Source organism: Schistocerca cancellata, chromosome 8, assembly GCF_023864275.1.
Source record: "Schistocerca cancellata isolate TAMUIC-IGC-003103 chromosome 8, iqSchCanc2.1, whole genome shotgun sequence".
In the NCBI taxonomy this organism is placed as follows: Eukaryota; Metazoa; Arthropoda; class Insecta; order Orthoptera; family Acrididae; genus Schistocerca; species Schistocerca cancellata.
In genome coordinates this window covers 376370206-376487063 of record NC_064633.1, presented here as the reverse complement: position 1 = coordinate 376487063, position 116858 = coordinate 376370206, and the positions used below count along the sequence as shown (strand labels likewise).

General features: G+C 43.0%; 1 protein-coding gene and 1 non-coding gene across 2 annotated transcripts; one reads left to right on the top strand and one right to left on the bottom strand.

The window, feature by feature from the left end:
* Window positions 1–24699: 24699 nt before the first annotated feature.
* LOC126095294 (uncharacterized) lies at window positions 24700–66612 on the bottom strand. Its single transcript, XM_049910077.1, has 4 exons — window positions 66490–66612; window positions 58737–58886; window positions 43779–43933; window positions 24700–24937 (listed from the first exon to the last, which is right to left on the bottom strand). The coding sequence occupies exons 2-4, from the start codon at window positions 58882–58884 to the stop codon at window positions 24803–24805; spliced, it is 438 nt and encodes a 145-aa protein (XP_049766034.1). The 5' UTR covers window positions 58885–58886; window positions 66490–66612; the 3' UTR covers window positions 24700–24802.
* On the top strand, window positions 42373–42447 carry Trnas-cga (transfer RNA serine (anticodon CGA)). Its single transcript has one exon. It is a non-coding gene; the product is annotated as a tRNA-Ser (tRNA).
* Window positions 66613–116858: the final 50246 nt, after the last annotated feature.

The window sequence follows — 116858 nt, the reverse complement described above, 5'->3', positions numbered from 1 at the left end:
CATACAAAAACAACAAAGTGAGAATATTAGGATTGTGGGTCCGCCTTAATACAAAACAATTTTCGTTATTTATTTACTCCCCAAACTAGTTTCAGCGAGAAATATCGCCATTATCAGTGGGTTCTTTAAATGTAAAGCATACGGAATATAGCATAGTTATAAAACACTGTAAAACATTATTGCATTTACATTGTTATTTTAAATATTGTTTTCTGTGAATACTTTCATACTACCTTATTTATTATACGTTACAGCATGGTTTAAAGATTGTTGTCGCTGTTTCTGGCGTACTTTCTATGTTTTTCTGTTGCCATTTTTCTCGGCATACATCATGTCATCTGCAACTGCGTGAGTAGCTGGTAGTAAACAAATACAAAAACGTGAACTTACGTATGTCAGTATTTTAGTATTTGCTTACTAACAGATGCTCACACAGTTGCAGATGACATGACATATGCCGGGAAAAACGGCAACAGCAAACGACAGGAAATGTGCCGGAAACAGCTACAACTATATTAAAACCTTGCTGTAAAGTATAATAAATAGGGTAGTGCAAAGGTATTCACAGAAAACAATATTTAAAAAAACAAACAGTACAAATATAATAATGTTTTATAACCATGCTATTTTCTGCATGTTTCAGATTTAAAGAACCCACTGATAATGGCGATATTTGTTGCTGAAAGCTGTTTGGGGAATAAGTAAATTAATAAATAACAAAAATTCTTTTGCATCAAGGTGAACTTACAAATCCCATATTGTTGTTTCTGTAATATAAGGTTTATTTGTTCAGAGTCTCTTTAGATTTACATTATGCTTGTCTTTTTTATCGATATAGTCATAAAATGTCATAAGTCTTTGTACAATAATCTATGAATTCTCGCTGAAGTTGTGTGGGAGTATCTGTTTAGTATTAAGTTATCTGACGATGGCGTAAGAAGCCGAAAGCTAGTTCATAACGAGCTATTAAATAAATAAATGTTGTTGTGGAACATTAATACTGTGTATTCGAATAATTAATTTACGATGTATATTAGAATGGTGGAATCAGTCGTGTGGAGGAGGTATGGAAATTCCTTTCCGGCACGGAACTGTCTACTCATTATTATTTGGCAGTAATGAAGTATCGATAGAACAAAGTAGGAAAGACATCAAGTTTACGATAAAGAAGATAATGGAAGCGTTTGAACGAGGCAGGTTTAGAATAAATACGAGCGAAGCAGAATATCTAGAAGTGGGAGGAAATTGAAGGGATATGGTTCAAATGGCTCTGAGCACTATGGGACTTAACATCTGAGGCTATCAGTCCCCTAGAACTTAGAACTACTTAAACCTAACTAACCTAACGACATCAAACACATCCATACCCGAGGCAGGATTCGAACCTGCGACCGTAGCAGTCGCGCGGTTCCAGACTGAGCGCCTAGAACCGGTTGGTCACAGCAGCCGGCTGAAGGGATATACATTGCGCAAAAAAGTATAACTTTTTCGAAGCGCTGTACTTCTCTTCCATACGACGCAAAAGCTAAATTTTGCTCAAAGGTCGCTACAACACACTTCTACAGTGATGCAAAAGTGTGGCGCCCTGCGACAACACAGCCTCGGTGATCTTCAAAGAGCATGCGAAAAAAAGGCCGCGGCTCAGAAGTTCACGTGAGTGTAAGGTGGGTTAATGATATCACATTGGCACCAAATTTCACCACAATTCTGTCCAACGCCAGCGTGGGCGTGTCACACGATGGGAAGGTCATGACACCCCCCTTACTCACGTTCCACCCTATACTTTGACGCCTCTGCGAAGGACGTCAGTATCACGATGCCCAGTATTGAAATCAAGCGGTGTTCGTATGGGTAGCCGAGGAAAACATTTCAGACACACCACTGCTCGGAATCGACAGAGGAAGTCCTCAGAAGGTGGCATAAAGGGTGTCAATGAAGTCACCCCCTTACCTTGAGGCGTTGATTCCCAAACATCTCGCGGCAGAAAACGACAGTTTGAAGTGCGATCAGCAACAGGACGTCGTTCTTGCAATGCAGTACTGTCACCCCCCGGACGATTCAGCCCTACTCTGAGGACATCGTGGGGCTGCAACGCCATTGAACGTGATCTGATTCCTTTGGAGTGTTGTGCGACCACGATTTTTGCTTTGGTATACAGTGTGGAACCACGAGGAACCGTTCAAAACCACTTGATAAAATCTGAACGTGATACGAAGTGCCAAAGGATGTTAATGTGGAAGGCAAAATTCAGCAGACAAGAGGAGCAGTTAAGATGGAGTTTTTAACCCAGCAGAGATGGCATTCTGGATTTCAAAAGACGGAGTAGTTTTGATTTTCACGTATGATGTGTGTATTATGTGTCGTATGCTAAATTTCGTTCAAGTTACATACCTAACATGCTAAAAAAATTAGGAACAGCTACTGAGACACGAGGCTGTGAAAATCTTCCAAAATGTTAAGAAATCCCAAAAAGTTAGATATGCCAGTGGTCTCGCCTAAACTTTTTCTTACAACTAGTGCAGTTTTGCGTAATAACCAGTGTTGTAGCGGATTTAATGTCCTTCCACGTTCATCAAAATACTTGTAATTACTTCCTATACCCGCAGATAAATGTTGTATTAACAATTTTAGTCGAAGTGGAAAATGAACACATACAATGGAGCATCGTCAAAAATAGTATTCCTGAATGTAAATCATCTTTAAGCCATTGTGTATTCAATATATATATACAGTCCATTAGATTCCTGTAATTTCTGGGGAATGAATATGTTTGAAAAGGAAAGACATAAATTTTCAACACTTTTACACATACTTATATTACAACAAACTACAATTTAAAAACAGATCTTAAACTTTATTTTAATGTTGGATGACGCAAAATTTTAAGTTAAAAATTAATCAGTTTCTGTTGTTTTGGCTCAGATCTTTTTGAGTGTACAATTCATCACTTTGACCAATAGACGCCTATATAAGACAACGCGCGTCTGGCGCAGTTGTTAGATCGGTTACTGCTGCTACAATGGCAGGTTAGCAAGATTTAAGTGAGTTTGATCGTGATGTTATGGTCGGCGCACGAGCGATGGGTAGCGAGGTAGCGATGAAGTACGGTTTTCCCGTACGACCATTTCACGAGTGTCCCGTGAACATCAGGAATCCGATAATACATCAAATCTCCGACATCGCTGCGGCCGGAAAAAGATCCTGCAAAAACGGGACCAACGTCGACTGAAGAGAATCGTTCAACGTGACAGAAGTGCAAGCCTTTCGCGTATTGCTGCAGATTTCAGTGCTGCTCCATCGACAAGTGTCAGCGTGCGAACCATTCAACGAGACATCATCGATATGGGCTTCCGGGGCCAAAGACCCACACGTGTACCGTTGATAAACACACGGCACAAAGCTTTACGCTCGCCTGGGCCGTCAACACCGACATTGGACTGTTGATGACTGGAAACACGTTGCCTGGTCGGACGAGTCCCGTTTCAAATTGTACCGAGCGGATGGACGTGTATGGATGTGAAGACAATCTCATGAATCCAAGAGCCCTGCATGTCAGCTGGGCTGTTCAAGCTGGTGGAGGCTCTTTAATGGTGTGGGGCGTGTGCGGATGGAGTGATATGGGACCACTGATACTCCTAGATGCGACTCCGACAGGTGACACTTACGTAAGCACCCTGACTGATCACCTGCTTCCATTCATATCCATTGCGCATTCTGACAGATTTGGGCAATTCCAGCAGGACAATGCGACACCCCAAACGTCCAGAATTACTACAGAATGGCTTCAACAACACTCTTCTGGGTTTATACACTTCCGCTGGCTACCAAGCTCCCCAGACATGAACATTATTGAGCTTATCTGGGATGCCTTGCAACGTGCTATTCAGAAGATATCTCCACCCCCTTGTACTCTTACAGATCTATGGAGAGTCCTACAGGATTCATGGTGTCATTTCCCTCCAGCACTACTTCAGCAATTTGTCTAGTCCATGCCACGTCGTGTTGCGGCACTTCTGCGAGCTCGCGGGGGCCCTACATGATATTAGGCAGGCGTACTAGTTTCTTTGGATCTTCAGTGTGTTTGCATGATATTAAACTGCATCCCTTGTTGGACGTAGGCGTGCCAAATCGAATCTAATATTCGTAGAAGTTTAGAAAAGCGTAGAAATCGCAACTCATCTATATAAGTATTAGAGACAACACAATGAAGTGCCACAAGTAAATTTTCAGTTGCCTCCACGATCTTCTCTTCACGGGCAGCTGGATCTTTGAAAATAGAAACACTTTTAATGTGAGAAGCATCGCTCTTAAATGTAGTGCAAAATTTAGTTTTCTTCTGTCCAAACAGAGCGGAGGTGGATCGCAACCACTTACCGCATGGAGTGATTGAATGTTTTCCACAGTATCTTTATATTTGAAGGATGTTTTAGAATACAGCCCACTTCCTGTGTTACCGTTTCCAGATTTGCAAAAGAATATGTTGTCTGGCGTTAAAGCCGTCACCAAAACCAAAAGATAAAGGTCTTCTCCAGTAACAACAGAATAGTGTGTCGAAGACAAAGAAATGGCAGTTTTCACAGTTAACACATCTGCATCTTCTATTACCAACTTGATGGCCATTTGCGCTCGCTGAAATTCCTGAGCAATTACTTGAAGTGGGATTTTTTTTATTTCATTCGATAACAATTTATACTTTGGCATCTGCGGAAAAATTGTACTATTATTGATCATGTTTAGTCATAGGAAGTTTTTTCTGTTCCTCCTCAAAGTACACAGGCACTTCGTTGGCACAGAGAAAACAGTGATTTTTGAAATCGAAAACATGTTTATTCGACGATCTAAGGGACGGTCCAGGTGCAGACAGCTTCTCTTCTGAGGTAAGCTGCTATCAGCTTATCATTATTATATCGCCCGCATCTCGTGGTCGTGCGGTAGCGTTCTCGCTTCCCACGCCCGGGTTCCCGGGTTCGATTCCCGGCGGGGTCAGGGATTTTCTCTGCCTCGTGATGGCTGGGTGTTGTGTGCTGTCCTTAGGTTAGTTAGGTTTAAGTAGTTCTAAGTTCTAGGGGACTTATGACCACAGCAGTTGAGTCCCATAGTGCTCAGAGCCAGCCATATCATTATTATATCCCATTTGGTCTGAAGAAAGAACCTAGACTTTGTTCGCGCTGTTTAGAAAATCAGAATGTGCTGTAAGTGTACGCTTGCACTCGACTCAAGTTGTCTGTTTTCATCTCTCTCGTTACTAACGACCTGTCACCTTCACTCAGACTTTCAGCACAAATAAAGCACAGAGCTCAATGTGAGTGTGACATTTAGAACGAATGGACACATACTACAATACAGCGTGAATGCACACTCACATCAGTTCAAAAGTAATTAACGGAAACGTTGCAACACTCCAACGTCTGTCCAACGAAAGGGGAATGCTGGAGAGGAGGAGTGATGGAAGAAGGGAAGTCATGTCAACAGTGGGGCAACAATGAAAGTGAAATAACATCTATATTTAAACCGTAGTTTGTTGAAATATAAGTATATATAAAAGTGTTGAAAATTTGTGTATTTCTTTTTCAGATACGCTGATTCCCCAAAAATTACACGACTCTCACAAACTACACGTATATATTGCATACATTATATAAAGATATTATATTCAGATACACTATTTTTGACTGAAGATGGTGTTTTTAGTTTCGAGTTCACTTTTACTAAACTGTTAATGCAACATTTCTCAGCGTGTGTAGGGAGTAATTACAAATATTTTGTATGAATCCTCTTAAATACTCTTCAACACTGGTTATTATGCGTTGTGCAAAGAAGGGCACTAAAAGAAGTTACTAAGGCGAAACTACTGACGTATCTAACTTTTGCGAATTCTCGACTTTTTGCTCATTTTTATAGGTTCGTATCTCAGTACGAGTAGCGTTTGAAAAGTCCGTGCAAAAACGAAAACTACTTACGTGTTTGATGTAAACCTTTTTTATTTTTCGACATAGTGTCCTTTTAGACTTATGCACTTCGTCCAACACTGTTCTAATTTGTTGATCCCTTCCGAATAATAGGAATTGCCCAAGTCTGCAAAACAGCTATTAGTTGCTGCAATCACCTCCTCATTTGAATAAAATCTTTGTCCTACCACATTTCTTCGAATTGGGGAACAAATAATAGTCCAAGGGAACCAAGTCTGGAGAATAGGGGGGATGTGAAACGAGTTGGAATCCTATTACCATTAATTTTGAGACCACAACTGCTGAGGTGTGTGCTGGTGCATTGTCGTGATGGAAAAGGACTCTTTTGCAGTCCAATCGCCGGTGTTTCTCTTACAGCTTGGTTTTCAAACAGCCCAATAACAATGAATAATATACACCTATAATACTTTTATCCTTTTCCAGATAGTCGATGAGGATTATCCCTTGCGAATCCCAAAAGACTGTCGCCATAATCTTTCCGGCCGAAGGAACGATCTTCGCCTTTCTTGGTGCAGATTCACCCTTGGTAACCCATTGTTTAGATTGTTGTTTGGTCTCAGCAGTATAGTAATGTATCCATGTTTCATTCACAGTGACTAAACGACGCTTTAAGTCCTGCAGATTCTTCCTGAACAGTTGCAAACCATCCTTGCAACACTTCAAACGATTCCGTTTTTGGTCAAGTGTGAGGAATCGCGGAACCCATTTTGTGGATTGCTTTCTTATGTCCAAATGTTTATGCAGAATATTATGTACCCGTTCATTAGAGATGCCCACAGCACTATCAATCTCACACACCTTAACTCTTCTGTCATCCATCTCCATATTATGGATTTTATCAATGATCTCTGGAGTCGTAACCTCCACAGGGCGTCCAGAACGTTCAGCACCACTTGTGCCCATATGGCCACTCAGAAAATTCTGAAACCACTTATGAACTGTTCTAGTCGAAGGTGCAGAGTCATTGTAATGTTTATCAATCTTCTCTTTAGTCTCCTGAGGCGTTTGCCTTTCATAAAGTAATGTTTAGTCACCACACGAAATTCTTTTTCGTCCATTTTTTGACCATCACTTAACTCCCTTGATTCATACGAATGCCAAACACAAAGAAATAGACCAATATGGCTGAAACTTGGTGTGCGTTCTTTCCAAAGATGCTACTAACTAAACATGACCTCGATACGCGCCGGTGGTGTCATCTCTCGGACTTCGTATGGAATTTTCAAACGCCTCTCGTAGCTGTTACGAATTTTGCAACATGTTAGAATGAAATTTGCAGAAAGCGAAGAATGTCTAAAACTTGAAATTTTCACGTGATTGGTAAGACATGCAACCTACCTAAGAATCAAAATTACTCCACTTTCTGCAATCCAGGCCCTTTTTCAGAGCTATCTTTGCTGAGCTATCTGTGGAACAGAGCAATATGAAATGAAACAAAGAAGAGTATCCTGGAAACAGTAGTTAAACGTGTAGTGACATATGGTACAGGAGGATAAGCCTTCGGGGAGCGATAGAGAAGTAGAGCACAGGCAGTAGAGATGGATGGAATAAAGAGGGCAGCCAGATGTCCAGAATAGAGAGAAGAAGAAATGAGGAAATTAGAAAAGTAATGGATATGGAGCAAGCAGTTGAGAAAAAAACTCGTCAGTGTCACGCGTTACGGCCTTTACAGTGAATGGAGCAAAGTCGATAGCCAAAATAACCCTGGAATGGTCGCCGCCAGGAAGGAAGAAGCGCGGATATCCGAGAAAACCATGGAGAGCGGCAATCAGTGAAAAGATTACGAAGAGAGGTCTGAAGGATTGCAATGAAAGTGAACGCTGGCGAATGGAAATACAAGGCAACTGCCGAAGAGTGAAGCAGCCACATGCTTAAAAAAATTTCTTTGCTGTTACTGTAGTCTGATACTGTTTCAGTACTAAAGAAAACAGTTTTTTCATTACAATCATCTCTAACTCTTACATAGTCGCTCATTAACAGTTCTTTATTAATAACACCCAATATTAACGCGAAAATGACATTAAAATTATGTGTGTTCATTTACCTTATTGTGATAGGAAGTTTTTCCTCCGGAGTGATCCATAACCTGATGTTAGATTGATCAATTATCTCGTTTCTTATTACCTCATGAATATAGTCAAACGTTTCTTTACTCATGTGGTGGTAGTTCTTCAATTTATCTAGGTAATTTCGTAAAGACATATAGGTTTCAAAAAGCTCCTCTGCATACCTATGCCCATTATGCTATTGTATCCGCATCTCTTTATGTGTCTCTAATTAAGGAAAACTTTGTTCTACAGCAGAAGCTAATGCAAAACAATCATCCTAACTCATGCAACCGCTCAACACAAGCGTGACTGCTTCCCGTTAACCGTCGCCAATGTTGGCATGGACGATGTCGGACTACACGTAGTCGGACTGCATCGGATCGGGAGAAGTACAGATCCAGTGTTAAATGTAGCCTTAGGCTACTCATACATTGTATCCGTAATTCTCCCGATCCGATGTCGGGGGTCCAACGGGTGACAATGGAAGGAAAAAGAAACACCAAGACTACAAATTAGGTGCCTACAGTGGCAGCGGAAGCCCCATACGATAACAACGATGACGCCCAATTACGAACTTTATAGAGCAAACATGCTCGTTTCCAGTCCAATCCGACGGTACAAAACTGACAAAGAGTTTTGAGGAGTGAGTCCGCCTATGGAACCTGCGGAACAATGACTACCTATACGTAAGCTCTGGGTGTCTATTGGGGAGCAGCTATTAGTAGAAGGTAAACATAAATTACAATATTTTTAATTCTAGGTTTCAAATTACTATATTTTACTGCCGATAACTACAAGTTACAACTTACATCTTTGTAACAGTTATTATGTAGCAGGTAAAACCTATAAAAAAACAAACATATACGGTCCGTCAGCTCGTCCGTCTGTAACCGCGTCATCGATTGTTGTATCGGGCTTCCGCCTCCATTTTGGGCCTTTTCAGTGCAAACCCAGTTGCTCTTTTTATGCCGTCCGCTATCTCCCGACATCGAACAGGGAGAATTACAGATCCAATGTTAGTGTAGCGTAGGGTGAGGCAGATATATCAATTTTCTCATCGAATGTAATGCCTCAGAGTCTCATTGAATCCTTAAAATTGAGCTGTGGTAAGCTAAAATCAGAACGTCGATAGTGAAAGTAATCGGTTAATCAAAACCTGCACTATACATAGTTACATTGGACCTTGAAAAAGGTCAGAATCTTACGAATTTTTTATAATGTTGTATGTAAGTAGATACAACCTCGACCTCGAGAATCCTGACTCCTGTGCTAACTTAACCGAAAAACTGCAAAATTTTGGCGCTTTTTTCTCTAAAAATACTTCTCTTGTGTCCTACAACAGAAAGCATTCAGACTCTCCCCGCAGAGCGTAGAAGTTTCTAAAATTTCCACTGGTTAGTTATACATTTAAATCACATGCTTACCGAGATACAGAGCTTCAAAGGAACGGCAAAATTTTTAAATTAAAATAAACTGTAAAAAAGACAGATTTTAGCATTATAATTTTAACTGCACAACTTCTTTATAAGGGTAAATGTGTCTTTAATGGTCAACGTTTAAAGTTAGAAACCGTCCTTCATCGCACCCCTACCCTCAGTGGGATGCTCATTTGCGTAAGAGTGGCAAAGATGCAGGTTTTTAAGGTAGGTAGTTCATAATGTCAATGTTTCGCAACCGCAAGAAACCCTTCTCCATCCTAACAGGTGTAATTTCTTACCAGGTAAATGTACCTTAAAAAAAATGGAAATGGGTTCGGAAAGTAATATCGTTTCTGCCCTTGTCGATATTTGTCTGTCATTTATCAGTTCATTGAATACTTCAGAACCGTCCAAAAGACATTTTAAATTTACAGTGATTTGTTTACACGTAAATAATTACATCTCAAATTTTTTCGCAATTTATGGCGAAATGGCCAGCCTACTACCACAAGAATAGTAACGCTGAAATAAATATGTCTCAAAAAATAAAAATGGTTCAAATGGCTCTGAGCACTATGGGCCTTAACATCTGAGGTCATCAGTCCCCTAGAACTTAGAACTACTTAAACCTAACTAACCTAAGGACATCACACACATCCATGCCCGATGCAGGATTCGAAACTGCGACCGTAGCGGTCGTGCGGTTCTGGACTGCAGCGCCCAGAACCGCTCGGCCACAGCGGCCGGCTAAATGCTTCTCAGTGCAGGGCAATAGAACTATGTGAAAGTTTAATTTTGAACAGAAATACGTGCAGTTCATTCTGCACGATGCGAAATCCAGTCTATTCAGTACATCGAACAATTCGTCTGCGAGAAGCGATCCGTTTTGAGCGAGAATTACATACTCGATCTGACTGCAAAACAGTTTAAAATGTTGATCCTGAATATTGCTAATCTTTAGTCTTGCAAACAATCATTGTACCAGAATTGTTATTGTAATTACAGAGACAATGAAGATAAAGATATGACTTTCTGATAAAATTGCTTGAAAATTCATAAGGTAGCACTTTACTCAAATCGTTTACTAGTATTATACTTCTGAACTAATACTGATATTATTTTTACAAATACACTCTGCCAATAATTGTGCCTCACAGTGGACATGAACTTTGATGGTAATTAAATTCATTGGCCTACCTTGGGAACGAAACGCTCGTTTGCTCTGCAACTTATTGCTATTAGGAATAATGATGTGACTGTCAAAAATCAAATTTCATTTGCCACACTTGTCATGTGCAATGCAAGACAGTATCTTACCAATTTTCGTAAATGCTTCTTAGTACAACTTGCGATGTGCAATGCAAGTGTGCATACAGTTTCTTAATAAATTTTCTGTGTACAATTGCCTCCCTTGACACTTGTTTCAACTATAAAACAAAACCATATGCTTCATTACAAAATTTCTACAGTCAACCAAATCCATACGCAATGTTCTGACAATGAGAAGCTCCACGGTTACAAATGTAAAAAACTGGGTTGCATAAATAGTTGGGTTTTATTATTCTTTCATTAATATAATGTCTTTCGCTGAATATGTTTTCTCAAAACGTGTTATTACAAAATCCTTTTTAAATAATGCTGACTCAACTACACAGCAGGATTTTCTTTTCAGCTTCTTTCCTTTTTAAACCAAGTACATTGCCAGGCAGTCCAACACACCCTATAACTGCTACTCTCTGACTTACTCTGACAAAGCAAAGTTAACCTCTCTGACCAACATCTCCGATCTCAAACACAGTCTTCCAAAGAATATGATTGTATCGATACAGGGTTATTACAAATGATTGAAGCGATTTCACAGCTCTACAATAGCTTTATTATTTGAGATATTTTCACAATGCTTTGCGCACACATACAAAAACTCAAAAAGTTTTTTTAGGCATTCACAAATGTTCGATATGTGCCCCTTTAGTGATTCGGCAGACATCAAGCCGATAATCAAGTTCCTCCCACACTCGGCGCAGCATGTCCCCATCAATGAGTTCGAAAGCATTGTTGATGCGAGCTCGCAGTTCTGGCACGTTTCTTGGTAGAGGAGGTTTAAACACTGAATCTTTCACATAACCCCACAGAAAGAAATCGCATGGGGTTAAGTCGGGAGACCGTGGAGGCCATGACATGAATTGCTGATCATGATCTCCACCGATCCATCTGTTTTCCAATCTCCTGTTTAAGAAATGCCGAACATCATGATGGAAGTGTAGCAGTTGCAAACTGTAAGGCTTCTGCTTTAGACTTTTCCGTAAGATTTTCCAACCCGTCGGCTGTGGTACGTTTAGCTCCCTGCTTGCTTTATTCGTCGACTTCCGCGGGCTACGCGTGAAACTTGCCCGCACGCGTTCAACCGTTTCTTCGCTCACTGCAGACCGACCCGTTGATTTTCCCTTTTAGAGAGGCATCCAGAAGCTTTAAACTGCGCATACCATCGCCGAATGGAGTTAGCAGTTGGTGAATTTTTGTTGAACTTCGTCCTGAAGTGTCGTTGCACTGTTATGACTGACTGATGTGAGTGCATTTCAAGCACGACATACGCTTTCTCGGCTCCTGTCGCCATTTTGTCTCACTGTGCTCTCGAGCGCTCTGGCGGCAGAAACCTGAAGTGGGGCTTCAGCCAAACAAAACTTTATGAGTTTTCCTACGTATCTGTAGTGTGTCGTGACCATATGTCCATGAATGGAGCTACAGTGAATTTATGAAACCGCTTCAATCATTTGTAATAGCCCTGTATTACAGAATTTCAGCACATTAATCATATTCGTGACTTCATTCATATTTGTGGCCAAAACGTCCTGAAAATCATCATGGCAAACAGGACAGCCCACTTTCAAAATCACAGTTGCTACCAAAAACATTCGCGATGTTTATCCAAGTGCAGTAGACGTTCGTAAATGGCAAAGGTGATTTTGTAAGTTCAAAACATGTAATTTTGATCTTTCCGACTCGTATCGATCAGGAAAACCAACAACTTCATACAATATTGAGGGCGGAAATGGAAGCAAATCCCCGCAAGACAATCGAGGATCTGTCAAACACTCGTAACAAAGCTTGGTCGACCATCCAAGAACATTTGCAGCAGACTGATAAAGGCAAACAAAACTAACCGATCCACCATATGCAATTTATTGCTTCAGTGGCACAATACGGAAGCATTTTTTGATCGCTTGATTACTGGAGATGAAAAATGGGTCCTCTATGATAATCCAAAATGCAGAAGGCAGTGGCTCTCTCTGAATGAATGGCCAAGAAGTACAGCTAAGCCAGTTTTACCCTCCAAAAAGGCGCTCTTGTATGTTTGGTGGAGTACTCGCGGGGGCCTTCATTTTATTGTGCTGAAACCCGGACAAACTGTGAATGCAGACCTTTACTGTGAACAACAGGATGAAGTACATCAATCTTTAATTGAAAAGTGCCCAGTGACTGTCAAGAGGAAAGCGTTATTCTGCAACACGATAACGCAAGACAGTACTGCACAAGATGATCCCCAGAAAAATTAATGGACCGGGGTGGTAGATATGTCTCACCCACTAAACTCGCTCAATATTAAGCCATTCATTTCGATCGGTACAAAATTTTCTAAGTGGCAAAAAAATTGAAAATCTGCCTAATGTCCAAATTCTATCTCCAGGTATATTCCTCAAAAATCAAATGATTTTCATCGATCCAGCATTTAAAATCTGCACGCTATATGGCAGAAAATTTTTGGTCATTATATCGCTGATTAAAAATAAAAACTTGTGAACAATTTAACTGTTTGAATTTGAAATAAGAAAGACATTTTTCTGGTCCCCTTAGTACTAAAAATGAGGAAAGACGTAACAGAACACAGAATAACCAAAAAGTTTAAGGTCTTGTCCTCGTTAGTCAATGTGGGAGCTCAAACTGGGCATCAGCGTCTTTCTCCCAAGCGGTGGTGTTGTCGGTTAGTGTTTTCTCGTCGTCGTATCCCTCTCCGCATCCTCCTTGTTGAGGTCCGGACGGGTGAATTTCCGCATACATGGCCAAAACAATGCTTGCCAATGGCAGAGTACTGGAGTCGCGATTTTTTTGAAACTGCTGGTCCATTTGTATACTTGCAAGAGATAACTTTCAGTAACGTGTCTAAAGCTGCATTTTTCGTTTTTATGGGAATTATTACTCTGCTTGTCAGCGTCCAGCCCCAAGCGAATGGAATTATTTCATTACCGTGCGACGCTTGTACTTGTAGGCAAGTACGAAAAGGATGGCACTGGGCGGCGTCTCGAGTTGGCATTTAAGTTTTGTCGCTGATTTAGAGAATTCTCAATAGCGAAGATCGTCTAGTGTACCTCTGTCCATGTCTCCATGTGCAATGTCACAACAAACTTTTCCCCTGCTTCATAAATTTGGCGTGCTCTTAAGTCTGGTTCTTTGAAAAGTCAAGTGAATGTCTTTTCCTCTGTCCAAAGGGCACTGAGATAGAGTCATGAAAGGAAGTAATATCATGTGGACTGAATTTGCATGACGTTGACGAGAACAGAACGCTGGGAGAATTATTCTTCCCATTCTTCTGGAAATAATTGTCGTTTTGAGAAAAGCTAATCCGGGATGTCTACGTCATCATCCGTGACGCTAACAGTAAGATAGTCAGGAGTTTTTGTAACAGGGCTGTTTACATTCATAATAATGACATCTTTTATTGCCTGCTTGACCACAATGTCATTTCAGCAACCAGCACTGAAATGACGTTCCTATTGTTGGTATTTGTTTGATACAATATTCTTGTGACACCGTAACGGCTGTTGTTGTGGAAAAGGCTAATTTTGTGGACGATTGCAGCAAAGCCTGCTGCTTTGGTGATGGTCATCACTAGGATACTCGCCGGAAACTACTATTGCATTACATCCGATTCGAATGTGACTGTTGTAGTCTTACTCCGTACAACTTTCTACATAAAGTATACACCGTCAATTATTGCACACTTGCTGATCCCAAGGCCCACTTCCTCTGGTATAGGACAGAACGCAGCATTTGTATATACCGTCCTCAGTGAAGAGACTCCCTGGAAAGAAAACAAGCTCAAATTTGAACAGTTCTCTCAGGTCATCTTCAGACTACTTGGCAGTGCAGACTCATTGGAAGATAGTAAGAGGATCGAATGTGCCTTCTTTGTCCGCAATTTTTGTGGCACATGAAACAGAGGCTACAGTAAAATTCTCGTGTTTGAAATCTGCATTTTCAAAATTTTCTCGCGCCGTTTCTTCATGCATCTGACGCCAATTCCTCGAACTATGTAAGACAAATTGTTTCTCTGGTAAGAGACACTATACCCTTAGTTTCCAGATATGGTGTACGTTGTGCAAGTCTGGTTACACGGAAAGGCCTCATATCAAGATGTTGTTCAGGTGTTCCTGAACGCAACTCAGTGAGCATCTGCATTTGTTTACAAAAGTGGTGGACGCAAAGCATAACCAAATTCCGTCGAGATAGCACGCTATCCGTTATGCAGTGGTCGAGAGATAGTCCTGTATAACTCTTCACTGGCATCATTGGGACTCATTGTATGGTCATGTCTGATCACACACTCGGCCAGAATTTTTAGGATAACGGACACAAAATATTCATATGTTCAAATGTGTGTGAATTCTCAAGGGACCTAACTGCCGAGGTCACCGGTCCCTAGACTTACACATTACTTTAACTTATGCTAAGAACAACACACACACCCATGCCCGAGGGAGGAATCGAACCTCCGGCGGGTGGGGCCGCGCAGTCTGCGACATGGCGCCTCGAACCGCACGGCTACTACGCACGGCGATAATGAACACCGAAGTAGCCTTGAACTGTGAGTCTGTGAAATTCCTGAGCATTCATTTTGTCATTATGCTGATCGTGTCCTTGTAGTACATATGCGCGCTTTTAGAATACACTGCCCGAAAAAAGATGAAGCACACAGAAAGGTAGGCGGTAACGAAACGAAAATTCACGGGTTGGGAGGGCCTGTGATGTTAGAACACTGATTTCAATATTGATCAAATTTGCAAATAACTTGGCAGTATGAACCCCGTTATCCGCTGTAAATGTGTCATATTAATAATTAATTGTTTGACGTAAGCTGCTTGTTGGTACCAGTTTACTTTACCGGACTAGTTTCGGGCCTTGTCCGTTATCTACATCTATACTCTGCGAACCGCTGTGAAGTGCATGGCAGGGAGTACGTCTCATTGTACCAGTTATTAGGGTTTCTTCCCGTACTATTCACGTGGATTGCGGGAATAATGATTGTTTGAATGTCGCTGTGCGTGCTGTAATTATTCTAATATTATCCTCACGATCCCTATGTGACCGATACATAGGGGGCTGTAGTATATTCTTACAGTTATCATTTAAAACCGGTTCTTGAAACTTTGTTAACAGACTTTCTCGGGATAGTTTACGTTTGTCTTCAAGTGTCTGCCAGTTTAGTTCCTTCAGTATCTCTGTGACAATCTCCCATGGATTAGACAAAGCTATGACTCTAGAATGAGATTTTCACTCTACAGCGGAGAGTACGCTGATATGACACTTCCTGGCAGATTAAAATATCCTTTCTTTCAGGAGTGCTAGTTCTGCATGGTTCACAGGAGAGCTTCTGTAAAGTTTGGAAGGTAGGAGACGAGGTACTGGCAGAAGTAAAGCTGTGAGGACGGGGCGTGAGTCGTGCTCGGGTAGCTCAGTTGGTAGAGCACTTGCCCGCGAAAGGCAAAGGTCCCGAGTTCGAGTGTCGGTTCGGCACACAGTTTTAATCTGCCAGGAAGTTTCAAAGCTATGACTATTCGTGATGCCCTCCTCTGTGTATTTTCAATATCCCCTGCTAGTCCTATTTGGTACGGGTCCCACAGACTTGAACAATATTCCAAAACCGGTCTCACTAGTGCTTTGTAAGTTTGATTGCACTTCCCCAGTATTCTACCAATAAATGGAAGTCGACCACCTGTTTTACCTACGACTGAGCCTGCGTTCATTCCATTCCGTATGCCTACAAAGTGTTACGCCTAGGTTTTTGAACGAGCTGCCCGATTCCAGCAGTGACTCATTGATATCTTAGTCAGAGGATACTATGTTTTTTCGTTTTGTGAAGTGCACAATTTTACATTTTTGAACATTTAAAGCAAGTTCTCGATCTTTGCACCACTTTGAAACCTTATGAAGATCTAACCGAATATTTATGCAGCTTCTTTCAGACGTACTTCATTATAGATACCTGCATCCTCAGCAAAAAGTCTGAGGTTACTATTAATATCGTCTGCAAGGTCATTAACATACAACATGAACAGAAAGGGTCCCACCACACTTCCCTAGGACGCACCCAAAATTACTTCTGCGTCTAACGATGTCTCTTCATCCAAGACAACATGTTGGGTCTGTAAGTAGGCTGTTTATGTTTTCTTTATGTAAGTAGGCTGTTTATGTTTTCTTTATGTAAGTAGGCTGTTTATATTTTCTTATTGGCAACGTTACGTAGCGCTCTATATGAAAATCACTGGCTGTGCTGTGTGCAGTCTGTGGCTAGTTTGCATTGTTGTCTGCCATTGTAGTGTTGGGCAGCGGCAGCTCGATGTGAACAGCGCGTAGCGTTGCGCAGTTGGAGGTGAGCCGCCAGCAGTGGTGGATGTGGGGTGAGAGATGGCGGAGTTTTGTAATTTGTCATGAACTGCTATATATATTATGACTATTAAGGTAAATACGTTGTTTGTTCTCTATTAATATCTTTCATTTGCTAACTATCCCTATCAGTAGTTAGTGCCTTCCATAGTTTGAATCTTTTATTTAGCTGGCAATAGTGGCGCTCGCTGTATTGCAGTAGTTGAGTAATGAAGATTTTTGTGAGGTAAGTTATTTGTGTAGCAGTTCATGACAAATTACAAAACTCTGCCATCTCTCTCCCCACATCCACCACTGCTGGCGGCTCACCTCCAACTGCGCAACGCTACGCGCTGTTCACATCCAGCTGCCGCTGCCCAACACTACAATGGCAGACAACAATGCAAACTAGCCACAGACTGCACACAGCACAGCCAGTGATTTTCATATAGAGCGCTACGTAACGTTGCCAATAAGAAAATATAAACAGCCTACTTACATAAAGAAAACATAAACAGCCTACTTACATAAAGAAAACATAAACAGCCTACTTACAGGTCCTCCCTACCAAAAAGTTCTCAATCCAATCACATATTTCGCTTCAAACCCCATAAGATCCAACTTTTGACAATAAGCGTAGGTGTGGAACCGAATCAAACGTTTTCGGAAGTCAAGAAATACTGCATATACCTGCCTGCCTTGATACAAAGCTTTCAGCATATCATATGAGGAAAGTGAGGGTTGGGTTTCACATAATCGATGTTTTCGGAAACCGTACTGGTTGGCATGGAGGATGTCATTCTCTTCGAAATACCTTATTATGTTTGAGCTCAGAATATGTTCTAAGAACCTACAACAAAACGATGACAAGGATACTGGACAGTAGTTTTGTGGATACCTTTACTTGTAGATGGATGGGACCTGTGTTTTTTCCAAGAATTGGACGCGGTTTTTTGTTCGAGGGATAGATTATGGTTGGGAGAGTGGCTAACTCAGCTGCAAATTCAGTATACAATCTGACAGCGATTCCATCGAGCCGTGGAGCTTTGTTCAATTTTAACTATTTCAACTGTTTCTCAACACCTCTGACACTAATACTTATTTCACTCATTTTTTTAGTGGTACGACAATTACATTGGGGCAGTTCTCCCGGTTTTCCTTTATAAAGAAACTTTTGAAAACGGAGTTAAGCGTTTCAGCTTTTTCTTTGCTACCTTCAATGTCAGGTCCTTTTTCATTCGTCAGGGATGAACACTAACGTTGGTGCCACTAACAGCCTTCCCATACGACCAGAATTTCTAAGCCTTCGCCCATTGCTGTCTTGACAGCCAAACGCATTTCATTCAGTACCTCTCTGTCTATAGCCCTATGCTTTGTTTTACATCTATTAACACAGTAATCTATGTTTCTTTAGAAGTTTCTTTACACTGTCTGAATAACATGGAGGGCCCCTCCCTTTATGAGTTGTTCTACTGGGTACATATCTATCCAGAGCAATGGTCTATTATTCTTTTAAACTTGAACCATAGTTCCTCTACATGCTTCTACCCTGTGCTGAAAGTATCAAGTTTGTCATTGAGATATGAAGCTACTGATTTTTTTGTCTAACTTACTAAACATATATATCTTTCTGCTTGTTTTAGTTGTCCTTTGTACTTTGGTAATCACTGTTGCTACAACTGTGTCATGGTCACTGATACTTATTTCAGTGTGGACTTCCTTAAAGAGGTCAGGTCTCTTTGTTGCCATTACATCCAATATATTTCCGTAATAAGTGGGGTTCCGAACTATCTGTTGTAGGTAGTTTCGAGATAAGATATTTCATAATGATTCACGAGCGGTATCTATATTATAAAAGACACATATTACTTATTATACTTTACTTATAGTGTGTATAGTAGTGTGTGATGTGATTTTTTCATATAATTATAATGTGGCTCGTCTTATCAGTAATATTCGTGAAATAATACGATTTTATAAATATATAATCGGTAGGAGGTATTTTTTTACGAAAATGTACGTAGTCGTCATTAGCTATTCCTGTATATGCGAGTATTATTTTTTGTTATGTAGCATCAGATATACTGTACGTAGTGTTATTTCTAATCTGTATTATGTCAGGTACTAGAACGAAGAAATTTGTTGTCATTAGAGTATAGCGAAATTTTTAACAAGTTTTTTGTTTTTTAATCGGTCTATTCATTGAAAATAACGGTGCTTCGTTATTTCTATTTCTTCTCATCTATTTAGTAAGCTGTATTTTTCGTCAATATGCAGAGCTGGTTGTGTGACTTTGTTCTTCTAAGTGCGTACTAAATGAAGATAGCATCGTGAGAGTCAGGTTACACAGGACAAACCGGACGAAATTTTAAAACAAGATTTAAGGAACATCTGAATCTGACTGTCGAGAGATACTGTCGTGAGAAAGGTCACACATGAGGACGCAGACTATTGTGCCGTCAGAGTTCCCTCAGTTTCTACCAACCGTGGCCTGAAGCTGAAGTCATTCATTATGGCTCCCCACAACACGTCGTCTGGAGTAGAATCAGCTGACCTCTCCTCACGTCGCCGCCTTACTCGCCGGCGATGGTAGTAGTACAGAACCGCGACTCATCGCTTAACGCAACTCGACGCCGTTCATCAGCAGTCTAGCAGTTATCTCTCAATATTAGTAAGTGTAACCTACTGCGTATCACAAGGCGAAAATCCCCATTAATGTACGAGCGCAAAATAAATGCCCAGTCTCTGGAAGCTGTAACATCCGTCAAATATCTGGGTATGGCTGGGGGAGAACATGACTTAAGAAAATTGGAATGAAATCAATACCTTCAACTGCTGACGGGCGTTGATATACAGGGGGGCGCAAGAAATGTGTTACCATTTTGTTTTTGAATATAAACTTTATTGTCAATACAGTCTGAAAGGAACATATACTACAATGAAGAGCCGTCTATGGAGATTTGTTCTGGTTCAGCACATGCTCAATCTGTCCACCATTTCGTTTCCTAACTTCCTTCAAACGAACACTGAAGTTAGTGATTACCCTACGGCACATGTCTTCCGTAATTTTACTGCAAGCTTGAAGAATAAGTCTTCTGAGCTCCATTAAATCACGTGGACGTTTAGGGAAAATTTTTTCCTTTAGGTGCCCCCAAAGAAAAAAGTTACATGGATTGAGGTCTGGACTATTGGGGGGCCAATTTTGTCCGTCATTGAAGCGACCTGGAAACCTGAGTGAAATGATCCGCATGTCGAAATGCTCGTGTAAAAACTCCAACACAGTGTTTCCAGTATGTGGCCTTGCTTCATCTTGCATGAACCACTGCATGTTGAAGGGCAAGGCAGTAGCAAGAAGCTGTGAAATGAAGCTATTGCGAAGCATGCTCAAATAACACTTGCTGTTCACAGTTTCTTTAGAGAAAAAGGGTCCAATAAGTCTGTGAGTGGAAATAGCTGCCCACGCTGTAATCGTCGGAGCATAATGTTGTCGTTCATGAAGCACTTGTGGGTTTTCAGTGGCCCAAAAGCGTACATTTTGTTTGTTAACCACACCGTCTAAATGAAAATGCACCTCGTCTGAAAACCAAATGTTGTTGAGAGTTTCTTCCCTTTCCTCCGCCCACTGAGCAAACAGTAGTCTCTACTGCTTGTGTTCTTCAGTGAGCTTCTGTGCACAGGTCATCTTGTATGGGTACATATGGAGGTCACTTTTAAGAAAGCGTTGAACGGAGCGTTTGAATATTCCCAGTTGCACTGCTGCCTTTCTACACGATTGCCCGAGACTTCTCTGTACAGCAACTCGTACCGATTCAATATTCTCCGGCGAACAAACAGGCTTAGGCCGAGGTCGCTTCGCTTCCAATATTGTTCCTTCCTGTACAAATTTATCGTACAACCTGTGGATGGTTTTCTTGCAAGGGACCCATCGTGTGTTAAACTGTTGTCGAAAACACCTCTGAGTCACAACAAGGCTTTTCGTTTCATGAAAAAGTAACACAATTGCCGATCGCTGCCGTGTCGTCAGTCTTCCATTGTGAGCCATTGCTGCTTACTAGTCTCTTAGCGGCAGTATCGTGAATTACACGTCATTTCGTAACTCATTTGTTTTTCCAAGCTCTGCTGGTACAACTGGAGAGATCACAGCGGAATATCTGATGTGCGTCGTAAATTGTGAAAGAAACAATTGGTAACACATTTCGTGCGCCACCCTGTATATCAATGGGGAAAGGTGAAAATGTGTGCCCCAACCGGGACTCGAACACGGGGATCTCCTGCTTACAGGGCAGATGCTGTAGCCATCTGAGCCACCGAGGGCACAGAGGATAGTGCGACTGCAGGGACTTATCCCGTGCACCCCCCCCTCCCCCCCGAGACCCACATTCTCACCTTATATGTCCACACACTACATTCGTAGCGCCCCTACCGAACACACTTATTACTCGTGTACTCGTGGAAGACATTCTTACCAAGTTCCGTAAGAGTTCGGGTAGTATGTGTGCATCCGCACAGAAGAAGAAGGTCATGGCCGGTATCGCCAGAACTTATATGCTTATATGGAAATGGTGTTTGTTCTTTCGGACATGTCCGAAAGAGCAGACACCATATCCATATAAGCAAATATGACTTTGGCGCGAATTGTGCCTTCCGCCACACACCCCTTGGTGGCTAGCGGAGTACACATGTAGATGTAGATGTGGATGCTAACCCAGTCACGGCACCACTCCAAATACAGCCGTTTATGCTGTGATGTTAACAGCAGCCTATGCGTGAGATCATAATTTCCTAGCCCGGCTGCTGCAAGTCTCCTACCAATGTTGCAAGTTGACACGGGACTTGCCAGGGAGACTATTACTTGTTCTCGGATGGCAGGCGCGAGCGTGAAGGGTTTACGATGTGCTTGCAGCAGATTGCGGTGGTCCTTCCTTTTGGTGGTCAGAAATTGTTGACCAAACCCTTGACGAAGAGTATGCTTTTCCTCAAGTTCCCATGTTGTCCAACATTGGGTCACTGTCGCATCCAAATATCCCATACGAGTGCAAACTGCACGATTCGACCAGCTAGACTTACACTGAGACGCCTTTTTAAATCTGTCAGGCTCTGATAACGCTGTCTTACACGAGTACGCGGCATCTTCGTGTCCTTCACAGGTATCTCTCAATATCCGACGATGCTCACGCCCAATATGCGAGGTGTGGCTGTAAAATAACGGGACTGATGCTGTCACAGAGTAAGTACGATTGCACCAAAAAATGAACGGCCAATACTTGTGAAGCGTGAACCCTTCTCAGTCCAATGCGATATCTCTGGTGTCAGTGGACAAATCAGTGTGGCCGAGGCCGTTGTATAAACGCTGTTATTTTCTTTCGCCGGGAAAATGGTAAGTGTAACAACGGAGCAACGAACTGTCGTGAAATTTCAGACAAAACTTGGAAAAACTGTTACTGAAACCCAACTTTTACTAAAAGAAGTGCATGGCGAAGGCTAGAATGAGATTTTCACTCTGCAGCGGGGTGTGATCTGGCAGATTAAAACTGTGTGCCGGACCGAGACTCGAACTCGGGAAAGTTTGAAAGGTTGGAGACGAGGTACTGGCGGAAGTAAAGCTGTGAGGACGGGGTGTGAGTCGTACTTGGGTAGCTCAGTTGGTAGAGCTCTTGCCCGCAAAAGGCAAAGTCCCGAATTCGAGTCTCGCTCCGACACACAGTTTTAATCTGCCAGGAAGTTTCACGGCGAAAACTGTTTAGCACGTATGCGAGTTTTCCAGCGGCTCAAGCAGAAGAGACGCTGAAGATGACTCACGCACGGAACGCCCTTCAACATCAAAACGGATGAAAATCCCGAAAAGACAGGCAATCCGATTTGATCTGACCGTTGGTTGACTGTTAGATCGATTGTTGAAATTGTAGAAATTGAAAAAGAATGCTTACGGCAAATTTTACATAACCAACTCACAGTGAGAAAAATGTGTGCGAAATTGATGCCGAAAATTATCACAATCGAACATAACTCGTGAAAATGTTTGCACTGACACTTTGAATATCACTGAAAATGATCCTTGATAGGAAAAAGTGAGAACATGTGGTCAATCTTGGCTTTTCAGTTATGATCCAGAAACTAAGCGCCACTCCTTGCACTAGAAGGGACCTTCTTCACTGACAGCGGATCAGCAAATCAAGATTGTGAGCGATGGTGCTTTTTCGATATTCACGCAATTGTGTATCTTCACTGAGTTCCTGAAGGTCGAACTGTTAATCAGCATTACTACCTCGAGGTTCTTACTGAATTCCGTGAAAAAATAGAAAAAGAAACGCCCCGAAATGTGGAAACATAACTCATGGGTTGTGCAGAAAGACAACGCACCGGCTGACATCGTATTGTCTGTTACGAGGTTTCTGGTGAAGTATAGCATCCGAGTGTTACACCGCCCACGTTATTCGCCTGATCTAGGGCCATGTGACTTTTCTATTCCCCAATGTCAAATCTGCATTTAAAGGAACAAGATTTCAGTCTGCTGAAGCAGTAAAAGAAAAAGCAGCACCAGCATCAAGGAGTTCACAGAGGAAGACTTCCAGCAGTGTTTCCATCAATGGAAAATTCGGATGAAGCGTTGTAGGGATAGAGGGGAGAATATTGAGGATGACAATAACTAAATACATATTTTTCTGAAATAAAGTGTTTTACTGCAATAGTCCCGTTATTTTATAGCCACCCCTCGTAAACCGTACCAGACCCCCTAACAACACTAAACACGAACAACGCTAATGCGCTTCGGTGACTGTTCTACCTGTCACTGAGAAACGCAGCTCTAACCATTTACATGCCTGCCGAAAGTGCGTACTTCTACGAAATTACATTCACATACGACTGTGTCCTCTGGGTGCTTCACTATATTTCTGTAAGGCAGTGTATTTTTCTGCTTTCCGAGATTGGTATTTTGACGCAAGTAATTAGGAGTCAGGTGGAGACAGAATAAATGAATGGGGCTCTCAAGGGTGCGTCTATAATTTGGAGGAACAGAATCTATATCTTTCAAGTTATCTGTTTTGTTTAGTAGTCTCTTCGGACAGGAAAGATTAACCATGTCTGTGCTGTGTTTTAGATCGTTTTTTGAACGCGGAGGATGATGAGAAAATTAGTGTTTAACGTCCCGTCGATATCGTGGTCATTATAGACAGAGAACACGCTCGGATTAGGAAAGGACGGGGAAGGAAATAGGCCGTGCCCTTTCAAAGGGACTATTCTGGCATTTGCCTGAAGCGGTTTAGGGAAAACATAAATCAGGATGGCCGGATTCTTGTTGGAACCGCTGTTCTTCCGAATGCAAGTCCACCTCACTCTGTTTCTTGAATATGGGATGAATTGTTTTATACGAGACAGTGAGTCGACAGTGCGAGTGCATCAGGCTACTGTGCCGTTGTTAAGTTGGCTGCAATGTTGGTACTGCAGACAGAAGCGCAAGCTGATCTGATTCTGTAGGCGGGAGCGATGCTCCAGATCCGCATGCATGCTGATCGCTGATGCTACGTTAACAATATAATAAGGGTAACACAGGTGTTTATTGCACAGTATTACATGAAATTCGTCCTGAGTATGCCGAACATAGTGTTTAAATAAAGCTTTCGTGAGCGTGCGTACAAGCGTGGCGTGGGAGAGACTGTTGACAGGCAGGAAGCTGGGCTCTCGGTTAATTTGTGGTGAGGGCAGTGGCTGGTGAGGAGGTGGTGCCCGGCTAGCGCATAGGGCGGTCCATCTCCTCGCCGAGCGGCTTGGAGAACTCTGAGCAGCGGCGGAAGGCGCGACGGCCAGTCTCGTCTCGCCAGTAGCTGAGCGCCGCGTCCCAGTACAGCGGGTGCAGGTCCAGCTGCTGCAACAACAACCACAACACGTGTAGCACCTGCGGCACACCAGCAAAGCACTACCATCTGTCCACGATAGGAAGACCCTTTTTCCTAGCGCTGCCGGTAGCGGAGAAACTCGCCACTACTTAGAAGATATCCAATTGTCTCCGAGCGCCACCCATATTTCCGCCGCATGTCCCCTTCGTATGCTCGCAAAACACGGGTAATGGTGCCAGCACTGCGGGAAGGGGTCTGCGCTACAACTACATCTACGTGACTACTCTGCACTTCACAATTCTGGCAGAGGGTTCGTCGAAACACCTTCGAACTATTTCTCTGCCGTTCCACTCTCGAACAGGGCGCGGGAAAAAGGAACACTTAAATTTTTTCGTGCGAGCTCTGGTTCCTCTTACTTTATGACACCGATCATTTCTCTCTATGTAGGTTGGCACCAACAAAATATTTTCGCATTTGGAGGACAAACGCTCGCATCCTCGCGGCAGTCACACACTGAGGTGACAAAAGTTATGGGATACCTCCCAGTATCCTCCTTTTGCCCGGCGTAGTGCAGCAGAAATAATGAGCCATGCTGCCTCTATGGCCGTCCATAATTGCAAAAGTGTTGCCAGTGCACAAACTGACCTCTCACTTATGTTCCATAAATGTTGGATGGGATTGATGTCGGGCAATCTGGGTGGCCAGATTATTCGCTCGAACTGTCCAAAATATTCTTCAAACCAATCGTAAACAATTGTGGACGGGTGAAATGGCGCACTGCGACCCATAAAAATTGAAGTCCGTGATTGGTCCAAGTATCCGAACTTAATCATTTCCAGTCAGTGATCGGTTCAGCTGATTACAGGACCCAGTCCATTCCATGTAACACAACCCACACCATTGTGGAGCCACCATCAGCTTGCACATTGTATTGTTGACAACTTGGGTCCATGGTTTCGTGGGGTTTGTGTCACATTTGAACCTTACCATCAGTTCTTACCAACTGAAATCGGGACTCGTCTGACCAGGCCACAGTTTTCCAGTCGTCTAGGGTCCAATCGATATGGTCACAACCGAACAGAGATGCTGCAGGCGATGTTGTACTGATAGCAAAGGCATTCGTGTCGGTAGTCCGCTGCTACAGCCCTTTAACGGCAAATTTCGCCGCACTGTCGTAGCGGATATGTTCGTCGTACGTCCCACATTGATTTCTCCGGTTATTCCACGTAGTGTTGCTTGTCTGTTAGCACTGACAACTCTACGTAAACGCCGCTACTCTCTGTCGTTAAGTGAAGGCCACTGCGTTGTCCGAGGTGAGAGACGGCATTGGCGGAAAATTGATTTGCTCAGCATACTTGACACTGCTGATCTCGGAATATTGAATTCCTTAACGATTCCGAAATGAAATGTTCCAAGCGTCTAGCTCCCACTACCATTCCGCGTTTTCAATATGTATGCGATAGTACCGCCATGTGTACATGTGCATCTCGCTATCCCATGACTTTGGTCACCTCAGTGTTATGGAGGGGCATTGCACGTCCGTGTCGTTCCTTACGGACACCGCGAGAAGGGTCTTCATGTTGTGGACAAATACTACTTTCTACACTGCTAGACAGCTGCCAAAGAACATCATTTACGTCTGCATCTACAGTCTGCAAACCACTCCGAAGTGTATGGCAGAGGTTACTACCCATTTACCAGTCGTTAGGGCTTTTTCCTGTTTCATTCACATATAGAAAGCGGGAGGAATGATTGCTTAAACGCATCTGTGCGTGCTGTAATTACAACTTGCCCTCCCGATCGCTACGGGTGCGACGCAGAGGGCGTTGTAGTATACATCATCCGTCCAAAAAGTCTCTAGACTGATCTTGTTCCTGGCTGTACGCAGTATCTGTGCAGTAGCTACGGTGGTATCTTGAACTAACAACTGTGAACGACAAATGTGCATGAGGCCAGTTGGTTGTGAGCAGACTTTTTTAAGCAGTGGACGTGCGAACGTAGTGTGTCAACGTTGTTGCGTCACAAATCGCTATGTAGCAACATCTCTAAACCAACTGTTCAAGCAAGACATCCTCCATACTGTTTCGAAGAGCAGAAAGTGTGTGCAAAGTTTGTCCTGTACACCTTGACTCCCGAACAAAAAAACGATGCGTGATCGCCTGCCGCGATCTTTCTGAAATTCGGAACATGGTCTATTCTGTTATGGAAAAGATTATAGCGGGTGACAAAACTTGGTGTTACCAGTAAGTGCAGAAACCGGCAATATTCCAATACAACATTAACAGTGTGCAGCTTCACATAGTTACGTTGATTAAATATCTAGGTGTAATGTTGCAAAGCGATGTGAAATGGAACAAGCACGTTAAGGACTGTAGTAGGGAAGGTGAATAGTAGACTTCAGTTTATTGGGAGAATTTTAGGAAAGTGGCCGAAGAGGAAGGAGACCACATATAGGACATTAGTGCGACTCATTCTTCAGTATTGCTCCAGTGTTTGGGATCCGGACCAGGTCGGATTGAAGGAAGAAATCGAAGCAGTTCAGATGCAGGCTGCTATATTTGTTACAGGCAAGTTCGAACAACACACAAGTACAGTATAACCTTGTTAGCGCGAACTCGCGCAGGATGAACTCGGGGTTAACACGAAAAAAATATTGGCGCCGGCAGAAATGCATTACTTCTTATGAAAAGTTCTATCGGTTAATAAGAATTTCGGTTAAGACAAATTACGAACTCTTTTTCAATCCCTAGCGTAATTAAATTTCATTGTAACACCCACTTCCGATGCTACAGTACTTTGAAGTGTTATTTTTTCCCGAAATGAATGCAAGAAATGTAACCATAAAGCTAACTAACCCATTGTTGACTCGCTTCTCACGTATTGTAGGTCGGCAGCCGCGATAAACACCTCAACAATCAGCGAGTACGATACATTTTAAGTAAATTCAATAATGTGTGCATTAACATTCAGAAACATATTCGATGCGAGGCGTTCTTTTAGTCGCAGCCAAATCGAGCTAGAATTCTAGATAGAAATCTGCAAAAGGTAGCACGCGAAACATGGCAGAGAGGAAACAGACAGCTCTAAATATGCAGGTGAACCATAAGATTCTAGGTGACGTGGACCGTGGTAGAAAGAAAACGGCAATTGCTGAGTAACTTGGAAGTTCCAAATTACTTTATCTACTATAATTAAGAATCGAGAAAAAAATCATTAGTGCTACAGCATCAGGTTCCGGAGACAAATGTAAACGCTTGGTAGCGCCAAGTATGAAGACATCGAGAAGTTACTGCTAGTATGGGTCAATCATATGCGCGCATCTAACATACCTTTAAGTGGCCCTATAATTCAGTCAAAAGCAAATGAAATTGCCAAAAATGTAGGCATAGAAGATTTCAGTTTTCCTGCTGGTTGGCTGTAACGGTTCCAAAAGAGACATTCAATTTCATCTGTGCAAATTTATGATGAAGTAAATGAAGTTGATGAAGAAAGTGCGAGCAGCTGGTCGCATGAATACGTCAGAGTGAGGGAAAAGCGTGCCTCGTGTGATGTGTTCAGTACGGACGCAATTGCACTTTCCTACAAACTTTTTCCAAATCGCACCATGGGGATAAAAGGTGATAAGTGTCACAGTGGAGCACGCAGCGGCAAAAAACGTGTGACTGATACCCTCGTATGTAATGCGGACGGCAGTGAGAAGTTTTGTCCCTGAGCTATCGGTATGTTTTAAAGACATAAATATGGTCACTTCACCTAGCGTCTACTCTCACCGTAAAAAAGCTGGGATCGACGGCACATCATTTCGCAAATGGCTTCTTCGTTTCAACAGTGGAATGGTTGCTCAAAGCAGACTGTGGACGTATGTAATGCTCGTAACGTACATGATCTGAACCTAAGCAACATAAAGGTTCAGTTTTTCCCACCAATCGCGACAAGCACCTTCAGCCCTTGGATCAAGGCATCATTTCTCTCATGAAGAGAGCTTACCGCAAGCGACTTGCAAGAGCTGCATTTGTGCTGCTGGAAACCGTACTGTAAACCCAAATTGGTATCTGTCTGACGCAATATAAGCCTTCGCAGCAGCCTCGAACTCCCTGCCGTCACATCATAGACAGAAGTGCTTTAACACAGCCTGGAGAGATAGTAACACTGAAGATGTCCACGAGTTAGAAGAATCTGATGTGCCAAAAGCTGTGCAAGGAGAGTCGTGAGAAGAAAGTGAGGAGGAGGAGGAGGAGAAGAATACTGACACCATTCCGACTACTCGTCAGGAGATGTTCACAGCCTTGGGCGGTTTAGAACGATTTGCTTCAACATCTGAGATCACTACTGAGTTTACGAACGCTATAGTTACAGTTGACTGTGAAATTACAAGATATTTACGTTCGCGTGAACGTCATCGAACCAAGCTTGAATTTTTTTTCCAAGAAAACAGTGTAATTTGCGAATGCTTGTACTTTTACAGTCACTTTATGGCAGTGGCGGCCGCTGAGGCATTCCATTGACGGCGCCAAAAAAAGCTTAGTATGGTGGCATCGAACGTATTACGGAATTTTGTTGGTAATTCATATACACTACTGGCCATTAAAATTTCTACACCAAGAAGAAATGCACATGATAAACGGGTATTTATTGGACAAATATATTATATTAGAACTGACATGTGATTACATTTTCACTCAATTTGGGTGCATAGATCCCGAGAAACCAGTACCCAGAACAACCACCTCTGGCCCTAATAACGGCCTTGATATGCCTGGGCATTGAGCCAAACAGAGCTTGGATGGCGTGTACAGGTACAGCTGCCCATGCAGCTTCAACACGATACCACAGTTCATCAAGAGTAGTGACTGGCGTATTGTGACGAGCCAGTTGCTCGGCCACCATTGACCAGACGTTTTCAATGGGTGAGAGATCTGGAGAATGTGCTGGCCAGGGCAGCAGTCGAACATTTTCTGTATCCAGAAAGGCCCGTACAGGACCTGCAACATCCTGCTGAAATGTAGGGTTTCGCAGGGATCGAATGAAGGGTAGAGCCACGGGTCGTAACACATCTGAAATGTAACGTCCACTGTTTAAAGTGCCGTCAATGCGAACAAGAGGTGACCGAGACGTGTGACCAATGGCACTCCATACCATCACGCCGGGTGATACGCCAGTATGGCGATGACGAATATACGCTTCCAATGTGCGTTCACCGCGATGTCGCTAAACACGGATGCGACCATCATGATGATGTAAACAGAACCTGGATTCATCCGAAAAAATGACGTTTTGCCATTTGTGCACCCAGGTTCGTCGTTGAGTACACCATCGCAGGCGCTCCTGTCTGTGATGCATCGTCAAGGGTAACTGCAGCCATGGTCTCCGAGCTGATAGTCCGTGCTGCTGCAAAAGTCGTCGAACTGTTCGTGCAGATGGTTTTTGTCTTGCAAACGTCCCCATCTGTTGACTCAGGGATGGAGACGTGGCTGCACGATCCGTTACAGCCATGTGGATAAGATGCCTGTCATCTTGACTGCTAGTGATACGAGGCCGTTGGCATCCAGCACGGCGTTCAGTATTACCCTCCTGAACCCATCGAATCCATATTCTGCGAACAGTCATTGGATCTCGACCAACGCGAGCAACAATGTCGCGATACGATAAACCGCAATCGGGATAAACTACAATCCGACCTTTATCAAACTCGGAAACGTGATGGTACGCATTTCTCCTCCTTACACGAGGCATCACAACAACGTTTCACCATGCAACGCCGGTCAACTGCTGTTTGTGTATGAGAAATCGGTTGGAAACTTTCCTCGTGTCAGCACGTTGTAGATGTCGCCACCGGCGCCAACCTTGTGTGAATGCTCTGAAAAGCTAATCATTTGCATATCACAGCATCTTCTTCCTGTCGGTTAAATTTCGCGTCTGTAGCACGTCATCTTCGTGGTGTAGCAATTTTAATGGCCAGTAGTGTATTTCATAAGATATTATATCAAACAAAACGTACAGGAAAACGGAAATAAACACTTATTACAAGAGCGCCCTTCTTATTTTATTTCAGAAAGGATGGTATCACACGCTTACAAAGCATCTCTTTTTTAAAAATGGTTCAAATGGCTCTAAGCACTATGGGACTTAACATCTGAGGTCATCAGTCCGCTAGACTTAGAACTGCTTAAACCTAACTAACCTAAAAATATCACACACATCCATGCCCGAGGCAGGATTTGAACATGCGACCGTAGCAGCAGCGCGGTTCCGGACTGAAGCTCCTAGAACCGCTCGGCCACAGTGGCCGGCTCTTTTTTATGCCCATCAAGAATTCGTGGTTTCTTGGCAGGCATCGTTTCGTCATTTTCGAAACTAGTCTCGTTAAGGGTGGAGTCAATGTCACCTCTGATGTTTTGCATTACCGCTTCAAAGTTCTGGATGTCTTGCTTTGCTTTGATCGGTTCATTTATCTTCTTCTGAAAAGAAAGTACGTCTGCATGAGGCATTATGATTTAGAAAAATGATAATCAGAAGACGAATTCATTATTTTGCAGTTTTGTTGGTATGGACCAACTTTTTCAATAGTAGAAGATAGTTTTATGCTCTTACTTGTTTCAATAACAGTAAAAAAAAAAAACCTGTTTTCAGAAACATGCTTACTACTCGCGAATGATTATTCCATCTCGTGACACACACACAGGGCAAGCTTTTTTCAATAATTCTATGTAACACTTTTGATCTCAGTGGCGAGTTAAAAAAAGGAAGAAGAAATACCTGAAAGGAGTGCAAAAATGATGCAGGCTTGGCGAATAACAGAAGCTGCCGCAGACGTAAGGTTGAACTGATACGCATAACAATGTATGTTGTTTGCATTTGGGTACTTGTTTTTAATTAATTTCTGAATCCCGTTCGACCTGCCGCTCATAACGTTTGCATCAGCTTTTAGTTTTGCACGGTCATCGCCAATTAATGGTTCAATTTCTTTTAGAATACTCTCAGCTATAGTATGAGCATTCTGACTTTCTGGATTAACAAATTTCTAAAATCTTTCAACAGTTTTTCCCTCAACAACATAACGCAAAACAATAACCAATTGAAATTCGCACGACACATTTATAGTTTCATCCACGATTATTGCAACATATTCAGCATGTTTTATCTCTTTACGAACTTCATCACGGTACACTTCAAACTGCATTGCATTAGTTCGTTCTGAACAGTCTTAGAAATGCCTTTGAACACTGATGCTTGACTGAGATGAACTTGAAGATCTTTATCCAATTTCGCGCTGAACTGAATTAGCTCACGAAAAATCCCCTCATTTCGAGAGGTATCAGATTCATCGTGACACTTGAGACCCAATTTCAAAGCACCAGAGAACCGAATACAGTTTACAATTAAATTCAATATATATCTATTATTTTCTACACGTTTGATGTGGCTGTCAGTTGTTTATCTACACTCCTGGAAATGGAAAAAAGAACACATTGACACCGGTGTGTCAGACCCACTATACTTGCTCCGGACACTGCGAGAGGGCTGTACAAGCAATGATCACACGCACGGCACAGCGGACACACCAGGAACCGCGGTGTTGGCCGTCGAATGGCGCTAGCTGCGCAGCATTTGTGCACCGCCGCCGTCAGTGTCAGCCAGTTTGCCGTGGCATACGGAGCTCCATCGCAGTCTTTAACACTGGTAGCATGCCGCGACAGCGTGGACGTGAACCGTATGTGCAGTTGACGGACTTTGAGCGAGGGCGTATAGTGGGCATGCGGGAGGCCGGGTGGACGTACCGCCGAATTGCTCAACACGTGGGGCGTGAGGTCTCCACAGTACATCGATGTTGTCGCCAGTGGTCGGCGGAAGGTGCACGTGCCCGTCGACCTGGGACCGGACCGCAGCGACGCACGGATGCACGCCAAGACCGTAGGATCCTACGCAGTGCCATAGGGGACCGCACCGCCACTTCCCAGCAAATTAGGGACACTGTTGCTCCTGGGGTATCGGCGAGGACCATTCGCAACCGTCTCCATGAAGCTGGGCTACGGTCCCGCACACCGTTAGGCCGTCTTCCGCTCACGCCTCAACATCGTGCAGCCCGCCTCCAGTGGTGTCGCGACAGGCGTGAATGGAGGGACGAATGGAGACGTGTCGTCTTCAGCGATGAGAGTCGCTTCTGCCTTGGTGCCAATGATGGTCGTATGCGTGTTTGGCGCCGTGCAGGTGAGCGCCACAATCAGGACTGCATACGACCGAGGCACACAGGGCCAACACCCGGCATCATGGTGTGGGGAGCGATCTCCTACACTGGCCGTACACCACTGGTGATCGTCGAGGGGACACTGAATAGTGCACGGTACATCCAAACCGTCATCGAACCCATCGTTCTACCATTCCTAGACCGGCAAGGGAACTTGCTGTTCCAACAGGACAATGCACGTCCGCATGTATCCCGTGCCACCCAACGTGCTCTAGAAGGTGTAAGTCAACTACCCTGGCCAGCAAGATCTCCGGATCTGTCCCCCATTGAGCATGTTTGGGACTGGATGAAGCGTCGTCTCACGCGGTCTGCACGTCCAGCACGAACGCTGGTCCAACTGAGGCGCCAGGTGGAAATGGCATGGCAAGCCGTTCCACAGGACTACATCCAGCATCTCTACGATCGTCTCCATGGGAGAATAGCAGCCTGCATTGCTGCGAAAGGTGGATATACACTGTACTAGTGCCGACATTGTGCATGCTCTGTTGCCTGTGTCTATGTGCCTGTGGTTCTGTCCTTACAGATAATACTGTGCTCACAGCTATATATAGTCAATTACCTGGCCTCACAATAACTACAATGAGTTTGTACAGAACTGTATTACATGAATGTAACGAGTATAAACAGAAATATTACACTGTTGTTTGGAGAACAGATGCTCAACAGGTGGTGGACACATTAGTATTGTTTTTGTTCTGTAGCAACAGCCCTGCTGTTAGGAAATATACCAATATTGAAATAATGCTTCTTAGGGGCATAATTATATTCAAATTATGTAGAGCTATTTATAACGATATTTAAGTGTATTATTTCTGTATTCGATTTAAGTAAGCATTAATTTACGTTTAAGAATGCATTAGCATTAACTTGCAGAAAGCTTGCAAAACTGGATTACAAGGAATTTGTGCCCCAATGTATTCTAACATGATCGCTAGATCGCAGATCGTGCTTCTATAGGTTCTGCACTTTACTGCTCCCTGGCGGAAGGAAATGATGGATGAAACAGAAATGAGACGAAATAGAGAAAATGGAGAAAGAGGGTAAGCACGAAATTATGTATAGACTGACTAGTGAGATAGTTTTTGAACGTAAAAGAAAGAGGAATAATATGGAAATAGAAAGAGCGGATGGTACTCTAGCAGGAGAACCACAGGAGGTTTTGAACAGATGGCAAGAATATATTGAATGTCTGTATAAGGGGGATGAAATGCAAAGAGAAATTAAGGTTGAAGAGGAGCAATATGTGCCGGAAGATGGAAAGGGATTCACCATCTTGGAAGCAGAAGTAGAAAAGGCGCTTAAGGAGGTGAAGAATAGGAAGGCATGTGGAATTGATGATTTGCCAGGAGAACTGTTGAAGAGTCTGGGGAACAAGGCAAGAAAAGAAATAGTCTACCTCTGTAACGAGATATATGACAAAGAGGAATGGCCTGAGGACTTCCTTGCAACAGTTATGATACCAACAGAGAAAAAGAGAAACACTAAAAAATGTGAAGAGCATCGGACCATCAGTCTAATTTCTCATGCAGCTAAAGTCTTGCTGAGAGTGTTGAATAGAAGGCTATATGGCAAGCTGGATAGAGGGACTGCAGAGGAGCAGTTCGAATTTAGAAAAGGAAGAGGAACAAGAGATACTATTGGCTTGTTAAGAACTATAGGGGAAAGATATATGGAAAAAAGGTAGAGAAATCTTTGTTGTTTTTATAGATTTAGAAAAGGCTTTTGACAGAGTTCAGTGGAATAAGCTGATGGATATTTTGAAGAGGAAAGGAGTAGATTGGAAAGGGAGACGACTGATACAGAATCTATATTTACACCAGAAAGTAAGGATAAGGACTGGAAATGAAATGTCAGAAGGAAGCAGCATTGGACGAGGTGTTAGACAAGGTTGTTGCCTTTCCCCACTGTTGTTTAACGCATACCTTGAAGAGATTATTGTGAAAGGCTTAGATGGGAAAAGAGGAATATGTATTGGTGGAAAGAGAATAGAAGGTATAAGATTTGCTGATGAGATGGTATTAGTGGCAGGAAGAGAGCGGACAGTGAATACCATGCTGAAAGATCTGAATCAAGCTTGTGTGGAATATGGGATGTGAATAAACACAGCAAAAACACGGAGTATGGTCATCAATACAAGACGCAGACTGTCCAATATTAAAATAGGACAATCTGCCATTAGCCAAGTAAGTGCATTTAAATATCTTGGAAGCACAATAACTGAAGAGTTGAGATGTCACCAGGAGGTGAAAACTCGAATTGCCATAGCGAAGGAGGTATTCAACAAGAAGAGGAGACTTATGTGGCAAAGCAGATAAAGATCTAAGGAAAAGGCTTGGCAAATGTTTTGTCTGGTGTGTGGCACTATATGGGGCAGAAACATGGACGCTGAGACGAGAGGATCAAAGAAGGATAGAAGCATTTGAGATTGGATGAGGAGAAGTAGAGAATAAGCTGGATGGAAAGAGTGAGTAATGAAAGAGTATTGGAAAGTGTTGGTGAGAGAAGATGTCTGCTGAAGGTTGTAAGAGAAACGAAAAAGAACTGTTTGGGACATTCATTCAGACGGGAGTGCTTGCTAGCAGATGATTTGGAAGGATTGGTTTGTGGGAGAAGACTGAGAGGAAGAAGGAGATACAAGATGATAGACGACATAAAGGGAAGAGGAAATTATCAGACCTGAAGAGGATGGCAGAAGACCGGACAGCCTAGAGAACTACCAAGTGAAAACCTGGCTTTTGGCAGAACACTGATGATGATGGCGGAAGGAACGTAAAGCTCTGAATCAGACCAGCTGTGGCTCCATCTCCACCTTTAGAAGCGAGTAGCAACCGGCGGCCGAGCCTTTCACACAGCGCTTATGGGGACAGATGGTGCCATTCTGCAGTTGGCTCCAAGGTTCAGAAAACTCTCGCGAGAGCACGCGCAGAAAAAAGCCCTCTTCAAATCAGAAAATACATATCCCTTGCTTTATAGTGTTATAAGTCTACAGTAATGTAAAGTGATTGATACTGCAATGTTTTACGTATCACTGCTCTACTTTATATGATAGTATTAAAATCTGTGTTTTTCACCTAATACGCACTCTTGATTTTTTGGTCCTTTCGGATTCGTGTTAACGAGGTTGTACTGTACTACGGAGATGTTTCGGGATCGAATGGGAATCGCTGGAGGAACACCATTCAGAAAATTTAGAGAACCGGCATTTGAAGCTGACTGCAGAACGATTGTACTGCCGCCAAAGATAAGATTAGAGAAATTAGGCTCGTAAGGAGAGATACAGATAGTCATTTTTACCTCGTTCTATTTGCAAGTGGAACGAGGAAGGAAATGACTAGCAGTGGTACATTGTACCCGCCGACAGGGACCCTACAGAAACTTGCGGAGTGTGTATGTAGATGTAGGCAGATGTAGAACCTATGATAAAACGACAAAGTGCAGGTCAACGCTTGGCGAAATAACTGACATTGAAGCCAATATGACGTGCTGGTTGAACAAAAGGACTTTCCTGACACTTTCAAGTGAATGTACGAACGTTCTGTGCAGTTGTACTCAAGTGGAGGGGGGGGGGGGCAGTCTATGTAGAACACCTGAAGCATTAAAACCATCTTTTTTTACGTTTCTCCATTTTTTTTATTAATCTAGTCTCGAAACCTTTTGGACAGAAGGGGTATTCCTGGATTTATCACTTGAAGTCGATTCTAGAAACCCTCTAAGTTCGCTTTCACAGGATAGTTCGTATCTATTTCAAAGAGTCTGCCAGTTTAATTCTTTCAGCGTCTTGGTGATATTCTCCCATAGGTCAAACAAATGCTTGACCATTCGTATTGCGTTTCTTTGTGTACGTTCACTATCCATTGTTAGTCCTATTCATTACGGGTCCCATAGACTTGGCAATATTCTAGGATGGGTCGCACGAGTGCTTTGTATGCAAATCACCTTCGTGGACGATTTGCATTTCCCTACTGTGCTACCAATGAACTGCAAGTAAGCCACATGCGTTACCTACGAGTGAGATTACGTAATTGCTCTATTTCATACGCTTACAAATTTTTACACCCAGGTATATGTATGAGTTGCCTATTCTAGCTGTGACTCACTGGTTTGGGTTTTTGAACTGCAAAATTTTCACATTTCTAAACATCTAAAACAAGTGGCCAGTCTTTGCACCACTTTGAAGTTTTATTCAACTCTGACGGAATTTTTGTGCAACTTTTTTCAGGCAATACTGGACAAGTAAATGAAGCAGACAAAAAAGAATACAAACGTCTCAAAAATGATATCGGTAGGAAGTGCAAAATGGCTAAGCAGTGATGGCTAGAGGACAAATGTAAGGATGTAGCGGCTTATATCACTAGGAGTAAGATAGATACTGCCTACAGGAAAATTAAAGAGACCTTTGGAGAAAAGAGAACCACTTGTATGAATATCAGGAGCTCAGATGGAAACCCAGTTCTAAGCAAAGAAGGGAAAGCAGAAAGGTGGAAGGAGTATATAGAGGGTCTATACAAGGGCGATGTACTTGAGGACAATATTATGGAAATGGAAGGGGATGTAGATGAAGATCAAATGGGAGATATGATACTGCGTGAAGAGTATGACAGAGCACTGAAAGATCTAAGTCGAAACAAGGCCCCGGGAGTAGACAATATTCCATTAGAACTACTAACAGCCTTGGGAGAGCCAGTCCTGACAAAACTCTACCATCTGGTGAGCAAGATGTATGAGACAGGCGAAATTCCCTCAGACTTCAAGAAGAATATAATAATTCCAATCCCAAAGAAAGCAGGTGTTGACTGATGTGAAAATTACCGAACTATTAGTTTAGTAAGTCACGGTTGCAAAATACTAACGCGAATTCTTTACAGGCGAATGGAAAAACTGGTGGAAGCCGACCTCGTGGAAGATCAGTTTGGATTCCGTAGAACTATTGAGGCAATACTGACCCTACGACTTATCTTAGAAGATAGATTAAGGAAAGACAAACCTACGTTTCTAGCATTTGTAGACTTAGAGAAAGCTTTTGACAATATTGACTGGAATATTCTCTTTCAAATTCTGAAGGTGGCAGGGGTAAAATGCAGGCAGCGAAAGGCTATTTACAATTTGTACAGAAACCAGATGGCGGTTATAAGAGTCGAGGGGCATGAAAGGGAAGCAGTGGTTTGGAAGGGAGTAAGACAGGGTTGTAGCGTTTCCCCGATGTTATTCAATCTGTATACTGAACAAGCAGTGAAGGAAAGGAAAGAAAAATTCCGAGTAGGTATTAAAATCAATGGAGAAGAAATAAAAACTTTGAGGTTCGTCGATGACATTGTAATTCTGTCAGAGACAGCAAAGGACTTGGAAGAGCAGTTGAACGGAATGGACAGTGTCTTGAAAGGAGGGTATAAGATGAACATAACAAAAGCAAAACGAGGATAATGGAATGTAGTCGAATTAAGTCGGGTGATGCTGAGGGAATTAGGTTAGGAAATGAGACACTTAAAGTAGTAAAGGAGTTTTGCCATTTGGGGAGCAAAACAACTGTTGATGGTCGAAGTAGAGAGGATATAAAATGTAGGCTGGCAATAGCAAGGAAAGCGTTTCTGAAGAGGAGAAATTTGTTAACATCGAGTATAGATTTAAGTGTCAGGAAGTAGTTTCTGAAAGTATTTGTATGGAGTGTAGCCATGTGTGGAAGTAAAAGTGGACGATAAATAGTTTGGATAAGAAGAGAATAGAAGCTTTCGAAATGTGGTGCTACAGAAGAATGCTGAAGATTAGATGGATAGATCACATAACTAATGACAAGGTATTGAACAGGACTGGAGAGAAGAAGGGATCGGTTGGTAGGTCATGTTCTGAGGCATCAAGGGATTACCAATTTAGTATTGGAGGGCAGCGTGGAGGGTAAAAATCGTAGAGGGAGACCAAGAGATTAATACACTAAGCAGATTCAGAAGGATGTAGGTTGCAGTAGGTATTGGTAGATGAAGACGCTTGCACAGGATAGAGTAGCATCAAACTAGTCTCAGGACTGAAGACCACAACAACAACAACAACAACAACAACTGGATAACTGAGGGTGGGGGGGGGGGTTAGTGGTACTACCTAGTATTTTAGGCAAAAGTAGTCGATCTTTACTGTGAGTGAGTGAAAGTAGCATTGAGGCCGCCACGGAGTATTGTGATAACAGCATTGGCCGTCAGTCATGCTCTGGCGAAATTCACAATAACAAATGCACAGGGGAGTTGCGAAGCGAGGATAGCTGAGAGCAGCGGTAAACTGCCGCTCACAGCAATGAATGCTGTAGTAATGGGTCGTTGCCACCACACTCGAGAGAATCTCTCTGTTATGGGCGACGTGACTAGACACCAGGTTTTAGAGAAACAAAAGGATAGTAATTGAATATAAGTGAGGGTAAATTTGGTGACAGGACATCTTTCGATTCGGGGATTTCGTCATTATGAGCAGCCGCACCACGACGCCAGAACGCCTCCGGACGGCAAGACGACTGGGCAGCGCCAGCAGCAGCCTTCGGTTCAAGACGAGGCTACTATGCCGCCTATTGGGTCCTTCGGTCTTCTGCTGAGGCCAGGGCGGGACTCGGCGTCACCACGCCAGCCGCCGTTCGTTGTCTGTCCGAGGGGCGAGGGGCGAGGGGCGAGACCTCCGCCTCCGCCATCGCGAAGCGAAGAGCAAAGGGGCCACCGCCTGGCCTGTCACTCCGCCAGGAAGTGCCACCGTCGTAACACGCCTTGGCTTCGCTACCGGGACGGAGTCCGTCCTAGCAGCCGATGCCAGCTGCACCGTCCAGAGCTCAAGAGGAGAGGCGGGCCTGCCTCATGTAGAACTGAAGGTATAATAAAATTATATTGGTAAATTGTCCACAGCGTTTCCACTGGTTCCCCACCAATTATGGTATCATCCACCCTCCCCCCACACACACCCTACATATGTGCTACTACGAGTTATTGCTGTAGTTGGACTGCGGATGCACTTTAAAATTCACAAGTGATTACTTCTGCTTATTTCATGCTATTTTTTACAACCACCCTGCACAATGCTCGGCGGTCCTTGTCCATCAGTACATGAGGTCTACCTGGTCTCAATTTAGCTGCAGTTAAGGCACAAAGGAATTACAGACATTGGTCGTGAGTGGGCATTGATTTAAATCAATGGAGGAAGTTGAAAATTTGTGCTGAACTCGGATTGGAACTCAGGTCCCCTGCTTACTAGCAGAAGCGCTGACCATGCGCCACCTGGGCACAGTGGCTATCACAACTGCATGGACTCTCTTCAGTGCAGATGCACACCGGGCTCGAACTGTTATGGGAGTCGACGAAATGCCGCGAGTAATGGCGATAACGGGCAAGGGGCGTTACATTAGCAGTGTGAGGATAAATTGAGAATTTGGGTTCGACAGGAAGTGTGCTAGGGTAGTCCGTGCAGTTACGATGACTGCTGTGTCCGGATGGTGCAGTGATTAGCACATCTGCTAGTAAGCAGGAGACCTGGGTTCGAATCCTGGTCCGGCACAAATTTTCAACTTGCTGCATTGATTTAAATTAACGCCCATATGCAGCCAATGTCTGTAATTTCTTTGCGTCTTAATTCGTAGTGGCTGCTGGATCAAAATGGTGTCTGTTCTTTCAGATATGTTCTAAAGAACAGACACCACATACACAGGGTATAACAAAAAGAACCATCCGATTTGGCACGTCTATATTTCTGAAACTAATAAACAGATACAATGAATTTTGTTTTTTGATGAATAGGAAATTCAAAACCTTTTTTATAACTTTTCATGGTTTTCATTATGCCTCTCTTGAGATGCACGGCATTTGTCAATGCGGTATTCAAATTTTTTCACACTTCAGCGAGCACGTATTGAGTTACAGCTTCCACAGCTGCTGCTATGCGATGTCTCAGTTCATTTATTGTCGTTGGTAATGGAGGCACATAAACAGAGTCTTATATAAAACCCCACAAGAAATGATCCCAAACAATCAGGTCCGATGACCGTGCAGGCCAGTAATGTAAGGCTGAATCATTTGTTCCAGTGCGACCGATCCATCGTTTAGTAATCCTCTGATTTAAAATTTCCCGCACTTCCAGATGCCCGTGTGGCGGTGCTCCATTCTGTTGGTAAATGAAGTCGTTTCTAATCAGTCTCCAACTCTGAGAAAAAATGTTCTCGAGCTTATCGAGATATGTGCTTCCTGTAACAGCATTCTTGGCAAAGAATAATGGACATACATATTTTCCCGTGAAACTGGGCAAAACACATTAAATTTTGGAGTATCTCTCTAATTCCAGAATGATATATTCACTCTGCAGCGGACTGTGAGCTGATATGAAACTTCCTGGCAGATTAAAACTGTGTGCCGGACCGAGACACGAACTCGGGACCTTTGCCTTTCGCGGGCAAGTGCTCTACCAACAGAGCTACCCGAGCACGACTCACGCCCCGTCCTCACAGCTTTACTTCTGCCAGTACCTCGTCTCCTACCTTCCAACTTTACAGGAGCTCTCCTGCGAACCTTGCAGAACTAGCACTCCTGAAAGAAAGGATATTGCGCAGACATGGCTTAGCCACAGTCTGGGGGATGTTTCCAGAATGAGATTTTCACTCTGCAGCGGAGCGTGCGCTGATATGAAACTTCCTGGCAGATTAAAACAGTGTGCCGAGGCTCGAACTCGGGACCTTTGCCTTTCGCGGGCAAGAGTGTGCGCTGATATGAAACTTCAGCGCACACTCCGCTGCAGAGTGAAAATCTCATTCTGGAAACATCCCCCAGGCTGTGGCTAAGTCATGTCTCCGCAATATCCTTTCTTTCAGGAGTGCTAGTTCTGCATGGTTCGCAGGAGAGGTCCTGTAAAGTTTGGAAGGTAGGAGACGAGGTACTGGCAGAAGTAAAGCTGTGAGGACGGGGCGTGAGTCGTGCTCGGGTAGCTCAGTTGGTCGAGCACTTGCCCGCGAAAGGCAAAGGTCCCGAGTTCGAGCCTCGGCACACAGTTTTAATCTGCCAGGAAGTTTCATATCAGCGCACGCTCCGCTGCAGAGTGAAAATCTCATTCTGGAAACATCCCCCAGACTGTGGCTAAGCCATGTCTGCGCAATATCCTTTCTTTCAGGAGTGCTAGTTCTGCAAGGTTCGCAGGAGAGCTCCTGTAAAGTTGGAAGGTAGGAGACGAGGTACTGGCAGAAGTAAAGCTGTGAGGACGGGGCGTGAGTCGTGCTCGGGTAGCTCAGTTGGTAGAGCACTTGCCCGCGAAAGGCAAAGGTCCCGAGTTCGAGTCTCGGTCCGGCACACAGTTTTAATCTGCCGGGAAGTTTCATATCTCTCTAATGTTGTACAATTTCTTGTGGTTGTTTCATACCCCTTATTACCACATTATGACGGTTCACCTTTCGATTTAAGTGGAATGTTGCCTCGTCACTAAACTCTAGGCATGGAAGAAAACTGCCATCCTGCATCTTGCCAAGAACGAAATTACAGAACTCCACACGTTGTTGTTTGTCACCTTCACGAAGAGCTTGCAGCAGCTGAATTTTGTATAGATTCGTGTGTAAATGTCAACGCAACACACGCCAGACGGAAGTCGGGGGCATGTTGAGCTGTCGAGCTGCACGGTAAACGGATTTCTGCGGACTCCTTGTGAAACGATGGCGGATGCGTTCGACGTCTGTGTCAGACACTCAGGGTCGGACCGGCGATTTGCCTTTACACAAACAACCTGTTTCTCGGAATTGTTCATGCCATCGTTTAATGCTCTGTGTTGCCGTAGGATCCACTCCATACATAGTACGAAGTCACGCTGAACAGTTATAACTGACCCGCACTGCGCAAAATGTATGACACAAAACGCTTTAGCAGCCCCTTGTGGCCGAGGGGTTCTAGACTCTTGAGTCCGGAACCGCGCTGGTGCTACGGTCGCATGTTCGAATCCTGCCTCGGGCATGGATGTGTGTGATGTCCTTAGGTTAGTTAGGTTTAAGTAGTTCTACGTCTAGGGGGCTGATGACCTCAGATGTTAAGTCCCATTGTGCTCAAAGCATTTGCACAAAACGCTTTCTATCGTATCGACACCATTTTTACTGGAACTGGAGTGGACGCACACTGCTGCTGCCTTGCGGGAACCATGTAAAACTCGAGAGTTTGTTCTTCCCAACAATACTTCGTTCACGCGCAATAATAGTTATGACTTTTTTTTTTTAAAAAAATGGATGATTCTTTTTGATACACACTGTGTATTAGCTGTGGTTGTTCCCACCGTTTCCACTTTACAATCACGTCATCAACACGACTTTGGCAGCTGTAGGAGGGCTGGAACGCCCTCGATTGTTACTCAGGTGACGAACACGTTCTAAGTTACTGAGCTCTGTTGACCGAGCCGTTTTGGTGTTGCTGGTTCTCTTCTGAGAATGCAGACTCTCCGCTTCGTTTTATACTGGCTGGTCTGGCTCTCGTTACATCTTGTGGTCGCTTCTGCGGTACATATAGGTATCTGGATATTTTTGATCAGGTAGTGCATGTTGGCAATACTGAATGTGTTTGGACCGATCCCATACGTGAAATAAATGTGAGGCCAGTGGTAAGAGGTGTTAAGAAGGTAGCGGTTGGATGCTGTGCTGTACAGACCGCCCGCGGCAGCGGCGACGGCGGCACGTCCTTGTAGAAGTGGCGCCGGTACTCGGTGGAGTATTCCTGCACTGGCTGCGGCCGCGTCATCCGGGCAGCTGCCTCCTCCAGCGCCTGCTGCCACAGGAACGCCTCCAGCAGCTGCGCCTGTCGCCCTGCCAGCCAAACATTATGCTGGTCTAGCGTCTCAAGGCTGCGCTTCAAACTGACTGTCTAAAGGGGCCCATCCATCCATCCATCCAACCATTCATTCACCCTCCTACGTACCGTCAAAGCAATAATTAAGGAGAACATTCAGGGATGTGGGATGAATCAAGTTATACACACATAAATAAAAGTGTCGCATCATCCTGATATGTCGTGGAGGTGTGTTGCTGTACCAATCCGTAGATCACTCTTGACGTTGTTCGTAAAAATACACACAGTTACCATGAGCGATTCCTACGAGTAGAATGCCGCACTCAAATGGATTGCAGCATTTCAGATGAAAATAAAGCACCAGTAAAGACGCTTTCGAGATGTCTGCGGAATAGCAGTGTGAACAACCATCACCGTCAAGGCAACAATGACGGAGAACCTTCAGGGATGAGGGATGAGTCAAGTTATACAAATACCAAAAAAATGTTGCATACCCCGATATGTTGTGCAGGTGTGTTGCTGTTGTGACTGTTCCTGTACCGATCGGAGAACCATCCTTGACGTTGTCTGTAAGGATACACACATTTACCATGAGCAATTCCTATGGGTAGAAAGCCGCACTCGAATGAACTGCAGCATTTTAGTCGAACATGTATCACCAGTGGAGATGCATTGGAGACGTCTATGGAACAGTAGAGTGAACGTCAATCACCGTCAAGGCGATAATGATGGAGAACCTTCAGAGATACGGAATGAGCCATATTACACATACATAAAAAAAGTGTGGCCTCACCCCGATATATCGTGCCGGTGTGTTGCTGTTGTAACTGTTCCTGTACCGATCGGAAGATCACCCTTGATCTTATTTGTAAAAATACACAGTCACCAAGATCGCTTCCAGTATAAAGTCACACTTGAATCGACTGCGGCATTTCGCCTGAAAGTAAAAGACCAGTAAAGACATCTATGAAATAATGCAGTGAACGACCATCATATCACCAGTTATCGGGCCCACATCATTACGCCATATGCAGAAGTCTTGTCAACCAGGGAAGTTGCTCGATGTGTGCACTGGAGTCAAAGTGATATGGTGCGGACATAGAATTAGTTATAATTGACAGGTTCTGTTGAGATCTTATAACACACAGGCCGTCCACGTTCGACGGGTGTATAGTGTGACTGATATCTACGACTATTGAGCCAAAGAAATCGTGGGCCGAGAGCTTCACAAAGGAATTTGGCATTCGAAGAGGTTCCAGGATGTCACGTATCGCATCAAAAGCTGTTAGGGGACAACTGCATGATGTTGTTGTTCTTGTTGTGGTCTTCAGTCCTGAGACTGGTTTGATGCAGCTCTCCATGCTACTCTATCCTGTGCAAGCTGCTTCATCTCCCAGTACCTACTGCAACCTACATCCTTCTGAATCTGCTTAGTGTATTCATCTCTTGGTCTCCCTCTACGATTTTTACCCTCCACGCTGCCCTCCAATACTAAATGGGTGATCCCTTGATGCCTCAGAACATGTCCTACCAACCGATCTCTTCTTCTAGTCAAGTTGTGCCACAAACTTCTCTTTTCCCCAATCCTATTCAGTACCTCCTCATTAGTTATGTGATCTACCCATCTAACCTTCAGCATTCTTCTGTAGCACCACATTTCGAAAGCTTCTATTCTCTTCTTGTCCAAACTATTTATCGTCCATGTTTCACATCCATACATGGCTACACTCAATACAAATACTTTCAGAAACGACTTCCTGACATTTAAATCAATACTCAATGTTAACAAAATTCTCTTGTTCGGAAACGCTTTCCTTGCCATTGCCAGTCTACATTTTATATCCTCTCTACTTCGACAGTCATCAGTTATTTTGCTCCCCAAATAGCAAAACTCCTTTACTACTAAAGTGATTTTTCGGTAATTTTCACATCTGTCAACACCTGCTTTCTTTGGGATTGGAATTATTATATTCTTCTTGAAGTCTGAGGGAATTTCGCCTATCTCATTCATCTTGCTCACCAGATGGTAGAGTTTTGTCAGGACTGGCTCTCCCAAGGCTGTCAGTAGTTCTAATGGAATGTTGTCTACTCCCGGAGCTTTGTTTCGACTTAGGTCTTTCAGTGCTCTGTCAAACTCTTCACGCAGTATAATATCTCCCATTTCATCTTCATTTACATCCTCTCCTATTTCCATGATATTGTCCTCAAATACATCGCCCTTATATAGACCCTATATATACTCCTTCCACCTTTCTGCTTTCCCTTCTTTGCTTAGAACTGGGTTTCCATCTGAGCTCTTGATATTCATACAAGTGGTTCTCTTTCCTCCAAAGGTCTCTTTAATTTTCCTGTAGGCAGTATCTATCTTACCCCTAGTGAGATAAGCCTCTACATCCTTACATTTGTCCTCTAGCCATCCCTGCTTAGCCATTTTGCACTTCCTGTCGATCTCATTTTTGAGACTTTTGTATTCCTTTTTGCCTGCTTCATTTACTGTATTTTTATATTTTCTCCTTTCATAAATTAAATTCAATATTTCTTCTGTTACCCAAGGATTTCTACTAGTCCTCGTCTTTTTACCAACTTGATCCTCTGCTACCTTCACAATTTCGTCTCTCAAAGCAACCCGTTCTTCTTCTACTGTATTTATTTCCCCCATTCTCGTCAATTGTTCCCTTATGCTCTCCCTGGGACTCTGTACAACCTCTGGTTTAGTCAGTTTATCCACGTCCCATCTCCTTAAATTCCTACGTTTTTGCAGTTTCTTCAGTTTTAGTCTACAGTTCATAACCAATAGATTGTGGTCAGAGTCCACATCTGCCCCTGGAAATGTCCTACAATTTAAAACCTGGTTCCTAAATCTCTGGCTTACCATTATATAATCTATCTGAAACCTGTCAGTATCTCCAGGCTTTTTCCATGTATACAGCCTTCTTTTATGATTCTTGAACCAAGTGTTAGCTATGATTAAGTTGTGCTCTGTGCAAAATTCTACCAGGCGGCTTCCTCTTTCATTTCTTAGCCCCAGTCCATATTCACCTACTATGTTTCCTTCTCTCCCTTTTCCTACTACCGAATTCCAGTCACCCATGACTATTAAATTTTCGTCTCCCTTCACTATCTGAATAATTTCTTTGATTTCATCATACATTTTTTCAATTTCTTCGTCATCTGCAGAGCTAGTTGGCATATAAACTTGTACTACTGTAGTAGGCGTGGGCTTCGTGTCTATCTTGGCCACAATAATGCGTTCACTATGCTGTTTGTAGTAGCTTACCCGCACTCCTATTTTTTATTCATTATTAAACCTACTCCTGCATTACCCCTATGTGATTTTGTATTTATTATCCTGTATTCGCCTGACCAAAAGTCTTGTTCCTCCTGCCACCGAACTTCACTAATTCCAACTATATCTAACTTTAACCTATCCATTTCCCTTTTTAAATTTTCTAACCTACCTGCCCGATTAAGGGATCTGACATTCCACGCTCTGATCCGTAGAACGCCAGTTTTGTTTCTCCTGATGACGACGTCCTCTTGTGTAGTCCCCGCCCGGAGATCTGAATGGGGGACTATTTTACCTCCGGAATATTTTACCCAAGAGGACGCCATCATCATTTAACCATACAGTAAAGCTGCATGCCCTCGGGATAAATTACGGCCGTAGTTTCCCCTTGCTTTCAGCCGTTCGCAGTACCAGCACAGCAAGGCCGTTTTGGTTAGTGTTACAAGGCCAGATCAGTGAATCATCCAGACTGTTGCCCCTACAACTACTGAAAAGGCTGCTGCCCCTCTTCAGGAACCACGCGTTTGTCTGGCCTCTCAACAGGTACCCCTCCCTTATGGTTGCACCTACGGTACGATAATGGTTCAAATGGCTCTGAGCACTATGGGACTCAACTGCTGTGGTCGTAAGTCCCCTAGAACTTAGAACTACTTAAACCTAACTAACCTAAGGACATCACACACATCCATGCCCAAGGCAGGATTCGAACCTGCGACCGTAGCGGTCGTGCGGTTCCAGACTGTAGCGCCTTTAACCGCTTGGCCACTCCGGCCGGCACCTACGGTACGGCTAACTGTATCGCTGAGGCACGCAAGCCTCCCCACCAACGGCAAGGTCCATGGTTCACGGGTGAGAGGGACTGCATGATACTAATCACGATTCCCGACGACCGTGTCGAGAGCCACAATGCCATGGATTGCGTTACAGATGGACAAGAAGTCATGCAGTCACGCAGAATGGATTCCCCAGGATTGGCTTCGGGTGTTGTTCACAGAAGAAACTCGGTCTGTTTGTACCCTCATTAATGCAAGTAATGTGTTTGGAGATAACTTAGTAATTCGAATACTCCAGCAGTGTGCTCACCTTGTGCCGTGTGCTCACCTTGTGCAACAAGGTGGTGGTGGTCGAGTGATGTTCTGGGTCGGCACTGCATGTGGCCATTGTAGACCTCTCGCAGCTGCTGAGCGGGAGCTCACTGCTCTACAGAACAGGGATGACATTATTCAACCGACAGTGGGACTGCATCAACATTTTCGTGACAATTCCATCTTGATGGATGATAAGTCGCATGCTCATCTTGTTGTCCTCGAGAACACGTTCCTTTAGCGCACTGGTGTCACCAGAATGGAGTGGCCTGCCTGTTGTCCATACATGAATTCAGTACAACATGTGTGGGACCGCTTGAAACGAGCAGTTTTAGGACGTCGATAACAACCAAGTACTCAGCGTGATTTAAGCAGAGTGGCTACTGAAGAATGGGATAACTTGGACCAGGGCTGCCTTCATCGATGATATACCATGGCGAATTGAAGCCTGTATCAAAGTAACGGTACATTCCACCATCTGCGTGATATGGACACATTGAAAATAAATATAATGCATGTTGCAGAGCCAATTTTAGTTTTCTGTGCCATGAATTTCGAAATAAAAGTGTGATGCAAAACGTTTGGTGATGTGTGTACTTCAGCAGGCAGACGAAAGCAGTGCACGTTACTTCTGTAAAGTATACTAACAACTAATTATGACTGGAACTAATCTACTCATACTGATCGTTATGGGGATTGCCGCGCGGAGTGGCCGCGCGGTCTTAGGCGCCATGTCACGCATTGCGCGGCCCCTCCCACCGGAGGTTCGAGTCCTCCCTCGAGCATCGGTGTGTGTGTTGTTCTTAGCTTAAGTTAGTTTAAGTAGTGTGTAAGTCTAGGGACAGATGACCTCAGCAGTTTGGTCCCTAAGGAATTCACACACTTTCATTCATTATGTAATACTTCTGTATTGAAACTTCCTGGCAGATTAAAACTGTGTGCCGGACCGAGACTCGAACTCGGTACCTTTGCCTTTCGCGGTTAAATGCTCTACCAACTGAGCTACCCAAGCACGACTCACGTCCCGTCCTCACAGATTTACTTCTGCCAGTACCTCGTTTCCTACATTCCAAACTTAACAGAAGTTCGAGTCTCGGCCCGGCACACAGTTTTAATCTGCCAAGTTTCATATCAGCGCACGCTCCGCTGCAGAGTGAAAATCTCATTCTGAATACTTCTGTATTGCTTTAAAAGCTCACTGCACAAAACATTAGTCACTACCTTAAAAGAGCACACTGGGTGCTTAGGTGCGCTGTAGGGCAGGTACTAGGCAATCAGATGGTTCAAAAATGGCTCTGAGCACTATGGGACTTAACATCTGAGGTCATCAGTCCCTTAGAACTTAGAACTACTTAAACCTAACTAACCTAAGAACATCACACACATCCACGCCCGAGGCAGGATTCGAACCTGCGACCGTAGCAGTCGCGCGGTTCCGGACTACAGCGCCTAGAACCGCATGGCCACCGCGGCCGGCAGGCAATCAGACTGGGCAGCAAAATAACTAATGTCAGCCGAAGTAGAGAGGATATAAAATGTAGACTGACAATGGCAAAAAACGCGTTTCTGAAGAAGAGAAATTTTTGAACATCGAATGTAGCTTTAAATTGCACAAATATGTAGATTGAAATCTCTGCAACCCTTTTCTGAAAGTATTTGTGTGGGGTTCAAATGGCTCTGAGCACTATGGGACTCAACATCTTAAGTCATAAGTCCCCTAGAACTTAGAACTACTTAAACCTAACTAACCTAAGGACATCACACACACCCATGCCCGAGGCAGGATTCGAACCTGCGACCGTAGCAGTCCCGCGGTTCCGGACTGCAGCGCCAGAACCGCTAGACCACCGTTGTGTGGGGAGTAGCCATGTATGGAAGTGGGACATGGATGATAAACAGTGTATACACTAAGTGTGGTGCTACAGAAGAATTCTGAAGATTAAATGAGCAGATCACGTAACTAACGACAAGGCAGAGCCTGTGGGATTCGCGGAGAAGAAGGATGGAGTGTGGAGGAAGAATAGGGCGGGGAGGGTGGATAAGTTTGGTAGGAATGCGGGCCTCCATAGTGCCAGTGATGGTCTTCTGGAGGAAGGATGAGGCATGGGTGATGTCAGCGGGATGATGAAAGGTAAGTGGGTGGCTTTCGACCTGTGAGGTAATGGATTCCCGGTTGGCATCCCAGTCGGCTCAGCAGTATCCATGGACATACTTTGGAGGGGCAGCAGGGCATGGGGCAGGATGTGGACGATGGTCTGAGGAGATGGTGATAAGGACTGGGAGGTGGTCGCTACCAACTGGTTCGAGGAAGTCCCTGGAGATATGACCAAGGAAGTTGGGGAAAGCGAGGACGCCATATGGGGTGGAGTTACTTTCAGGACAGGTGTGCTGTGGGAGGGAAACAAGGTCACAATGGAGGGTAGCGAGGAACTGATGCCGCCGAAGGTTGGCAGTGTCACGGATGTGCGGCAATCACAAAGGTGGAGAAAGTATGGTCAACATGAGAGATGAATTCGTAGGGGAGAAAAGCTCCAGGATGGTCATAGATATTGGCATAGGTGACAATGAGGGAGGGAAAGAAGATGCTGTGGATGAGGTGTTCAGTTGGATCATTGAGCAGGGGACATGACAGGACAGGGGTATGCTTGAGGTGGCCAATAGTGACCCCACCTCGTGCTACAGGAAGGGGATTGTCGGTGTAGTGAAGGAGGTAGGGAGAGGTGCAGACAACATGGTGAGGTTGGAGGAAAGTTTCATTAAGAAAGAAGGAGTCGACCTGGAGGTGGGACAGGGTGTGCATGAAGAGGTATTTGTTGGCAGGGAGAGAGTGGATGTGAGCGAATGTTTAGGTACAGAAAATGATACTGTCAGCATGTCAGGGGAGGGAGGGGGAAGGGAGTGGAGGGAGGAGGAGAGGGGCTTAGACGAGGGTGTATAGGCAGGTGATGGTGAAGTGGGCCTGGTTGTGGGAGTATGAGACATAGGTATTCAAAGGGAAGATGAAGCAGGCAGCAAGGGAGATCTGCTGGAGGGTGTGTGGGCATTGGAAGGGGTAGACATACTGGAGGATGATGGCCAGGAAACAGATGATGTCTTCGGCTGTAGGGGGTGGAGGGAATTGTTGGGGTGGATGGGCTGATCGATGGGATGAATGGGAATGGTTAGCTTGGGGGGAGGGGGGTGGTGGGAGTGGTTTGGCCTTGTTTTTGGAGGAGTAAGTGGGTGGGGTTCGTTGCAGGTGTTGCGGGAAGGAGAGACGAGGCTAGGACACTGTGGGAGGCTTTACAGTGGGGGACAGGTGGGGGGAGGGGGTTTTGCAGTTTTGGGTGAGGTGGTCATTGTAGAGGAGACAGCATTGGCAGCGGAAGGACTGAGGAGGGGAACAGGAGGGGTCAACGGGGTGGCGACAGTTGAAACTCAGGGCTCCCTGAGTGAGGAGGTTATCTATGGAGCAGACAGACTCTGCGAGCATATGCAGAAGGATGGTAGGGCCGGAGTTGTTATAGACACATCAGGCTGAGTGGAAGCAGGGGCGGTCATAGCAGGGTGAGTGGGGAATGGAGGAAAGTCATCCGACAGGCAGTAGTGGCGGGAGTGGGGACAGGAGCATGAATGGGAGCAGGGAAGGAGTAAGAGCAAGGGCATTATACAGGTGAGAATACAAGGGGAGGGAAGGAGATGGAAGGGGAGCAGATGGGGAAAGCCTGGTGCAGGCACTCCAAGAGGTAATGGTGGGGGCAGGGGAAGGGGAGGTGCATATGATTGTGATGGGGGTGGGTGTGCCCATGGAGGACTGTGCAGCCTAGGCAGGGAAAGAGAACGAAGACTGGTCACAAACATGTCAAAACACGCCAATTTATATATATCTGAGATGTACTATCAGCAATTGACAGCTAAACACATTTATATGAAGTGACAAGGTGGAGTGTAACTCTCAAAAACATCGCAAATAAAGGTGTCAAAACGAATTTAATTGTACGAGAGTAGCAGTCTGTAATATACTTATGTGCAGCATTTCGAAAATAAAAACTCTGCAGCAGAAGGTGCAGGACGCCAACATCTCACAGCACCCAAGAGCCTCATCAGCTACATGATTCACATGGGACGGCAGGCATCTCGCACGAAAGAGCCGTTCGAATTCGGGAAAACATGGCACGATAATCCGCATTCTTGCTTTGTGAAATACGAATGTCACACGATAATATTTTTCATTTATACTTTATGGCTGGATCTGGTAGTCTAATAGTAGTCTGATGGTAAAGTATATTTGTTTGTAAAACCCAGTATTCCACTTTCTACCATGTAGCTGTTATCAAGTGATTACGACTTTTTTGTGTGTATTGCACTGTTTGAAATGCAATTTAAATATGTTTTTTGTGTTCTGCTTAATTTTTACTCTTATCTGTAATAATATTCCATATTTTTTATTTTTCATATGAAACATAAGCTGGCTTTACCACATGGCGTTCTGTGAACCCATATCTATTTGCTACAACTTGCGAATCCGTGTGTGAACTGCTCAATTTAAATGCACTGTAAGTATATTGCTCGTATTCTACGTTACTTTTGTTCCCACCTGTTTTTCGCATTCTCGCATTTAATGGTGGCCATCGAAATTTTCACTGACTTCTGCTAAAATGTCCTATTTGTAATACCGTCTTGTAACGTTTGGAAACATTTGCGTAACTATTGTCACATTTTTAGCATTTGCAAGGAAGAATGCTTTAGCCACCAAGACAACAAAGCATACTAATCTACATCTACATCCACACTCTGCAGTTCAATGTGAAATGCATGGCACTTGGTGGCAAGAAGCAATGGTACTCAAAACAGATTTACATATTGTTCGCGCAAACAAAGTTGACACTCGGCGCGGTGGCTGATGGGAGCGACTGTAAATAGGAAATGCCTTTACAGTCATTCCCATCATCCACTGCGCCGAGTGTCAATTTTGTTTGCCCATGTAGTACTAATTCCATGCCACGATGTGACTAAGTTGAATACCAATGCTGTCAAAACCCGCTAACATGGAATTCTCCATTAAATACGAAACCGTACAGAAATAGGGTCCAAACATAAATAAATGTAAGTACAATGCATTTAAATCGAGCAGTTCACACACAGATTCTTAAGCAATAAAAGATACTTATAAGTCTATGGCTACCACTAACATCGATTGTAACAAAAACTACTGTGAGGGACTTCGTGATTATCTTTGACCCACTCCGGTTTCAACCACCACATGCCTCTTATTGTATTGTGCTAACCTCAATAAAAGGGCTTTCTCTGTACGCTCGCTTTTGCTGTGGGAATAGGAACTGCCACGTTGATGACCCCCGACCTCTTTGACAGTGTTTAGGCCTGCACAATGGACTGGGAACAGGTTTGTAAATTGGACTCCTCTGTGGGTGCACGGAGAGTATTTTTTGATAGTGACATTCCCACCATTCAGTCTCATCTGCACCAACCACACTGTGTGCCTCATATGGTCAGTGTATCCCTACCCCCACTATACAGACTCCAGGAGATGCATCACTTCCTGGAACTGTGGTGCCATCGCCGTCACCACACTGCCATTCGCCTCCTGCGATGCCGCGAAAGGTGCCTGTTGAACGTTTTCTGAGGTTACCTTGCCTACTGACAGAGAACCTCAAAAGAGGGTTCGCCTTGATTGATAATCTGTTGAACATCCATGGAATTCTGAATGACGATACATGTTTCATATGCTTGGTTAGCCACTTACATGACGAGCCACACCTCATTAGCGACCTGCCGCTGAATCCGCCCTGACGACATAAATATGCAAGATCTTAGTACCGCATTATCGAGCGCCTGTTGCGCCCTCCTGCCGAAGCAGTTTACTACATTATACACCACGTACTCCCCCCCCCCCTCCTCCTCTGCAGAATCGGACTCCACCTCGGACTCCACGTCATCTCTGCGCCGAAGTCGCGTCTGAAGAGCTAACTGACGGTTTACTATGGACCCTTTGACTAGTTAAATTGCCATCTGATCTTCAACTACGTCTCCTATCTCAGAAGTCTGCTGCTTTAGAAGAGACATTTCGTCTCATTGACCAGGCCTACAGTATTATTTGGCATCGTCAGCTCCTTTCCTCTGGCAACTCCCCCATTAATTCATTTTTGCGACTCTCCTCCTGTCCTGGCTGGTAGGCAGAGGTTGCAGACGCAGCTCATGCTTCCAGCAGCTACCTCCCATGCCACCTGGTGGTCAATCTCAGGCACTACCTGCGCCACCAGCACCCATCCCCATTCTTCTTCCATGGCCGAGCAACAATGCAGCAGAACCTGCAACACAGGAGTGCACCAGCTGATGCCGCATCCCACATATCCATTATGTTGGCACCATGTAACTTTCGGCGAATCTGCATGGTCTTGTCGTCCTCCATGTGCATACCCAAACTCAGCCTGCAAGGCCGTCTAGAAAGCACAACTTACGGCGATCCTACAGGGTCCCATTCTTGTACTCAGTTGCCCAACACTCTGGCTCTGCCTACTGGCATGCTCTACGTTTCTGACACCGGCAGTACACCTAACTTCCACACTGAAGCCAGGGTTAATACCAGTGCCCTCCATTGCCATGTGCTCCTTCGAGCCTTCTCCCTGCATCATCATCATTTAGTGCAGCCAATAACTCCTACATACCTGTCCACGGCATGGCTGACATTCATCTCCAGCTTTGAACTGGACTTACTCTTCCCTTTGACCTTAAAGGTTGCTGACTTGCTGACGTCGACAGCCCCATCCTTGGGATTTATTTTCTCAAACATTTAGGTCTCGCAGTGGACCTTCAGACAGCAGCACTGTCTCACCATGCATTGTGCTCAGTCATTACCGGTTCCTTCGCCCCCTCACCCTGCTCCTTTCCTGCTCAGTGTGACATGCTTATCCGCACTACCTGTGAGTGCTCACATTTGACAGATCATCTTGTTAACTCGCTGGCCCAGCTTATGAATCAATGTCGCAAGATCTTCGGCTTTCACTCCAACTACAAATTGCTTCAAATAAACGCCAATGCGATAGCCAACCTGATGCATGCTCTTCACACGGTTACTGAGCTCACCACATTGGTCACATGATGTCGCTGATGCTTCTCCTGTTCCTGACCTGTCTCCACCTTCACCTTCACTGCAAACTCTGCAGGACCATGACAATCAAACTCTCATCATTGTTTCATTGCTCCAGCTCCACTGTCCAGTGTTGTTACACGTCTGTCCCCCTCAGTTATAGGAACTATTACTGATGGCTAGTTACTACTAAGGGCCTCCTTGTCTGGTGTAAGGGTCGCCAGCTCAACACCACACTAAAGCTGCTGTCCAGGACTTCTTAGATTCTGGAATTGTGCGCCGTTTGGACAGTAACTGTTCGTCCTCTATATAACTTGTACCTAACAAAGACAGTTCTTTCTGCTTCTGTGGGGACTATCACAAACTCAATTCTCGGTCGATCCTTGGCAATTATCCAATACCAAACATCCAGGGTCTTGTGCCGCAACAGCACAGTGCATAGATTTTCAGAATTACCGATTGTCGTAAAGCCTATCACAAAATCTCTATGCACAGTGACAATGTACCTAATACAGCCATTAGCATGCCTTTCGGCTTATTTGAATGCTGCTACAAGCCGTAGAGTTTTAAAAAGTGCTATGATCTGACGATATGCAGCGTGCCTTTAAGCTTGCTTAAAACCGTGTTGGACATCACTGTCGTGCTTGCTCACCCCATCACTGATGCTTGCATTTCTATCACTAGTAATGTGTGCAGATCTTCAATTGGCACCATTCTTCAACAGCACGTGTGTGACTCGATGCAACCGCTTCATTTCTTCTCCAACAAAGTCTCCACCTCACAATGTAAGTGGTCCACTTTGATAGGGAACCGTTTGGGATGTACGAGGCAGTCCACCACTTTCGTGAGAACATAGAAGACTATCCTGTAACTATCTAAACAGATCAAAAACCACTCACAGATCCATCTGTAATGCTATTAGCGACTTGCAGCCCCGGCGTTTTCGTTACACAGATCTTATTTGCCAGTACACCACTGATGTCGGCTGTGTCAAAGGATCGCATAACGTGGGTGCTGACTAAATGTCATGTCTACACACCCTCTGTTCACTTTTGGAGTTGGATGAACTGGCGCACCAGCAACAAGATGTTTCAGATACACTATGTGATCGAAGGTATCTGGACACCTGGCTGAAAATGACTTACAAGCTCGTAGCGCCCTCCATCGGCAATGCTGGAATTCAATATGGTGTTTTCCCACCCTTAACCTTGATGATAGCTTCCACTCTCACAGGCATACGTTTAATCAGGTGCTGGAAGGTTTCTTGGGGAAAGGCAGCACATTCTTCACGGAGTTTTGCACTGAGGTGAAGTATCGATGTTGGTCGGTGAGGCCTGGCACGAAGTCGGCGTTCCAAAACATCCCAAAGGTGTTCTGTAGGATTCAAGTCAGGACGCTGTGCGGGACAGTCCATTACCGAGATGTTATTGTCGTGTAAACACTCCGCCACTGGCCTTGCATTATGAATAGGTGCTCGATCGTGTTGAAAAATCCAGTCGTCATCCCCAAATTGATCATTAACACTGGGAAGCAATAAGGTGTTTAAAACATCAACCGGTCCTCTTCCTCTGGGTTGGTCGTATATACATACTGTCTATCATTGACCACATCAGGAGGTGGGTCGAGGCTGTGCCTATCCCGGACATTACTGCCAACACTGTTGCTTGTGCATTTATCAGCTCTTGGATTGCTTGCTTTGGTTGCCCCTCTTACGTTACTACTGATTAGGGGCGATAGTTAGAAACTGTCCTTTTCAGCAGACTGCACAACTTGTGCAGTGCCAATAAATTTTGCACAACTGCTTACCATCCCCAAATTAATGTATTGCGTGAAAGCTGGCACTGTGCCCTTAAAACAGCGCTAATGTGTAAGTCTATTTCTATTTCAGTTCTACTCAGAATTCACACAGCATTCAAGGAGGACTTGCAGGCTTCATTAGCTGACATACTTTACGGTGAACCTCTGATCTTGTCTGCTGAATTTGTTGAATACTCCAAGCCTTGTCTCCCTTCCGAGCTCTCAACTTTGGTCGGGCATGTCTGTGCACTCATGTTTCTCATATCCACACTCCAGCCCTGTGCCCCATGTATCTTTACTCAGAAGAACTTACAGCATTGTGACTACGAAATGCTCCATGATGACAGTGTGTGGGCTGTTCTCCAACAGCCTTATTCTGGCCCCCACAAAGTGCTCCATCACTCCACCCACATCTTTGATATCTTCTTACATGGTAAGTCACAAACTGTCTCCATCAACAGATTCGAGGCAGCTTGGACGCTTGATGATGATCTCCCTCCCACAGGTACATCAGAAACTCCTCCAGGTGATGAGTTATCTCTTTCCCCACCAGGGACCCCCTGCTGACTGACTTCCCCAGTGTTGTCCAAGTTGTTCCAAGTGCTCTGGGTAACTGCAAGTGATATTGCTCGCTCTGACACTGCTCTCGCTGGCACTCATCTTGAGCTTGACATGCCCTCCTGCGCTGCACTCTTTAATGTCAATGTCTCCTCTTTCCTGGTCAAGGATCTCTCCTTCATGGAGGAAGACAGCATCAGTGCCTCGATCAACAAACATGGCCGCCTTTCCATCTGAGTATGCCTGGTTGATCCCTGTCTCTTGCACTGGCTGCCCACTGTGCTCTCTGGCGTGGCTTCGACTATGTCGTTTCGGATGTACACAGCTCTGTGCCTTTTCTCCCTGCAAGAAACAGTCCAACCGCATCCCCTTCCAGGCTGGTCGATCAAACTTGCCACACTCCAGCTTCTGTGTTTCCTCCCCTCTTCCACCCTCCTGTGCACTGCGCTGCAGGCTGCAATAGGGGGAGGGAGGGGGGAGGAAAGGCACAGAGCTGTGTACGTCCAAAACGACATAGTCTTGAAGCCACACCAGAGAGCAGAGTCAGCAGCCATCGTGAGAGACAGGGATTGACTGGAGTCATGCCCAACCAGACAGACTCGGATCTAAAGGCGGCCATGTTTGTCGACTGAGGCACTGATGCCGTCTTCCTCCACTAAGGAGAGATCCTCGACCAGGAAAGAGGAGACATTGACATTAAAGAGTGCAGTGCAGGAGGAAGAGAAAGACATGGCAAGCTCGAGATGAGTGCCAGTCAGGGGAGCCTGAGAGGGAGCAATATCACATGCAGTACCCAGAGCACTTGGAACATCGAACATTCAAAGATTGATTGTAACAAGAACTACTATTAGTAACTTCCTGATTATCTTTGACCCGGTCTGGAATAACCGTTATTGCATTTGTTTCACTTCTTGTATACTGTGCTAACTTCAATAAAAGTGCTTTCTCTGTACGTTCTGTCTCAGAGAGAGAGAACAGCACATGAAAGATGAACTATTTTGGTGTACCTTTGACGCTCGGTCGCATCGTCACGGGCGGAGGATAGTCGTCGTGTAGGCAGGAGTGCTTCTCTGGCGTCACGCCGGGTGGTCCCAGCAACCACGGGCGGCTGCTAGTACGGTGCTTCGGTACCCACTTGTCCTCCTGCTCTGACATCTCTGCAACAAGCCAGACGGGACGCTCACAGCTTGAAGTCTTGTAATCTACTCGATGATGTTTCGGGAGTACAGCCGGTCGTCGTTTACTACAACGCACCGTATTCCACCTGGACACCAAATTCTAAAACTTAAGGTGCCGGAACGCACCGTCTCAACCATACAACCTCCCCCACCCCCAGCCCCTCCGAGTCATAAAAAACACAGGCTTTTATTTTTGAAAACTTGTGATAAAACACAATGATAAATCGTTTTTCAAACAACACTTTTCTGAATTCAGGTTTTTAAAGCGTAATTTCCTATAAGCAAAACATTAAAATCACGAAGTTGAATACAAACAACAGGTGCTACCGTCTGTCATTTTTCTCTCTAGTTCTGCTCGATAAATAGCTTCACAAGTCTGTACTCTTAGTTGCTATTCGTCATGTTCTCAACCACTTCCAGCTGCAGCGTTCAAACAGTTGCAATGTAGCTACTCGGTAAAAATGTGTTAATAAATCATTGACGATGAAAATATTCCTGCCCACCGGGTTAACGTCCTATTTCGACTTCCCGAAGAGTTAGGAAAAACAAAACACGGTGTGACATGAGACACCTAGTCACATGTTTAGTTAATGCTCTAAGTGCGATGTGTCTTCTACACAATGAGTTGTATAGCAACTGGACTGATTTAAGTTCATATTCGTTACTGCAAATAAACAACCCATTCGAGCACAAACATTCCTGGAATACGTCTTCGCGACATTTGCACAATAGCAGCTAATCGGTCCGTGGCGCCTGAGTTGGTAGCAATGGAAGATTTCGTGAAAGTGCGTTATACAGACGATCACTTTCAAGCAGTCTTTACGTTATCTATTTCTCTTTGACACACATAACATGAGACATCGTCATGCTACTAAATGCACCTGAGGTTCCCGACAGTCGTAAACAGAAGGCGACATACACCGATCACAACTTCGGAACGACGCCAACTTCACCTCCGTTATACAGTAGTTCTCTGAGATAGCAAACATTCGTAGTCAAAAGACAGTCGACACGAAGTGTTACGGTTCCTGGTGCCGGCGCTGCAGGGAATTAAAGTTCGTTGCGATTTAATACAGATGTACTATTTTAAAACTCCGGGGCCGACTTGTGGCAGCGAGTTAAATTTTTTTTTTTTTTTAAATCTCTGGGAAGTGCTATTCCCGTCGAAATGAAGCCCACACCTAACAGACAACGACCGGCTACATTTTCCTTTTATTCTTATTTCATCCCCTAGCGGAGCAGGAAGTAACTTAGAAGGTTATTAGAGAGAGAGTATTCTGAAAATGTTGTGGAATGTAAAAGTGGGAAGATGATCCCGAATCGTGTATTCAGGAAGGGAAGGACAAGAGTATGGGGAAGAGAGCTGGGGTAAGAGGAACAGCGATATGGACGGGAAGAGGAATGTTGTGTTAAAACTGGAAGGATGGGTAGATCTCTGGGTAGATTTCATGATCAGGTAAACCTATCTGGACACAGCTCCTGATTAAATTGAAATACCGTTGCATAAAAAAATCGAGTTAACGTCAGACTCTTCGCAGCTGGCGAGATAAACGATTTTGGAATTCACTGACGTATGCTTTCACCCACAATCGAACGACTGCAAAACAATGATTTCTTTGGCTTCGCAATCAATCAATAGATCACACTGAATTCGTGTAACATCTTTCCGAATTGGCAGTATTTAAATGACAGTAGACGTTCCTCAGTTTTCGAATATGCCACGAATAAACACTTCAAGATGGAAAGACCCAAAACATATAGTGTTATAAACAGATGTTAAAATAATAATTCTATTATCATGCTATCAGTTAAAAACGTCATATGAAAACGTACTCGAATTTCTTAATCAGGTATACAGCTACTGCTTACCTAGCCCAATAAATATTACAGGAAAAGTAGAATAAGATATATTAGCATAACAACCATTCACTACAAGATGCAGAATGAAATATTCGCAATAAGAAATCTCTTCCACGGCCACATGATCAGTGCGGCATTATTACATTGACGAAGGGTAGTGGTGTATTTCGGATCTTCTGAAGGAATAGCGTGCCAGGCGTGGTTTTGTTGTTTTGTTCTCTTGTATCCTTTCATCGGGGAGAATTTCACGGACTGTACATGGTTACACGTAAGTGCCGTGCCCTCAGTTACTCTGAATACACGAATAACTAACTGTTAGTGGTCCCTCACGCCAGCTTTACACTTCGCTTGAGCAGCCTAACTGGAAACGACAAGACTGAAGAACATCAGTAGTAGCCTACAAGAACAGCTCCACGAACAGTAAAAAGTGAAAAGCGGATAACTACACTATTTATAGAGCAACTAAACTAATCGTAAGTCGAGATTGTACCCAAATCTTCAATAGCAGATAACATTCTTCGAAAGACAACACCCACTAACTTTATAAATTCTTTCGTGTGCATAGTTTGTAGTAGTTATTCGGAGATGAATAGACGTGGATAGAGCAGCGTGGAGAATTGCATCAAATCATTCTTCGGATAGAAGACCACAACAGCACCAGTACTAGAATGCACAAAAGGGGTCTAGTGAAGCAGGGGATACAACCCGTCGGCTTTGAACAATGACGTCATTCCTTAGTCATAGATAGTAATGTCTTCACTTCGAGGCATAGATAATAAAGCAGTTTTGTGTTCTAATAAGCGCTATCATTAAAATAGATAATAAAGCAGTTCTGTGTTCTAATAAGTGCTATCATTAAAATAATTGAATGTGAATCTAAAAGCGATCTCTTGATATTAGATACAGATGCTTCAGTAGCTGATAAGTGGTTTTTGGCTTTTTAAAAAAAAAATCTCACGAGATAGAATAAACTGATCCTACTTTATTAAGCAATCAATAAAAAAACTAAACTAAAACATAACAGCAAAAGACAAGTGAAGCACAAAGGTTAAATAAACAATCAAAACATATAAAATGAAACAGGTTGCAAATGTAACATACGTGTATTTCCACCTATTCGTAAGTAGGATCAGTTTATTCTATCTCGTGAGATTTTTTTTTAAAGCCAAAAAACACTTATCAGCTACTGAAGCATCTGTATATTAGGATCAGTTTATTATATTCGTGAGGTTTTTTTAAAAAGCCAAAAAACACTTATCAGCTACTGAAGCATCTGTATCTTCTAATGGGTGCGGGAGTTCCGACTCACACCCACCCACCTCCCCAGGAGTCGGAACTCCCGCACCCATTAGAAGATACAGATGCTTCAGTAGCTGATAATTGTTTTTTGGCTTTTTTAAAAAAAAATCTCACGAGATAAAATGAACTGATCCTACTTTATGTTAGTAATAGCGAAGACGAAATAAACAGCACATCTACAATTTGTATCCCGTGTTCCACTTAGGGTTTACTGAAGCGGAGGATACATCGTTCAGGTGAAGAACAGGACAGTAATGATAGTGAAAACGAAGAAATCGCCTTACGACAAACTCGCATTCCGGACTGTACTTAAGCAACACACTTCGAATGAGCTTTTAATTTGCATAGGGTTTCATTTGCGGTTTAGTGAAGCAGGGGATACATAGTTCAAGTGAACAACAGGACAGCAATGCTAGTTGAAACTAAGAAATCGACTACGCTGAACTTGTATCCCGTACTGCACTTAAGCAATACAGTTCGAAAGACTTTCGAGATACAACTGACATACATGTAACGTGATGTATTCTTTGCTAGTAATTTCATTCATTTCTTTCCATTGTATTTTGCGGAGAAATACTAAGATACAAACACGCGATATCGTTAACGTGAAAATACTACTGGCCCTTACATATGTGAAATAAAGTTTATCTCTCTCGCATTCCTTTGTTTCTCAACATTCTCCTCAGCTCTTTCATCTTTGTAATACATGCTCTCTGGTGACTTGTGACGTCATTGTTCAAAGCCGACGGGTTGTATCCCCAGCTACACTAGACCCGAATAAACTGATCCTACTTCATTAAGCAGTCAGTAAAATGATGCACCCAATATCAAGCGATCGCTTTTAGATTTACATTCAATTATTTTAATGATAGTGCTTATTAGAACACAGAACTGCTTTATTATCTATGCCTCGAAGTGAAGACATTACGATCTGTGACTAAGGAATGACGTCATTGTTCAAAGCCGACGGGTTGTATCCCCTGCTGCACTAGACCCCAAAAGACGGAAATACTTTTTCTGTATATTGTGAGTTTGCAACGAAATTATTCTCAAAATTTTCTTCTAACGGATCCCATACGGCTGTGATAGAGTCACAGTTTCTTTTTGAACTAAGATGAATACGGCACTGTGGTACCGATCGTAAACTATCGCATAATAAATGTCACAACAAAATTTACAACCTCCTTTAGAAGGAAACCTTTACAATGTATATTTATTCTTTAGAAGGCATAGAACACTTAAATAATCGCACATATTACTGTTTTGTACGGTGATAGATGAGGGTACCATTTCACGGGTCAACAGAAGCGTCCGATCTTACCCGTCGGCTTTGACCCGTGACGTAAGCGTGTTGTGGTGTGTGACGTCATTACGGCGCGGAGTTTGATTTGCGATTGTGGCGTGTTTGTAGATGTCTTGTTTTTGTTTGTCGTGCTCTCTGGTGGTGTGTTCATGGTTTTCGTTTGTTTCGTGTGGTGGGGTCAGTTTTCTGTTGCTCAGGTGTTGGATTTGAAGCGGAATTTCTATTAGTGAGTTAATGGTTAATTTAATGCTCATTGCTGTACGTCGGGTGAGTTTGTTATTGAGTGCTGTGGGTAAAATGTATAGACCGAAAGTGGTTAGTTAGGGTGGGCTGGGTAGGTGGGTGGGTGGTTTATTTTGTTGTATAGTGTTTGTGTGTTGTACACTCCTGGAAATGGAAAAAAGAACACATTGACACCGGTGTGTCAGACCCACCATACTTGCTCCGGACACTGCGAGAGGGCTGTACAAGCAATGATCACACGCACGGCACAGTGGACACACCAGGAACCGCGGTGTTGGCCGTCGAATGGCGCTAGCTGCGCAGCATTTGTGCACCGCCGCCGTCGGTGTCAGCCAGTTTGCCGTGGCATACGGAGCTCCATCGTAGTCTTTAACACTGGTAGTACGCCGCGACAGCGTGGACGTGAACCGTATGTGCAGTTGACGGACTTTGAGCGAGGGCGTATAGTGGGCATGCGGGAGGCCGGGTGGACGTACCGCCGAATTGCTCAACACGTGGGGCGTGAGGTCTCCACAGTACATCGATGTTGTCGCCAGTGGTCGGCAGAAGGTGCACGTGCCCGTCGACCTGGGACCGGACCGCAGCGACGCACGGATGCACGCCAAGACCGTAGGATCCTACACAGTGCCGTAGGGGACCGCACCGCCACTTCCCAGCAAATTAGGGACACTGTTGCTCCTGGGGTATCGGCGAGGACCATTCGCAACCGTCTCCATGAAGCTGGGCTACGGTCCCGCACACCGTTAGGCCGTCTTCCGCTCACGCCCCAACATCGTGCAGCCCGCCTCCAGTGGTGTCGCGACAGGCGTGAATGGAGGGACGAATGGAGACGTGTCGTCTTCAGCGATGAGAGTCGCTTCTGCCTTGGTGCCAATGATGGTCGTATGCGTGTTTGGCGCCGTGCAGGTGAGCGCCACAATCAGGACTGCATACGACCGAGGCACACAGGGCCAACACCCGGCATCATGGTGTGGGGAGCGATCTCCTACACTGGCCGTACACCACTGGTGATCGTCGAGGGGACACTGAACAGTGCACGGTACATCCAAACCGTCATCGAACCCATCGTTCTACCATTCCTAGACCGGCGAGGGAACTTGCCGTTCCAACAGGACAATGCACGTCCGCATGTATCCCGTGCCACCCAACGTGCTCTAGAAGGTGTAAGTCAACTACCCTGGCCAGCAAGATCTCCGGATCTGTTCCCCATTGAGCATGTTTGGGACTGGATGAAGCGTCGACTCACGCGGTCTGCACGTCCAGCACGAACGCTGGTCCAACTGAGGCGCCAGGTGGAAATGGCATGGCAAGCCGTTCCACAGGACTACATCCAGCATCTCTACGATCGTCTCCATGGGAGAATAGCAGCCTGCATTGCTGCGAAAGGTGGATATACACTGTACTAGTGCCGACATTGTGCATGCTCTGTTGCCTGTGTCTATGTGCCTGTGGTTCTGTCAGTGTGATCATGTGATGTATCTGACCCCAGGAATGTGTCAATAAAGTTTCCCCTTCCTGGGACAATGAATTCACGGTGTTCTTATTTCAATTTCCAGGAGTGTATTTTGGAGTTGTGGGGGAGGGGGTTGACGTTTGGGTGGGTTGGGTTTTTATTTTAGTTCAGTATTTTTTCGTTGGGGTGTGTGTGTGTGTGTTTTTGTATGTGTGTGTGTGTGTGTGTGTGTGTGTGTGTGTGTGTGTGTGTGTGTGCGTGCGTGTGTGCATTTGTGTGTGATTGTGGTGGCCAATCTAGTTTGTGGAGCTGGAACTTTTTTGAGGTAAGTTCCGTTTTTTTTTTTGGTTATTTATGTATGTTTTGTGTATTGGGTATAGGTTGGAAACATCCGATCTCACGCGTCGGCTTTGACCCGTGACGTAAGGGACCTACACATTGATCTGTAGCGTAGCCCTGAATACGAGGTTAGGTTGGGAGTTTTTTTTTGGAATGCGGCCGCGGCAGCGGCCGCCTATGATTCGAAAATATTGATTTGACACTAATGAACATGTATACGTAATATGAAGCAATTTGATGAACATATTGATCTGTAGCGTAGCCCACTTGAGGTTAGGTTGGGAGTTTTTTTTTTGGAATGCGGCCGCGGCAGCGGCCGCCTATGATTCGAAAATATTGATTTGACACTAATGAACATGTATACGTAATATGAAGCAATTTGATGAACATATTGATCTGTAGCGTAGCCCACTTGAGGTTAGGTTGGGAGTTTTTTTTTTGGAATGCGGCCGCGGCAGCGGCCGCCTATGATTCGAAAATATTGATTTGACACTAATGAAGCCTGTGGGGGGATGGGGGGGGGCACTGCAGACTCCCCCCACCGCATAACGACACATGATGATCAAATTTTGAAAAAAAATGAAAAATTTTTTCCGTACCTGCTAAACTGCATAAGTGCCGATGTATGTAGGTGTAAGGGAAGCTTTCGTTTCTTAGTTTTCTATTGCGGGATGTGATCGGTAGGTTCTGTTGAGCTATATAGGTTAAGGGAAGTGTCCGATTATGGATAGGAATGTGTTTTTTGGTATTTGGTCAGTTTTGTGATGTTGATTTATTTCGTTGTTTTGCGTGGTTTTGAATGGCGGTCGGTGGCTACATTTCTGTATATTTAGTTTCTCCGCACCCAAAAACCCCTAATTTCCCACGCTTGTCCCGTTACAGTCATTAGGCTTTTTGTGAAACTTGTGTATTTCAGTGTTTACAATACGTATGCGATGTTTTTATATCCGCCATATTGGAATTGTTTATAGTCGTTTCCGCGGTATTTGTGACGTCATGGGTCAAAGCCGACGGGTAAGATCGGACGCTTCTGTATTTCCCATTTCACCGAGGCTGTCAAAGATTACAGAAAAGAATGTACTTACTGCAGAATGGTTAACGGCGAGAGATCTCGGCAGCTGATGGCGAACGTGTTGAAACTGTCGTCCTGGAAACGACACCCCAGCTGTTGTATCGAACCTTATTGAAACGCTTTAGGGCTCCGCACAGGCGCGGTGCATAGCAACAATCCGTTGCCAGGTCGCGCAATCTGTCCACAGATCGCACGTTTGTCAGCAATCGCAGACTGCAGCGATCGATCGATCGATCGCTGATTGGTCGGAATTCCCATGCACTGTGATTTATTTATTTGGCCTCCGGCAGCTAACGGCCATATAGCCAGCTAAACGTTAAATAAGAGACATGTAGAACAACACATTCATTGATGACATAACGGTGATACAAACATAACAACACTAAAAATTATTAACAGTAAAAGTTAATAAATAAATCGAAAAAATAGAAGCACTAGAAATACAATGTCCAGACCTTAAATTAAAATAACTACCTACGTAAAATACATATTAACATAACAGTTAACACAGTTTCCGGTGCTCGGTTATTATTTACAGAGATATCGTGGCAGCTTGTAAAAATTTGAAAAGCTCTTTGATATGTGCAGCATGAATCAAAGAAAGTAGAATGGAGGCACTCTTATGAAATTCTACATTCAGACGACGTAATTGTTGTAAAAAAGGATTGTCTGTGCCTTCACATTTTGCACATGCAAAGATTATGTGATTGATGTCGCCTGCTGTATTGTTATTTCAGCCATAGAGCACTTTTGGACTGGTACCAAGCGGTGGAGGTGCATCGGAAACCTTCCATGGTTGAATCTCATACGGCAGGCAGTAGCCATTAGCCATCTGGGTAAGTGAACTTCGCGAGACCAAGGACTACGTAGGATAACAGGCTGAACATAGGCGTAATATCTTCTCCTGAACAGTTGAGATACGTTCCAGTCCTCTTGCCATTGTCGAAAGGCATTCTATGTGGCCAGACGGTAGAGTTCAGAGGGCGAAAGTTTGGGTCGATGAAAGTTCCGTGGTTTGTGGCGCTTTGGCAAGATAATCGATTTCTTCGTTGTGGACGATGCTGAAGTCATGCAATGTGATGAATGGCATGCCACTTGTGACGATATAGATGCCTGGCTGCTACTCATTTATTTGGATGTTAAGTGCTGTCGTCTAGTTATGTTTCATTCCACTACGCCAACATAGAGTGAGAACTTCACATTAGAATTAATGGTTAATCAGGGAATACTGAAAAGTGTTGGTGAATCTTGAGTCGCCATATATAGTAAGAAGGATTGTGAACATAAAAACACTGACACACTCTGATTTTGCAGGTACTGATATTTTTAACCGTGTGCTGTAAAATTATAAATTCATGGGAATTCGGAGACAGTCAGGAGCAATGTCCGATTCCACCAATCCACTTTGACCCATGCCCATTACGATACGAGGACGGATAACCATGGACGTAAAAAAAGAAGGGAGTTGGCATTACAGACTTAGCTGTACGTTGTCTTGAAGCCAGAGTGGCAGGGGTCTGCCGCCATTTCAGGTGGCCCAAAACGTTAGCAGACTACTGTTTGCTATTGCTTCTTGTTCATTATTTCTGTCACTTAAGCGCAAAAACTGTTTTAAATACTAAAAATCATAGATCTTACATGACTAACATACGCACATCAAAAATGTTTTGCATCATCCCAGTTCCTAGAACTAGTGAAGATATACGTTGGCATCTCTTCAATTTCATCTGGAATTACTCGTGATTGGTGACTGACCAGGAAGGGCAGCTTCTGGAGCTAGGCGACATCTGGTGTAAGTCACTGCTGTCGGGGTGTGTTGTTGGTCATCCGGCTGTTGGCAATAGACATTATAAGACTGCTGTTGCTCTGACTGGGCGGCTTCGGTTAGGATGGGAACTAGGTGACGTAGCGGTGGTGCGGAGAGGCGGACGGAAAATACTGTTGAGGAACTAGTCGGGGACAAATTTGATTGGCATGTTGCAGAACCTCCTGGTCCGAAAGTTGCACACTGAAGACCTTCCGGCCCCGGTGCTGGACTATTGTTCCCGAAATCCAGGCTGGTTGCCGTCCAAATTCTTTCGCCCACACCAAGGTCCCAGGGTGGAACTGACCGCTCTATTTGTTTATCTTAATTGTAGTCAGTTCTCTTGCAATGTAAGTAGGAAGTGATGTAATATTAGCAGTTAGTAGATTTCTACTGTCATGTACATGTACATAATGATATATTTCTTTGAGTGGAAGTCTTAGGCATTGTTATGGTTGTAATATCGCCATCTTTGTATACATGTCTTCATGTGATGAAACGTCTTAGTGTGTGAGTGGTGCTTTACATTTTGTGCATACATATACCTAAAAAATTCTATCATAAAGTTTTCGCTGCCGCGAGATCATAAGCAGTCTACACTTGAACATAATGGCGCGGGTTCTTCATCGTAAGTAACCTAAACATCTTTCCTTTAATAATTTGTTTACATCACTTAAGATAGTTGTGAGGCACAATTACAGTTAAAAAGACTTTGTCTCACATCTTCTTTTGGTTGTAGGGCTCAACCACCCCAAGGAAATTTCCTCAGTAGGGGAAGCAAAAGGCGAAATCTAATGTAAAACGTGAACTAGCCGTCTGAAGATGAACCTGTCGGTTCGAAACCGGTAACGAAGCTGTTTAAATAAATAGCATTGGACAAAGTGGCTGGTTGCTGTAATGTTATATGTAAGAGTCAACCTATATTTTGTACACAGCCATGGGCTCAAAATGTCAGTTTTTGGCAAAATAGCGTACAGTGAGATTAATGCACTGACAATCTAATAAAACAAGAACTGTATTCTGCATGGAGGTATACTTCTATATTGTTCTGTTTCTTTGACATTTCAGTAATCTTTCACTTTGTTGATCCTGCGCAAGATACGATAGTGTACCTTACCTCTTCCCTCATTGAACACGTTTATGGGCTAGCAAAGGACATGTAGGTAAGTTTTTTTTGCAAACGTGAACACTTAAAGTGGTGTGCATATAATTTGAAAACTGAAAATGTGACGAACAAGAAGCAGTACTGATGCCAGTAAGCAAACAAACATTGGTTTGGAGCTCCAGTTTAATATGCTGTCGATACAAATACAGTAAAAGTGGAGTTAAATGTATTACGAAAGCATGCAGAAATAATGAGCGAGAAACAATAGTAAACAGTAGTCTGCTAATGCTTTGGGCTACTTAAAATGGCGGCAGGACCCGCCCACACTAACTTCAAAACAACAGACAGCGTAAGTCTGTAATGCCCATGGAGGTAAAAAAAGAAAAGAGTGTCATTATGTCACAAACTTGAAGCTCATGTCCGCCATCTTAACTAGCCCAAAACATTAGGTTCACCGCATTCATGCCCTCACGGTTCACCGCTGTGACACTTCCCCGAGACAACATTCTGATGTGCCCGTGTCCAGTTTCGAACATGCAGGGGGTTTTGGTTGTTTGGAGACGTAGTTGTTTCATCAAAAATGCGAGCTTTCGTTGTTCAAGGGTGTACTAATCGATCTGATCGTAATCTAAAGTTTAAAGGAATCACATTTCATTCATAAGTGGATAATTCAAACAATATTTTGTTTTATATACATCAATTATTGCAGCACTGTTTACTTTTATTTTAATGGTTTTATTTCTGTCATTTGACTTTAGATTTACCTTACTTTACTTAGCATCTGTTCTTTCTCTTCTTTCCTGTGTTTCTCATTGCCTTCCAAATTGGCTCTAAGCACTATGGGACTTAACATCTGAGGTCATCAGTCCCCTAGAATTTGAACTACTTAAACCTAACTATTTACAATTTGTACAGAAACCAAATGGCAGTTATAAGAGTCGAGGGACATGAAAGGGAAGCAGTGGTTGGGAAGGGAGTAAGACAGGGATGTAGCCTCTCCCCGATGTTATTCCATCTGTATATTGAGCAAGCAGTAAAGGAAACAAAAGAAAAATTCGGAGTAGGTATTAAAATCCATGGAGAAGAAATAAAAACTTTGAGGTTCGCCGATGACATTGTAATTCTGTCAGAGACAGCAAAGGACTTGGAAGAGCAGTTGAACGGAATGGATGGTGTCTTGAAGGGAGGATATAAGGTGAACATCAACAAAAGCAAAACGAGGATAATGGAATGTAGTCGAATTAAGTCGGGTGATGTTGAGGGTATTAGATTAGGAAGTAGTAAAGGAGTTTTGCTATTTGGGGAGCAAAAAACTGATGATGGTCGAAGTAGAGAGGATATAAAATGTAGACTGGCAATGGCAAGGAAAGCGTTTCTGAAGAAAAGACATTTGTTAACATCGAGTATAGATTTAAGTGTCAGGAAGTCATTTCTGAAAGTATTTGTATGGAGTGTAGCCATGTATGGAAGTGAAACATGACGGTAAATACACTCCTGGAAATGAAAAAAGAGCACATTGACACCGGTGTGTCAGACCCACCATACTTGCTCCGGACACTGCGAGAGGGCTGTACAAGATATGATCACACGCACGGCACAGCGGACACACCAGGAACCGCGGTGTTGGCCGTCGAATGGCGCTAGCTGCGCAGCATTTGTGCACCGCCGCCGTCAGTGTCAGCCAGTTTGCCGTGGCATACGGAGCTCCATCGCAGTCTTTAACACTGCTAGCATGCCGCGACAGCGTGGACGTGAACCGTAGGTGCAGTTGACGTACTTTGAGCGAGGGCGTATAGTGGGCATGCGGGAGGCCGGGTGGACGTACCGCCGAATTGCTCAACACGTGGGGCGTGAGGTCTCCACAGTACATCGATGTTGTCGCCAGTGGTCGGCGGAAGGTGCACGTGCCCGTCGACCTGGGACCGGACCGCAGCGACGCACGGATGCACGCCAAGACCGTAGGATCCTTCGCAGTGTCGTAGGGGACCGCACCGCCACTTCCCAGCAAATTAGGGACACTGTTGCTCCTGGGGTATCGGCGAGGACCATTCGCAACCGTCTCCATGAAGCTGGGCTACGGTCCCGCACACCGTTAGGCCGTCTTCCGCTCACGCCCCAACATCGTGCAGCCCGCCTCCAGTGGTGTCGCGACAGGCGTGAATGGAGGGACGAATGGAGACGTGTCGTCTTCAGCGATGAGAGTCGCTTCTGCCTTGGTGCCAATGATGGTCGTATGCGTGTTTGGCGCCGTGCAGGTGAGCGCCACAATCAGGACTGCATACGACCGAGGCACACAGGGCCAACACCCGGCATCATGGTGTGGGGAGCGATCTCCTACACTGGCCGTACACCACTGGTGATCGTCGAGGGGACACTGAATAGTGCACGGTACATCCAAACCGTCATCGAACCCATCGTTCTACCATTCCTAGACCGGCAAGGGAACTTGCTGTTCCAAAAGAATGTAGGTTGCAGTAGGAACTGGGAGATGAAGAAACTTGCACAGGATAGAGTAGCATGAAGAGCTGCATCAAACCAGTCTCAGGACTGAAGAGCACAACAACAACAACAACAACAACAAACCTAACTAACGTAAGGACGTCACACACATCCATGTCCGAGGCAGGATTCGAACCTGCGACCGTAGCAGCAACGCCGTTCCGGACTGAAGCGCTTAGAATCCCTCGGCCACAGCGGCCGGCACCTTCCAAATCGCAAACGCTCAGACATCCGAGCCACACTGTATCAATGGTCTCGTACCCGTACAACACAACGGCTACGTAAATGCGCTGATGTCTGCGGTAGCATCTGATGCCCTAAATTCCTCTCGCCGATAATTATCATTCATTGTTCACATTTCCAATCCCTTTAAAGAGGGTTGTGGCTAGAACAGCCAGAGACAGCCGTCATGTGTGCGTGAGTTTCGCGTGGATGATTATATGAATGTATATGTGTTCTGTGCTTCTTTTCTGAAGAATCTTTTGGCTGAAAATTTATGTGAACACTTTTTTCGTCGTGCCTGCCTTGTGCTCGGTGTGTCAGCAGCAATCTATTTGTTTCATGTTATAGTTATTCCGTCATGAAGTTTGTTGTAAATAATCCACAGCAGTTCAATAGGAACAATTTCGTACGTAATTACAATACCAGAAGAAAAAAATGACATTCATTACGCCACATTACGGTTGTCTGTAGCACAAACAGGCGTTCACGATGCTGCAACCGTAAGTTTTTATCACGTACCCACTGATATGAAATGCCTGACACACAGCGAAGTAAAATTTGAAACTAAAGTGAAAACATTTCTCTTTGATAACTGCTCCAGTTCCGGCGCGGCCGAGAAATGCATTGTTGGCCGCAGCTCCCCGTGCGCGGCCCGCTGGTAACATCGCAGGCCGCCTTTGTGTGCGCGCTTCAAAACACAGAGATTGGCCAACCATAACGCCCAGCGTTCGGCCGCCCAGAATATACAGTGACCCCAGCCGTCGGGAGCTTTATTTAACACCGCTACTGAGGTCTACATGCCTCCCACTTTACCCCCACAGGCTGTCCTCCTCCTCCTCCTCCATAAATCCCGCCGTCTCTACCGTGCCTTCCTTCGCACGTGTGACCCGGACACAATACGACGCCACCGGCAACTACAAAGACACGTCAGAAACTTGCTCGCGGCTAAGAAACGCCGGGACTGGCGACAGACTTGCACCCGTCTTAATGCTATACTTCCTATCAACTCGTCCAAGTACTGGACCTAACCCCAACCCCTACTATCCTCTCCTTCATGACGACCAACCCTTCCCTGACAACCTTAGTAAGGCCACTCACTTTGTCTCCTACCTTTCCGATATCTTTACCCTCCCTGACGATCCCTAGTTCGATTACTCCCTCTTCCCGGATGTCCACGATCGAACTGACACCATTGACCCTCCACTCGCTCCTGGCTTCCAGTACTTGGACAACATTACACACAATGAACTCAATGCCCCCATCACCACTCTCGATATCATCCTTACACTCCGCACGAAACGCAACACCGCTCCTGGTCACGATCATGTTACCTATCACCACCTCCATGAAACTCCTTCCTCTCTACCCTGGCCAGGCTCTATAATGTGGTCTTGTCCACTGGCTACTACCCCGACCTGTGGAAAACCTCCCATATCCTGATGTTCCCCAAACCCAACAAACCACCATCCGCTGTTTCCTCCTACCGTCCCATCAGCCTTACCTCGGTCTTCAGCAAGGCCCTGGAATCCATCCTTACCCGACGCAACCACCAACATCTACGACAGCACCGCCTCCTTCCTGCTACCCAGTGTGTCTTTCGACCGTCCTTCTCTGCTGATGACCTTCTCCTTCACATTACTCATCTCCTCTCCGAACAGCTCAACTCCCGTCGGTCCGCCATCTTCCTCTCCCTCGACCTTGAGCGTGCTTACGACCGTGTATGGCATTCTGGTCTCCTCTTCAAGCTCCAAACCTTCGCCCTTCCTATCAATTACGTCCGTCTGATCGGATCCTTTCTTTCCCAACGTCCTTCCTATGTCACCATCCATAACAAAGATTCCTGCACCTTCTACCTCTCCGCCAGGGTGCCCCAAGGTTCCGTCCTCTCCCCTCTTCTGTACTTTCTGTACACGGCGGACATACTGCCGCCTACACCCCCATCCACCTTCTCCAGTATGCCGATGACACCCTCTTCCTCACCCTCGCCCCCATACTACAACACTCCCAACACCTTCTCCAATCCCATGTTGACAGGTTCACCTCTTGTTGCAACCAGTGGTTGCTCAAGGTCAATCCTTCTAAGACCCAGGCGATCATTGTATCTTCCTATGTCACCCCTTCCTTCCGTCTCCTTGATTTCTATATCACCATTTATGGCCGTCCTATCGCCCTCACCCCCACCTTCAAGTACCTTGGCGTCACCCTCGACCGTCACCTCTCCTGGACCCCACATCTCTGGACAATCCACTCCATCTCCTCAAGCTCCTTTCTGGTCGCTTGTGGGGTCTGGACCGCTCCACCAACCTCCATACCTATAAATCCCTCATCCGCCCTATCCTCTGCTATGCCCACTCTGCCTGGATCTTTGTCCCTCCTACCTTTTACAAATCCCTTCAAATCCTAGAACGCCATGCTCTCCGCCTCGCCTATCGCATCCGCCTCCCTTCCCCCACATGGATCCTGTATGACCTTAGTCCGTTCCCACACCTCCTCCTTTTCCTCGAACGGATACGGATCCTCTACATCTCCTGTAAACTTGATCCCCCTCGCCCGCTTGTCCCTCCCATCCTCTCCCGCCCCCGTCCGCTGTTGCGCCTGTATTCCCATGTCCCACCTGCTCTCCATCTCTCCACTCTCCATACCCTCACCCAAGGTGGCTTCCACCAACTCCCCCTCCCTGATGATGCCCTCATCCTCTCCATCTACCCCTTCTATCAACTTCGATCCTCCCTCTCCCCTCCCTTTGGTTCCTTAGGGCACCCTCTCTCCCTTCTCTCCCTCCTCCCTTCCTCCCCCCTCCTTCTCTGGGCTTCCCCTACCCCCTATATCTTCTTTCCTCCCCCCACCTCCTCTGCCACTGGTATCTACACTCTCCCCTCTTCCTTCTCCCCCACCTTTCCCCTTTTGGCAGGTCCCTGGACTCGCACACGTCACGTCAACACTCGCGCGCCGGAGATCATCGCCATAGGTTCTGTGTGTGTGTCGTCGTGTTAGTGCTTCAGTGTTTTCGCCGCCCACGCTCCATCATTCACGTGTGTCATCTCAGTAATCAGTGTTCGTGTTCAGTACTGACAGTTTTTTATTTTTCTACGCCTGTGAACGGCTTCGTGTTTTTTGATCATGTGTCTACTGCTTTTGTCCATCGTTATGTTTTGTGTTTCTATGTCTTCCTTGAAACTATTTGTACTGTCTGTGGCCGAAGAGCGGCGTACTATTGCCGTGCCGGCCCACCTTTTTATGTAAGGTCTTAAAATAACAATAAAGTTAAAAAGGTCTACATGCCAGTTCTCATCATGCTATGTTCTACTTCAAAACTTCGAAGTACTACGCTGCGGGAGATCTGCTGTTCGTCCGCAGCTCGTGGTCGTGCGGTAGCGTTCTCGCTTCCCGCGCCCGGGTTCCGGGGTTCGATTCCCGGCGGGGTCAGGGATTTTCTCTGCCTCGTGATGACTGGGTGTTGTGTGATGTCCTTAGGTTAGTTAGGTTTAAGTAGTTCTAAGTTCTAGAGGACTGATGGCCATAGATGTTAAGTCCCATAGTGCTCAGAGCCAGATCTGCTGTTCGATTTTGATTCGGCTGCGCTCTGGACTTAGAATCATGGTGCTATACTGGAACTTGCACTTCAATGTTCACTAGGCTTATTATGTCAACAGACTTGCGATTTCCGCCGGAAGTACAGGCGGGAGGCCGTAGCATTAACCAGCAACGTCCTCCATCCCACTCGAGCCGATCAACCCGGTTTGGGTACCGAAACGATTGCCGTCATGTACGAATTGTTTTAAAAGAACATCAACGTGAAGACTGTCCTGACAGATGGGTCTACTGCTAAACTGTTCTGCTAACGGCCATTTAGCGTCTGTATGTCGTAAGTCCTGTCAGGCAAGGCAGCCTCCTGCCCAACAGATGGATGTTAATCTGGTAGCCACTATAGACCCTCAAGAGACCTCCATTACGCTTTTCGTACAAGTACGAATTGCAGAAAAACCAGTTCAATTACAAGTAGACGCCGGTGCAGCGTGAGCATCCTGAATTATGGTACCTACTGGAGCTCCTCCTTTGCAAGAAACAAAGAGACGTCTAATGGTGCATAATAAACATTCCATCCCAGGACATGCTGAAGTCGAACTGCCAACAACATATTATAATGTCACCTGCTACATTACCTTCTTAATCCTTAACAGTGATTCCGCTGAGAACTTGTTTGCACTTGACTCTTTTCAGAAATTTGAATTTCCAATAGATGATTCTGTGAATTTGGTGTCAGAAGATGTTCCGTACTCGGACCTACAGGTACTTTGGCAGGATTATGAGGACCTGTTCACCGCGGATCTCGGCACCGCAAATGATTTTGAGGCGCACATCGCACTGAAACGTAATGCACGGCCTCGGTACTTTCGAGCCCGCGCTGTTCTGTTAGCTCTGAGAAACCAAGTAAAGGATGCATTCGATCGCCTAACTGAAAATAGAGTTCTAGAACCCATTCCTTCTAGTCAATGGGCTACCCCATTAGCCATAGTGCGAAAGCCATCGGGGAAGATCCGCCTGTGTGGCGATTTTAAAGTAACTGTCAACGCTCAATCAGAGATTGAGACGAATCCTTTTCCGAAGCCGGAAGAATTTCTGTCAAAATTAAAAGGTGGAAACTTCTTCTCTAGATGGATGCATCCCTCCAACTTCCCCTTGATGCAGAATATCAACAGTTTCTTACACTTAACACGCCGCACGGACTTTATCTTTTGAAACACCTAATGTTTTGTGCATCAAGTGCCCCCGCCATTTCTCAACGACTTTTGGAAGAATTAGTACTCAAAGTGGATGGATGCATTACCTATTTAGACAACACCATTGTAACAGGGATAACCACGGAAGAACACCTTCGGAACCTGAAATCTTTTTTCAGCGTCTTAAGGGAGGCTGACCTAACATGCAGAAAAGAAAAATGTTGTTTTTTCCAGCCTGAGACTAAGTACCTCGGCCATATCATTTCTAGCTCTGGCACTCGGTCTCTGGATAGACATGAGACCAACAACGCTTAAGCAACTTCGTTCCTTTCTGGGGAAGATATCGTATTACCGAAAGTTCTTACCACCAGCAGCAAAAGAAACCGGCCCAGTTATGCAAAAGAGGGGGGTTCCTTTCCAGTGGACTCCAGTTTGCGAGCGCGCTTTCCACAGGTTGATGGCCCCATGCCTTGCACGTTTTGATCCAACAAGCAGATATTTATTGCTGATACAGGTGTCGGAGGGAGCCTGTCACAGAGGGAAGCAGATGACTCTGAGCACCCTGTGGTCTATACTTCGAAAACATTGACTGGCGCCCAACGCAAGCACGCCCAAATAGAAAAAGAAGCACTGGCTATCGTCTTGTCATTAAAGAAATTCCACGTTTTTGTTTATGGCACAAAGTTTCTCCTCGTCACAGACCATAAACCGCTAATCTGCTTATTCAATCCAGCAGCGAAAATTCCAGACAGGACTGCTCACCGCCTCCTGCGCCTGGCTTTATTTCTGGCACGCTACCAGTATGAGATTCACTTCCAGAACACGACTGAGCTACCAAAGCTGATGCCCTCTCCTGCTTTCAATGAAGACACGATCCAGAGTTCGACAAAGAAGAAATTATGTGTTTCCGTATCGATGAAGAAGAAGCCGCCGTAGATTCTTTTCCCATTACCAGCTCCAGGTTCGCAGATGCAACTGCTAATGACAAGGTACGCCAACAAGTTCGAAGTCACATGAATGGCCCAAATGACAACCTCCGAAGGCTTCCACGGCACTCCGTCATTTCTTTAATGCCCACCATCAACTGATGTTGATCGGCGGAGTAATTCTACTCGTTTCCAAAGAGGGACATCCAAATGTAGTCCCTCCTTATTCTTTATCTCGAAATGTCCTTTAACTATTGCACCAAGGTCACTGCAGGGTATCGGAAACTGAACTACTGGCTCACAGGTTCACATACTGGCTGGGTATGAACCAGGAGATTGAACGACTAACCCAGACACGTCCATCCTGCCAAAGCCAGCAGGCAGCCCCAAGACATTCATTTGCTTCTTGGCCACCATGTGCTCGCCCTTGGGAGCGGGTAAATACTGATTTTTCCATGCCAGTGTTTACCACCTTGTTCTTGATAGTGGTTAATGGATACTCCCAAATGGTTACTCCCATTTTCTGTACATTGTCCGATGCAATGCCACATCAACCACAAACACCATCACGGCCTTAGAAAAAATTTTGCGATTGAAGGTCTGTCGAAAGTGCTCGTAACTGACAACGGTTTACAACTCCGTAGCGAGGAGTTTTGTGGTTTCTGTGCCCAGCATGGCATTCCCCACATTCCAAAGCCCCCATTCCATCCACAATCGAATGGAGGAAATGCTGTTCTAAACTGAAACCTATACTCACACTTTTTGTATATATGAAGCGGGGCACTTTCATATCCACACTTGCATGGTGACCATTCAAAAAGATCTGTCACCTCTTATTTGGTTAGTATAAAGAAAAGAATTCCACCGAAAATGCAGCGATTTATTTTTGCGTGGTTTGTTAACCATTTGTAATTTTCAGAAAAGTGTCACATGTAGCGAATTTTGAGGAAAATCTACACATTTCTCTTGTTGCCATGTTAGACTTGGCTTCTTTTGCCAAAACTCAGCGGAGTTTACACAGTCTCACCTCACTAAATGTTGTGCAGACGCAAATGCGAGAGAATTCTGAAACAGTGATTTATTAAGTTTATTAAGCGAGGAACTGAGGGAAAGTAAGGTCAGCATCTTATGAAAAAGCACAACCTCGTTATAAAATAAACGTGTAATGATTTCACTTCTGTTGTTCCAAAACCCATATCATTTTTCATTTCATCAGCTATTGATGGTTCTTAAAAGTTACATTCTTTATTCGGAAAAGTCTGTAGTTTGTGGAATAACACCGTAGATAATGGAGTTTTGCGTAATAACCGTACAGAAAAATACTCTCCTCTTTGTGCGCTATAATTTGCAAAACTCTCATTTCGACATCTCAAACCATTTATGAAATATGAGGAATGTTGTGGGTATTTCACTGTAGCTTTATCGCTGGCGCGGTGCGACCACAAATGAGTGTGCTACGTCAGATCAATTTTGTCGAGATTGGTGACTGAGAGAGACCTCCTCCAAGTCTAGAGAAAGATTCAATATGTTAGCTAAATTTAATAAGCAGCAACATATTATGTAATATACACCAAACGCAAAATCATGGCGACCCCTATTTTGCATTGCAAACTTTTTCGAATTTCGTGCAGTGTCTTACTTCCTCGTAAATACCACAATAACTATGACCATTAACGAAATAATGAGTACAGCATGATAATCCTGACATATAAAGCTACAAGTAAAGCAAAAATAATTTTTTTTACTGAATAGTTTCTTTAAAATCTTTTAAGAAAGTCTGCATGCAGGGCGTGCGCTTCGATTCTGTCATCGCCGACCGGCCGAAAGTTGGCAAACGAGTGAATTCGCCCAGCACTTTGGACGAAAACTGGCCACTGCCCATCGTCCACCATATCCTGCGCGACCTATACCACCATGCTGGTGAAGCTCGTTTCACAACACTTCCTGCAAGCGTGACGTCATTTTGAGGTCACACACAATATCGATGAACGCATCATAGGCTGTCGACATTTGTTAGAGTTTAGCACGGGCCGCTCACAAGACTTCATGCGCTTGTACCGGAGATTTACAAAAGAACATCTTTCTTGGAATGATTTATTATAATTATTGCGGTAAAAAACGTCACGTAATGATTTATCGACGGTTAATGCCGTCATATAAGAGCTCACTCTCAGGTTTGAGTTGTTATCGTCAATAATTTATAAATTAAACATGGGAAACGCTTGTTTTAAAATTTACAGTATGCCGCTTCAAGGTAATGGCGAATTGAACTTTTATCACAAACCTGTTACCATTATCATTAAATGCCACTTAATAATGAATCAACGATATAAACTTTCAACAGAGAATATGATAACCAAGACAGGAGGAGACAATCATAGTCAACAACCATCAGCTTTCGTGAAACTCTCGAGAAATATTAAAAATGTAGCCAATTTAGCATCAGTTCATCTGTAATTTGTGCGAGTGCGGTAGCGTAATCGGGGGGCAGCGCGGGCACCTGCGGCCAGCCGTTCGCACACTCAACGTCATCAAAAACCTTTGAAGAAAAACTGTGAGTAAAATGACAGCGGTCAACAGAGTAAATATCGTGCAGTGTATCTTTGATAAGAATGCAGTTAGACCCTCACCATTTGAAATTCATGAGTGGATCTTTAAGGAACTCGCAATTGTATAATATAATATATTAGGTATTCAACTGGATTTCATTCAGAATTCTGTGTTCATCAAATTTAAAGGTACTGAAAATTGTGATAAGCCCTTGACTGCAGATGACAATACTAGGAAAATCAAGCACCTTGACGGATTTGTTAGTAGTGTTCCTGTAGTACATGCAGGCTATGGAATCCGGAATATAAAAGTTTATAATGTATGTTTTGAATGCCCAAATGAAGTTACGGCACGGTACCTTAAACAGTACGGTAGTGTTTTGAAAACAAATTGACCGTGGTGTACGAAACGTTCGGAAGAAATTAAAAAGACACATTCCGTCTTACACATTAATTGCGGGAAATAGAGCGTTTGTAACATATAATGGGCAACCGCAGACATGTTCCATTTGTCATTCTACTGACCACCTACTTTCTAATTGTACTAAAGGAGTACCGGTGCAGCTCCCCACGGAAAGAAACAATACTTTAGTGGGTACAAGTGACATCGCCAGCAGTTATGTGCAAGTCGCGAACAGGATGGTGGCGTACTCTTCACTGCCACAAGCTATCACGACTGTTGCTGTAGTACTTGGCAGTAGTGGTTTCAGGATGGTAATACGGAACGCCGTGCTGGATCCCAACGCCCTCGTATCACTAGCAGTCGAGATGACAGGCATCTTATTCGCGTGGCTGTAACAGATCGTGCAGCCACGTCTCCATCCCCGAGTCAACAGATGGGGACGTTTGCAAGACAACAACCATCGGCACGAACAGTTCGACGACGTTTGCAGCAGCATGGACTATCAGCTCGGAGACCATGGCTGCGGTTACCCTTGATGCTGCATCACAGACAGGAGCGCCTGCGATGGTATACTCAACGACGAACCTGGGTGCACGAATGGTAAAACGTCATTTTTTCGGATGAATCCAGATTCTGTTTACAGCATCATGATGGTCGCATCCGTGTTTGGCGACATCGCGGAGAACGCACATTGGAAGCGTGTATTCGTCATCGCCATAGTGGCGTTTATCACCCGGCGTGATGGTATCGGGTGCCACTGGTTACACGTCTCGGTCACTTCTTGTTCGCATTGACGGCACTTTGAACAGTGGACGTTACATTTCAGATGTGTTACGACCCGTGGCTCTACCCTTCATTCGATCCCTGCGAAACCCTATATTTCACCAGGATAATGCACGACCGCATGTTGCAGGTCCTGCACGGGCCTTTCTGGATACAGAAAATGTTCGACTGCTGCCCTGGCCAGCACATTCTCCAGATCTCTCACCAACTGAAAACGTCTGGTCAATGGTGGCCGAGCAACTGGCTCGTCACAATACGCCAGTTACTATTCTTGATGAACTGTGGTATCGTGCTGAAGCTGCATGGGCAGCTGTACCTGTACGCGCCATCCAAGCTCTGTTTGAGTCAATGCCCAGGCGTATCAAGGCCGTTATTACGGCCAGAGGTGGTTGTTCTGGGTACTGGTTTTTCAGGATCTATGCACCCAAACTGCGTGAAAATGTAATCATATGTCAGTTCTAGTGTAATATATTTGTTCAATAAATACCCGTTTATCATCTGCATTTCTTCTTGGTGTAGCAATTTTAATGGCCAGTAGTGTAGCTTTAGTACAAGAAGTCACAAACGGAGCAGCTAATCAAGTTGTTGAAACCACAGTAACTTCCAACATCGACCCAGACACTAGGACGGGTACCGCCGCCATTATAATACATTGTGACATTGAAATAAAGAATGTAGAATTTTTACCGAGTGGATGTGGAATCGCTTGTGCCATTCACGATGTAAATCTCGTGAATGTTTATGCTCCATCCGGTAGCGTAAACAAAGCCAATAGAGGCCGTTTCTTTGGTCAAGAACTTTGCCAGTTACTTCATAGAAATAATAATAAACATGTCATTGATGGTGATTTTAAATGTGTAATTGGTAATCAAGATCGGCAACCTGTTCAAAACAAGTGTAATGAACTTAAAGCACTAGTTGAAAGTTACCACCTTGAAGACACTTGATGAATTTTGAACCCAACAAAACCGAGTACACTTATTTTTATACTAATGGACATAGCATACTTGATAGGATATAGTGTCATCTTCAATTAAAGCTCAAACAGTTAAAACTGAAACAAAACCGGTGATATTCTCGGATCATTGCAGCTGTATGTGCCAAATGAAATTCTAGAAAACTCAGTTTCGTCATTAGAAAGGCATCTGGAAACTTAAAATTAACCATTTGGAGGATCACATGTTGACACAAATTTGTTGTTCACTGGGCAAGAGGTACTCAAAAAACGATACCATTGTGAAAGCACGTTGGAATGGTGGTTCACGCAAGCTAAGCCTACTATTCGAAATTTATTAATCAAATATAGTTCCGAGAAACCCCATTGTCTCCGAGGTCTTGAGGTGCGCGACTTCAATATCTTTACTTAAATAGTCCACGCGAACATCGTCGCCGATGCTAAGTTTCTCTAATCGTTTTTCTATAACCTCGGAAGTGCATACTTCCGTCTCTCTTAAACGACTTCGTAGCACCGTTCCGACTTCGGTATCAATTGGTTTACTTTACTGGCTGGTCCAGTGGACGTTATGTTCAGTTTGTGCTAGCTCCAGTGAAGACACTCTGTCATCAACTGGCTCGACTATATGCTTCCTTTGTTGGTCGGTCCAATCGGACATTTGGTTTGATATCGAGGAGACTTGCTCATCAAGCTTACACTGCAACCTGCTTATCTACTCACTTGAAATGCTATCCATTGGGTGAGATATAGTTTCAATAGTTTTGTTGATTTTTGCTAGTTCTGTAGCAAAGTGGTTTTACTCATTACAGGTTGAACATTTGTTGGTATTTCTCAGTCTATGATGGTAACATTTTTGGCAAACAGAAGCTATTGAGTTAACCTATTTCTGCAATAGAGTCTGAATAGTTGACCTATTTCTGCAACAGAATGTAGAATCTATTAGTAAGGGGACAAAATATGTCCTGGTGCATTTTGTTATTGTGGGTGGCCCACATCTGGGGCAAGTATATATTCATGGGAAAACAAATTGTTCTCCTTTGATTGACAGGTCCTTAACCTATTGTTCTGCTAAGACGATTTAGACCCCCTGGATGGCCAGGTTGGAGCTCCCTAGGGATAATCCTCCCTTTTGGCAGAAAGACCCTCAACCTTGTAACCTCCCCACAGAATTATTTTTTTAAAATTAGTAAGCATGAACCAAGTGTAACCTCCACACAATAATAATAATTAAATGAATTTTATATATTGTAACCTCTGAACAAAAATGGTTCCCATTTATAGTCTCCATGCAGAAATGCATTCACATTTAATGTAACCACAAAATTCAATTCCTAAACACCAAAATAATAAAAAACATTCAGTATCCTGGTAAATTTTAAGACGACAGCAGCGCTGCGCCTCGGCCCTGTAATCTGAATAAAAAAAGAAAAAATTCTTACCTCAATAAAAACTGCAAATATATCTGCTCTAATGTAAAATTTTTCGGCACAGCTTCGTGCAATGCTGGCCTATATATTTTTTGATTCTTGGAAGGAATGATCATGCATTGGAAATATTCTTTAAATTGAAATGAATGCTTTTCTTAAAAAAATTACTTTATATTGGTGGACAGCATGTCGTGTCAACACCGCGTTCTTGTAAGGTACACCAACGTAGAATTAGTGCAAAAACCAAATATACTGTTCCATGATCATGAGGATAGACAGGACAAACGGATATTGCAGTAATTTCTGGTAATTAGGTCAGAATGTGAAGGACATTAAGTCACATACTAGTCTTCATTGAGAATTACACTAGTCTAACAACTGATTTGAGTAATTGGTGGCACTCATCGCCCAGTTACTGAACATTTCTGTACCATGTATGAAGTGTTACAGAATAATGTTCATAAATCATCTGATTACAGTGAACATTGGCACTCATTGGCCAGTTACAAACCATCAGAAGTCATCATTGAAAACAGGAGCTAGTGAATGGCATAGTATTAACATAATTCACTCAGTTATAGTAATCATTGGCACTCATTGGCCAGTTACAGAACATATAACAAGTATTGAATAGTACAAAACATTTTTCATCATTCAAGTGACATACGACATATTTAAAATAATTATTAGAGTATAACAAAATATTATTTACACAAATTATTGGCATAGTATTTATGCATTATTGTAAAGCATTATTCAATATTACTCAGAACTGATCATTCCAGTGACATAAGACATATTGAAAATGTAACATACTGTAACTATTATTCAACGTCTGTGACTAGAAAACATCATTCAGTATTACTCAGAACTCTCTTAAATTGGTAGCATTATTTGGGACAGGTAATGCATTGCGTTGGGATCGATAATTAATTACTGGGGCATAACAATATTTGCATTTGACTTATTGCTGCAAATGAAGATGTGTAACGTCATTTGTCATGAGTCAGCTGTAGCAAGGTTAAGAAACAAGTAGAGTATATGTGATCACATTCATGAATGACACAGGTTTAATGATTAACTGCTTATAGCGTATTAATTTCGTGAATAGTTTCTCCTAGAAAAATACAAAATGGATTATTAAGCTGAAAGAAGAAGCGCATATTATGCTGAAAAGTAGTGAACTTCGAATTAACAGGTAGTGAAATGTGTATAAAATATGTATGTTCTCTAGCTGTCCTTTCCAAAACCTTCAGTCATCATACCATGCGACATAAGACATACTGTCAAAACGAACTGCAACAAATACTTAAATAACTACATAGTATAAATACATAAACTTCAACGTTATCCTCATCTGCAAAGAAAAACTTCATTATCCATATCATCACCATATCATCATAACTCCATTATTATCATCACCTGTAAAGAAAACTTCATTATCCATATTAACATATTCTTCATCATTATTCATCACCATTCATTATCATCTGCAAAAAAGTCACTTCATTATTCATTATACAACTATTCCTTATTTCTAGCATATTTCATCACTAAAACTAAGATGTGTAGTTCTGTCTGATAGCCTGGATCAATCGCCTCGTATTCTGAAAGAAAAAATTAGTTAAGACTGCTATTCTACGATGTGTATAGTATATTCTTGTTAATGCTTGTTAATTCTGATCCATTTACTCTTCGTGACGAGGTATTGCATCTTCTTTCGTTCAATCCGAAGGTGAAATTCCCATTTCATAGTAATCCACTGTGGTTTGTTTCATTTATTTCTTTTATATGTTATTACTTTCTGAAAATGATGAAAAATGATTAATGTCTTGCATTTAAATCATATACCCATTAAATAAAAACTGGTTTCTAGTGATATAATTGAGCATACAGCATAGCATGACAGAAAACGTAATATGTCAAAAACACAGACAGTGTACAGGTGCAAAAATGTACACAGAGTATCATAATGTACTAGCAGCAAAAAAAAAGTAAAATAGTCACGATGGTGAGATATCATAATGCAAAAATGTCAAAGTCAACTGGTGTTTGTTATATCTTAAAGATTTCATAGTGCATATAAAGAAACAGGAAAACAATCATACATACATAAAAAAATGGAAAATGTACACAGTCTGATGTGTAACGACAAGAAGAGCGACCTGCTAACCTTACCTTGCCGGGCACTTGCCAAAAAAAAAAAAAAAAAAAATAAAAAAAATAAAAAAAAAAATACGATAATCATCAGTAAGTGTTCATGTGAATATAATTGCATAAGTGGTCATAAAAAAATAGGAATTGGCATTACAGTGTGATAAATCATAAAGTATGTTCATTCAATAAAGGGTTTGATGTTGGAGACATGGTGATTGCCCTTGCTTTTTCTGGTTCTCAAAGTTTCGACGTGTACTACATTGGGGTGTGGAATGCTGCGAATTCGATATGGACCTGCGTATAGAAGCTCAAATTTACTGCATCTACTCTTTCCTCTGTTGGATCAATAATGTGTGCGTACTAATATCTTCTGTCCAATGTGAAAGTCACGGCGTGTACAAACCTGTTTTTGCTGTCTTCTCCGGCGCTCTGCGGCACGTTTGATGTTGTTCAGCGCAATGTCAATTATTTCATGGTGTCGTAGTTCACAAGGGTTCGAAGAAGCATGGTACCTGGATATATAGATCGGAGAAATGTTTCTACTCGTAACATACGTGTCCATATAGCAGATCGAAACTGTGATCCATTGTCGGAAATTACTTTCATTACATGCCCTACATGGAATAAGAAATGTTTTACAAATGCATTCTAAACAGATTTAGCAGTAGCTTTGCGTAACGGAGTGAACGTAACAAATTTCGAAGTGAGTTCAACAGCGACAAAGATGTAGCAAAAACCTCTATTAGTTCTGGGAATCGGACTAAAAATGTCTACAGCGGCCATGTGTTTCAATTTAACAGGTACAATGGGATGTAATAGAGGAATATGTGAAGTCGTATCTGACTTAGCTTTCTGGCAGATTTTACATGACGCTAAGACTCGTGGAATACGTTTCTCCATGTTGGCAATGTAACGTTCTGTCTCAGTATAAGAAAACATTTTCTGTCTCCGTAGTGTGCGTAACTTAAATGAGTATAACAAATTCGTCAGGAATGCATAGTAACCAGTTGTTGCTGTCAGGGAGAGAGTGGCGAAACAGAAAATTATTGCGTACAGTGTAATGGTTTCTAATGGTATCATTTTTCCTATCTTGCCAAAGGTGTTTAATTTCTTTCCATACGTTGTCTTTACTCTGCTCTTGTGCTATGTCTTGTAATGACGACGAAATGAAATTTTCAAATGCAACTTGTTGAATATACATGACGCTGAAATTTGCTTTGCAGAAGTTGGTTGCGATGTCTTGCTGATTGTTGCTGAGAGAACGGGATAGTGCTTCTGCTGCAATATTTTGTGTACCGGGAATGTGAACAATTGTAAAATTAAATTTCTGTAAATAAAGTTTCCATCTGCTTAACCTGTCGTGTGTAAATTTTGCGGAAAGTAAAAACTGTATAGCTCTATGATCTGTGTAAACAGTAGTGTGTCTTCCATAAAGAAAATGCCGAAATCTCGTAAATGCCCATACATCACATAATGTCCACGTTCTGTGACAGAATAATTCCGTTCAGCAGGTGACAGAACGCGACTCGCAAAGGCGATGTTTTTAATTACTGTACAACCATCTTCTTCAATTTCCTGAAAAATGTGTACGCCTAAAGCGGTGTTAGAACTATCGGTGGCAATGGAAAAATTTCTAGTAAGATCTGGATGTGATAAAAGTGGTGCATTCAACAAAGCTTGTTTCAGATTAGCAAATTCAGACTATTGGTTTTTCATGTAAAAGTGTGTCTCAGATGTCGTCAAAAGTAATAACATTTTCGTGAACAAGATTCTGCTTGCGTTGCTGGAAGATGCAACCTTTACTGTATCTAGTCAAATTCTATCTGACGTGCTATTATTTTCGGGAGGATGCTGTGGCATTTCAACTATTTGTACTGTTCTGTTATTTCGTCCTGACGTATTACGATCGGGATGATATATACTGTCTGGTTCATTCATGATAATTTGTTGTTGCGCATGATTTTGCTGCTGTTAAGACCGACTGTTATTAAATGTACGCTGAAAATTGTGCCCATTACTTTTACATCTGTCATGATAGTCATTTCTATACAGTGCGTTGCGATAGGAATTGAAATGATGTGTTTTCTGTACGTACTGGTTTCCTTGTTGCGGTGCGTTACTATTTGGTGGAACCGACGCTATGCGTGTAGGCGGCGAAACATTAAAGCTTGGTTGACCTTGCACATTACGTTGTTGGTTAGGTATGCTAACCGGCTGGCTTTGATGCTGTTGTTGGGAAAAACCTCTATTGCTACCAAAATGTGGTTCCTGTTGCTGATAATTTTGACGATACTGATAATTAAAATTTTGTCTGTTATTCAAGTTCTGGTGGTTGTCATTCCTGAAGCGTCTATTACCTTTGCTATTGAAATAGCGTGCCTGATCGTAATTACTATACGTTTGTTGGCCTTGGTTATGATGCGAAAAATTTTTGTTTATGAAAGAATAGTCTGATTGCTGAACTTCCAAAAGCTGTAACAGATCTCTGCATGCCGAAATATTTTCTTTCTGATGACCTCTTAAAAGTGATACTCTTAATGATCGTGGTAATTTAGAAATACATAACTGGATAAGTGCAGATTCACTGTATGGCTCACTTAAATACTGGTTTTGTTGGACCATGTGTTCAAAAAATTGCGTGACAGTGGGAAAATTTGAGTTCTCATAATTCGGTAAACTAATTAGTTGATCCTTGATTCCGCGCTGTGTCGTCTTCGACCAATACGCTGACAGAAAAGCATTCTGAAATTCTTCTACCGAATAGCATTGTCTCACGATCGGTCTCATACGAGTTGCCGGTTCGCCTTCCAAAAAACTGCAAATAAATTCAAGTTTGTGTGTTACGGGCCAAGTCGGTGGAAAAGCAAAGCTAAATTGTTGTATCCAAACCAATGGGTGAATCTGTGTTCTGTCATTTTTAAATACTTTAAATTTTCTCACGGATAGAAAGTGCTTGTAATCAAAATTATCGTCTCTGTATATCTGAACAGGTTCAGGATTGTATGAGAATCTATTTGTCTGTGACTGTTCGGAATCTAACTCACGTACTCTCTGTAAATTACCTAAATTATACTAGCTGTGTGAGTCTGACAAATGTTCGCAAAGTGGCGTATGCTGTGATGTATTAAAGCCTGAAACATTTTTCATCTCTGTCACTTCTAGCTGTAAAGATGACAATTTTCTACGTAATGTATTATTGGTCGAACCATCTCACTGATTGTCTGCTGTAAATTTTGGAATTCGCGTGTTTGATTAAACGAAACAGGTGACGTATCGTCTGATTTGCTGTCATTATTACTTTCGATAATGTCAATACGACTGGCCAATTCATCATATTTTTCAGTCAGTGCTTTTACCTGATTATCGTTTTTATTATCACAAGCATTAATTTGTTTTTGTATTTTACGTGTGGTTTCGTTCAATTTTTTAACGTCTGCTTTGATGGCATCGGGATCCTGTATTAGTTCCAACTTTTCAAGTCTGTTGGTCATTGTCTGAAAGTCTAATGTGTGTGTGTCTGTTTTTGATTTAAGATCGGAAATTTCATCACGCAATTCAGTGTTCAAACGTTTGATTTCGTCCGATACTGTAGCAATATTGTTGTCTGCGTATGTTTTTGCTTTCGTAAATAATTTACGCTTATCTTCCTGTCTCTGTGCAGTAACTGTTTCCATGACTTGTCGCTTTACTTTATTCTGTTGCTGTATAAATTTACGGTAACGATTTTCACTATTTTGTAGGTGGTGATTAAAACGTTCGTCAATTTGGCTGTTCTGTTGGTCAAATTTCGCGACTACTTTCGCGTCCAGTGTGTGTGACAGTTCTGCTGACATTAATTTAAACTCGTCACGTAACTGTGTTGCGTTTTCAGAGCATTGTTTACCGACTGCACTAATTTCGTCTCTAAGTATTTTAGTTGTGGCTGCATGTGTATTACTTAATTCTTGTGCCACAGATCTAATTTCTTCACTATTATTCCTAGCACAAGCCTTAATTTCCTCACGTAATTGTTCTTTAGTATCATGACATTGCACGGCAACGGCTGTAATCTGTTCACTAAGTTGTTTGTTCTGTTCACTAAGTTGTTAGATGTTGTCGTCTTGTTCTTTCTTCGACTGTTTAGGACTTTCATTAATTTGTTGTTTGACATTTTCATTAAGTCGTTTGAAATTGTCGTCTTGTTCTTTCTTAGACTGTTTGGAATTTTCATTAAGTTGTAGCAATAATGCCATAACTTGATCCATGCCAATATTACCTACTCTATTCTCTGTGCTGTTTAATCGCGTACCTGCAATTGTCACGTTTTGTGCAACCATTTGGTCATTCTGTGATTCTTGAAAAGATTTGCCAATCGGATGTGCACTGTGTGTCAGTACCTCGGAATCAAATAAATCTGACATATTTTGACTACATTGTTCATCTTAGTGAGAAAAATGTATCTGTCCACTATGCAAATTTTGCAAACCGGGTGTGTCAAACTGGGCAGCGTTCATTGTAACAGAACGTGCCGCGTCATCAACTGTCGTTAAATCAACAGGGACACAATTGAATTTGTTTGCCTATCATTAGAATTAAAATCATTACTAGTGATCGGTACGCACTCATTGTCTGTAAATAGGGGATTATCACTATTACACTGAGTGTCGCTAGTATTATCGGTCAAATTATTCGAGTCGGCCGTTTCACTCATTGCACATCGCGATGTACTGTTAACAGTTTTTCGCGGCATTTTTCACAAATCAGAAAATAAGCACAAAAATGAAACAAAGACAAAGCAAAAATGGAACAAACACAATTACAACAAAGAGCAATAAATTGCCGATGATCTGTGACTGAAAGAGTGACAAATTAGTAAATGCGTTGCGCCAGATGCAAACTACATTTAAGTAAATAAGAGCAGATATATGACTACTTCTCAGAGATTCACAAAGAAATCCGATCCTGGCCGGATGTCGCCAAGTGTAACCTCCCCACAATAAAAATAAAAATGAATATTATTGGGTTAATGATTCTAATTTAAGTGTAACGTCCCCACAAAATTCATTCCTTTCACATTTGTAACCTCCCTACAGAAATTCATTCACATTTAACCCCCACACAAAATTTGTTTCCCATTTAATGTAATCTCGAAACAGAAAAATTCCTAAACCTCGTAATAAAAAATAAATTCAGTAACCTGGTAGAATTTGGACGACAGCAGCACTGCGTCATGACCCTGTAAGATCATTCTGAATAAAAAAGGAAAAATTCTTACCTCAATAAAAACGGCGAATATATCTGCTCTTATATAAAAATTTTCCGGGACAGCTCAGTGCAATGCTGGCCGATAGATTTGTCATTTGTGAAACGAAGCAACTGATTTTTCTTTTGTAACAATAGGAATGATCATGGATGGAAGAAATTAGTAAACTCTTTAAGTTGAAATGAATGTTTTTTATATTACTTTATAGGACATTTTTAAAAGATTTACATGGCACTTTACATAACATTACTAGATATGCGCGAGGCTGCTTTTTACCTTATCAATAATACTCAGGCTCCGGCATCGCTGCACCGCGACCGGCCCAGCCAACATGATACACCAGACCAGAGCAGACAGGCGACTGCTCGCTAGCAACAACTTACTGCTACTGCTACACAGTTCGTACTGCAGTCAACACTGCTCTTTGGTCTCAGATTCTCTTATAGCCTACATATCGCAGGCAGCACATACCACTTACAAGCTGACTAGTTCATGTTTGCTGCCGGAGTCAGGGATGTTAAGGCTGTTATTATTTATGTTCCTCACTTTACAAAGCACACTAGTGTCTAAGCACAGACGAGAAAATCAGAACAATTACATATCTATAAGTTCACGACTTATTTCGAAACTCACCGTCACTTTCTGCAGACGGACAAATTACTAGAATCACAGTGGCGAAATATTTTGCACAGATCGAGAAACATACAGCAGTCATATCGCACAGTTAAGCCCTGTAAAAGTGCTCTACAGATCATGGATGGAATAAAGTATCGGCTCTCCCGTGTGTGCCTCTATCGTCAGGGCACCACAACGAAGGTCAAAACCAGCCAATGTCCTAATTACAGACCACGTTACTAAATACCACTGATCACAGACCAAATATCAGCCTCCTTTGATATCACGGCCTCCAAACAAAGCATCAAGTGGCGGCAATCTATTGATGGGACAAAACTGCTAAGGCCATCGGCCCCTAGTCTTACACACTACTTAAACTAACTTATGCTAAGAACAACACACACACCCATGCCCGAGGGAGGGCTCGAACCTCCGGGGGGAGGGGCCGCGCAATCCGTGACATGGCGCCTCAACAGCACGGCCACTCCGCGCCGCTCTCTGTCTCTCTCAAGAGGCCACTCCCTGATTCTCTGGGTGAACCAACGTCTCCAAACACGAAGATGGACGTTTTCATCTCTCCTCAGATTATTGTATTCTTGTTGCCTAATGCTGGAGACAAAGGGAGAGCTGACATAATTGCGATATCAAAAACAGAGTGAAATAATCCATTTGCACTACCATGTCACATTAATTGATTAAAAATTTACAGAAGTCAAATTAGATCGCTTAGAGCACTCTCTTCCGCCTTACGATGGCCTTTCTTCATAATAAAACACATTTTCCGCGTTTGGGTATCACGCGCAAACATGATGTAAATCAAGTAATGAAATTTCCATCAGAAATAGATCGTAGCGCTAAGTATATCCGAGGTCTTGTACACACCGACGTTTGAGAGCACAGACACCCTCCTCCGCCACATTGTTGCCCCTAAACATATGTACGGAAAAAAAATCCTGCCGATCATACAAACTTTCGATCACTGAGCGCGCCGCCACCGTCTACAGTGGATACACCGTCCGCATCGTCCGGCAGAGAGACCCACACCAGAACGCATGCGCCCACGCAATACAACAATCGGAAACAATAAATTGATCAATCGGGAATCTGACTTCGCGATTGGGTTGTTAGAAGTACTGCAGAATTACTAAATTGGTTCTCTCCGCTACATTCGGAAAGAGGAAGGCCTACTGCATGATAGGACAGAGACAACAGCAAATATCACTGCTAGACAGAGTCCACTTCAATATATTGGGAAGCACTAAAGAGACACACTTAAACCACGATCCAGTCCACAGTAGTTGTCATGACTAGATGTCTGAGATAGCTGAAGACACTGGCGCACCCCGTGCGCTCCTGTCCCGAGGTCCACACGCAGCGCGGCCGCCCCTATGTAGTACACCGCCAGCGCCGCGTAAAGACGTCAGTGAAATTTCCGCCTCGGCCGCAGTCGCAATCGTAGATGCGCGTGTATGCCAGAGTGTGCCAACCACGGCCACGGACGGCATCCGGGGATGATTGGAGTGGATGGAATTCAGATGTTATCATTACGTTCAGCGCAAACGTCCATCGTTTCGAATCTTCTCTCATGTAAGGTACACACGTCCGCTTCTGTCGCGCTCACCCAGCTCAATGGTCACTTCGCCAGCCCTCGTTGCCGCGGGCAAGATCAGACGGGTAATCGCATTCTTTATACACGTCAAAGGCTGAGCTAATCCGATACTTCCGGTTGCCGACTCCTCGTGGCCGCCCTTGCAGGCAGCCACGGTGCACTGCGAAACGAGGAGCTGCGGCTTGGACCTACACAGTAGTTCTAAACAACTCCACCCCGATATAGAACCACCAGTTCAAAAAACGTACTTTACCCAATCCGAGGTAACGATGTTGTTGCGCATACACCTCGAACTTCTCACTCGAAATGTAGATTCCTCCCGTTTGAACGAGTTATTTTCGAAGATAGACGAAATCGGACAATACACGCGTTTTCAACTCTCTAAAGTATAGTTACTTGTTGTGAAAGTCCTGTAAGGACTATGACATAGGCTGTATTCCCTCTAAGTATTCTTTGATCAGGTAGAAAAATATATTTCCTTTCTGTCACGTCCTGCATCACAGGACAAGAATATTAAACTCATTTGTGGCCCCTGGCGTAGTGCTAAGGTCTACCACTATCACAGGACGCCTCCTCACTTTTCGAACAAAATGTCTCGCCACATACGAAGTCTCTTAAGGTAACAGCACAGAGAAGCAGTAAATATAAGTTTTGTACTACGAAACACTTTATAAATTCGATAGCACATCTGATTTTATTACGTTGGTTGTCTCTCCCTGTATAGATGGACTATTGAAATATCGTTAAAAGATACCGCCTCAACGAAAAAAAAACAACATGTGAAGAATAATATCTGCAGTGCCCTAGCCATGTTGTTGCGCCGGCGGCATGTCACTAATATAAAATTGATAGGCTAATTAATCAAATTGATAGTGAAAGTCACTTTGCATGGCGTGTAATTTTTTTTCAGTATTCGGATTACGTTCACCAGGTAGTTCAAATGGGAATCTCTGGAGGGAAGACGATGTTATTTTCGAGGAACGTTGTTGGGAACCGACATTTGAAGCTGACTACAGAAGGATTCTACCGCTGGCAATATACGTTACGCGTAAGGGGCGCGGTATTAAAAACACGATCATAACAACTGTGTTACCGTCATCTTGCGTAAAAAGCGGTCTTGGTGCCACAGGCACTCACAAGAATCACTGATAGTGGTAGGTTCTCTGGTAGAGATGCTGTATGCGATTTGGATTCAAGTCTTTCAAGTCATCCACATACCTGCGGTGGATCGTATGTATCCGCATCCGAACATCGCTCCGGATATAAAACGTTGCGGATCCACACTCGAACACTATCTCCGGTGTAGTCTGGGTCATGGGCCCATCTGCGACACATGCACAGATACAGACATATAGCAAACAGAACAAACTCACTGCAACTGTAGAATATATGGTTGGACATGACTGGGTGCATTCGAAAACAGTGCTATACTATGCCTTCCGAATAGAAAATACACTCCTGGAAATGGAAAAAAAGAACACATTGACACCGGTGTGTCAGACCCACCATACTTGCTCCGGACACTGCGAGAGGGCTGTACAAGCAATGATCACACGCACGGCACAGCGGACACACCAGGAACCGCGGTGTTGGCCGTCGAATGGCGCTAGCTGCGCAGCATTTGTGCACCGCCGCCGTCAGTGTCAGCCAGTTTGCCGTGGCATACGGAGCTCCATCGCAGTCTTTAACACTGGTAGCATGCCGCGACAGCGTGGACGTGAACCGTATGTGCTGTTGACGGACTTTGAGCGAGGGCGTATAGTGGGCATGCGGGAGGCCGGGTGGACGTACCGCCGAATTGCTCAACACGTGGGGCGTGAGGTCTCCACAGTACATCGATGTTGTCGCCAGTGGTCGGCGGAAGGTGCACGTGCCCGTCGACCTGGGACCGGACCGCAGCGACGCACGGATGCACGCCAAGACCGTAGGATCCTACGCAGTGCCGTAGGGGACCGCACTGCCACTTCCCAGCAAATTAGGGACACTGTTGCTCCTGGGGTATCGGCGAGGACCATTCGCAACCGTCTCCATGAAGCTGGGCTACGGTTCCGCACACCGTTAGACCGTCTTCCGCTCACGCCCCAACATCGTGCAGCCCGCCTCCAGTGGTGTCGCGACAGGCGTGAATGGAGGGACGAATGGAGACGTGTCGTCTTCAGCGATGAGAGTCGCTTCTGCCTTGGTGCCAATGATGGTCGTATGCGTGTTTGGCGCCGTGCAGGTGAGCGCCACAATCAGGACTGCATACGACCGAGGCACACAGGGCCAACACCCGGCATCATGGTGTGGGGAGCGATCTCCTACACTGGCCGTACACCACTGGTGATCGTCGAGGGGACACTGAATAGTGCACGGTACATCCAAACCGTCATCGAACCCATCGTTCTACCATTCCTAGACCGGCAAGGGAACTTGCTGTTCCAACAGGACAATGCACGTCCGCATGTATCCCGTGCCACCCAACGTGCTCTAGAAGGTGTAAGTCAACTACCCTGGCCAGCAAGATCTCCGGATCTGTCCCCCATTGAGCATGTTTGGGACTGGATGAAGCGTCGTCTCACGCGGTCTGCACGTCCAGCACGAACGCTGGTCCAACTGAGGCGCCAGGTGGAAATGGCATGGCAAGCCGTTCCACAGGACTACATCCAGCATCTCTACGATCGTCTCCATGGGAGAATAGCAGCCTGCATTGCTGCGAAAGGTGGATATACACTGTACTAGTGCCGACATTGTGCATGCTCTGTTGCCTGTGTCTATGTGCCTGTGGTTCTGTCAGTGTGATCATGTGATGTATCTGACCCCAGGAATGTGTCAATAAAGTTTCCCCTTCCTGGGACAATGAATTCACGGTGTTCTTATTTCAATTTCCAGGAGTGTAGTTCATTTGCGCTAGGTTTTGGCAACTGTACTACATTTGCAAGCGATTTTAGAACACAGAACGAGAAGTGATGTCACTATCACATGTGTAGAAATGACATAGAATCGATAAAATTACGAAAAATGACGGAACATACGTATAGATTGAGGGGAAATGCGCCGAAATGTTGGGAAATTGAGGGAGTACTTGCATGTCTTCTGCTTGGTGTAGAACAATTCTAAAAAATGGACACAAGCAAGTGACAGCAAGAGGAATACGAGAAAACGTTGACATGGATGCATCGGGAACCAGGGAAACAGTAATTTTTTTCGTCGAGACAATATTCTACTGTATGTGTATTGAAGTAATAGTGACACATGCTAGTTGACTACTGTCTTTGATGCTTTCCTGGAGAAAAGAGAACCATTCCTGGAGAAAAGAGAACCATCTGCGTCTAAACTTACTTGCATCAGCTTTAAAGGATGACAGAGAGTGCTTGGAGTGATCGGTTGAGATGGAGTTGTAACAAGGTATGGTTTAATGGTAGACTGAAGAAGCATTCTAGAGGGAGAGAGGGAAAAGTTGCTGCAGGCCATTTGACCATTTTTTACGTTGTGCTGTCGGGATGCATCAGTTATGTGACATGACCTTCGTTCGATTCGTATACAACTGCGAGTTCTGTGTGTGAGTCAGAGCACTGTCTACTTGCGTTTGTTAACGGCAAAACTCTCAAATATCAGAGGACTTTTAATGAAGAACAAAATTATCAGGCTTATTTTCATATAGGGAAGCGGTGATCGATAATATTGAAAATAATTACGATACATAATCTCTCATCAGAATAACGCCCGCAAGCAAAGCAGCGCTTTAGGGAAATCAAAGAGGGTTTAACGCAGCTACTTTTGTTTCTAAATTCTATTACATAAACCATGCACTGATATTGTTAGCTCTCTTGTCTTGTTTTCTGCGCTCTGAATAAGTCTACGTAGCTGTGGCATTTCCGTGTGATGGGCTACGGAAGGGATCAGGGAACTTTAGATAAACTGAAGAAAACGGACTATAGTTAATTTATACGGGAAAGAATATCTTTGGTATTGTGAGCGCGAGAAAAAGTAGCGGCCTGTATTAAATTTTATTACATGCCGAATAACCAATAATAGGATCTGTGGACTATACGAAGGGACGTTAATCTGAATATAAGAACGGAACTGGACACTTAGCTTTGTGAAAATAAAAGCGTTCCAAGTTAGAATGTCAGTATCGAAGTATAGTAATGGACCATAGTCCTTGCTATAACATCATAACTACAAAAATCACGGGCTTTTTAGTTGTCGTAATTGCTGAGAGTAATTGTAGGATCAACCCTCTTTTTCCTTCTATACAAAACGCAATAATTCATGATCATTTAATTATTACTGAATATTGTTAATAAAAAACTAAAGTACTTTCTATGATTAAATGTGTTAGTAAATAATAATCAACATCCAAGGGCGTTATTAACTATCTTGTCTTCGGTAACGGAGCAAAAATGAAGGGTGATCGATTGAGCAAAATGTTAACATTAATTATTAGTATTACAACCCGAATTTGGTCGCCGTTTCAGTGAAAATATTTGTAGCTGCTCCATCTGAGGTATAGATATAACGAACAGTCGTTCATATACAGTAGATAACAACAACAGCTTACGTCAGAGAAGCCGATGACAGCAGGTCGACGGAGGGCCGCTACAACTTCCATCTCATCTGTGGTGAAACATGTCCATTCTGTTTCGACATAACCGTATAGACGAAGGAAGATTTATGTGGCGTACTCCATTCCCCTGACGCATCTTGGGCGTAAAATCAATTCTTCAGTTTCATAACTACGGTGCTTCTAAGTTAGCGACAGGTGTATGTGAGGCACTGCAATCCCCGTGTATACATCTGCTTGATAGAACTCCTGTTTACGTGCAATTTCACATGTCAAACACCGCTACTATGCGTCTGTCTCTTTCTTCGTATGAGGAATTCTCCGTTATTAACGATCATTTTATACAGAACTGTTGCTAGCATAGTATAATTTCTGAACCGTGATCGAATGTGAGCAGTGGGTGCTATACAACTCTGGAAAGCTAAATTGTGCATGTATCACAAAGAATCGAAAGGAAGTAGTTTTTTCATTTTACAGTTTGTCACCGTAGAGTATCATACAGAAACCTCCCAGAAGAATGTACGTCATGGGCTGGACATATATTTCTTACATTGGGACAGTAACAGCGTTGCATTCCACGTGACTAACAGGTCGGAAACCGCAACGATCTAGCATTATAGCGTGTTTTATGTGCTGAACCGTGAAGCCGTAGGAGTGCATGTGTTTATGTTCTCTCTTACCAATATCTTCGTGGTACTGACCCTAGAACTGATAGCCCAATTGATTTACGTAAAATCTGTCAATCATATCATCACAGGGGTACACAAAAGGAGCCTCCGAGAAGATTGCGATGATCTGCGATCAGAATGATAAAAATAATCGCATATACCTTGGGCAACGTCAGAATATGATTCAAAATAATCTGATGGCTGATCCTTCACACCAGAAACATATAAATCTAGGTCTTTTTCAGGGCCACAGTTAACGATTACATCTGTTAACACAGAAGGCATAACACCAGCCAAAGAACTGCTACGAGAGCTATGCAGTCAGCACCAGTGCCATATACTGTGCATTAGGGTGTCCCAAAAATTCGAAATAGTTTTTATTTGAACGCATACCTCTTAATTTATATGTACGATGCCGAAACAACTATATGTAAAGTTTTAGAACCTTAGGATATTGGCAACCGTACCGACTTGCATTGAAACATGTCAGATTGGCTGTACTTGGTAAGAAAGGCGAAGGTCCGCGCCCCCGTGTCGGTGTGCCTCTAACATTTTTAGTCTGCATTGTAGTCAGTAAGTGAAAATGTCAGTGGAATTACGTAGTTCTAAAACGCGTATATTTTTAATAGGCGCGGTAAAACATTGGATAAAAGGTTCAAAACTGTCATCTGATGGACAGGTTCTAGCAGATTTATTTTATAATATCCGGGAAGTGAATTTAACTGTCAGTGAAAGTGCAAATCTTACTATTCGGGAATGTATTATATTTTGGGAAAAGGCGCATATCCCCTCAGATCTGTACCTAATTGTATGACGAAATTAGTGAACCTATATCAAGTTTGGAGAGAGTTGCAAAAAAAAAGTGCACAAAACACCCAAAAGGTATTTGAACAGCGCCGACAAGAGTTTGTCAACAAGATGGATGATTTGTTCGACATTGCACACGCCGATGCACTTCAGTTAATGAAAATAAATGAAGACAAAAACTCTCCTGCAGCGACAGAGAGAGCCAGGTCGGTCTGGTCACTTAGCTGGAGTGGACAAGAAAGTGGCAAATAAAGAGGAAAGGTCGTGCATCGGAACTATTGAGGAAGAACACCGACGTGCTAAATATTTTTCCACATCAGCTCCTTCGACAACATCTTATGAAGCATTACAAAATGATTCATCTTCAGATTGTAATGAAAATGAAATGTGTTTGCAAGAAAATTTTCCTACGGTGGGTTGGGTAGGGTTGGGTTGTTTGGGAGAAGAGACCAAACAGCGAGGTCATCGGTCTCTTCGGATTAGGGAAGGATGGGGAAGGAAGTCGGCCGTGTCCTTTCAAAGAAACAATCCCGGCATTTGCCTGGAGCGATTTAGGGAAATCACGGAAAACCTAAATCACAATGGCCGGACGCGGGATTGAACCGTCGTCCTCCCGAATGCGAGCCGTCCGCGGTGGCCGTGCGGTTCTAGGCGCTTCAGTCCGGAATCGCGGGTCTGCTGCGGTCGCAGGTTGGAATCCTGCCTCGGGCATGGATGTGTGTGATGTCCTTAGGTTAGTTAGGTTTAAATAGTTCTAAGTTCTAGGGGACTGATGACCTAAGATGTTAAGTCCCATAGTGCTCAGAGCCATTTAAACCATTTGAACCGAATGCGAGTCCAGTGTCCTACTGTGATTGAGAAAATAAAATCTGGAACCAGTAAAAAAACTATGCGGAACAATTTCATTACTCCAAAATTAGTAGCAGCGCTAGATAGGTGCCAGTTGAGTGTTGTAAGACGTATGCGTTGCCGGCGATGGGCGAGGCATGGCAGAGTCTCTGACCAGAGAGTAGTATGTAGTTAGTTGTTGCTTGTCGCTAGTCGGCAGTAGTCTTGAGTTGTCTGCGTTAGTCTTGAGTAGTCTGCTGTAGTCGACAGGAGTCGGCGTGTGCTTGCGTGTGTCGGCAGTCTGCTCTGGTCGGGACTCTGGAGGATGAGTATTATTGTAGAAGGTAAAGAAGCAGCCTTGCGCATATCTAGTAATGTATATTAACTGTCATTAATTTCTTTAAAAAAATGCCCCCAATAATAATTTTTATAATATAAAGTAATTTTTTTAAAGAAAAGCATTCATTTCAATTTAAAGAATATATCCAATGCATGATCATTCCTTCCAAGAATCAAATATATATATATATATATAGGCCAGCATTGCACAAAGCTGTGCCAAAAATTTTTTTATGTAAGAGCAGATATATTCGCAGTTTTTATTGAGGTAAGAATTTTTCCTTTTTTTTATTCAGAATACAGGGCCGAGGCGCAGCGCTGCTGTCGTCATAAAATTTACCAGGATGCTGAATTTTTTTATTATTTTGGTGTTTAGGAATTGAATTTTGTGGTTACATTAAATGTGAATGCATTTCTGCACGGAGACTATAAATGGGAACCAATTTTGCTCAGAGGTTACAATATACAAAATTCATTTAATTATTATTATTGTGCGGAGGTTACACTTGGTTCTTGGTTTCTAAATATAAAAATAATTCTGTGGGGAGGCTACACTTGGCGATCCTCCCAGGATCGTATTTCTTAGTGAATCTTCTGATAAGTAGTCATGTATCTGCTCTTATTTACTTAAATGTAGTTTGCATCTGGCGCAACGCATTTACTAATTTGTCACTCTTTCTTTCACAGATCATCGGCAATTTGTTGCTCTTTGTTGTGATTGTTTGTTGCATTTTTGCATTGTCCTTGTTTCATTTGTGCTTAATTTTGATTTTTTGTGAAAAATGCCGCGAAAAACTGTTAACAGTACATCGCGATGTGTAATGAGTGAAATAGCCGACTCGAATAATTTGACCGATAGTATTTGCGACACTCAGTCTAATGATGATAATCCCCTAATTGTTGACAATCAGTGCGTACGGATCACTAATATTGATTTTGATCCTAATGATAAACAAGTAAATTCAATTATGTCCTCTGTTAATTTAACGACAATTGAAGACGCGGGACGTTCTGTTACAATGAACGCTGCCCAGCTTGACACACCCGGTTTGCAAAATTTACGTAGTGAACAGATAATTATTTCTAACGAAAATGAACAATGTACTCAAAGTACGTCAAATTTATTTGCTTCCGAGGTAGTGACTAACAGTGCACATCCGATTAGCAAACATTTTCAAGAATCACAGAATATCCAAATGGATACACAAAACGTGACAATTGCAGGTATGCCATCAACCAGCACAGAGAATAGTGTTGGGAATATTGGGTTGGATCAAATTAAGGCACTATTGCTACAACAGAGTGAAAATTTCAAACAACTTAATGAAAATAATGAAAAACTCAAACAACAACTTAATGAAAAACAAGACAACCTTAATGAAAATTTCAAACAACTTAAGGAATAGATTACAGCCGTTGCCGCGCAATGTCATGATACTAAAGAACAATTACGTGAGGAAATTAAGGCTTGTGCTAGGAAAAGTTGTGAAGAAATTAGATCTGTTGCTCAAGAATTAAGGAATATGCAAGCAGCTGCAACAGAATCACTTAGAGACGAAATTAGTGCAGTCGGTAAACAATGCTCTGAAAACGCAACACAGTTACGCGACGAGTTTAAATTAATGTCAGCAGAACTTTCGCGCACACTGGATGCAAAAGTAGACGCGAAATTCGGCCAACAGAACAGTCAAATTGACGAACGTTTTAATCACCACCTACAAAACAGTGAAACGCGTTACCGTAAATTCATACAGGAACAGAATAAAGTAAAGCGACAAGTCATGGAAACAATTACCGCACAGAGACAGGAAGATAAACGTAAATTGTTTACGAAAACAAAAACATACGTAGACAACAATATTGCTACAGTATCAGACGAAATTAATACTATCAAACAGTTGAACACCGAATTGCGTGATGAAATTTCCGATCTTAAAACAAAAACAGATACACATACTGTAGACTTTCAGACAGTGACCGACAGACTTGAACTATTAGAATTAATACAGGATCCCGATGCCATCAAAGCAGACGTTAAAAAATTGAACGAAACCACACGTAAATTACAAAAACAAATTAATGCTTGTGACACTAAAAACGATGATCAGGTAAAAATACTGACTGAAAAATTGTCAACTTTACAGCAAGAAGTGACAGAGATGAAAAATATTTCAGTCAATAACACGTCACAGCATACGGCACATTCCGAACATTTGTCATACTCACACAGCCAGTATAGTTTAGGTAATTTACAGAGAGTACGTGACTTAGATTCCGAACAGTCACAGACAAATAGATTCTCATACAATCCTGAACCTGTTCAAACATTCCGAGACGATAATTTTGATTACAAACATTTTCTATCCGTGAGAAAATTTAAGGTATTTAAAAATGATGGAGCACAGATACACGCTTTGAACTGGATACGACAATTTATTTTTGTACTTTCATCAGCTTGGCCTGTAATGCACAAGCTAGAGTTGGCATGGATACAACAATTTGTTTTTGAATTTTCACCGGCATTGCCTGTAACGTAGAAGCTGAAATTTATTTGCAGCGCGTAGTTGACCTCAGGGGATTCATTACGCTTTAATGAATATGTGCCGTAGCGTGCATAGGGCCCCGAGCCGTAGTAGTGCTGTTTCATCTTTAGTTTTCTGCACTGCTGCCTTCTCTTCTACTATCCTTTATATCTATCAAAACAACTCTTCAACTATCGATCTATCTAGAATTAAGAAACGTGTAAATAAAACCTGATATGACAAATTTTACCGAAAGTGACAGTTCTCTTTAGACACTCCCGAAATGACAACTACCGCCGTAATTTTAATAACAGATAAAATTGTAATCATCTGTATGTATAATATTTTCAACAATCGTCAAAATTATCAGCAACCGCATTTTGGTGACAATAGAGGTTTTTCTCAACAACAGCATCAAAACCAGCCGGTTAGCATGCCTAACCAACAATGTAGTCTGCAAGGTCAACCAAGCTTTAATGTTTCGCCGCCTACACGTATAGCGTCAGCTCCAACAAATAGTAATGCACAGCAACAAGGAAATAACTACGTACAGAAAACACACCATTTCAATTCCTATCGCAATGCACCGTATAATTTTCAGCGTACGTTTAATAACAGTCGGTCTTACCAACAGCAAAATCATCCGAAACAACATATTGTCGTGAATGAGCCAGACAGTAGATATCATCCCGAACGTACTACGTCAGGAAGAAATAACAGAACAGTACAAATAGTTGAAATGCCACAGCATCCTCCTGAAAATAATAGCGCGTCAGATAGAATTTGACTAGATACAGTACAGGTTACATCTTCCAGTAACGCAAGCAATACTTTTGACACAGAGAATCTTGTTCACGAAAATGTTATTACTTTTGACGACATCCGAGACCCACTTTTGCAGGAAAGACAAGTTATTCAAAAAACCATTTCACACCCTGTCATCGAAGTAAAAAAATTGGATCATCCAAATTTTCAGCAGGAATCGGTTCTGGATCACCTATGACAGTTATAAATGACAATCAGCAAGACATTGCAACCAACTTCGGCAAAGCAAATTTCAGCGTCAAGTACATTCAACAAGTTGCATTTTAAAATTTCATTTCGTCGTCATTACAAGACATAGCACAGGAGCAGAGTAAAGACAACGTATGGAAAGAGATTAAACACATTTGGCAAGATAGGAATAATGTTACCATTAGAAACCATTACACTGTACGCAATGACATTCTGTTTCGCAGCTCTCATCCTGACAGCAACAATTGGTTATTATGCATTCCTGACGAACTTGTTAACAAATTAATTTGGTATACTCATTTAAGTTACGGAGCCAGAAAATGTTTTCTTATTCTGAGACAGAACTGTTATTTTAGCAACATGGAGAAACGTATTCGACGAATTTTAGCGTCATGTAAAATCTGCCAGAAAGCTAAGTCAGATACGACTTCACATATTCCTCCATTACATCCCACTGTACCTGTTAAATTGAGACACATGGCCGCTGTAGACATTTTTGGTCCGATTCCCAGAACTAATAGAGGTTTTTGCTACATCTTTGTCGCTGTTGAACTCACTTCAAAATTTGTTACCTTCATTCCGTTATGCAAAGCTACTGCTAAAACTGTTTCGAAAGCATTTGTAAAACATTTTCTATTTCAAGTAGTGCATGTATTGAAAGTAATTTCCGACAATGGACCACAGTTTCGATCTGCTATATGGACACGTATGTTACGAGCTAGAAACATTTCTTCGATCTATATATCCAGGTACCATGCTTCTTCGAACCCTTGTGAACGACTAATGAAAGAAATTGGTAAACTGTGTAGAATATACTGCCATAAAAAGCATATTGATTGGGACACATACATACTCTCATTCCAGGATGTAATTAATTCCATACCAAATGAATCTACTATGCTATCTCCGTCTGTTATACTGAAAAATGTTGAACCACCTAACAAAATTAAAGAATTAGTAAATTTTCCTACATCTCGTCGACTACGACACCATGAAATTATTGACATTGCGCTGAACAACATTAAACGTGCCGCAGAGCGCCGGAGAAGACAGCAAAAACAGGTTTGTACACGCCGTGACTTTCACATTGGACAGAAGACATTAGTACGTACACACTATTTATCCAACAGAGGAAAAGGTAGATGCAGTAAATTTGAGCTTCTATACGCAAGTCCATATCGAATTCGCAGCATTCCTCACCCCAATGTAGTACACGTCGAAACTTTGAGAACCAGAAAAAGCAAGGGCAATCACCATGTCTCCAACATCAAACCCTTTATTGAATGAACATACTTTATGATTTATCACACTGTAATGCCATTTCCTAATTTTTTTATGACCACTTATGCAATTATATTCACATGAACACTTACTGATGATTATCGTATTTTTTCTTGGCAAGTGCCTGGCAAGGTAATGTTAGCAGGTCGCTCTTCTTGTCGTTACACATCAGACCGTGCATATTTTTCCAGATGAACTTACACATTTTATGACCACTTATGCAATTATATTTATGTATTACTTACTGATGATTATCGTATTTTTTCTTGGCAAGTGCCCGGCAAGGTAAGGTTAGCTGGTCGCTTTTCTTGTCGTTGCACATCAGACTGTGCACATTTTTTCAGATTAACTTACATATGTTATGAACAATTATGGAATTCTATCTAGTGACATATTAATTTTATCAAATTCTCTCTCCATTAAAGTCTTCAATTCTCGCCTCTATTAACTACACAACATACAAGCTGAACACAAAGAAAGTCATTTCTTGTCGTTATATATCAGACCGTGTACATTTTCCATTTTTTATGTATGTATGATTGTTTTCCTGTTTTGTTTGTATGCACTATGAAATATTTAAGATATAACAAACACCAGTTGACTTTAACATTTTGCCTTATGATATCTCAACATCGTGACTATTTAACATTTTTTTTTTTTTTTTTTTTTGCTGCTACATTGTGATACTCTGTGTACACTGCACACTGTCTGTGTTTTTGACATATTACGTTTTCCGTCATGCTATGCTGTATGCTGAATTATATCACTAGAAACCAGTTTTTATTTAATGGGTATATGATTTAAATGCAAGACATTAATCTTTGTTCATCATTTTCAGAAAGCAATAACGTATAAAAGAAATAAATGAAACAAACCACAGTGGTTTACTATGAAATGGGAATTTCACCTTCGGAATGAACGAAAGAAGATGCAATACCTCGTCACAAAGAGTAAATGGATCAGAATTAACAAGCATTAACAAGAATATACTATACACATCGTAGAATAGCAGTCTTAACTAATTTTTTCTTTCAGAATACGAGGCGATTCATCCAGGCTGTCAGACAGAACTACACATCTTAGTTTTAGTAATGAAATATGCTAGACATAAGGAATAGTTGTATAATGAATAAAGAAGTGACTTTTTTGCAGATGATAATGAATGGTGATGGATAAAGATGAAGAATATGTTAATATGGATAATGAAGTTTTTCTTTACAGGTGATGATAATAATGAAATTATGATGATATGTATAATGAAGTTTTTCTTTGCAGATGAGATTTAATGTTGAAGTTTATGTATTAATGCTATGTAGTTATTTAAGTATTTGTTGCAGTTCGTTTTGACAGTATGTCTTATGTCGCATGGTATGATGACTGAAGGTTTTGGAAAGAACAGCTAGAGAACGTATATATTTTATACACATTTCACTACCTGTTAATTCGAAGTTCACTACTTTTCAGCATAATATGCTTTTCTTCTTTCAGTTTAATAATCCATTTTGTATTTTTTGCAGGAGAAATTATTCACGAAATTAATACACTATAAGCAGTTAATAATTAAACCTGTTCTAGTACTTACATTTTTTCTTACCCATTTGTGTGTGTCATTCACGAATGTGATCACATATACTCTACTTGTTTCATAACCTTGCTACAGCTGACTAATGACGAATGACGTTACACATCTTCATATGCAGCAATAAGTCATATGCAAATATTGTTATGCCCCAGTAATTAATTATCGATCCCAACGCAATGCATTGCTAGCACAAAAAAAATGTATTACCTGTCCCAAATAATGCTACCAGTTTAAGAGAGTTCTGAGTAATACTGAATGATGTTTTCTAGTCACAGACGTTGAATAATAGTTACGGTATGTTACATTTTCAATATGTCCTATGTCACTGGAATGATCAGTTCTGAGTAATATTGAATGGTGCTTTGTAATAATGCATAAATACTACGCCAATAATTTCTGTAAATAATATTTTGTTATACTCTATAAATGCTATGCCAATAATTGACTCTCATTTTGAATAATAACTTCTGAATAATACTGAATAAGGTTTTATAAAAACATAAGAATACTTTGTAACTCGCCAATGAGTGCCAATAATTATTTTAAATATGTTGTATGTCACTTGAATGATGAAAAATGTTTTGTACTATTCAATACTTGCTATATGTTTTGTAACTGGCCAATGAGTGCCAATGATTACTATAACTAAGTGAATTATGTTAATACTATGCCATTCATTAGCTCCTGTTTTGAATGATGACTTCTGATGTTTTGTAACTGGCCAATGAGTGCCAATGATTACTATAACTAAGTGAATTATGTTAATACTATGCCATTCATTAGCTCCTGTTTTGAATGATGACTTCTGATGGTTTGTAACTGGCCAATGAGTGCCAATGTTCACTGTAATCAGATGATTTATGAACATTATTCTGTAATGCTTCATACATGGTACAGAAATGTTCAGTAACTGGGCGATGAGTGCCACCAATTACTCAAATCAGTTGTTAGACTAGTGTAATTCTCAATGAAGACTAGTATGTGACTTAATATCCCTCACCTTCTGACTTAATTACCAGAAATTACTGCAATATCCGTTTGTCCTTTGTATCCTCATGATCATGGAGCACTATATTTGGTTTTTGCACTATTTCTACGTTGGTGTACCTTACAAGAACGTGGTGTTGACACGACATGCTGTCCACCACCTTGAGCGATGGAGATGTTATTATGGTCCCACTGTTTGGTATACCTAATGTACTACCAAAATGATAACATGGAATATCACTACGACATTTCAGTATCTTGCCTACACTGATTAATGCTTCAAGGAAAAGAACTTCAGATTGTCTCACTTGGTGTTGTGCTTCTGTAGAAAGATATGGACTTTCAGTGCAGCTGCGTGCAACCTAAAGTGCTACAACCATGATGCAATCCTTCCCTTTCCTATCCTAGTTCTTGTAAAATAGTAAAAAAAAAGTATATACAGTGCGTGTGCACTTTTGTCATTTTGTTAACATGATTTCTATTCATTGCGTATACATTTTGTCATTTGCTGATATGTTCTGAACTACAGTGCGTGTGCACTTTATGTCATTTGTTAATATGATTTGCACTCATTCCGTATACATTTTGTGATTTGCTGATATGTTCAGTAATACAGTGCGTGTGCACTTTGTCATTTGCTAATATGATTTGTACTCATTGTGTATACATTTTGTCTTTGCTTGGTATGTTCTGTACTCAGTGCATGTGCACTATATTTTATTTCATGTTCTGCACTTATATATATGTATATATTCTGTGATTGTAAACCTTGTTAATTAAGAAAAATTTGTTGCTCATGGCAAGTCGAATTGACTCACCATCGCTGCCAAATTTTTGCCCCCCGCAGTGGAGGGTTATGTAAGGCGTATGCGTTGCCGGCGATGGGCGAGGCATGGCAGAGTCTCTGACCAGAGAGTAGTATGTAGTTAGTTGTTGCTTGTCGCTAGTCGGCAGTAGTCTTGAGTTGTCTGCGTAAGTCTTGAGTAGTCTGCTGTAGTCGACAGGAGTCGGCGCGTGCCTGCGCGTGTCGGCAGTCTGCTCTGGTCGGGACTCTGGAGGATGAGTTTTATTGTAGAAGGTAAAGAAGCAGCCTTGCGCATATCTAGTAATGTATATTAACTGTCATTAATTTCTTTTAAAAAATGCCCCCAATAATAATTTTTATAATATAAAGTAATTTTTTAAAAGAAAAGCATTCATTTCAATTTAAAGAATATTTCCAATGCATGATCATTCCTTCCAAGAATAAAAAAAAATATATAGGCCAGCATTGCACGAAGCTGTGCCAAAAAATTTTTTTACGTAAGAGCAGATATATTCTCAGTTTTTATTGAGGTAAGAATTTTTTTTTTTTTTATTCAGAATACAGGGCCGAGGCGCAGCGCTGCTGTCGACATAAAATTTACCAGGATGCTAAATTTTTTTATTGTTTTGGTGTTTAGGAATTGAATTTTGTGGTTACATTAAATGTGAATGCATTTCTGCATGGAGACTATAAATGGGAACCAATTTTGTTCAGAGGTTACAATATACAAAATTCATTTAATTATTATTATTGTGCGGAGGTTACACTTGGTTCTTGGTTTCTAAATATAAAAATAATTCTGTGGGGAGGTTACAGTGTGCTAGAATCAGTGTATATTCCTGAAGCTACCATTGAGACACTTGGGTATAATACTGATGAATTTCCTATAAGTAAGTTCTCGATTCAAAGAATTCGTACAGAGAAACGGAAAGAGCGTGCGGATGCTATAAAATTTAATTTTCAAAACGATGTACCAGATGTTGTGACTCTTCATTGGGATGGCAAACTGTTGCCTGCTACACTTGATCTGGAATCAAAACAAGAGCGTCTTCCGATAGTTATTTCATATAGAAATAAAGAGAAACTTATTACTGTGCCAAGGCTGGAAAACTCTTCAGTATGTGAACGCGATTGTGGACTGGAATCTCGAAGAAAAAGGCAGTTTCTTTGTTGTGATACTACGGCTTCAAATACAGGTCATATCAATCGTGCTGGTGCGCTACTTGAGCAAAAACTTAACAGAAGTGTCATTCTTTTTCCTTGCCGCCGCCACGTGTATGAATAAGTGTTAAAAAACGTGTTCCAGGTAAAACTCAGTTCAGTGACAACAAGTCCTGATACCCCACTCTTCAAAAAGTTCCGAGATAACTGGAAAAGTGCAGATCCAAATAACATACAGTGCTACAAAGAAAAGGTCGCAATGCGCCTGACTGTTTCCGAACTTGATAACCTGCTTGAGTTTTACCGCACTGAACTGACAACACAAATAATCAGAGATGATTACCGAGAGTTGATGGAGCTTTCTGTTATATATTTAGGTGCAGATACAGACAGAAAATTCAAGATACGGCCCCCAGGTGCCATACTCAAAGCTCGATGGAGCTCCCTAAAAATATCATTATTTTGTGCTCAGTTAAAAATTTCGAGCAGGAGAAGGTAGCGTTGTTTGTCGTTTACCTGTTCATCGTGACATCCTACATCAAGCCATGGCTCCACTGTATTTTGGCAGTAAAGGCACTCTACCAAGATTTGTGCTTTTTGAAGACAATGAAGACATACGAAAAAATAAAGTCATCTCAAAAGCAGATCTATAGAAGATAAGCCAGCATTTATGGTATTTGACTGATGAAGTTTCTGTCTTGTCACTGTTTGACGATGATGTGGATCTAAAAACAAAAGTAAAAATGGTTGAAAATTTAACCAAAGATAATTTATAAGTTCATGCTAACCGTTATATCCCTTCGAAGGAAGAACTTTGTGGTCTATTGTATGGTGAGTTAAATAAATGAATAGAGATGTTGTTTCTTTAGTTTTCTGTTTACATCACAATTTTGTTAACTGGTATGCTCTCTCCTAATTACAAAGAAAAATATCTACTACTTCATTTCAGTCAGAAGCAAGTCGTTGTTCAGGCGTCTTAAAATTGATGAGTTTTCTCCACGAATTTCCTGCCATGTGGTCAAACAATGCTTCCTTTCAAGAAACCGAAAGAAGATTTCAGCACTGAGAGCAGTGAATGGTACAGCTGAAAGAACGGCCAAGTTGATGCAAGACTTTCATGGTTTAATCTAGGTTGAGGAGGAACAAAAACAATTTTTGTTACGTTGCGTACAAGTACACCAAAAGAATTGTCCTGACTGCAGAAAACAAACTTTGGAATGAAAATTTAGAGACTAATGTTTTTACATGTTAAATAGTGAATAACACGATCTGATCAATTTGATGTTTTATTTACCAGACAATCATTAAGTTCCAGAATCCCTCAATTCCAACATAGTAAAAGTTTTCAAGTCTCATGTTTAGCGCCAAGTCAGAATGTGTTATAATAATTTAATTGTGATAATATTTAGTATGCGAGTTATTAAGGTCAAATAGGAAAAAATAGAGGGTACACGTTTTCGATTTCACGAAAAAAAATTCCCATTACATCTTGTGACACCCTACTGTGCATACAAGAGGCACATACAAGTTGGGACAAGCGCAGGCCAAAAATAGATGGACTGCGTCTCGTCATCGAAAGACCACATGATAAATATGAAAGTGCTATCTTTGTTCATCCAGATATCCAGATCTTATCCATACCATTCACGGAGGAAAACAACAATGAAATTCTTACTCTAGAAACAGTTAATAGCACCATTACATCGCTTTATAAACCTGTATTCACTGTTAACAAACCACCCAATTTTCTAAATAAACATGTGCAGATTGTGATCGGCGATTTCAGCAGCCATAGTACCGTTTGGGGCTATGATCATGAAGATGAGAATGGGACAGCAGTACAAGTGTGGGCAGAAGCAACTCACCTGACTTTAATCCATGATGCAAAACTGCCTGGATCTTTTATGAGCGACAGGTCGATGCGAGCTTACAATCCTGACCTAATTTTTCGTAGCGCCAGTATCAGGCAACAATGTTTACAGTCCAATACCCAACTCGCAGCATAGACCAATAAAGTGTCAATTATTTGCTGCTATTGCACCACAGAAGGTATCTTTTCGGAGAAGGTTTAATTTTAAGAAGGCTGGTTGGTCAAGATTTGCGGAATTGCTGGGCATTGAAGTATCTTATATAGAACCAATACCCGAATGCTATGACGGTAGCTGTAAAGAGATGTTAGAGAATGTCTATTCCTCGTGGCTGTCGAACATCTTACATTCCCAGGCTTACTTCAGACCAAGCTACCCTACTAGCGGAATACAGCTATTTATTTGAAGAAAGCCCTTTCAGTGAAGCAACTGTGGAAGCAGAGAACAAGCTTATTTCCTCTATAGGGATACAGAAAGGGATAAGTGGATAAAAACTATAGAAAACTTGGATCTGAAAAGAGACAGCCATAAAGCTTGGAGACTTCTGAGACGCCTAAGCAATGATCCGACTAAGACCATTACACATCATAAAATCACTACCAATCAAATAGCACATCAGCCGGCCGCGGTGGCCGAGCGGTTCTAGGCGGTTTAGTCCGGAACCGCGCGACTGCTACGGTCGCAGGTTCGAATCCTGCCTCAGGCATGGATGAGTGTAATGTCCTTGGATTAGTTAGGTTTAAGTAGTTCTAAGTTCTAGGGGACTGATGACCTCAGATGTTAAGTCCCATAGTGCTCAGAGCCATTTGAACCATTTGAAATAGCACATCAGTTATTGATGAACGGGAAACCAACGCACAAATCACACAAACCGAAACTGCAAAGAGAAGAGCAAGAGGAGAGTAATAACCTTGCATCATCATCCAGCATAGAAGAACTACAGAAGGCTATCAAACAAAGTAAAAGTGGCAAATCAGCTGGCTTGGATGATATACGAACGGAGCAAATCAAACACTTTGGCTTAAATACAAAGAAATGGATTCTCCAACTTTTCGGTAACTGTGTAAGCAGAAACCAAATTCCAAAGATATGGTGAAAGAGTCGATTGATTGCTTTGCTGAAACCTGGCAAAGAAGGAAATGATCCAAAGAATTTTAGACCAGTTGCATTACTTTTTCATCTGTACAAATTGCTGGAAAGACTGATTTTGAATCGCCTATCACCTGCAATTGACCCCTCACTTATACCTCAGAAATCTCAGGTAAAAGCTATACTGGACAGTTGCTATATCTCACACAGTTTATAGAAGATGGCTTTGAAGCTCGGAAGGTGACAGGAGTGGCATTTGTCGACTTATCAGCGGCGTATGATATGGTCAATCACCAGCTACTACCTGTCAAGATCTACAATCTGACCAAAGATTTAGGTCTAACCAGACTCATCGCCTCCCTTCTGCAGAATCGCAGGTTCTTCGTTGACTTTCAAGGACAGCGTAGTCGATGGAGACTACAGAAAAATAAATGTATGTGAATTCCTAAGGGACCAAACTGCTGAGGTTATCGGTCCCTAGACTGACACACTACTTAAACTAACTTATGCTAAGAACAAGATTTTGAATCAGTGGAAAGCAACCTCACGAATGCCCTTGAAGATGTGTCCAGATACTACAACTCAAATAAGCTTAAACCAAACCCTTTAAAGATCCAAGTGTGTGCTTTTCATTTGAGAAACAGGGAAGCCACTTGTAAGTTGAAAATAGTATGGTCGGGGGTTGAACTGGAACACTACGAGACTCAAAAATACCTAGGAGTGACACTTGATACATCTCTCACTTTCAGAAAGCACTGCTTGAAATGCACTTCGAAAGTCTCCACCAGGAACAACTCCTATAGAAATTGGCCGGACCACAGTGGGGTACGTCAACCTGAAACAGTTCGAACATCTGCAATGGCACTATGCTATTCTGCGGCAGAGTATGCCTGTCCTGTTTGGTATAATTCAACTCACGCCAAACAGGTGGATGCAGCTCTGAACGAAACCTGCAGAATTATAACAGGTTGCTTGAAACCCACTACGAATGGCTTTACCACTGCGCAGGAATAGCACCACTACCAGTTAGAACAGAGCTAGCTGTGAACAAGGAAAGAAAGGCAGTGGAACAGGAAATTACTCATCCTCTGTATGGACATGAACCGCATCCGCAACGACTGAAGTCAAGGAAGAATTTCGTTAGGACATCAAAGGAACTTTGAACCACTGCTGAAAAAACTAGGTTAGAACTATGGAGGGCTATGACCTACCTTCCCCCTGGTTGGAAAAGAGTTGTTGAAGCTTTACCTCCGGGCCATGACAGGGAATGGACAACTTGGAAGTCCCTGAATAGACTGAGATCGGAGTTGGAAGATCAAAAGTTAACCTGGCAAAATGGGGATACACTGATCCAAACGACATTCGGCGTAACTGTGGAGAAGAACAGACAGTCCGGCACATGCTCAGGAGTCGATTGTGTCCAGTCTCCTGTACAGAAGATGACCTTCAACAAGCAACAGAAAAAGCACTGGAAGTGGCCAAGTTTTGGTCAAAAGTAATTTAATCATAACTTTGTAAAATGTATGTACATGTACCTGTATGTTTGTGACACGAGAATAATAAAAAAATAATATCATCACAACATTTTCGTATCTACTATGCACCAATAGGAAGTGCTAACCTCCTCAACATTCGCACATCTTGAAAAATATTGTGTTCTTGGATAGGTGCAGAACAGCAGTTACGGACTTCGTTTGCTTTGTTCCTTCACGAAAGTGGAATGTAGCGGTTTACTTCTGGTCTTAAATCGATGACAGTGTTGCAGAGAGCGTTGATCATAGACGCTGCGAGGAGATCTTTCACTCTCTAACTTTATCCTATGAATGCGAGAATATTCTGTGACTCCCATCCGCAGAGGGAACGATGGACATTCGTAATCTTAAATTACGCACTATGTTCGAAGTGCTAGAAATATGTAGATTTATGGCTGATATACTTTGGTGTATATGTTCAAGAATTAACAATGAATGGACGTACTGTACAGTCATCTATCTACATTCCCAATTGTACTCGCAAAGTAGAGGAGGGGCTGTTTAGCGATGTTACAGAAATTGGGAAGTACGCTGCAGTGTCACTGGTCGGCCTTCTAAAAATCTGGTAAAATTGCTAAAATCGATTACACTATCAACTGTGATACTTATTACAGTACATCGGTCGTGTATTTTCCATCCCATCCGACCACTGGTACGCTGTTAATTACCACATAATGGTTGACTGACATCGCTTGTTTGCGATGGAGAAAGAGGCTTGCTGGAGGGACAACACCTTCCGGAGGTGGCTAGCACCAAAACAGTGATCGCGTACATGACTGCAATATGAGGAATAAATCGATACAGAACACCGAGACATCAGCTATCGCGTCACTGTAAAAGACGATTTTAAATGTAGAGGCCATCAATCACCTCTGGACAGCAGTTCAGAAAAGCTCCACAATGCCGCAAAACTCTTCCAGTTTCCTTATGAAGTGACTGTCTTTTATTTCAATCATCTAATGTGTGTGTTGTGGGAGCAGCAGTACTATGATTTACACCATGTGATGTCCAGTTTTCTGTGAGAGGCAATGGACTGAAACATGTTCAAGTTAGTTTACAACCTAACCTCGAAGTCGTGGCGGAAAAACAAAATGTATGACGGGACGGTGTACAAAGTGTGTTACAGCAGACTGATAGTCTGTGGAAATATGGTCCTCTTACAGTACAGGCGATGGAACGTTGCTCTGGTTGTGCAAGCGACTTCGATCACTGGCAGTTTGCTCCAATGGATAAATACCTGTATATTTAATAGGATCACCGTATTGCTCGATGCCAGAATGCAGATAGTATTTGGTTTTGATATATCGGAAGAGAGAGATGCTGTAAAATTCTTATCGGGTTCCCTGCCGGATGAAGTTAGCGGAGCTTTTATAGTTCGTCGTTTTTCTCTGCTTGATGGTACAAAGTAATGACGATAGAATATTTTGGTGACAGACATGAATGCACTCTGAGCGATGCAGATCTCCTTTGGACTGTAGTACCTGTATGTAGTTTGGAAACACAGCACAATGCAGTAGCAAAATCCTCGTCCTTCTTACAGTTCCTGTATGATGTGGAGTCTTCATAATCTTCCTGATAAGAATCACCACCATAACTGTTCGTACTGTCTTTTATAGTACGTCGTGTTACAGGAAAAAGCTTCGTTTTGGGGCTTACCTTACACATCGTACACCGTTGGCGGAGCTAGACAACATGTTCCCATTTCCATCGAGTGGTCAAAACACGGTCCTATCGCATTAACTCAAATGGCTCTGAGCACTATGGGACTTAACTTCTGAGGTCATCAGTCCCCTAGGACTTAGAACTACTTAAACCTAACTAACCTTGTAAGTAGGCTGTTTAGGTTTTTATATTGGTAACACCACGTAGCGCTCTGTATGAAAATCACTGGCTGTGCTGTGTGCAGTCTGTGGCTGGTTAGCATTGTTGTAATATTCGCTATTGTAGTGTTGGGCAGTTGGATATTAACAGCGCATAGCGCTGCGCAGTTGGAGGTGAGCCGCCAGCAGTGGTGGATGTGGGGAGAGAAATGGCGGAGTTTTGAGAGCGGATGATCTGGACATGTGTCCATCAGAGACAGTAAATTTGTAAGACTGGATGTCATGAACTGATATACATATATTATGACTTTTGAACACTATTAAGGTAAATACATTGTTTGTTCTCTATCAAAATCTTTCATTTGCTAACTATGCCTACCAGTAGTTAGTGCCTTCAGTAGTTTGAATCTTTTATTTAGCTGGCAGTATTGGCGCTCGCTGTATTGCAGTAGTTTGAGTAACGAAGATTTTTGTGAGGAAGGGTTTCCTGAAAGGTATAGGTTATTGTTAGTCAGG

Bases quoted from the DNA above. Each gene is read 5' to 3' on its own strand.
- LOC126095294 (XM_049910077.1), bottom strand. From the start codon at position 58,884: ATGTCAGAGCAGGAGGACAAGTGGGTACCGAAGCACCGTACTAGCAGC. The intron at 43,934-58,736 runs GTACACCAAAAT...TTTGGCTGGCAG, and splicing joins GATGCGACCGAGCGTCAAAG to GGCGACAGGCGCAGCTGCTG. The intron at 24,938-43,778 runs GTCTGTACAGCA...TTGTTGTTGCAG, and splicing joins CGTCGCCGCTGCCGCGGGCG to CAGCTGGACCTGCACCCGCT.